We start from the raw sequence: 144,179 nt of genomic DNA on the forward strand, positions 1-144,179 counted from the left end.
GTACATTTCTTTGTTCTTTGTTCCCTCGGCCCCTGGAAGTGGTTAGAGCGCATAGAGCCTTTGCGAAGAAGGCCCGAGCGAACGAGCCGCCGAGGGCGATGGTGGTATGTATGCACCGGCTCCTGGACACGGCACACATTCTGCGGTGGTCAAGAAAGAGCGGAGCAGCAGGTGGGAGAATTGTGAGCTGCACATTTATCAAGACCTGGGCGCAGAGTTGGCCAAGAGGTGAGCCGGGGATAATCGGGCAAAATCAGCCCTCTTTAAGAAGGGGGTGAAGTTCAGAAGTTGTACCCAGCGCGTCTGTGGGTCACATATGACGGCCGGAAATTCTACTTTGAAACATCGGACGATGCGTTGACTTTCATCAAGGAAGAAAGACTGGATGTGAACTAAAGACACTGGAGCTTTGGGGAGAGTATTGCAGTGGCGGTTTGTTGATAATCCCTTTTGTGCTGGTTTGAACAAGTAGTGTTATGTGCAATATGAGGCTGTTTCGGGGTCTAAAGTTAACTTTGTTTTACTGGGAGCTGGATGGGGGCAGGGTTTCTGTGGTTGTTTTTCCACTGTTTTTTCGACTGTGTGTTTGTTGGGGAATGTGATCCTTTGAATATGTTTGTCCAAGCGGGGGGAGGGGAAGAGAGAGAACAATGGGGAGACAGTCAGTGTGGTGCCATGGGCGGGAGCTATCAGGCCAGCTAGTTCAGCTGGCTCACGGAAGCACATTGGGGGGCGAGCAGGTGATGAGCTTGAGCTTGATATGGGTGGTTGGGTTGTTGTTACCAGAGGGGAGGGAGGGGGGAGCTGCTCTGCTGACAGGGGAGGAACTGTTACTAGGGGACAAATGGGAGGTTGAGGTCAGCGGATGCTCGAGGTGGGGCTTGAGGAGGCCGGGGACGTGAGCTGGAGGTTGGCCTAAAAAGGGTGAAGGCTAGTCAGCAGGGAGGGGGGTGTCGAGTCCCCCGACCAGACTGATTACATGGAACGTTAGAGGGCTGAATGGGCCGGTCAAGAGGGCTTGCGTGTTCGCGCATCTGAGGGGGCTGAAGGCTGACGTGGCAATGTTACAAGAGACACACCTAAAAGTTACAGACCAGACTAGATTGAGGAAGGGGTGGGTGGCCAAGTATTCCACTCAGGGCTGGACTCAAAGACCAAGGGGGTAGTGATTCTGATTAATAAACGGGTGGCATTTCAGGCAGGGAGAATCATGTCAGACACGGGGCGGCAGATACATATTGGTGAGTGGGAAGTTGGAGGGGGTGCGGGTGATACTGTGAACGTATATGCTCCGAACTGGGAATTTATGAGGCAAGTGTTAGATAAGATCCCAGACTTAGAGTCACATAACTTGATCATGGGGGGAGATTTTAACACAGACATTGACCCAGAAATCGACCGGTCAAAATCCAGGACAGGGAGGGTGCCAGCGGCGACAAATGAATTGAAGGGGTTTATGAAACAGATGGGGGGAATAGAGCCAGGGAGGTTTGGACAGCCAAGGGCGAAGGAGTTTTCATTTTTCTCCCATGTCCACAAGGTATACTCTCGGATCAACTTTTTTGTTCTGAGCAGAGCTCTAATACCGGGGGTGGTGGATACTGAGTACTCGGCAATCGCAGTATCGGATGATGCCCCACATTGGGTGGATCTACGGGTTAGTGTGGAGAGAGGACAACGCCCGCTATGGAGGCTGGGTGTGGGGTTGTCAGCAGATGAAGCGATCTGTGGGTGGGTGAACAAGTCCATCCAGAACTACCTGGAAACAAATGATACGGGGGAGATCTCTGCAGCAACGGTTTGGGAAGCTTTGGAGGCAGTGGTCAGAGAGGAATTAATCTCTATACGGGCCCACAGAGAAAAGGTGGAATGACTGAGAGGGATATAGTCCAGGTGGACAGGAGATACTCGGAAGCCCCGGACGCGGGGTTACTGAAGGAGCGGCGGAGGTTACAGGTGGAATTTGGACTGTTGACTACAGGGAAGGCGGTGGAACAGCTGAAGAAGGCAAGGGGGCAATCTATGAGTAAGGGGAAAAGGCAAGCAGAATGTTAGCGCACCAGCTCAGAAAAAGGGAGGCAGCCAGGGAGATAGGGAGAGTAAAGAGTAGAGGTGGGATCACGGTCCTGGGCCCAGTGGGGGTGAATGAGGTGTTTACAGTAAATGATACGAGTCAGAACTCCCGTCTGGGGTGGAGGGAATGAGGTAGTTCTTGGGTCAGTTGAGGTTCCCGAGGGTGGAAGAGGATCTGGTGGAAGGGCTGGGAGCCCCAATTGAAATTGAAGAAATAATGGAGGGGTTGGAGGGCATGCAATCTGGCAAGAACCCGGGGCCGGACAGCTACCTGGTGGAATTTTATAAGAAGTTTTTGGAGATATTGAGCCCACTGCTGTTGAGGGCATTTAATAACGCAAGAGAGAAGGGAATCGCAGGCTTTGATTTCATTGATCTTGAAACGGGAGAAGGATCGGAGCAATGCGGGCCAAAAAGGCCAATTTCTCTACTGAATGTGGACGGCAAACTGCTGGCTAAGATATTGGCCACAAGGATAGAGGATTGTGTCCCGGGGGGTGATAGGGGAAGACCAGGCGGGGTTTACAAAGGGCAGGCAACTCACGGCTAATGTTCGAAGGCTCCTAAATATTATTATGATGCCCTCAGAAGGAGGGGAGATGGAAGTGCTGTTTGCTCTGGCCAGAGAGCCATTGGCCATGGCGTTAAGAGCCTCGAGGTACTGGAAAGGGCTGGTTCGGGGGAGGGGGGGGGGGGGGGGTGAAGCGCTGAGTCTCGCTTTACACAGATGACTTGATCTTGTATATCCCAGACCCGTTGGAGGGGATGGGTGACGTTATGCGGATCTTAGGGGAATTTGGTAATTTTCCGGGATTTAAATTGAACATGGGGAAAAGTGAGATGTTCATAATCCAGGCGCGAGGACAGGAGAAGAGACTGGGAGAGGTTCTGTTTAGAATGGTAGAAGGAGCTTTCGATATTTGGGAATCCAGGTGGCTCAGGAATGGGAGGAACTGCACAAATTAAACCTATCCCGGCTCATAGAACAAATGAAAGAGGACTTTACGAGATGGGACATGCTCCCGCTATTACTGGCGGGGAGGGTGCAGACCGTGAAAATGACGGTCCTCCCCAGATTTCTGTTTGTCTTTCAGTGCCTCCGCATCTTCATCCCAAGGGTCTTTTTTAAACGGGAGGATAAGCTTATTTCGGGCTTTGTGTGGGCGGGTAAAACCCCACGAGTGAAGAAAGTGTTGCTGAAGCGCAGCCGGGTGGAGGGTGGGTTGGTGCTGCCGAACTTTTGTAATTACTACTGGGTGGCAAATATAGCCATGGTTAGGAAGTGGGTAGTGGGGGAGGGGTCGGTATGAGAGCAGATGGAGGCGGCGTCATGTAAAGACACAAGTTTGGGAGCACAGATATCGGCACCTCTCCCGTTCTCGCTGGCCCGATATTCCACAAGTCCGGTGGTGTTGGCAGCTCTGAGAATCTGGGGACAGTGGAGGAGATATAAGAGAGTGGAGGGAGCATCGGTTTGGACCCCGATTTATAATAACCATCGGGTTGTACCGGGGAGGCTGGCTGGTGGGTTCTGGGAATGGCAGAGGGCAGGAATTAGGAGGATGGGGGATCTATTTATTGACGGGAGTTTCCCCAGCTTGAAAGCCTTGGAGGATAAATTTGAATTGCCAGCAGGGAGTGGGTTTAGGTATTTGCAGGTGTGAGGCTTCTTGAGAAGGAAGGTTCCGGCCTTCCCGCTGCTGTCGCCATGGGGGATATAGGACAAAGTAGTCTCCAGTACATGGGTGGGAGAGGGGCAGGTATCAGACATCTACCAAGAACTTATGAAATCGGAGGATACTCCAGTGGAAGAGCTAAAGGGCAAGTGGGAAGATGAGTTGGGGGGAGAGATAGAGGTGGGTCTGTGGGCGGGTGCCCTAAGCAGGATTAACACACTCTCATCATGTGCCAGGCTTAGCCTGATACAGTTCAAGGTAGTCCACCGGGCACACATGACGGTGGCCCCAATGAGCAAGTTTTTCGGGGTAGAGGACAGGTGTGCGAGGTGCGTGGAAAGTCCAGCAATCATGTCCACATGTTTTGGGCATGCCCGGAGCTTAGAGGGTTTTGGCAGGGTTTCGCTGAGGCGATGTCCACACACTCAAAACAAGGGTGGTGCAAAGTCCGGAGGTGGCGATCTTTGGAGTGCGGAAGAGTCGGGAGTTCAGGGGGTGAAAGTGGCTGACGTTTTGGCCTTTGCCTCCCTGGTAGCCCGGAGACGAATCTTATTAATGTGGAGGGACTCGAAGCCCCCGAGTGCAGAGACCTGGGTTAGTGACATGGCTGGGTTTCTTAGGCTCGAGAAAATAAAGTTTGCCTTAAGAGGGTCAATGCTGACTTCCGGGTGCGGCTATGCAGAGCTAGGTCGCATATTCGGTAGCTCCTGCTTGGAACGGACTTTTGGGCTCGTTACAGGGCCCCCACGGCAGTTGTTTGCCATTTCCATGTGTGGGAAGTAGGCTGCAACATTCCCCCGACAGTGTCCCCCAGGAATGGTATGTCTCTTGGATGCCAGACACGGCAGAAACAGTAAAAGATTTGGCTGCAACTGCAGGATAAACAAGGCCTCTTCCAGCATGCAGGCGGGCGAAGGGCAAGCTTAAAGCTGCAAGCTGACCTGAGGGCCTGTATCAAAGGTGAATTCTAGCAGCAGAGGGAACAACTGTGAAAAGATCTCATCAAGGCCACTGAAGGGACTTCCGGTTGCGGTGATGCCTAGCTAGCCGCACGTTTCGGCGGCTCCAGCTCCGACGGACCTTCGGGCTCTTTTAAGAGCCCCAACGGGGAATTTTTCGACGACGCAACCCGGTGTGGGGTGTGTGAGAAGGGAGTCCCCCCCAAACGAAGGAGGAAAAAACCGGCGGCGGCGGCTGCAGCGCGAGGAATCGTCGACCAAAGGGTCAGAAAGAGAGAAGTACAAGATGGCGGCGGAGAAAGCGCAGGCGACATGGGGGCCTGAGCAGGATGAAATTGTGAGACGGTGCGTGGAGCTGCTGAAGAGGGAGGTGCTGACCCCGATGCTCCAGGCAATTGAGGGGCTCAAGGAGACATTAAAGACCCAGGAGACAGAGCTCCGCGTGGTGGAGCAGAAGATGACAGATATTGAGGACGAGATCCTGGGCCTGGCGGTTAAGACACAGACGCACAAGGCACTTCATAAAAAGTGTACTGAAAGGATCGAGGCCCTAGAAAACGGAGTGCGAAGGAAGAACCTTCGGATACTGGGTCTCCCTGAGGGTGTGGAAGGAGTGGACTGTGGAGCGTACGCAAGTACTATGCTGAGCTCACTGATGGGTGCTGAGGCCTCTACGGGCCCCTTGGAGGTGGAGTGGGCAAATCGGATTCCGGCGAGAAGACCAAAAGCGGGAGAACCACCCAGGGCGATAATCGTGCGATTTTACCGCCTTAAGGATAGAGAAGAGGTCCTGAGATGGGCTAAAAAGGTGCGGAGTAGCAGATGGGAGAATGCAGTGGTACGGGTATACCAGGATTGGAGTGCGGAGGTGGCGAGAAGGAGGGCGAGCTTCAACCGAGCCGAAGAGGTGTTGCATAAAAGGAAGGTGAAGTTCGGGATGCTGCAGCCGGCAAGACTATGGGTCACGTATCAGGAGAGACACCATTATTTCGAGACGGCGGAGGAAGCATGGACCTTCATCAAAGAAGAGAAATTGGATCGGAACTGAGGGACTGATGCTGCAGGAAATGTTATTGTTAATGTTATGGTTGAAGTTAATTGAGAAGTAAATTGGGAAGGGGGGAGACATTGGGGAAATGTGGGCGCCGGTGAGGGGGGAAAGACGGGACATAGTTGGAGAATGGGGAAGGGGAGGGGGGGAGGGGGAGAGGAAAGGGAGCTGCGCCATAAGAGGCGGGTCAGGTAAAGGGATGTTCCCGCGCCAGAAAGAATAAGGCGGGAAGACAGGCGCAAGGCGGATGGGAGTTCCCCACACGGGGGGGTCGAGGAGTGAGCAGGAGTAGCCGGGGTCAGTTGAAGTCAGCTGACTTACGGAAGTAATATGGGGGGAGCAATCATGCTAGAAAGAGATCTAGCGGGGAGGGGGGGGAACAACTGGGTTGCTGCTGCGGAAATCCAAGAGGAAATGGCTAAAGAGTGGGTGGGCGGGGATGGTGTGCGACGCTGAGGGAGCGAGCGGGAGCGCGGAGGCGGGATATGGGACTGGCCTAGAGAAGGTAATGGCTAGTCGACACGGGAGGGGGGCAGGTAGCCCCCTAGTGAGGCTGATCACGTGGAACGTGAGAGGCCTGAACGGACCGATCAAAAGGGCCCGAGTGCTCGCGCATTTGAAAGGACTAAGGGCAGACGTGGTTATGCTCCAAGAGACGCACCTAAAGGTGGCGGACCAAGTTAGGTTAAGGAAAGGATGGGTGGGACAGGTGTTCCACTCAGGACTGGACGCAAAGAATAGAGGGGTGGCCATTTTGGTGGGGACACGGGTAGCATTTGAAGCAAAGAACATTGTAGCAGAAAGCGGAGGTAGATATGTAATGGTGAGTGGCAGGCTGGAGGGAATGGAGGTCGTGTTGGTTAATGTGTATGCCCCAAACTGGGACGATGCGGGATTTATGAGACGGATGCTGGGGCGTATACCGGACCTGGAGGTAGGAAACTTGATTTTAGAAGGGGACTTTAATACGGTGCTGGATCCGGGGCTAGATAGATCCAGCTCAAGGACCGGAAGAAGGCCGGCAGCGGCCAAGGTACTTAAGGGGTTCATGGACCAAATGGGGGGAGTGGATCCATGGCGATTTCTTAGACCTAGGGCTAGGGAGTTTTCCTTCTTCTCCCATGTCCATAAAGTGTACTCCCGGATAGATTTTTTTGTTTTGGGAAGGTCGTTGATCTCTAGGGTGGAAGAAGCTGAGTACTCAGCCATAGCGGTTTCGGATCATGCCCCACATTGGGTGGACCTGGAATTAGGAGAGGAAAGGGAGCAGAGAACACTCTGGCGATTAGATGTGGGACTGATGGCGGATGAGGGAGTGTGTGCAAGAGTGCGGGGGTGTATTGAGAGATACCTGGAGGTCAATGACGACGGCGAGGTCCCTGTGGGAGTGGTATGGGAAGCACTAAAAGCGGTGGTCAGAGGAGAGCTGATCTCCATTGGGGCCCACAAAAGGAAAACAGAGGCCAAGGAAAGGGAAAGATTACTGGGGGAGATTTTAAGGGTGGATAGGGAATTTGCAGAGACCCCGGAGGAGGAATTGTACAGGGAGAGGAGACGACTCCAGACGGAATATGACCTTCTGACCACCAGAAAGGCGGAGGTACTGTGGAGGAAGGCACAGGGGAGGAGGTATGAATATGGGGAAAAGGCTAGTCGCCTGTTGGCTCATCAATTGCGAAAGAGGGCAGCAGCGAGGGAGATAGGAGGAATTAGAGACGAAAGGGGAGACACGGTGCGAAGGGCAGGAAAGATAAATGAGGTGTTCAAGGCCTTCTAGGAGGAACTGTATAGGTCTCAACCCCCAGAGGAAGAGGAGGGGATGCGGCAGTTCCTGGACCAATTGAGGTTCCCGAAAGTGGAGGAGCGGGGGGTGGTAGGCCTGGGGGCACCGATTGGGGTGGACGAGGTTATTAAGGGACTGGGAAGCATGCAAGCAGGGAAGGCCCCGGGACCAGACGGGTTCCCGGTGGAATATTATAGAAAATATGTGGACTTGTTGGCCCCGTTGATGGTGAGGACGTTCAATGAGGCCAGGGAAGGGGGACTCTTCCCCCGACGATGTCGGAGGCGACGATATCGTTAATTTTGAAGAGGGATAAAGATCCGTTGCAGTGTGGGTCCTATAGACCCATTTCATTATTGAACGTGGACGCCAAATTGTTGGCAAAGGTACTGGCATCGAGGATAGAGGACTGTGTCCCGGGGGTGGTGCACGAAGACCAGACAGGGTTCGTAAAAGGGAGACAACTGAATGTTAACGTGCGACGACTATTAGGGGTGATAATGATGCCCCCAGTGGAGGGGGAGGCAGAGATAGTGGCGGCAATGGACGCAGAGAAGGCATTTGATAGGGTGGAGTGGGAGTATTTATGGGAAGTGTTAAGGCGGTTTGGGTTTGGGAACGGGTTTATTAGCTGGGTTAGACTTCTTTATGGGGCTCCAACGGCAAGCGTAGTTACAGGTCGACATAGATCGGAGTATTTCCGACTATATAGGGGAACAAGACAGGGATGCCCGCTGTCTCCATTGTTGTTCGCGTTGACAATTGAACCTCTGGCCATGGCATTGAGAGACTCCAGGAAATGGAGAGGGGTGATTAGAGGGGGAGAAGAACACCGAGTCTCGTTATACGCGGATGACCTATTGTTATACGTGTCGGACCCAGCGGGGGGGATGATAGAGGTTATGCGAATTTTGAGGGGGTTCGGGGATTTCTCGGGGTATAGGCTAAACATGGGGAAGAGTGAATTATTTGTGATACATCCAGGGGACCAGAGTGGAGAGATAGAAGGCTTGCCTCTAAGGAAAGTGGAAAGAAACTTCCGATACCTGGGGATTCAGATCGCTAGGAGCTGGGGAACCTTGCACAGATTTAATCTGACATGGTTGGTAGAACAAATAGAGGAGGACTTCAAGAGGTGGGACATGCAGCCTCTATCGCTGGCGGGCAGGGTGCAAGCAATTAAGATGATGGTCCTCCCGAGGTTCTTATTTGTATTTCAATGTCTCCTTATACTAATCACCAAGACCTTTTTTAATAAAATAGACCGGAGCATCACGAGTTTCGTGTGGGCAGGGAAAGTTCCGAGAGTAAGGAGGGGGTTCCTTCAGCGTAGTAGGGACAGAGGAGGATTGGCACTACCGAACTTGGCCGATTACTATTGGGCCGCCAATGTGGCAATGATACGTAAATGGATGATGGAGGGTGAGGGGGCGGCGTGGAAAAGACTGGAGAGAAAGTCCTGTAAAGGGACGAGTTTAGAGGCGCTGGTGGCGGTGCCGCTACCGATCTCACCTAAAAGGTTTACCACGAACCCGGTGGTGGCGGCAACATTGAATATCTGGGGACAGTGGAGGCGATAGAGAGGGGTGCGGGGAGTCCTGGTGGGGTCCCCAATCAGGAACAACCATAGGTTCGCCCCAGGAAGAATGGATGGAGGATTTCAGAGCTGGTACCAGTTGGGAATTAGGAGGGTGGGAGATTTATTTATAGATGGGACTTTTGCGAGCTTGGGAGCATTGGAGGAAAAGTATAAGTTGCCCCAGGGAAATTTCTTGAGATATATGCAGGTGAGGGCGTTTACTAGACAACAGGTGAGGGAATTTCCGTTGCTCCCGACACAGGGGATACAGGACAGGGTGCTTTCAGGGGTGTGGGTCGGAGAGGGCAAGGTGTCAGAGATTTACCGAGAGATGAGGGAAGAGGGGGAGGAGTCGGTGGGCGAACTAAAAGGAAAGTGGGAAGAAGAACTAGGGGAGGAGATAGAGGAGGGTATGTGGGCTGATGCCCTAAGCAGGGTAAATTCCTCTTCCTCATGCGCCAGGCTTAGCCTGATTCAATTTAAGGTGCTACATAGAGCACACATAACGGGAGCAAGATTGAGCAGGTTCTTTGGAGTGGAGGACAAATGTGGGAGGTGTGGCGGGAGCCCGGCAAACCACGCACATATGTTTTGGGCGTGCCCGGCACTGGAAGGGTATTGGAAGGGAGTGATTTCGCGGGTGATGAAGGCCCGGGTCAAACCAGGCTGGGGGTTAGCTCTATTTGGAGTTGCGGAAGAGCCGGGAGTGCAGGAGGCGAAAGAGGCCGACGTTGTGGCCTTTGCGTCCCTAGTAGCCCGGCGCAGGATCCTACTCATGTGGAAGGAGGCGAAACCCCCCGGACTGGAGGCCTGGGTAAATGATATGGCGGGGTTCATTAAACTGGAGCAGATAAAGTTTGCCCTGAGAGGATCGGCTCAAGGGTTCACCAAGCGGTGGCAGCCATTTCTCGACTACCTAGGGGAACGTTAGAGGGAAGACAGATGACCAGCAGCAGCAACCCAGGGGGAAGGGGGGGAGGGGGGATGGGGGGGGGTTAATTTAGTTTAGGTCAAAGATAATGGGGTTTTGTTACTTGTGTATTGTTAAAAATTTCTGTATTGTTATTGTTGCGTTTGCTTTGTAAGAGGGGAAAAATTGTTGTTTGGGAAAAAATTTTAATAAAACATATTTAAAAAAAAAAGAGGGTCAATGCTAGGGTTCACCCGGAGGTAGCAGCTGTTCGTTGACTTTCTCGGTGAAAATTAAAATGTCAGCAGAAGCAGAATTCCAAAGGGGGGGGGGGGGGTGGAGCGGGGGGGAGAGAGCCAGACTGTTGTTTTATTATTGGGCGTCTGTGAAGATTGTGATGGGGTGGGAATGTTTTTTGTGCCATGTTCATGTCGCTGTTATTATTATCATAAAAATTGCAAATTCCCTGATAAAAATATTTTTAACAAATGCGAGAAAACTCTTGCTCCCTTCACCGGTCCCGCCAGCCCTTGCACGTTTTACGTCACCACCTGGACTGGTGGTCTCTCACTCCCCCCACACTCATCCTATCCGTCATAGCCGCTACTTCTGGCCTTGCCCACTAAGTGAGCTCCAGCCTTACCCCCAGTTACCGTCAGCCACCTACATCTCCCCCTCTTCCCAGAAATACCCCAGTCACTCACCTCGCCCAGTATTGTCTCCATCCCCTCACCATTCACACCTGCCAGGCCCATCGAAACCTGTCCATACAGGTTCCAATGGCCATGTCTCCTCCCCAACTCACTCCCATTCACTAGCTAGCTTAAATTTGCTAGCGGGGATGGCCCCTGCCTGAGTCCCCCTCCCCATAAAGAGAAAACCAGCACAAAGGCCTCCCCCCACAACTAAACCTTCCAAACTCCCAACACAGTAATCCCTCAAAACTAAGAGAAACAAATCCTAACCAGTCGCCTCACAGCCCCAAACTATCCCTTCCCCACACAACTTGAGAAGAGAGAAAAAAAACAAGAAAAAAGATAAGAAAAAAAAAGAAAAAAAAATTCCAAACTCATTTCAGAGCCAGTCCTTCAGCTTTCACAAACGCCTCTGACTTCTCCGCTGTCTCAAAGTAGAAGTGATTGTAGTTATGAGTAACCCTCAGCTTTACCAGGTAGACCACCTCAAACCTCTCGTCGCTTTTGTACAACGCCACCTTTGCCCGACCAAAGGCCACCCACCTTCACGAGACCTCTGCCGTGAGAGCCTGGTATATATGAATACCATCTGCTTCCATACACACCTCTCGGTTCAGTTTTGCCCATCTCAACAACTTTTTCTTCACCTGGTCTCTATGGAACCAGACTAACAAAGCTCTTGGTGGCTCATTCACCTTTGGTTTCAGCATGAGCGGCTGATGGGCCCTGTCCACCTCCTCCCCAATCAACTTGGCAAACATCTCTGCAAGGTGCTCCGTCGGCCTCTCCTATCCCCATCCCCCCTCCCCACCCCCGACCGCCCTTCAGTCAGTCTCACAATCCTTAGATTCTGCCTGTGTGACCTGTTTCCAGGTCCTCTACCTTGGCTCTTAGCCCTTTGTTACTCTCCACCATTCTCCGCAGCTCCTCATTCACTGAGGTGAACTGATTACTGTGCTGCGACAATGCCTCCTCCACCCGCTTCAATGCTTCTCCTTGCTCCCGCACCTCTTTCGACGTCTTTGCCAAAGCCTCCTTCATCAGGGCAAGAGTCTCATCCACCCAATCCTTGAGCGAGGTCATCATCTCCTTGCGAGGCTTGTCAAATTGCTTGGAAAATATCCGCTCAAACTCCCCCACCATCACCTTGGCCAGCTTATCTACCGTATTGGGTGCAGCTCCACTTGGCGCGCATACTCCCACCATCTTTCCTCCCGCTGAACTCTCCCCCAAAACTGGATGCAAAGGGACAAGAAACAAAAGCTCCAGCAGGAGCCATCCAGCATGCAATCTCCACCTACATGTTGCTACTGGAAGAACAAGGGGCGTCATTCTCCGACCCCCCGCCGGGTCGGAGAATGGCCGTTGGCCGCCGTGAATCCCGCCCCCGCCGAAGTCTCCGCTCCCGGAGATTGGGCGGGGGCGGGAATCCGGCCGCGCCGGTTGGCGGGACCCCCCGCTGGATTCTCCGGCCCGGATGGGCCGAAGTCCCGCCCAGGAATTGCCTGTCCCGCCGGCGTAAATCAAACCTGGTATTTACCGGCGGGACCAGGCGGCATGGGCGGGCTCCGGGGTCCTGGGGGGGGGGGGGGGCGCGGGGCGATCTGACCCTGGGGGGTGTTGGGTGGGGTCCAGTGAACATGTCCCCAGAGCGGTGTCCCATCCCCTGGGTGTTCGGATTTTGGCTGTTACGTGTGTGGTGTTGCCTCCTGCAGTGTTCAACCACAGTGTCCACGCATCAAGGTGTGATTGGGATGCAAGGCAATGAGCCCCACATGCTTCATGGCCCCCCCTCTCGGGAATTGCCAATTCCCTATTAGCAATGGCCTTCAGCCACACATCCAGAGGCCTCGGCAGTCGGTGGGAATTATGGGTGGTCGGTGAGGCAGACGGACTAGGGTTGCCCCCAGAACGGGCACACACAGTCCGGGGGTTGGCATGCCGGTGCGGCCCGTGGTTAACCCCCCCCCCCCACTCAGTAGCTTCCCCCCTCCCCCCTTCCCATGGTGGCCCACCCCTTTAAAGGTTCCCCCCCCCCAAGCTGAGGGTTTCTCATCCCCCCCTGCCGAGCACTGGGGCGGTAAACCCAGCACCCCTAGGCTCTTTGCCTGTGAGCAAAGGTGACGACTCATCTCCTCGGCACCCCACAGAAGCTCTTCCGCCAGGTTCACATTTTTCAAAAGGAACACTCGGCACCAGCATGAACACTTGCTGGGGAGGCCGATGAATCACGAGAGGCCATTGGATAAGCGGTGTCTCCCGTTAATTGTATGGAAATGGGGTTTAAGTAGTGATAAGTGGTTTCTCGCCACGCTACGGCGAGATCCTGATTTTGTCTATGGGAGCAGGCCGGTTGCATCACAAACTGTTTGGCACTTGGTGTGATTCTCGTTTTTGGCTTCTCCCGCTATTCACCTGCCTCGTTTTGCTTGAGAGAGAGCACTAGGTCAGAGAATCGCACCCAAAGGTTTTTTGAACTATTCAGTGTGGGCTCCTTCGTGGCCTTATAAAACTGATGGTGAGGGTCAAACTGGATAGCTACCAATGCTACTACACCATTGGATAAGCCACCTTATGGTCCCTGTTGGAAAAAGGTTGGATTTCTTTTTTCGTTATGCCGCTGTTCGGACAGTTAGATGTCTTTGATGCCAGTTTGGAAGGTTGGAATCAGTATGCAGAGCAAATGCGCTACTTTGTAAGGGCCAACAATATCATGGAGAATGATCGTCAGTCATCGTCAGTCAGTCATGCCTGTGGCATGCACACATTCGGAGTGATAGAGTCTTACTTAACCAGCGGTGCCTGACACGCATACCTTCAACCATCTAGTCACTCTTGTGGGCAGCACTTTAGCCCATCTCCATTTGTTTTTGTACAGCGGTTTCATTTTAATACCGTGGTGCAGACTCTAGGTGAGTCCATCACTGTATTTATCACGGTTGCAAAAGATTGCAGAGTTTAGTGGATACGGCACTGCCCTGCAGGAAATGCTGTGAGATTGTTTAGTATGTGGCGTTCACAATGCTGCCACCCAAAAGGAACTATTGGCCGAACCTTCCCTGTATCTACAACGGGGCATACAAATTTCACTGTCCCGCGAAAGTGTAGAGTGAGGGGTGCAGGAAATACAAGGCATGGAAGTAAGCGTCCTGGGGCTCACCCCTCCCTGCGCGGGCCTCCTCCCAGACGGTTACCCTGGACTGAATGCTCTAAAGGCCCTGCCTATTGGCCAAAGGCTGTGTTGTTCTGTCGAGAAACTTCCCCGGAATCTGCTGAGGATGAGTCGGATCGTTGCGGGGCATGTAGTCGCTGGCCCAGATGTGAGTGCAGACCACAGACCAATCAGAGATCCAAGTGCCCGAGTAGAGTTAGGCATCTGTCGAGAGCCTGTACCTTCCACTTGGAAGAACCTGAAGAAGGAGACTGCATTCTGTTAAATTGTGTGGCGGAGCCCTGGGTGGCCCCCATAAGATCATGATGCAGGTAAATGGGCATTCGTTGGACATGGAACTGGACACAGGCATGGCGGTTTCTGCCGTGGGATGGAAGAAGTTTGACCGCATTAGAGGGGTTATACAGGAATTGGACCTGATTGATACCAAGGCTAGTTTGCCCACCTGTACTGGTGAGCCATTGGGCATTGCAGGTACCACCATGACTCTGGTGGATTATGGTCACCAGCCGACGTGCCTCCCACTTATTGTGGTCAAAGGGCAAGGTCTTGCTTGTTGGGCTGTGATTGGTTGAGCCATTTACAACTAAACTGGCAACTCATCCTCCAGATGGGGTCCAGGGCCTTAAGCAAAGTGTTGAGAAAGTACCCTGAAGTATTTCAACGCGGACTGGGCCATAACTCACATTCCTGTCGACCCGGGAGCCCAACCTCGGTTTTTCCAGGCCAACTCAGTCCCTCTTGTGTTGTTGGAAAAAGTAGAAACTGAATTCAGTCGACCAGAAAGTCTAGTTATCATCAGGCTAATATGCTTTGTGAATTGGGAAGCGCCAGTAGTGCCAGTATTAAAAGCAGACAAGACCATTTGGTTATGCGACTATAAGCTCACCGTGAATACGGCTTCAAGGTTGGATCACTACCCTATGCCTCGCATTGAGGATTTTTACAGTTGACGGTTGGATGTTCGTTCACTAAACTCGATATGTGCCATGTGTATTTGCAACTTTTGTTTGCTGTGGGCCCCCCCCCGAAAATATGTTGCAGTAAAGACTTCACGGGTACATCTGTCTGCCTTTCGGGTGTCTTCTGCCTGTGCTATATTTTTACGAGTAATCCTGAGGGGGTTGCCTCAGGTGGCGGTTTATTTAATGACGTGCTGGTTACAGGAGTGATTGAACAAGAGCACCTGGAGAACCTTGAGGCAGTACTAAAGTGTTTTTCTGAGTCTGATGTCCATACGCGGCGGGCAAAATATGTCTTCAATGCAAGGGAGGTTGTCTACCGTGGTTACCGGGTGGACTGTGAAGGCTTACACCCCGTCGCAGACAAGGTGCGCGCCATCCAGCATTCCCCCACCCCGATAGATGCTTCGGACCTTCATTGCTCGTTAACTATGACGGCAAGTTCATCCCAAACCTTGCAATCAGATTGGCCCCCTTACACCTCCTTTTGAAGAAGAATCAATAGTGTGCGTGGAGGAAACCGCAGGAAAGGCTTTTCTTCAGGTCAAGAGAGTTATTGTCTTCCTGGGTACTGACCCACTTCGGTCCCGCTAAACCCTTACCCATCACATGCAACGCATCACCTTCCGGTATTGGGGCCAACCTGTCACATCAAATGGAGAATGGCAGAGAACGGCCGATTGCTTTCGCCTCTCAGCGGCAGAACGGGAATATGCACAGATCGAAAAGAAGAGTCTGGCGGTGGTCTGTGCAGTGAAAAGATTTCACCAGCACGTTACGTCCACTATTTTACTATTATTACGGACATTAGCCTTTACTCGGTCTCTTTAAGGAGGATAAGGTGATCCCGCCCATTGCCTCCATGCAGATCCAGTGTTGGGGCCTGCTGTTGGCCCCCTACAAATATTCTTTTGAGCATCGGCTGGGGACCCAGATAGTGAACGGCAACACCCTGAGCCATTTGCTGTTGCTGATTAGTCCCACATCACCTTGCAGGACGGACAAAGTGGTCTAAACTTCATGGATTCTTTGCCTGTCACGGCATCTCGGATCAGTGAATGAACTCAGACAGATCCGATTCTTGCAAAGGTTCAACATATCGTGTTATATGGAGTTCAGCATCCACAGCTATCAGGCAAGATACGGACGTTTTTGTCCAAACTGTCCGAATTTAGTGTAGCGGATGGCATACTGCTATGGAGTACGCACGTTGTCATTCCTGACAAAGGCCAGGAGTTGACATTGAAGAACCTACACAATGGACATCCAGAGGTATACAAAACAAAGATGTTGGTGTGTACGTCTGGTGGTCAGGCCTGGATGCAGACATTGAGAAGGTGGCCCAGCAATGCTCTGTCTGTCAGGAGCATGAGAAGATCCCGATGACTGCGCCCCTTCGCCCTTGGGAATGGCCAAGGTGGCCGAGGGCACGATTGCATGCTGACTTTACCAGCCCACTTCAGGGTTCAATGTTCCTCCTCTTAATTGACGCCCATTCAAAATGGCTGTAGGCCCACAAGATGGCGGTGACCACCTCCAGGGCGACTATCAAGAAATTGCGATTGTCGTTTTGCATCCACGGCATCCCTGAAGTACTCGTTACAGAAAGTGGGACGGACCCCTTTCACGAGTGAGGAGTTCTCAGGGTTTTTGAAGGTGGGAGGTGAACTGTGAGGAGGATGTAGAGATGCTTCAGCAAGATTTGGACAGGCTGAGTGAGTGGGCACATGCATGCAGACACAGTATAATATGAATAAATGTGAGGTTATCCACTTCATTAGGAAAAATAGGAAGGCAGATTATTATTTGAATAGGTATAAATTGAGAAGTGGATACTCAGCGAGACCTTGGTGTCCTCGTGCATCAGTCGCTGAAAGTAAGCACGTAGATACCAGCAGGCAGTAAAGAAAGCAAATGGTACATTGGCCTTCATCACAAGAGGATTTGAATCTGGAATAGGGATTTTTTACTGCAATTGTATTGGGCAGTGGTGAGGCCCCACCTGTAGTATTATGCGAGGATGCATGTTCTTGCTGTGGAGAGAATGCAGCGCAGGTTTACCAGGCTGATTCCTGGGATGGAGGGACTGTCATATGAGGAGAGACTGAGTCAGTTAGGATTATATTCATTGGAGTTTAAAAGAGTGAGAGGGGATCTCATAGAAACTTACAATATTCGAACAGGATTAGACAGGGTAGATTCAAAAAGAATGCTCCCGATGGTGGGGGAGTCCAGAACCAGGGGTCATAGCTTGAGGATAAGGGGTAAACGTTTAGGACTGAGGTGAGGAGAAATGTCTTCACCTATCGTCAGACAATTCCAAGCAACGTATCATTCACATTCTGTAACCAGCTCCATTTCTTTGAACCTGTACAGTATCCGGACAGCAACATCCAAAAGACTCGGCACTCATGGGCACCATAGGTCCACAAGCACAAATCCTATGTATGAATGAGAATAAATTGAACCATCAGTGACATATTCTAATGGTTCCTGATGCCTGGTTTCACTTCGAAGTTTAAAACTAACAAAACCTTCCAGTAAATTAGGACCAACTAATTCATCTGCAATGGGGGTGAGTGATAAATATTTCTTCATTTTAAACTGAAATTAACTGCACTTTCAAATGCCCAGGATGGAGCATACAACAGGAGAGCAAAGTACTTCACAGGCTGAAAATCTGAAAAATAAACAGAAAATGCTAGGAATACTCAGCAGGTCAGGCAGCATCTCTGAAGAGAAAAACAGAATCATCGAATCCCTGCAGTGCAGAAAGGGGCCATTCAGCCCATCAAGTCTGCACCGGCCCTCTGAAAAAGCACCCTACTGAGACCCACTCCCCTGCCCTATCCCCATAACCCCACCTAACCTGCACATCTTTGTACACAAAGCAAGAATGTGCAGTAACCCAAGGCCAGAATCGAATGCGGCTTCCTGGCGCTGTGACACAGCAGTGCTAACCACTTAGCCACCGTGAGTCAACACTTCAGGTCCACAATCTGCACTAGTTTAGATGAAGGGTCACTCATCTCTGTTTCTCTCTGCACAGATGCTGCCAGGCATGCTAACGCATTTTCAACACTTCCTGTTTTTATTGGAACAAAAGTAGCCTCTTTTTCCAGCCTTCCACAGTTCTCAAACGTTGTGTGAGCCTTTCCTTCCCCTTTAGCAAGAAACCCAGCAGCAGGTGCCTGAGAAATGGTTTTGCTCAATATCAAACTTGAATGGCAAAAAAAAGTTAAGGTATGAAAAAAATTATAAACACAAGGTAAACTTTATTATTAATCCCATTAATAATGAGGAAAGAGCAGCTTTTCAATTAACAATTGAACAGTTCCTAAAAAAATAAAGAAAAGACTTTGAGCTTACTTTCCATATACTTCTAAACTGTCAATTAAGCAAAATTAAGCACACACAGGTCAAATGTCATTTATTAATAAAGTTAACACTCATTGGCTTATGAATTATGTACAAAGTTCTTGGGAGTGAAGCTTTCAGAACTCAGTCTGAGAAACACACCTCCTTTCGTCAGAAACCAGAGCAGAACTATAAAACTGAAATTAAAAATATCAGACGCAGGGCAGGGCTCAAAAATGCACCTACAAAATAGACCCAGCCACTCCCATGAGTGGCATCACAGCATCATACACACACGCACACTCTCTCACACACACACTTTCATCACAACTCCTTAATCACAACTTCAGCAGACATATGGGGCTCGATCTACCGGCTGCACTGTGCCTGAAAGTTAGCACACTATGGTGCAATGTGGCTGATAGATGCTGGGAGACCACGCTCCTGGGATTTACCCGGCTCCTATGCCTCGCGAGATCTAACGCGATCTTGCGAGATGTCGCGATGTGAATCCCGCCCATTGTGGGAAATTTTGGCAAATCTGCACATTAGAGTGGGCCAGCTGGTCCCCAGAGTGTGTTGGGGCTGGCGGGGTGGGGGGGGGGGGGGGGGGGGGGGGGGGGGGTTTGAGGGTCATGTCGGGGACTCGACCTCTCGCTGCACTGAGGAGTTCCAGCGAGCAGAGCTCCTCAGTGCAGGAAATGGGGCTAAGTGTGACCTTGGCTGCACATTCCCTGCTGAGGCATCCGGAGTACCCGATGGGTGTTAGATAGTGGGGTGTTTCTTGGCGCTCCGATCAATGTGAAACACCCGGCTAATCTCGCGCTTGACGGAACTCTGACCCCTTCAGGTAGTTCGCACCTATAGTCTGGATTCCTTAATCTAAAGTTCTTGTAATAGCATGACTGCAACAGACATATAATACAATATATATAAAAGTTTCCTATTTTCATCAAACTCACACACTCACACTCAGGCATATGGGCCGGACTCTCTGGCTGTGTTCGCTCAATGACTGGAGAATCACGTCTGAGGTCAATGGTGTTCTCTTGCCCGTGGCGTTCTTGCGGCGGGGTGGGGTGGAAGAATCCAGCCCACGTGCTCCCTCACACCACTCCCTCACATAAACTCTCACACACACAGACATACACACTCCCTCACACCACTCTCCCACATAAACTCTCACACACACAGACATACACACTCCCTCACACCACTCTCCCACATACACTCTCACACACAAACAGACATATACACTGGGCGGGATTCTCAGCAATCGGTGCGATGTCCGCCGACAGGCGCCAAAAACGGCACAAATCAGTCCGGCATCGCGCCGCCCCAAAGATGCGGAATTCTCCGCATCTTGAGGGGCCGAGCCCTCACCTTGAGCGGCTAGACCCGCGTCAGACTGATTTCCGCCCCGCCAGCTGGCGGGAAAGGCCTTTGGTGCCCCGCCAGCTGGCGCGGAAATGACTTTGCCATGCGGCACATGCGCGGGAGCGTCAGCGGCCGCTCACGGCATCCCCGCGCATGCGTAGTGGAGGGGGTCACTTCCGCCTCCGCCATAGTGGAGCCATAGACCATGGCGAAGGCAGAAGGAAAAGAGTGCCTCCACTGCACAGGCCCGCCCGCGGATCGGTGGGCCCCGATCGCGGGCCAGGCCACCGTGGGGGCACCCCCCAGGGTCAGATCGTCCCGCGCCCCCCCAGGACCCTGAAGCCCGCCCGCACCGCCTTGTCCCGCCGTTCGAAAGGTGGTTCAATCCACGCCGGCTGGCGTGGGTTGACAGCAGCGGGACTTCGGCCCATCGCAGACCGGAGAATCGCCGGGGGTGGGCCCGCCGACCGGCGCGATTTCCGCCCGACCGGCACGGCGCGATTCCCGTCCCCACCGAATCTCTGGTGGCGGAGAATTCGGGACACGGCAGGGCGGGATTCACGCCAACCCCCGGCGATTCTCCGACCTGGTGGGGGATCGGAGAATCGTGCCCACTCTCTCAAACAGATATACAGACTTCCTCACACGCACTCTCTCACGACTCTCTCTCGCACACACATACACACACAGATGTACACACTCTTTCAGACCACTCTCTCACATACAATCTCGCTCACGCACAAACAGACATACACACTCTCTCACAGACAGACTCACACATGGACATACACAATGGGCGAGATTCTCCGACCCCCCCGCCGGGTCGGAGAATCGCCGGGGTCCGGCGTGAATCCCGCCCCCGCTGGTTGCTGAATTCTCCAGCACCAGATGTTCGGCGGGGGCGGGAATCGCGCCGCGCCGGTTGGCGCCCCCCCCCCCCCCCCCCGCCCCCCCCCCCCCCCCCCCCCCCCCCCCACCGTCGATTCTCCGGCCCAGATAGGCCGAAGTCCTGCTGCTAGAATGCCTGTCCCCACTGGCGTGGATTAAACCACCTCTCTTACCGGCAGGACAAGGCGGCGCGGGCGGGCTCCGGGGTCCTGGGGGGGGGGGGCGCGTGGCGATCTGGCCCCGGGGGGTGCCCCCACGGTGGCCTGGCCCACGATCGGGGCCCACCGATCGGGGCCCAACATCGCGCCGGTTGCAGATAATTTCGCCCACTGTCTCACACACTCACACACACATAAAAACTCCCTCACACACACTCTCTCACATGGACTCTCTCACACACAGGCATACACACTCTCTCACAGACATTCTCACACACAGACATACACACTCTCTCACAAACTCACACAGACATACCCACTCCCTCACACACACTCTCTCTCATACACACACACACAATGGGCAGCATTGTAGCACAGTGGATAGTGTTGTGCGTTTCTTTTACTTTGTCTTTTCTGTGGCTCTGTTCCAATTATGGCAATCAGTGAGTTTGCCCTTCTTTTTATGTCATCTATGTCCGAATGCTTAGTGTCGCCAGGTATCAAATGATACCACCACAAGTTTCAACCGGCTATCGATCAAAGAGCCAAACACTGGTTCGTTAGTTCAATGTCAAGGGCATTTTATTTACACACAATTAGTCATGCAACATAAACACTACTAGTTAACTACACCTATCAACTAAGACAACCTGTACTTAACTTCGGGCACCCGGCTTAGGTCAGAAAACAGCGGCCGCTGTTCGCTTCTGGATCTCTCGGGTTCAAAGGAGTAACTGCTGCTCAGCTGGGCTCATCCGTCTGGTAGCGAGCGTTGAACTTGGGCTTGCTTCTGGTGTTGCTGCAATTGACGATGGCTGTGACCGGCCAAGAGAGAGCGAACATATGGCAAACTCTTCTTCTTATACTCGGGGGGTTTTCGCACTCTTTTGGGCGGTCCTTCGATTTGGGGCTTACTAATTGGGTGATTCGTTCGATTCCTTAGCCAATAAATGGGCGGGGATCTGGATGGCTGGGTGTGTCCCAAGCGGTCACTGACCCTGTTGTTTGCGTTTCCCTTGAACAGGGAGTGGCGCCGAAATATCTGGGACTGTACCGGTTGCTTGAGTACCAGTCCTTTGTCTTGGTGAAGATGGGCCAAGTCATCACATTCTTTATAATGGATCCTAAAATTTTCCCTACTACTGACATCAAACTAACAGATCACTTGAGGCCACTTGAGGCTCGTTGACGCCGGAGCGGCTCGCGCCGCTTTTCACGCCGGCGTTAGAACTTGGCCGCGGGATTAGAGACTCCCTATATTGTAGAGGGTGCCATCTCCGCTACTCCACTACTGGGCCGATATCTGGGGTTTGAATATCTGTGTGTGTCTCTCTCCAGCCGGCACTGAAACTTCAGAGGCCAGGGGATGTCGCACTGGGACACTTCCACTGAAGAGAGCACTGACTCAAGCCTGCCGTTTATTCCTAACCGACAGCCTGAGACTTATATCACACAGATCTCCGGACCCCTACCAATACCCAGGTGATTCTCTCTCTTGCCGGTGGTACAACACCCACCCGGTTCCTACTCCACTAGAGTAGCTTTCCCAAGAGAGAGAATAGGACACTGCTGTTTATTTCCTAACCAGCAGTCTGTCCTGAGTGAATCGCTCAAGATGACCCTCGATTCTTGAACCCGGAATTAAGGTGAGGAGTATTTTTAACAATGACTTGGTCAGAGATCGCTGGTGAAGGATTGAAGAATTTAAACGACTCCAATTAGCATCAAATCAAGATTTATTGTAAAACCCAGGTCAAAATCATCAACAGAAGAAACACAATAAAATCTTATGCTCTAATACAACTAAGTCTATTCAAAAGGTAATATAGCGGACACAACGAAAATTCTTATGGTTACACAGGTTTTAGCAAAATCACAAGGCACAAAACAAGTTCCCTTCCCCAAAGCCTCAACCACTATTAAAATCAAGGGAGTTTCGCAAGCTGCTGCGGGTTACTTACGGTCACAGGCTGCAGAGGTCAAGTCAGGGGTGCAGAGGTCGAGCCACGAACGAAGAGACCCCCAATTGAAAACACAGCCCCTTTTATATTGCTTTACCTGGCTTTGTTCTGTGATCGGCCAGCCCCTTTTGCATTGAAAAAGGTAAGTTTTTAAAGTTCCCGCTGGTCCCGCCCCCTTTGAGCCGGTCAGAGCTGTATGTTTCCGGGTATTCCTTGCAGGTCCGCTTCTTCCAGCTAGGCAGACCTGCGCGATTTGAATTTGGCGCTGGCTCCGCCCCCTTCTTTCAGTGAGTTTCTGCCGGCAGCTTCTGTCAAGCTTGGAGTACCTCCCCCAGGTCCGCCTCCAACTTGGTTTTTTCTGCCGGCAGCTTCTGTCAAGCTTGGAGTACCTCCCCCAGGTCCGCCTCCAACTTGGTTTTTTTTCAGACCTGCGCGATTTGAATTTGGCGCTGGCTCCGCCCCCCTCCTCCCAGTGAGTTTCTGCCGGTAGCTCCTGTCAAGATTGGAGTACCTCCCCCAGGTCCGCCTCCAACTTGGTTTTTCTCTACCGCTGATTTTCTTGGGGCTTTTCCAGCGCAATATGCTGGACTCAGACAGTCTGATTTCTAGTTTAACGAGGTTAGGCTCTTCTGTGGAGAATTTCAGTGTCTTCCAGCTGCTCCGGAGATGGCTGCTATTCTCACCTCGCTATGTTGATGGGGTGTTGATTGGATTCTGCTCTGGTGGAGGCCAGGTCATTTACATTTGCATGGGGCTATGACCATCCCATTGTCCTGCTTGCATGCAAGCCTCCTGTGTATTCCCGTGCCCCTTTGTCTGTGTCTTGATGTTATCTTGTTGTCTGGCTCCTTCTTCCTTGTAGCTCCTAGGGGGGTGTTTGCAAATATTTATGTGCTTATGTCCCCACTCAGCTCAGCGGGCCAAGCCTGCTGGGAAAACTGGTTCTGTTCCCTTGGCTGGAAAGTCAGTTTACAGTCTCTGAGTTTCTCCAAAAGGGCCGAATTGCCCGAAAACCTTACAGATGCCCCTTCGATACGTCCCTACCTGCTTGGACCGTATCGACACAGGTGAAGGGCAATTGTTTGCCTTTGTGTGGACCGTAGGCCCCCCCCTCAGCAACATGCGAAACTACAAGTCCCAAGACAGTTCCCTTAATCTAGGCTGCCCCTGACTTCAATGAGAGGGAAAGACAAGACCATACTTAATTCAAGCAGACAGTAACATATACACATTTCACCGGAACCCCAAACGTAAGGGTGCCTGTACATATATCACAATCAAGTACACATTTCACGCGAATCCATACAACTATTTACAATTGCATCTGTTTATTTCACCAAGGATCCTCCTTTCTTGGCTGCACTTCGCTTCTTCCCGTTGAGGGCTCTTCATTTATCCTCCATCGTCGATACCTGCAGCTGAAAGGTTTAGTCCAACTGAGGCGACAGCATAATGTACCCCCTGTACAACATTTCCTTTGTGGGGGCAAACACTAAACCATTCTCAGGCTCCCCCCTGGTGGTGATCGGACAGTTGTGAGGGTCGATCGGTTGGGCTGTGGGCAGGGGTCGCTTTACCTGAACCAGCAGTTCGGTAGCTTCTACAGTCATCCCTTCCCTGGGCGTTACACATCCCTCCCCACTGCGGTCAATTTATCCCGTTCCCTGGGTTCTGCCACCACCTTACAAAAGTGATTAATGCCCCTTGTGGACATGCCTTGGTAGATCCCCATAAACACAAATAAATGCCCTGGTCAGAAGCCCACCCCTTATCCCCGCAAACGGTGATCCTACCCGGTGACCCCGTGATGGTCCGGTAGGTGTTGTCCAGTCCGTTCCCAGTCCGAGGACCGATCCCTCATGTCCAGCCTCAGCTTCCTGGGCCACCACCGTCTCCCCAAAGGAAGGTCCCCCTCACAGGTTGAACACACCCGCCTGCCCTCAGTCACCCTAACCCGGTCAGTCGAAGGACTCTTCTGTCTCGCCTCTGCGGAGTTCTCCCGGTCCCACCATCGCCAGGATCAGCAAACTCCACATCGTCGGGTGCCCCATCTGTAAGACAAACAAAACACATCCTTGCCTCCACAGCCCTACCTACCTTAAGGTGCATGGGTGCTATCCGGTGGCGGCAGCAGCTCCCGCTTTGAAGTTGCCGCAGCCTGTCTGTGATTCTGTGTTTACAGCCCGGCTGCACCAGGGTCCTAGTGCCTGGTGCTTCATCATTTTACCCTTGCACCAGGCGCTTCTGTGTTCCCACGATCCTAAATACTTCACACACAACTACACACTAATTTAGAACTAACAGGGGGGGAATGCTATATACAATGCCACCCGTCTCCGGGTGGCCAAATTAAAACTGTGCCCCGCCAAACTGGGGCAGTCCGCCTGTTTGGTCGAATAGCTCGGGCCAGACCGTCCCCTCCCGGGGGTTCGGGCTGCCTCTTGCCTCTCCTTTCCCAACAGGGTTCGGTGATCCCTCATCGCTCCCTTCTACTCGGGCCCCCTTACTGTGGGACCGGGTGACAGGAAGATGGGATGGGGACCATCTTACCGGGGGCTTGGATACCCGATTGCTCCTTCGTCCCCTGACTGGTTCCCAAACCCACGGTGATACCTCCACTTCCTCCGCCTCCTTGGCCTCTATACTAAGGCAGGCTACCTGACCCACAGGGAAGGGCTTGGGAACCATCACTGTCCCTGGGTTGGGTGTTTGCAGCACTGTCGGTCTCTTTGGGACTGCCCCTTGGGGACAGTACCTTGCCACCGGTTGTGTGGTCGTGGAGTCAGGGACCTCCCCCACCGTCGTTAATTCTACGGGGGGTTTCTCCACTACCACCCCCAGTCTTCCCCCCACCTTGCTCTTTCTTGTCCTTATGGGGTGGAACAATTTAAATTGACTGATGTGGCGTTCGCATGGGTCCCACCTTAAGGGATTTAAACTGCAAATAGCCCCTGAGGCAGCCTCCAGAATGGGACCCTGCACCTGGACCGGACCAGGGTCTGGGGCTAGAACTACCCCTGCGCTCCCTTTTTCCTGAGGCTGCTCCCTGGGTAGTCATACGGGTTCTTGTGGTGTGGGTGCGGGCAGGCCCTGGCCCGTTGCCATTGCCACCTGTCCTGAGCCTTGCAAAAGGGCTAAAATTTTACTTATCTCGATGGTTCCCGGGGCAGCTGCTCCTACCGCCGGGGTCTGACTCTCTACTGCGGGAGCCCTCTCCTGCTTGCTAGGGTTTCTACATTCCCTCTTGAAATGCCCGGCCTTCCCACACCCGTAGCATACCGGTTTCTCGTCGGAGGTCCGGGTGCCCTCATGCTTCCACTCTCTCTTAGGGGCTGCTGGCGCGATTTCATGCACCCTACCCTTAAGGGGCTTGTCCTCACCCCTCTCCCCATTACGATATGCGAGGGTAAGTTTCCTAAGGACCTCTGCCTCATTAAGGTCCGGACTCTGCGGGTCGAACCAGTGTTCGGCCTTTGCCCTAACGTGGGGGAGACAGTTAGCTACGAGGGTCTTCAGCCAGTGGGCTGTTCTCTCATCTAAATTCCGTCTATCCGCGGGAACCCCGCATGCCTCCATATAGACAGTCCATAGTCTGTCTGCGAACATGGTGGGAGATTCCCCTGGTTGCTGCTTGGTTTCCCCCACCCTCATGAAAGGGCTCCCCAGGTTCAAACCCATGGCCTCCAGAACAGCAGTCTGTGCTGCCGCCCAGGTGTCAGGTCTTCCCCCATTCCCAGAGGTCACCGTCCTGCATAGCTGGGCATCTAGGGTTATCAGGAGCATCTTTATTTGCTCCCCTTCGTCGCAGTCATTGATGTTGGCAGCCTGTTCCACCTCCATAAAATGCAGCGACGGATCCCCCTTTGGAGTTAGTCTGGGAACGTGGGCCACCATCCCCCTGAGCGCGGATGCCCCATGAGGAACGATAATGTCGCCCTCAACCGGTCCCCTGTTTGCCATCCCCGCCGGGGGACCATACCTTCTTTGCCTGACAGGGCACATCTGCCCTACCTGGGGTTCCTGCTCCTCCTCCCCACTGTCCAGCTCTCCTGCCTCGTTGGGTAGCCCCCCTGTCCCCGGGCTAACTACCCATATAGGAGACGCCGCTATCTGGGGATACACCACTGACCCCCCTTGGACCTGCCCCTGACCGGGCGGTCCAAACCCTACCTGCTGACCCGGCCCCATCACCGGCATCCCAGGCAGCGGTCTGTCCCCATCCCATGGGGACCCACATACGAAACCAGGCGGACACGCCGCCAGCTGGGGGTACCCTGCCGACCCCCCTTGGACTTGCTCCTGAACGTGCAGTCCGATCCCCCCCTGCCGACCCGGACACAATCCCGGTGCCTCAGGAGGCGGTCTATTCCCCTTGGCCTTTGGGGAATCATCCGCTGCGAGGAGCACCTTGCCCCTAGGGAACCCCCCTGGACCTACCAGGTGTATCTGTCCCCTGAACCTGGACAAGGCCTCCTCCAACTCCGTTATTCGTGCCTGGCACGGCCCATGGGCACAGTCCCCTACTTCCTTGCGAGCCACTCGGTATGCTGCCTGGATGTCCCGGAACTTCCCCTCCAGCTTCCTACACTGCTCTGTACTCCGAGCATAGAGTTCCTGGAGCCTCCGTTCCTTTTCTTTCCCCTCCACTATCTGGCAGTGGAGATAGTCCTTCTCACACCGGTTAGACTCGCTTTCCTGTTTCATTTCTGCCATTTCTTCCCGCAGTCGTTCTGCTACACTCGCGCTGTCCTGTTTAATTTCTGCCATTTCTTCCCGCAGTCGTTCCGCTGCGCTAGCGCTGTCCCCTGCGCTGGCCCTCACTTCTCTCAACTCCTGCTCTAACTCTTCGACCCTATCCTCTGTCTTGACTACCTGCTCAGACAGGCAAACCAGCCAAACTGCCTTCTCCAAGTGCCTTTTGTGCGCCTTGCTTTCTGTCCATGCAGCCGCTGCCATTACCGGTTGCTCCGCATTGATCAATTCTGAGACCCAAGGTTTGGTGAGGTTGACCTTTTGCCACAAATATGAGGATATTCTCTCCTCCATTTTGCCTCGTTCCCTCACCCCCTCTGCCAAGTCACATACTCCAAACCACCGGGGTCCTGCCGCGGTCGCCATTGTAGAGGGTGCCATCTCCGCTACTCCACTACTGGGCCGATATCTGGGGTTTGAATATCTGTGTGTGTCTCTCTCCAGCCGGCACTGAAACTTCAGAGGCCAGGGGATGTCGCACTGGGACACTTCCACTGAAGAGAGCACTGACTCAAGCCTGCCGTTTATTCCTAACCGACAGCCTGAGACTTATATCACACAGATCTCCGGACCCCTACCAATACCCAGGTGATTCTCTCTCTTGCCGGTGGTACAACACCCACCCGGTTCCTACTCCACTAGAGTAGCTTTCCCAAGAGAGAGAATAGGACACTGCTGTTTATTTCCTAACCAGCAGTCTGTCCTGAGTGAATCGCTCAAGATGACCCTCGATTCTTGAACCCGGAATTAAGGTGAGGAGTATTTTTAACAATGACTTGGTCAGAGATCGCTGGTGAAGGATTGAAGAATTTAAACGACTCCAATTAGCATCAAATCAAGATTTATTGTAAAACCCAGGTCAAAATCATCAACAGAAGAAACACAATAAAATCTTATGCTCTAATACAACTAAGTCTATTCAAAAGGTAATATAGCGGACACAACGAAAATTCTTATGGTTACACAGGTTTTAGCAAAATCACAAGGCACAAAACAAGTTCCCTTCCCCAAAGCCTCAACCACTATTAAAATCAAGGGAGTTTCGCAAGCTGCTGCGGGTTACTTACGGTCACAGGCTGCAGAGGTCAAGTCAGGGGTGCAGAGGTCGAGCCACGAACGAAGAGACCCCCAATTGAAAACACAGCCCCTTTTATATTGCTTTACCTGGCTTTGTTCTGTGATCGGCCAGCCCCTTTTGCATTGAAAAAGGTAAGTTTTTAAAGTTCCCGCTGGTCCCGCCCCCTTTGAGCCGGTCAGAGCTGTATGTTTCCGGGTATTCCTTGCAGGTCCGCTTCTTCCAGCTAGGCAGACCTGCGCGATTTGAATTTGGCGCTGGCTCCGCCCCCTTCTTTCAGTGATTTTCTGCCGGCAGCTTCTGTCAAGCTTGGAGTACCTCCCCCAGGTCCGCCTCCAACTTGGTTTTTTCTGCCGGCAGCTTCTGTCAAGCTTGGAGTACCTCCCCCAGTTCCGCCTCCAACTTGGTTTTTTTTCAGACCTGCGCGATTTGAATTTGGCGCTGGCTCCGCCCCCCTCCTCCCAGTGAGTTTCTGCCGGTAGCTCCTGTCAAGATTGGAGTACCTCCCCCAGGTCCGCCTCCAACTTGGTTTTTCTCTACCGCTGATTTTCTAGGGGCTTTTCCAGCGCAATATGCTGGACTCAGACAGTCTGATTTCTAGTTTAACGAGGTTAGGCTCTTCTGTGGAGAATTTCAGTGTCTTCCAGCTGCTCCGGAGATGGCTGCTATTCTCACCTCGCTATGTTGATGGGGTGTTAATTGGATTCTGCTCTGGTGGAGGCCAGGTCATTTACATTTGCATGGGGCTATGACCATCCCATTGTCCTGCTTGCATGCAAGCCTCCTGTGTATTCCCGTGCCCCTTTGTCTGTGTTTTGATGTTATCTTGTTGTCTGGCTCCTTCTTCCTTGTAGCTCCTAGGGGGGTGTTTGCAAATATTTATGTGCTTATGTCCCCACTCAGCTCAGCGGGCCAAGCCTGCTGGGAAAACTGGTTCTGTTCCCTTGGCTGGAAAGTCAGTTTACAGTCTCTGAGTTTCTCCAAAAGGGCCGAATTGCCCGAAAACCTTACACCGGTTGCTTGAGTACCAGTCCTTTGTTTTGGTGAAGATGGGCCAAGTCATCACATTCTTTATAATGGATCCTAAAATTTTCCCTACTACTGACATCAAACTAACAGATCACTTGAGGCCACTTGAGGCTCGTTGACGCCGGAGCGGCTCGCGCCGCTTTTCACGCCGGCGTTAGAACTTGGCCGCGGGATTAGAGACTCCCGGCCATAGTTCTTCATTCTCCTTTTTTCTCCCTTAAGTAGTGGGGTTACATTCCATTCTGCAGGAAACCTTTCCAGAACCTACAGAAGGTCACTACCAATGCATCCACTATCTCTCCAGCCACCCCCTGCAGCACTCTGGGATGAAACTCATCTGGTCCAGGAATTTACCAAACTTCAACCCAGAAAACATTTCAAGTATTACCTCTTTGCTAATATTAATTTATTTTAGTTCCTCGGTTTCACAGGTTCCTTGGTCACCTAGTATTTCTTAGAAATTTTCTGTATCATCTTCCATGAAGATGGGCACCAAGTAACTGTTTAGTTTCTCCATCATTTCCCCATTCCACATTATATATTCTCCTGTCCCCAGCTGTAATGGACCCAGATTTGGCCCAGCTCATCGTTTCCTTTTCACTTACCGAAAGAAGCTTTTACAGTCTCCCTTTTATATTTCACGCAAGTTTGCATTCATATTCTCTTTTCCCTATCTTAATCAATTTTGTGGCTCTCCTTTGTTGGGTTCTAAATTGTATCCAGTCCTCGGGTTTATTTTTTCTGGCATACTTATAAGCCACTTCCTTTCATCTAAAGCAATCTTTAACATTTTTTGTTAACCACGGTTGATTTTTATGCTGAAAACTCCACCTCACCTTCCACCTCACCAATGATGTCTACTTCCATCAACATCACCTTCCTAGTCTCCCACAACCCAAGTTGGAGATTTTCTGATCAGCATGGCTGCATTACTGCCTCTCTGTCTGAACCAGCGTATCTATATTTTCCAAACGGAATCCCAGAATACCCAGCTCAAAATTCATTCACACTCTCGGAGGCCAGGGAGCATTCAAGGAGTTCCAAACATGCTTCAGCTTCAATCACCTGTGTTCATCTGTTTAGTGTCTACCAGCAGCTTCATTACTTGGATACTGTAGCTCCGGGGCTGGTTGCTTTTCAAACAAGTTTCACAGGAAACTAGCGTATGATCCAGGAACTATCCAGGCATTCAATGAATGGGGTTGAGATTGGGGCGGTTGGGGGGTGGTGGGGTACAGACCATGCACACTGTTAACAATGTGGGCAATAGCATCAGCAAGGGCCCACACATCATCAAGTGGGAGGAGGTGGGGAAAGTTTTTTTTTTGGGTAGAGCTGAGGCACTAGACACTTTGCTTTACCTTATTTTGGGGCCTGAAGTGATGCTCCAACAGAGCAGTCCTCACACATGAGGAGAGACTGGGGCAACTGTCTCAGCCAATGATTGCTGTTATTCAGAGTAACAACTGAATATATTGTCAATCAAGATGCTGTTCCCACAGGATTGGCTGCTATGGACACTGAGCATCCCGATTGAGAGGTGACTTGGCCAATGAGCCTGGGCCCCCTGGAGGCATGGGCCCTGGTTATTAGCACTGTCTGCACTTCACTCTCCTGGGCACTGGTTGGACTGGCCTAAAAGTCCACATGCACAGCCTCCATTTTAGTAACAGTACATCCCTCTTGTTTTGATTCCAAGCCCCAGCTTAGCAGTGAAAACTAGTGACCTGACTTGATCTCCCCAGTAATGATGGAGGTAATTGGGACATCGAGAAATGGAAACATAAACAGGCCCCTGAGTGAATTTATCCATGCAAATGCATTGCCATAAGTCCTTTCGTGATAAATGTAGTTTCCTCTTTCCTTCTTCCTAACTCCTTTACAAACAGCTAGCAGCACTAACACAAAGAACATGAGGGCCTAGACTAGGCCCATCCATCTGATAGGGAAGTCCCCACCGGGAATATAGAGCTGTGAGTCTGAGTTCTGAGAAAAATCATCATAATGCCTTTCGCTATTTTATTAACGCAGGCTGAAGACATTGAGCAAATCACATTGGACCACGGTTACCAAGGCCTTGCTTAAGGTCCAGAGACAGAAAGTCTCTCTGTTCCCCTTCCCCCCACAAAGCCGTGTGTCCTGTGCACTGTTTCCAATGACAGTAACACCTCTCAATCTCAAATGCCAGATAAATAAAGCAGTTACACCAACACAGTCAGTTTCTTTTCAGATGTGCGAGGGGAAAGAGAAGAGTTCAACGGAAGGCTTGAATGAGACCTTCCGGGGAGTGGGTGGTGATTTGATCGTAAGTAATAATAAACCTCTTTGTGCTCTAACCTTTGGCTTATATGTGGCTGCTTACCTCGGATCTAACACCACTTAAAGGATGTGATGGTCATTCCAAAGTGACATTCCACCAATTACACAAATGAGGTGTGGTATATGCAAAGGGGTGAGGGTCCTGGTCTGCCGTATTTTTATTTCGAGAAAATATGCTTCATTTCTAAAATATCTAAAAGAACATCACAAATATTTCAAAATAGCCATCGCACAAAGTGCAACAATATTCTGGTTTTCTACATAGATCATGTTGCGGTCCGAAGTGCTTCAATGCAGTCAAATAAACTTTGCAGGTCATACAGCACCTCACGAATGGCTGGCAGAAAGGGCAATACCCCCAATACTATAATGTAAAGGATGACCTAACTGTTGTTGAGGGGATCCTTCTGAAATTGGATCGCATCATCATCGCGCGCAGCCTCCAGAGCTTGGTGCTCACGCAGATACACGAGGGACACCTTGGCATTGAGAAGTGTAGGCGCAGGGCCCGGCAAGCTGTCTATTGGCCCAGCATCAATGAGGACATCTCAAATATGGTCCTCAACTGCGTGACATACCAGCGGTTCCTGCCTGCTCAGCCCAAAGAGACGCTCCACCAGCATGAGCTCGTGACCTTTCTGTGGTCTAAAGTTGGTGTGGACCTCTTTCACGTCAACGGGCATGACTACGTCCTGATAATTGATTACTTCTCCAGTTACGCCGAGGTAGTGAAACTATCGGACCTAACACCATGGATCATAATACGGGCCTGCAGAGAGGCATTCGCCAGGCATGGAATTCCGCTCACGGTCATGAGTGACAATGGTCCCTGTTTCTTCAGCCAAGAATGGTCCAACTTTGCAAAGCAGTACCACTTCCAGCACATCACCTCGAGCCCGCATTACCCACAATCTAATGGGAAGGTCGAAAAAAGGGTCCACGTTGTGAAGCAAATGTTCTGTAAGGCTGCGGACTCAGCTTCGGACTTCAATCTTGCTCTTCTGGCATACAGGGCAACCCCTTTGTCCAATGGGTTATCTCCGGCTCAGCTCCTAATGAATCATAACTTGCGGACGACTGTCCCGGCCATTCATGTACCTGACGTGGATCACCTTCCAGTGTTGCAAAAGATGCAGCAGATCAGAACCAGGCAAAAGATCACATATGATGCTCATGCTATGGATCTGCCGCTCTTCTCTCCGAAGGACACTGTTTGCATTCAGTTGCCTGGTGGCGGTTGGTCAGCTCCTGCTGTTGTGGTTCGACAGGCTGCTCCCAGGTTGTTTGTGGTTCGCATGGATGAAAGGTGAAACAGCAGGGTGCTACGCAAACTTGCATGCCCACCACCAGATCTCACTTTCCCAGATGACACCTCGCTCCATGAGGCCACCAGCCTGGCTGCATGCCAACTGGTCAAGACACTGTCATCTCCGCCTCCACCTCTCAGGCGGTCCACGAGAATCCGTCGACAGCCTCAATGATTGGACTTATAAATAATTCTCTGTATAAATGATGTTATGTTTCTGCACACTAGACACCTTACATGTACATATACATCCACTCACCAATTTTGTAAATATTTACTCTTGTAAATATGTCGTTTCTGCTCTAAGCAGCCGACAACAATTCTTTTAATAAAGGGGGGATGTCATAATATGCACCCATGCACATCATGAGATAAAAACAGGCAGTGACAGACATCCAGGTGAGCCAATCAATGTACAGAATAGAACACGGCCAATCACAAGACAGGACACCAGAGGGGGACTTACACCTATAAAACACACCAGGCATCAGCACTCTGCCTCTTTCCACTGGTGATAGCTGTAGTGACAGTCAGGGTGTACAAATCATTCAATACCTCCAACACGTGGATCAGAGCTAGCCTGGTCTAGATAGTTAACTTTAGTTTACTTAGGGTAGTAGAGAGTCTACCCACAGGCTGTGTGTTTTGTTGCTGGAGTTCAATAAATCTTTTATTGAACCAACGCCTTTGTTTGTTGTATACTTGATCAGTTAATTGCATCGTCTGCAATCCGTGTTACCCCAGGGTGAACAACACGACACAATCCAAAGGGAAGTCCACGGTCACCAATCCCCTCTTGCGGGCAATGGTGTCTAGGGGAGGAGGTTAATCTGTTTCGGTGGCAGGTTCAATGGTAAGTGAGAAATATTGGCCAAGACTCCAAACTGCTCTTCCTCAAGACAATGCTAGGGTGGTTTAAAAGCTACACCCCTGTGATGATTCACCACCCACTCAGCACTGAACAGCCAGTCCAGATGGGCTCAAATCTCTCGATTGGCGAGTGAAGCCCAAAGCACCTCTGCTACCACTGTCAACGCTTGATTTAGTAAAACAAAACAAAGTACATCAAGCAAATTACAGGAAAACACTGGGGATGTCGTACCAGAAAGAGAACGCGCCTGTATGAATGAACCACATTTGGAATTGCCGCTTCGGAAAGGCCCCAGCGGGACTTTTTCGGGATGGAGGGGGTGGTTCCCCTGGTTACAGTTTCACTTTCTCAGTGCCGAGCTGTGAGGAGCGGCCGGCCGGAGCTGCGTGAATTTGTTCGGGGAATATGAAGCTGGAGGCTCCCGCAGTGCTGCTGTCGGCTTTACTGGTGAGTGGGCAGCGATGAAGGGGTGGGTGGGCTCGAAGCAGAGACAGTCAGCAGGCTGGGCAGGGCAGGGAGCGGGGGTGTTTGTGTCTCCACATCCCTCTGTCTGTCTGTGTGTGTGTGCCGCTTCCGCGGGGTTTTAACACGGCCCGGAGGACACTCACCCGAGGAGATACCCGAGATGACTGGCGAAGGGGATCATTGAACAGGCACTGCTTTCAGTTCGGCCTGTCGGGGGTTTTCTTACAATTGAAAGCTCAGATTCAAATATTGTTCAACGAAACTACAGTTGACTGCAGGCCCAAAAAAGTGTCATTAATGCACTCCCCGCACCCTACTGTAAAAGTCATCAGCAAAATAAACACAATTAAAAAAAATACATAATTCACCCAGAGCTTTAACTGGTATTAGATCTCCAGGGCACCATGCCAGGCAGCTATTCAACTAAACGGCACAAAACAACATAGCTTTAACCATGAGCAATGGCAGAAGGGTAGTGTAAGGATAAACGCATTCCTGAAGGGTTCTGTTTTTTTGTTGTTGTGAGTATGCCTGTGCATGTCAGTAGATAGTGGTGATTGTAAACTTTTAAAATCATTCTTGGGTTGTGAGTGTCACTGGCAAGGCCTCAATGTATTGCTCTAGTGGCGGTGAGCTGCCTTAAAGCATTGCTGTCTTTGGGGTGTAAGTACACCCTTGGTGCTTTCCCCCCCATTTGGCGGTTTGATACAACCGAGTCGCTTGCTGTGCCACCTCAGAGAGTAGTTAAGGGTGGTGCTGTTGTGTTTTGGAGCCTTGCGTTATAGGCCAGACCGGTTAAGGATGACAGATTTTCTCCCCTGGAGAATGTTACTGAATCAGATTGTTCTTCACAACAATCTGATCATTTCAGAGTCATATATAATAATAATAATCTTTATTGTCACAAGTAGGCTTACATTAACACTGCAATAAAGTTACTGTGAAAAGCCCTTAGTCGCCACATTCCGGCATCTGTTCAGGTACACAGAGGGAGAATTCAGAATGCCAAATTACCTGACAACACTTCTTTTGGGACTTGTGGGAGGAAACCGGAGCACCCGGAGGAAACCCACGCAGACACAAAGAGAACATGTAGACTCCGCACAGACAGTGAGCCAAGCTGTGAATCGAACCTGGGACCCTGGCACTGTGAAGCGACAGTGCTAACCACTGTGCTACCGTGCGCTCCATAAAATCAAAGTGGAGAATGTGGGCATCGATCCCATTACCTCTTGCATGTAAAGCAAGCACTCTACCATTTGAGCTAATTCCTCCAGTCAGCCCATATGGTACAGAAAGAGGCCATTTGGCCTGTTGAATCCACATCCTGTCTCTATGAAGCAGTCAGTCTCACTTCCCTGGTCGATCCCTGTGGCTGTACAAATTTACTCCCTTCAAATACCAATCCAATTTCCTTTTGAAATCATTATTTCTGCTTCCATAGAACCATAGAGTCCCTACAGTGCAGAAGGATGCCATTCGGCCCATTGGGTCTGCACCGACCCTACCAAGGCCCACTTCCCTGCCCTATCCCTGTAACCCCGTAATCACACCTAACGTGCACATCTTTGGACAGTAGGAGGAAACTTGAGCACCCGGAGGAAACCCATGCAGACACGGGAAAAATGTGCGAACTCCATGCCGACAGTCACCCAAGGCCGGCGATTGAACCTTGGCCCCTGACACTGAGAGGCCACCGTGCTGCCCATCACCTTCGTGGACAGTGTGTTCCAGGTCATTACTATTCGCTGAGTAATGTGGCTAGCATTTTATTCTTAATTAATTGAATTTGAATTTTCCTAGCTGCATTCATTAATCTGGGCCTCTGGTTACTAATCCAGAAATATTGCTACAATGCCTCATTGGACCAGGAAAAAAAAGACCAGTAAGAAAAAAGGCTGAGGCAAATGTATTTACATATCTACTGTTTCCTGGATTACGTATGAAAAGGAAGTTTTTGTGCTTTGGAGTAAGCAAACTGGAGAATCCATGAAAATTATTTTTGGAATTTAATTTCTTTTGAATATTCAATGGCTAATAAAAGATTAATTTGTAATTTAACATTAAGAGGAAAAAAAACCTTTTCTTTCTAATATTCCCTTTCAGTTCTTTCCCGTACATCTTTTTCCCCAAACGTGATGACTCATGTTGGAGCTGTTTCTCATATAGTAACAAGCAATAGGGAGTTGCCCCAATGATCACTCAGTACGTGATGAACAGTGAATTGTAGCAGCGTTTTAAAAAGTTAAATAGCCAAATCCACTCCTCTACTCGTCCACATGCCCCTCCCCCCCCCACACACACACAGTCACACACACCCCTATAACACCCATATACGTACACGCACATAGGCACACATACATCAACAAACTTACACACACATACAAACACATGTATAGGCACACATAGAAACATAGAAAATAGAAGCAGGATGAGGCCATTCGGCCCTTTGAGCCTGCTCCTTCATTCATTATGATCATTGCTAACAATCCAACTCAGTAGCCTGTGCCTGCCTTCCCCCCATATTTTGATCCCTTTCACCCCAAGAGCTATATCTAACTCCTTGAAAACATACAGGCGGGATTCTCCGGTCCTCCAGCTGTGTGTTTCTCAACAATGCCCCATCCGCTGGCAGCGGGACTCTCTACTCCCACTGCTTGTCGCTGGGATTTCCCATTGAAACCACCCCACACTGCTGGGAATCCGGCGGGTGAGGGTGTGCTGCCGGCGGGGACAAGAATCCCAACGACTGGAGAATTCCGGGCGCCATGATCTACTGGCCGTTCAGTATATCCTTCCTGCATCTACCCTGTCTAGCTAGTCCTGTTAGAATTTTATAGGTTTCTTTGAGATCCCCCTCATTTTTCTGAACTCTAGTGAATATAATCCTAACCGACTCAATCTCTCCTCTCCTCATTTCACAGTAACTTCATTGCAGTGTTAAGGTAAGCCTACTTTGACACTAATAAAGATTATTAGGTCAGTCCCATCATCCCAGGAATCAGTCTGGTAAACCTTCGCTGGATAAGGAGACTAAAACTACACATAATATTACAGGTGTGGTCTCACCAAGGCCTTGTATAATTGAACTTTTACCCCCTCTCAATCAATTGGCCATTCAGATAATAATCTGTTTTCCTGTTTTTGCTACCAAAGTGGATAACCTCACATTTATCCACATTATACTGCATCTGCCATGCATTTTCCCACTCACTCAACTTGTATAAATCACACTGAAGCATCTCCACATCCTCCTCGCAGCTCACCTTCGAACCAGCTTTGTGTCATCTGTAAATTTGGAGATATTACATTTAGTTCCCTCATCTAAATCATTAATGTTTATTGTGAATAGCTGGGGCCCTTCAGAACCCACTAGTCATTGCCTGGCATTTGGAAAAATACCTGTTTATTCCCACTCTTTGTTTCCTGTCTGCCAACCAGTTTTCTATACATCTCAATACACTACCCCAATCCCTGCATTTCAACTTTAAACCACATCCACTGGCTCCTCCTCATCAACTCTGCTAGTTACATCCGTGTAACACGGGCAGCACAGTAGCACAAGTGGATAGCACTGTGGCTTCACAGCGCCAAGGTCCCAGGTTTGATTCCCCGCTGGGTCACTGTCTGTGCGGAGTCTGCACGTTCTCCCCGTGTCTGCGTGGGTTTCCTCCAGGTGCTCCGGTTTCCTCCCACAGTCTAAAGACATGCAGGTTAGGTGGATTGGCCATGATAAATTGCCCTAGTGACCAAAAAAGTTAGGAGCGGTTATTGGGTTAGTGGGATAGGGTGGAAGTGAGGGCTTAAGAGAGTCGGTGCAAAGTCGATGGGCCGAATGGCCTCCTTCTGCACTGTATGTTCTATGTTCTATGTCAAAGAATTCTAGTAGATTTGTCAGGCATGATTTCCCTTCGTAAATCCATGCTGATTCTGTCCAATTCCACCACTGTTTTCCAAGTGCTCTGCTATTAAATCTTTCATAATGGACTCTACAATTTTCCCCACTACCGTAGCCAGGCTGACTAGTCAATAATTCCTTTTTTCTGTCTACCACCTTTTTTAGATAGTGGGGCTACATTAGCTAGCCTCCAATCTGTAGGAGCTGTTCCAAAGTCTATAGAATCTTGGAAGATGAGCACCAACGCATCCACTATTTCTAGGGCCCACTTCCTTAAATACTCTGTTCCTGGGGAATTTATCGGCCTTCAATCCCATCAATTTTCCCCAATCATTTCCCCACTAATACTGATTTCCTTCAGTTCATCCCTCTCACTAAACCCTGCATTCCCAACATTTCTGGTATGTTATTTGAGTCCTCTTTTTTGAAGACAGGACAATAGTATGTATTTAGTTGGTCAGTCATTTCTTTGTTCCTTGTTATAAATGCCCCTGTTTCTGACTGTAAGGGACCTACATTTGTCTTCACCAATCTTTTTCTCTTCACATACGGCAGCACGGTAGCCTTGTGGATAGCACAATTACTTCACAGCTCCAGGGTCCCAGGTTCGATTCCGGCTTGGGTCACTGTCTGTGCGGAGTCTGCACGTCCTCCCCGTGTGTGCGTGGGTTTCCTCCGGGTGCTCCGGTTTCCTCCCACAGTCCAAAGATGTGCAGGTTAGGTGGATTGGCCATGATAAAATTGTCCTTAGTGTCCAAAATTGCCCTTAGTGTTGGGTGGGGTTACTGGGTTACGGGGATAGGGTGGAGGTGTTGACTTTGGGTAGGGTGCTCTTTCCAAGAGCCGGTGCAGACTCGATGGGCCGAATGGCCTCCTTCTGCACTGTAAATTCTATGATCTATAATACCCATAGAAGCATTTACAGTCAGTTTTTACGTTCCATGCAAGCAGACTCGATGGGCCAAATGGCCTCCTTCTGCACTGTAAATTCTATGAACACTACATCACTCTTCACCTTGATGAAGAATTCTGTCATATGGTTGCTCACCCCTTCGGAGTCTTGCACAACTATATTGCCAAGTATTCCTTTCTCATCACACAAACACACATGCAAATATGCACACACACATAGGTACATGTACACAGTGCACACACATAGATACATACACATGCATGCACATGTACATACATATACACTTACAGATAAGCATACACCCACATACTCATACACACATACGCACTATATACACAATAAGGCACACGCATATACACCTGTATGCATGGACGTCTACACACACAAGTATATACACATTTGCATGCACACATACACATACACACACCCGACTACACATACACGCACATGCATGCACACACACAGAAGGACATGCACACATACAAGGACATACCGCAGACACAGGACAGTCGCACACACAGAAACATACACATGGACATGCATTAACATACATGTACATGCACACACAAACATGAGCACACATGTGTATACTGTTAAGAAAACAAAGGTAGTTTTAAGGAATTTATATTTGGATTGGTAAACTTTAGAAATAAGGTATAGTTTTAGGTGTGTTTAATTTAATGTTTCTGAGTCTGGACAAAGATTCATGCTGGACAAAGTTGTTTGTATGTTTGGGGCTGGTTATGTTCAAACTGGGTTTCTATTGTGCTGAGAGAGGTCTACGGTGTGTAAAACCAATAGAGGCATAAACATGTGATTTTACTTAGCAACAGGGGGTGGGATTCTCTCAGCCCGGGGCCGGGCCGACCCCGGGGGTGGGGGGGGGCCCTCCGATGTGGCCTGGCCCGCGATCGGGACACACTGATTGGCGGGCCGGCCTCTCTGGCTGGGGGCCTCCTTTCCTGCGCGCCGGCATCGGGGCTGGTGCGTTGAGGGAAGCCACTGCGCTTGTGCGCATTGGCGCCGGCGCCACTGCGCATGCACGGATCCCGCGGCGCCCTGTTCGCGCTGGGATCAGCAGCTGGAGCGCCGTTAACTGCTCCAGTGCCGTGCTGGCCCTCTGGAGGGGCCAGAATTAGTCGTGGGGTCGGCCCGTTCATGTCGTCGTAAAACACAATGGCGTTTAGGACGGCGTGGACACTCTGCTGCGGGATTAGCGAATCCCGCCCAGGATGTCCTTGTAAGGTTAAAAATAATTAAGTTTTCATTTGGGTAATTTGAGAACAGGATCTCAGGGAGTGAACATTTCTCTACTCTGCTGGAAGAAAGACTGACCAGGATGGGAGCTGCAAAGAGGCAGGCTTCCTAAAGTACAAGTTATAGTCCAGATAACCAGGGAATTCAGACAGAAAGAATGCCTAAGAAGTCTGGAGTTAGGTGAAAAGAAACCAAGGTATTGTCAGAAGAATTCAAGGAAGAGGAAACAAAGTGTTCTGAGGTTTTTTTTAAAGTTTAGAGTGCGCAATTAATTTTTCCAATTAAGGGGCAAGTTAGCGTGGCCAATGCACCTACCCTACACATCTTTGGGTTGTGGGGGCGAAATTCACACAAACACAGGGAGAATGTGCAAACTCCACACGGACAGTGACCCAGAGCCGGGATCGTACCTGGGACAACGGCACCATGAGGCTGCAGTGCTAACCATTGAGCCACCGTGCTGCCCGAAGTGTTCTGAGTTAAGGAGACAATCATAGTAACTAGATTTAAAGTGGATCAGCAGACTTCACAGGTCGGTGAAATGTTTGATGTAATATTAATACAGTCTGCGAGTTGAGAGTTTAAAAAATATATATTTAGAGTACTCAATTCATTTTTCCAATTAAGGGGCAATTTAGCGTGGCCAATCTACCTGCCCTGAACATCCTTTTGGTTGTGGTGGTGAGACCCATGCAGACACGAGGAGAATGTGCAAACTCCATATGGACACTGATCTGGGGCCAGGATCGAAACCAGCTCCTCGGTGCCATGAGGCAGCAGTGCTACCCACTGTGACACCTTGCTGCTCAGGGAAGTTGAGATTTGAAGCAATTGTGAGCAGGTTGCACAGCAGTCAAGACCAAAAAAATCCTAAAGGGGCTACTGTGAAATCCTGGACTGGATTCACTGTTAAAAATGGAGTGGAAGCTTTGTTTGAAAGTGCAATTTGTAAAACCGGGACCAAAGGAAAGCATTGTTATGAGAGAAGAATTTAAAGTGTGTTTTTGGAAGTGGAGTTTGGAAGCTCTCACGTGACAATCATCTGGAGGGATTCTGAGGAGAAAACTACAGACACTAACTTAGGTTCAGAGCGGAGTGTGTACTTGACCACATCCATCTTGTGTGCTCAAAAGGGACATTTTGTGTTAATGAGACCGTTGTAGCTTAAGATGTACTTTGCAATACATGCTCACGTTAAAATCTGTGTATATTTGTTAAGGCAAGGTAGAGTAAAGGAACAGTGCATTATAATCCAACTTTTCATGTTTTAGAATTTTTTTTCTTGTTGTTAAAACTAACCAGCAATCCTGAGACTCTGTTCCTCCACATTTTATTAAAAAAAAGTCAAAGTTATGGGGCGAGATTCTCCACTCCCACGCCGGTTGGGAGAATCGCCTGCGCCGCCAAAATTTCCCGGGACGCCGGTCCGACGCCCTCCCGCGATTCTCCCAAGCAGCAGGAACGGCCCAGTCGAGTTCCACGGGTCGCAGGCCGGAGAATCGGCGGAGACACCCAAAATGGCGATTCTCCGGCATCCCCGCTATTCTCAGGCCCGGATGGGCCGAGCGGCCAGGCCAAAACGGCGGGTTCCCCCCGGCAGCGTCCACACCTGGTTGCTGCCATCGTGAATGGTGCGTGAATGCTGGGGGCCGGCCTGCGGGGGGGCGAGGGGGGATCCTGCACCGGGGGGTACCTGAAATGTGGGGTACCGATCGTCGGGCTGTCCTCTCTTAAGGAGGACCTCCTTCCTTCTGCGGCCTCGCAAGATCCGTTTGCCATCTTCTTGCGGGGCGGACATAGAGAGGGCGGCAACCACGCATGCGCGGGTTGCCAAGGCCTGGCGCGTGTAGATGACGCGGCCCCGATCCTAGCCCATTGTCAGGGCCTGAATCGGTCGGGATTGGGGCCGTTTCGCGCCGTCGTGAACCTCAACGGCGTTCAGGACGGCGCAGCCACTTCGGCCCGGGAGTGGAGAATCCCGCCCATGGTCTTTTGAGCCAGGGTTCCATTCTGGGATTTTCCTGTCCAATTATAACATCAACTGGGATCGTAACAATAAGCACACACGTATTCAGACATACATGCACGCACATGCACACACGTGCACATATGCACGGACGAAGACTGCTTTACTTCCTTTCTAGCTGATAATTGGTAACAAGTGTTAAGATAACAGGTTTTGATCAGCACTCATGGGTGAATTTATGGGACTGGTCTTTATGAAAACATGAAAATGACAATAGCTGGGGCTGGATTTTCAGAGTGGGGTTGGAAACACAGCCGCTGGCTAATTTCTGTCTCCCGACCTGCTATCGATACTGGCAATGCTCTATTTGGACAGAATGAATACTTGGCCACCCAATTACTGGTGCTGAGTGTGTCCAGAAGGCAAGAAATGCCTCCAGTGGGGCAGTGACAAAGGCAGAGTCAGGCATGCCACGGTCTGCCTTGGATTTGCAAAGAGAGCACTTAGCTCCTAGAGGTCCAGGAGCATAAACTCAATAAGATGTTGTGCAAACGGCGAAAAGTGTGCACGATCCAGTTCAAGATACCTGAGGAGACCTGTTAATTAATGTTTTATTTTTAAAAAATCCCTTTTCAAACCTGCTAGCTTGTTTGTCAAAATTATCTTTGAAAATTGTATTTGCGACCTCACTGACCCAATAACAATCTCCTCATGAAATTTACTGGCTGTTAATTGGAGGTGAATGGGCTTCCTGCTGCCTCTCCCATCAATCTCACTTTGAAAATTGAAAACTGTTAAGGAGCTGGGGCGTCATTCTCCGACCCCCCAGCGGGTCGGAGAATGGCCGTTGGCCGCCGTGAATCTCGCCCCCGCCGGTTGCCCAAGTCTCCGAAGGGAGAAAAGTCGGCGGGGCGTTAATGGCGCCGCAGACGTCGGAGAATGGCACGGGTGTGCGCAAGGCAGCCGATTTTTGGACTGCCGATATTCTCCCGTCACGTCGACGTAAATCAAACCTCCTTTCAATCGGCGTCAACCTGTGCTCCATGTTCACGCCGACCAGCGTGGAGGTGAGTGACGGCCTGGGGGGTTGGCCGCTGGGCAGGCGATGGCGTGGCCGCAGTCTGACTGTGTGGGGAGAGGTGTGTCTAGGGTTGTGTGTGTGTGTGTGTGCGGCGGGGGGTGTGGTTAGAGCTGGGCTCCGGGGGAGTGCCGGGAGGGGGGTCAGTGCCGGGGAGGAGGATGGGGGTCCGTGCCGGGGAGGAGGGTGGGGTCCGTGCCGGGGAAGAGGGTGGGGTCCGTGCCGGGGAGGAGGATGGGGGGCCCGTGCCAGGGAGGAGGTTGGGGTCCGTGCCGGGGAGGAGGATGGGGGGGTCCGTGCCGGGGAAGGGGATGGGGGGGGGGGGGTCCGTGCCGGGGAGGAAGATGGGGGGCCCGTGCCAGGGAGGAGGATGGAGGGCCCGTGCCGGGGAGGAGGTTGGGGTCCGTGCCGGGGAGGAGGATGGGGGGCCCGTGCCGGGGAGGAGGTTGGGGTCCGTGCCAGGGAGGAGGATGGGGGGCCCGTGCCAGGGAGGGGGATGGGGGGGGCGGGGGGGGTGTCCGTGCCGGGGAGGAGGATGGGCGGCCCGTGCCAGGGAGGGGGATGGGGGGGGGTCCGTGCCGGGGAGGAGGATGGGGGGCCCGTGCCGGGGAGGAGGTTGGGGTCCGTGCCCGGGAGGAGGATGGGGGGCCCGTGCCGGGGAGGAGGTGGGGGTCCGTGCCGGGGATGGGGATGGGGGGTGGGGGCCGTGCCGGGGAGGAGGATAGGGGGCCCGTGCCGGGGAGGGGGATGCGAGGGCAAGTGAGTTGGTCCACCTGGCCAGGTGCCAGCCTCCAACAGTTGGACCCATGCGGTCCATGCCACCTGGCTGGGGGGAGGAGGGGATATGGGCAATGATGACATGTCGTTGTTCCCCCCCCTCCCCCCCCCAAACCAGGCCGTCATGTTTTCCGATCATCCAGCGATGTTGGCCGCCGTGGCGGCAGCCGCTAATGTCTATGTTGCCCTGGATGAGGAGGAGGAGGAGGAGCGTGCCAGAGAGGCAGCGCAGGCTGCCACAGAGGGGCAGGCGGCAGCCGCCCAGGCTGGAGGGACACCTGACCGACAGGACGAGGAGGGGGAGGAGGACGTCGCGGCCCCACGGCAACGGAGGCACCCGAGGGCGCCCCGTGTGTACCGGCCCCGGCAATCATACCAGGACCTCATGGACCGGGAATGCAGGAGGAGACTCCGGATGAGGCGGGAAACCGTGGCACACCTGTCACCGCGTGGCACTGGCGGGGGTCATTCCAGGCACCGAGTGGGGACCTGTCCGGCATATCGCAGACATCGGTGCATCCGGGCAGTGACAGATGCCCGAAATGCCATGGCGCACTGCTACATCCGCTTCCCTGTGGACCGGGCCAGCCAAGATGCCCGGGCCGTGGGCTTCTCTGCCGTGACCGGGTTCCCCATGGTCCAGGGCACGGTTGATGGGATGCACGTCGCCGTGCGGCCACCTGCAGATAACAGGGCCGTGTTCACCAATAGGAAGGGGACCTATTCGATGAACATACAGGTGGTCTGCGACCATCGCATGATGTTCCTGCACGTCTGCGCCCGTTACCCAGGCAGTGTACACGACTCATACGTGTTGTCGCGGTCATCCATCACCGGCATGTACGAGGGACGCCATCCCGGCTGAGGGGCTGGTTGCTGGGCGACAGGGGCTACCCATTGCGATCGTGGCTGATGACGCCTTTACGGAGGCCACGCAATGATGCGGAGAACCGCTACAATGTTGTCCATGTAGCGACAAGGGGAGTGATAGAGAGGTGCTTTGGCGTGCTGAAGATGCTTTTCAGGTGCCTGGACCTCTCTGGGGGCGCCCTCCAGTATCGGTCAGATAGGGTCGGCCGCATCAATATGGTGTGCTGCGTCCTGCACAACATAACCCAGCAGAGGGGCGATGTGCCGCAGGCAGAGGAGGGCGGAGTGGAGGAGCAGACGCAAGAGGCGCAGTCCTCCCCAGATGAGGGGGATGGGGGCAATGGTCAGGGCAGACGGGCAAGACACAGGCGGGTGGCTGTCCACCGTTACCGGCTGGCCCAGCGGGCACGGGACAGGCTGATAGCCGCCCGCTTCACTGACTAGATGGGCATGGGAATCGGGTAGTACGGCCACAGACCGCACACCATGGCAACAGCCGACCACCCACACCCCCCACCCATCCACCAACCCAGCACCCTCAACCCCCTCCCCAACCCCACCCACCCCACCCGCATGCACACCACTCCCCCCCCATTGCCGATCCACCTGCGGCACAATGGCCGGCTCACACAGTTGCGGGTGGACGCGTGTCTATTGCAGGCCATGGAGGATGATGACAACCAGCCCTGCGATGAGCTCCTGGCTCCACATCGTTGGACTATGTCTGACCCATGGCCACAGTACCACCATCCACCCGGACCATCCCTGCATGCGGCTGTGACACTGCAGCGCACGGTCCCGTCCTCTGCCCGGGGGATGTTGATGGCGGCCCAGGGGGAAGGGGGCAGACTCACCTGGGGCTTAGGTAAGACCACCCCTCACACACACACTTGCGCTCAACGTACATGACACCCCCACACGCTTTGGACAGAGCACAAAGGCAGCTTCTGTAGGTGCAACATTGACTTTAATGACCAAAGGAGTTCATGCACGTGCCCTAGCCCCGAAAACCCATCTGTGCCCTGCACCCGTGCCAACTTACTCAGTGTCTAATTGTTTGGCCTTACGGGCCCTTTGACTACGTCTACGTGGTTCCCCAGACGGTACAGCAGAACTGGAGGTGGACTCCTGTGATTCCTGCCCTCTGACACGGGATACCTTTGGCGGCCGTTTCCTGGGGCGTCCTGGCCTAGATGGGCCAGGCTGCGGCCCGGGCGGCTGGGATGGCGAGCTGCCAGCCTATCCTGCCCGTTGCCCACCCGATGCACCTGGGACGGAAGGGGGGGGGAGTCCGAGGTGTCGCGGTGTTCCGGGACCTCCCCTACAGGGGGACCCGGGACGGACCACACCACCTCCTCCTCCCTCGGGGTGCCCGATGGCCCCCAGGCCTCTACATGGGTGGGGGATGCGAACGGACTGGCCATCCGATGCCCCCCCGACATCTGGCGCTGCCAGTCCTGGAGGCCCGTGCTGGTATCGACAGGGGTCTGCAGGTTTGCAGCCATGGAGCCCAGGGGATTGGCAAACCCTGTCTGTGACTGTGCGACGCCGGCTCGCACATGGCCAATGGCGCCGATGCCCTCAGCGTTGGCCTGCAGAGACTGGGCCATGGCCTGCAGATACTGGGCCATGGCATTGAGCGCCTCTGTCATCTGGCGGTGGCACTGGCTCATGGCCTCCTGTGAGAGGGCAGCCATGTCCTGGGCCACAGACGCCGCCTGCACGGAAAGCCCCAGGCCTCGCAAACCGTTCCCCATGTCTGACACCGTCGCACCCATTGCCTCCACCGCGGACGCCACCCGTGCGGTGTCGGCCTGGGTGGCACGTATGACCGGCACCACTCCCAGCTCCTGGACGCGGGTGGACTCCTCCACCTGCGACTGCAGCCGCCGCAAGCCGCCCGTCACCCTCTTCGCTTGTCTCCGGGTCGGTGATTGCATCGGATCTATGGGTGGGTGTGGTAACTCCAGGAACCCGGGATCCATCTGGGCGGCAGATGTTCGCTTGGGCTGGGCTGCCCTCTGACCGCCCGGCCCCTCTGCTGCTCCTACCTCCACCTGCTGTACCGGGACGGCTGTGTTGTGCGCACCAGTGAGTGTACCAGATATCTCATCACTAAAGTGCCCAACCGAGGTGAGTGTTTCTGCGATGGTGGAGGGTGTTGGTGACAGCAGTGGTGTTGTGTCGTGCTCTTCGTCCCACTCTGAGTCCATGGCACTTCGGGGTGGGGGTTCGTCTCCGCCCATTCACTCTCTGTGTCACTGTCCGGTATTTCGTCTTCCTGGGTAGTGCTGTCCCGGGTAGGGGTGTCCCGGGTAGGGGTGTCCTGGGTAGTGGTGTCCTGGCTCGGCTGTGACGGGGCCCTGTGGCAGCCCCTCTCATCGCTGGGTGGCACACGCCTGCGTCGTCGCACCCGCACGTGACGGGGGCGTCGTCTCCCTGTTGCTCCAGGTCTCTCCGTCTCCCGTGGTCTCCAAGGGACATCCGGCGGGCGTCGCATGCTGGAGGGTCCGGGTCTCTCCGTCTCCCATGGTGTGCGAGGGGCATCCTGCGGGCATCGCATGCCGGAGGGTCTGTGTCTCTCCGTCTCCCGTGGTCTCCGAGTGGCATCCTTTGGGCTGTCTGCATCTGCGGGGATGGGTGCCTCGACGTTTGCTCCTGTGATACACAATGAAGCATGCATGGTTAGACATCAGGCAGTGATCAGGTGATACGGGGGAGGGGGATATATGGGAGGGGGGATATGGGGACGGGCTGTCGGTGGCTCACTTGCTAGTTCGCCCCCGACCTCTGCATCAGCAACCTCCCGGTCCTCAGGTCCGCCAGCCAGTTCCAGGGCCCTTTCCTCGTGTTCGGTCAGTGGCATCTCTTCAGCGGGGCCTCCTCCAGTCCTCACGTGCTCCCTGGTATTGTATGCGCGTTTCTCCTGTGGCGGGGAGCGGTGGGGGGGGGGGCGGGGGGGATGGTGGCAGGGGTAAAAGGCAACAGTGTTAGACAGGAATGCACGCCATCGGTTGCGCGTGTATTGCAGAGGTTAAAGTTAGGGCTGGATTCACTGGGGGATATGGGGGAGGGGTGATATGGGGAGGGGGATATGGGGGAGGGGGGATATGGGGGAGGGGGGACATGGGGGAGGGGGACATGGCGGAGGGGGACATGGGGAGGGGGAATATGGGGGAGGGGGGATATGGGGGATATGGATATCGGGCGGGGGGGGGGGCGGGAGGCTCACCCTGCCTGCTCTGACGAGGTCGTTCACCTTCTTGTGGCACTGTGTGTCTGTACGTGGTGTCAGGGCCGCAGCGGTGACGGCCTCTGCCACCTCCCTCCACAGACGCCGGCTGTGGCGTGGGGCAACTCTGCGGCCGTGCCCGGGATACAGGGCCTCCCTCCTATGCTCCACCGCGTCCAGGAGCGCCTCCACATCCCGTGACTGGAACCTCGGGGCTGAGCGGCTGCCGGCCATCCAGTCGGGTGTCCCGGTCGGGTGTTCCGGTCGGGTGGTTGGGAGCAGCGCGTCCTTATGAGCCGTCACGCCGTGCGGCGTGTATGACGCTGCACGGCGTGAACCACGTGAGCAAGCGTGGATCCCGTCACGTCGCTGCAAGCCCATTTCGGGCCGGAGACTTCGCGACGAGTATTGCGGCGTGACGCAAGTCGGATTTGCGCTGTTTTTTGCGCCGATTGGCGGACTTTGCGCCGATAACGGAGAATTTCGCCCCTGGTGTCACCCTCTGGGCTGCAGGTTTTAAATCCCGTCTTTGCCCTGCCCCCCCCCCCCCCCCCCCCCCCCGCCCCCCCCCGGCCCCGATGTCAGCATCAGTTGAAAATCCAGCCCCAGAGTTTTCAAACCAACATGCCAGGAAAATAATGCAATTCTTAAACAAATTAATCCCATTGAAATCTTAAATATCTGACACTGCAGCAGCTGGACATGAAACAAGGTCCCTTCATAACTATTGCACATGGATGAAGATAGATTATTGTGTGCTGAATTTTATTGTTGAAGTTGTTAGTTTGTTTATTTTAAATGTGATTGTGTCATAACTTAGCGGAATCTGACTTTTTTTGCTTTAAACAATTTTATGCGGGCATCTCTTGTAAAACTTCTACTCATCATTGTTGTTTCACATAATGTTTTGCAGACTGTCATTAATGCCTACCCATCCAACTCAGTGAGGAATAACGCTGTTCAAAATGGTTTGTCACATGGCAACGTGATGGGTTTGGCGCGTGGAGTTTCTATGAAGCAGCGTATCAGAAGAGAAGTTGTTTGTATGCCAGGCCAAAATAAATGTGGGGCAGGTGAGTGAGTGTCCACTCTAAACCATTCCAGTGCGCTGATTTGCTGCCACGTGCACAAACTTTTAGCGCATGTAGAAAATCGGAGCTATTTTTCACAGAAACAGCAACATGCTGCATTTCTGTAACACCTTCACTGAAGTGAGATCGGACACAAATGTCCGCTGAGAAACCAAAGGAGTTTTGGCAAAACATATGCAATTTAGGGAGGGCGTCGCAGGAGGAGAGGGAAGTACAGATGTGGAAGGTGCAGCTCCATAGCGTGGGCAACTGATGGCACAGCTGAAATGACAGGGGTGAATTTAGGGTTGCCAAAATGTGATGAAATGCATTCCTGCCGATTTCATCACTTTACGAGCCCCCTCAGCCGTTAGCCGACCAACACATCCATCCTTGTGACGCCCTGGGTGAGATTCTCCACTCCCGCGCCGGTTGGGAGGATCGCCTGGGCCGCCAAAATTTCCTGGGACGCCGGTCCGACGCCCTCCCGCGATTCACCCAAGCGGCGGGACCGGCCCGGTCGAGTTTCGCAGGCCGGAGAATCGCCGGAGACTCTCAAAATGGCGATTCTCCGGCACCCCCGCTATTCTCAGGCCCGGATGGGCTGAGCGGCCAGGCCATAACGGGTTCCCCCCGGCGGCATCCACAACTGGGGCGAAATTCTCCGGAAACGGCGCGATGTCCGCCGACTGGCGCCCAAAACGGCGCAAATCAGTCGGGCATCTCGCCGCCCCAAAGGTGCGGAATGCTCCGCATCTTTGGGGGCCGAGCCCTAACCTTGAGGGGCTAGGTCGGCGCCGGACAAATTTCCGCCCCGCCAGCTGACGGAAAAGGCCTTTGGTGCCCCGCCAGCTGGCGCGGAAATGACATCTCCGGGCGGCGCATGCGCGGGAGCGTTAGCAGCCGCTGACAGCATTCCCACGCATGCGCAGTGGAGGGAGTCTCTTCTGCCTCCGCCATGGTGGAGACCGTGGCGGAGGCGGAAGGAAAAGAGTGACCCCACGGCACAGGCCCGCCCGCGGATCGGTGGGCCCCGATCGCAGGCCAGGCCACCGTGGGGGCACCCCCACGGGGCCAGATCGCCCCACGCCACCCCAGGACCCCGGAGCCCGCCCGCGCCGCCTTGTCCCGCCGGTAAGGTAGGTGGTTTAATCTACGCCGGCGGGACAGGCATTTTAGCGGCGGGTCTTCGGCCCATTCGGGCCGGAGAATCGCGCGGTGGGGCTCCGGAGACTTCGGCAAACGGCGGGGGCGAGATTCACGCCAGCCCCCGGCGATTCTCTGACCCAGCGGGGGGTCGGAGAATCTCACCCCTAGTCGCTGCCGTCGTGAATGGTGCGTGAACGTTGGGGGGGACGGCCTGCGGGGGGGGGGGGATCCTGCACCGCGGGGTACCTCAAATGTGGGGTGGCCCGCGGTCGGTGCCCACCGATCGTCGGGCAATCCTCTCTGAAGCAGGACCTTCTTCCGCGGCCCCGCAAGATCCGTCAGACATCTTCTTGCGGGGCGGACTTAGAGAGGACGGCAACCACGCATGCGCGGGTTGGCGCCGGCCAACCCGCGCATGCGCGGATGGCGCCCGTTATGCGGCGCCGGCCGCGTCATCTATGCGGCGCCGCCTTTACGCGGGTGACAAGGCCTGGTGTAGATGACGCGGCCCCGATACTGGCCCATTGTCAGGGCCGGAATCGGTCGGGATCGGGGCCGTTCCGCGCCGTGGTGAACCTCGACGGTGTTCACGACGGCGCGGCCACTTCGGCGCGGGAGTGGAGAATCCCGCCCACTGTCTTCCTCCACCAACTGAAAAACAGAAACACTCATTACCCAATTGGATGATGCTTGACTGTCAGCCAAACAGTTTCCCCACCCCTATTTTCAATATTTTTATATCTAGTGCAGAGAACTACTCAAAGAATATGACCAAAAAAAAGATTTTTATAATGTCCTGATTTTTTTTCTCTCCAGGTTTGCACCCAGCAGTGTTCTGGAGATTGACCTTCAATTCCTGGGGAATCCAAGCTAATTGTGAAGGATTGGCATCCCCTGGATGAAGGCAAGAGAGAGTGGTTGCATAAAATGCTAGCATCAAAGGAAGGGAAAATTTGGTGTGGAATGGGGAGTAGGGCTGAAGGCTGGTTAAGGTCTGACAGAATTGATCTTTTAAAAAAAAATGGCCATTTTATATTTAAGGCATTGGAGGACTGACTTGGGCCAATGAAGTCAGAGGTCAATGGTGTGCGAGACTTGACACAGGAAGAGGTGTGGTCAGCAGAGTTTTAAATGAGCTCACCTGTTTGGAAGATGGGAGAGCACTGGCGTAGTCGAAAGTGTTTTGAAAGCACAGGGTGAATATTTCAAGCTGATCACCTAAGTTCTGCTAAAAGGCCATCAACCTGAAATGTCAACTCAGTCCCTTCACAGATGCTGCCCGACCTGATGGAGCAGATCCAACATTTTCTGCTTTTGTGGGAACGGTCAAGTCCGAAGGTGAAAAGAATGCACGGACGAGGAGCTATTAGGATATCTTGAAAATGTTGGAAAATGCTGTAAGCCTTTCTCCACGGGTGGTTAGATGCGACATTTGTCCTTGTGCTTCTTTTCACATTTTTCTCAAAATTCTGTACATTCGCCTTTTAGGTACTTATCTGCAGAAAGATTGCAATGAAAATGAGAAAATACAATGTGTGGTGTGCCCAGACAATACATTTACAGCTGACGAAAATCGATTACAGAAATGCCTCCGATGCATTCAATGCCAGGAGGAAAGTGGTAACTATGTGTATTATTTTTCAAAAAATATATCTGGAAACTTTCACCAATTGACGCAGGATTATTTATATCAAATGCGGAATATTGTTCTGCAGTAAAATAGAACTGAAGATTCATGCAAGATAGGAGGCCATTATGCCTTTCCAGCCGGTGCTGGCTCTTTGGAAGAGCTAATAATTTTTAAAGAATCTCGGAATGTGGGTGTCGCTGCCAAGGCCGACAGTTGTTGCTCATCCCCAGATGATACAACTGAGTTTCTTGCTTCACTGCTTCAGAGAGCAATTAATCTCACTCTGCAGTTGTCTAATATAAATCCAGATCCCTATTGAAATGAAAATCGCTTATTGTCACAAGTAGGCTTCAAATGAAGTTACTGTGAAAAGCCCCTAGTCGCCACATTCCGGCGCCTGTTCGGGGAGGCTGTTACGGGAATCGAACCGTGCTGCTGGCCTGCCGTGGTCTGCTTTCAAAGCCAGCGATTTAGCCCTGTGCAAGATGTATTGAATGTACTTCCACCACCCTTTCAGGCAGTGCTTTGCAGATCATAAACATCCTTGCATTAAAATAAAGTCCTCAACTACCTTCTGGTTCTTGGACAAGCTTACCAAATCCTCAGGCTCCTGTCAGTGGAAACAGTTTATCTTCAATGACTCTGTTAAAAAATGCTTTAATTTTGAACACCATTACTAAATCTCACCATAATCTCCCTGCTCTGAGACGTGTACATCAAAACTTGTGTCAATGGACGTTGCGGACAAAGACCAAAGACATGCAGATTCCCAAATTATCGTACAATAATCTCCTTTATTATACTCCTATCAAGCTACCACAAAAGCATCAAAATGTCATTACAAAAGGTATCAAATCCTCATACACAGAAGTATCAAAACTTTCTTACACAAAGAGTTACACAAAGTATCAAAACTCTGTCTTATAAAAGCTATCAAAACTCCCTTATACAAAATTTCAAGTCTATTCTGTAAAGGTATAACGCTTACAGCTGGACTTAGATATTACCCGTAGCGAGGCGAGGTGATCGGTCTCCTTCCTGATAAGTACCTCCGATGTCTCTGAGTCCTGGATTCGGGGGTCCTGGAACCGGGGTTCCGTTGCTCCTTCACGATGATTGTCGCAGCTTATCTCCCTTAGTCTCTCCTTTTTACCTGGGCCTGATTGTGCACTCAGTCATGTACTCACAAGACAGGCACAGATCAATCACTGCCTTTTGGTCGCAAATGCTCAGGGGGTCGTATTTCTCTCAGGGGGGCATATTTCTGAACACTTGTACTCATGGTCTGTGTTCAATTGCTGCATAATAACAACCGTGTCTCGCGTGAAGTGACTGCCCAATTAGTTCCTGTGCCTACTCCGTGGCTGAAAATCCTGGGCAGGATTCTCTGATTCTGAGGCTAAGTGTTGACGCTGTCAGAAACACCGTCGCGTTTCGCGACAGCGTCAACACGGCCTCAGGATCAGCAATTCTGGAGCGACCCACGGCGCTCCAACTGCTAATCCTGGCATGAACTGGGCGCCGCGGGGTCTGCGCATGCGCAGTGGGGCCGGCGCCAACCCACATATGCGCAATGGCACCGGTGTCAACGTGCACATGCGCGGTGTCTCCCTTCTACGCGCCGCCTGACGCAACATGGCACAGGGCTACAGGGGCCGGCGTGGAAGAAAGGAGGCCCCCAGCCAGAGAGGCCGGCCCGCTGATCGGTGGGCCCGATCGCGGGCCAGGCCACATCGGAGGCCCCCTCCTGGCCTTCCACCCCAAGTTCCACTGGCTGAGAGCAGGTGTGAATGGCGCCGGCTGGACTCGGGTTTTTTGACACGGCCGGCCGAGAATCGCCGGGGGGGGGGGGGGGGGGTGTCCCTGTTGAGCGACCCCCGCCCGACGCTGTGCCGACGCCAATGACGCCGATTCTCTGCTCTACGGAGAATCGCGTCCCGGCGTTGGGCAGGCATGGCGTGATTCGCGCCAGTCGCGGAGATTCTTTGGCCCGGCCTGGCCCCGTGCTGAGCCCGGCCCTGTGCTGAGAGAATCCAGTCCCATTTTCTTTGCTGCAGACCATAGCAGTTTCTGCTGCTCACCCACAATTCTTTTGCTTGCAGAGTTAGCCTTTTTTTTAACCATCAGGCTTTGCTGGATCTTCATTGATACCCATTAGGCGACAGATTTAACCCCAGTTTCTCTATCGTGTATTCCCGTTGCATTAAAATCCTCATTCCTGAGAACAGGAAATTATTTTATAGGCATGTGGTAGTTTAATACACTAACAGTGAAAACATAGGCATGAATTTCACAATCGGTTGTTCATTACACTTAACTTGCCCACTGATTTTCTATTGGGCTTTGCATTGGGAATTCTGATGATTAGAAAGGCATTTAGGTGCCGCACCCTCTACAGGGGACCTATGACTTGTCTGAACAGGATGTGGAGATGCCGGCGTTGGACTGGGGTGAGCACAGTACGAAGTCTTACAACATCAGGTTAAAGTCCAACAGGTTTGTTTCGATGTCACTAGCTTTCGGAGCGCTGCTCCTTCCTCAGGTGAATGAAGAGGTATGTTCCAGAAACAAATATATAGACAAATTCAAAGCTGCCAGACAATGCTTGGAATGCGAGCATTAGCAGGTGATTAAATCTTTACAGATCCAGAGGTGGGGTAACCTCAGGTTAAAGAGGTGTGAATTGTGTCAAGCCAGGACAGTTGGTAGGATTTTGCAGGCCAGATCATCCCCACACCCCCACTATTTGCCTTCAAACAACCGCGCAACCTCAAACAAACCATTGTTTGCAGCAAACTACCCAGTCTTCAGAACAGTGACCACGACACCACACAACCCTGCCATGGCAATCTCTGCAAGACGTGCCAGATCATCGACATGGTACCACCATTACACGTGAGAACACCACCCACCAGGTACGCGGTACATACTCGTGCGACTCGGCCAACGTTGTCTACCTCATACGCTGCAGGAAAGGATGTCCTGAAGCGTGGTACATTGGCGAGACCATGCAGACGCTGCGACAACGAATGAACGGACATCGCGCGACAATCACCAGGCAGGAATGTTCCCTTCCAGTCGGAGAACACTTCAGCAATCAAGGGCATTCAGCCTCTGATCTCCGGGTAAGCGTTCTCCAAGGCGGCCTTCAGGACGCGAGACAGGACTACAAAAACAAACAGAGGATAACAAAGAGAGAAACAAGGAAAGAGAGGATCAAATATGAAGGTAGGCTAGCCAGTAACATTAGGAATGATAGTAAAAGTTTCTTTAAATACATTAAAAACAAACAGGAGGCAAAAGTTGACATTGGGCCGCTCCAAAATGACGCTGGTAATTTTGTGATGGGAGACAAGGAAATAGCTGAGGAACTAAATAAGTACTTTGCGTCAGTCTTCACAGTAGAAGACATGAGTAATATCCCACCAATTCCGGAGAGTCAGGGGGCAGAGTTGAATATGGTAGCCATCACAAAGGAGAAAGTGCTAGAGAAACTAAGAGGTCTAAAAATTGATAAATCTCCGGGCCCAGATGGACTCCATCCTAGAGTTCTAAAGGAGATAGCTGAAGAAATAGTGGCGGCGTTAGTTATGATCTTTCAAAAGTCACTGGAGTCCGGGAAAGTCCCAGAGGATTGGAAAATCTCTGTTGTAACCCCCCTGTTCAAGAAGGGAACAAGGAAAAAGATGGAAAATTATAGGCCAATTAGCCTAACCTCGGTTGTTGGCAAGATTCTAGAATCCATTGTTAAGGATGAGATTTCTAAATTCTTGGAAGTGCAGGGTCAGATTAGGACAAGTCAGCATGGATTTAGTAAGGGGAGGTCGTGCCTGACAAACCTGTTAGAGTTCTTTGAAGAGATAACAAATAGGTTAGACCAAGGAGAGCCAATGGATGTTATCTATCTTGACTTCCAAAAGGCCTTTGATAAGGTGCCTCACGGGAGACTGCTGAGTAAAATAAGGGCCCATGGTATTCGAGGCAAGGTACTAACATGGATTGACGATTGGCTGTCAGGCAGAAGGCAGAGAGTTGGGATAAAAGGTTCTTTTTCGGAATGGCAACCGGTGACGAGTGGTGTCCCGCAGGGTTCAGTGTTGGGGCCACAGCTGTTCTCTTTATATATTAACGATCTAGATGACGGGACTGGGGGCATTCTGGCTAAGTTTGCCGATGATACAAAGATAGGTGGAGGGGCAGGTAGTGTGGAGGAGGTGGGGAGGCTGCGGAAAGATTTAGACAGTTTAGGAGAGTGGTCCAAGAAATGGCTGATGAAATTCAACGTGGGCAAGTGCGAGGTCTTGCACTTTGGAAAAAAGAATAGAGGCATGGACTATTTTCTAAACGGTGACAAAATTCATCATGCTGAAGTGCAAAGGGACTTGGGAGTCCTAGTCCAGGATTCTCTAAAGGTAAACTTGCAGGTTGAGTCCGTAATTAAGAAAGCAAATGCAATGTTGTCATTCATCTCAAGAGGCTTGGAATATAAAAGCAGGGATGTACTTCTGAAGCTTTATAAAGCATTAGTTAGGCCCCATTTAGAATACTGTGAGCAATTTTGGGCCCCACACCTCAGGAAGGACATACTGGCACTGGAGCGGGTCCAGCGGAGATTCACACGGATGATCCCAGGAATGGTAGGCCTAACATACAATGAACGTCTGAGGATCCTGGGATTATATTCATTGGAGTTTAGGAGGTTGAGGGGAGATCTAATAGAAAGTTACAAGATAATGAATGGCTTAGATAGGGTGGATGTAGGGAAGTTGTTTCTATTAGCAGGGGAGACTAGGACCCGGGGGCACAGCCTTAGAATAAAAGGGAGTCACTTTAGAACAGAGATGAGGAGAAATTTCTTCAGCCAGAGAGTGGTGGGTCTGTGGAATTCATTGCCACAGAGGGCGGTGGAGACCGGGACGTTGAGTGTCTTTAAGACAGAAGTTGATAAATTCTTGATTTCTCGAGGAATTAAGGGCTATGGAGAGAGAGCGGGTAAATGGAGTTGAAATCAGCCATGATTGAATGGCGGAGTGGACTCGATGGGCCGAATAGCCTTACTTCCGCTCCTATGTCTTATGGTCTTATGGTCTAACGCAGAATCGCCGAGCAGAAACTTATAGCCAAGTTCCGCACACATGAGTGCGGCCTCAACCGGGACCTGGGATTCATGGCGCATTACATTCATCCCCCACCATCTGGCCTGCAAAATCCTACCAACTGTCCTGGCTTGACACAATTCACACCTCTTTAACCTGAGGTTACCCCATCTCTGGATCTGTAAAGACTTAATCACCTGCTAATGCTCACATTCCAAGCATTGTCTGGCAGCTTTGAATTTGTCTATATATTTGTTTCTGGAACATACCTCTTCATTCACCTGAGGAAGGAGCAGCGCTCCGAAAGCTAGTGACATCGAAACAAACCTGTTGGACTTTAACCTGGTGTTGTCTGAACAGGGTAAGTAATTGCATATCTCCTGAACCAATCAGGTTGAAGAATATTTTTTTAAAATAAAATTTAAAGCGCCCAATTCTTTTTTTTCCCAATTAAGGGGCAATTTAGTGTGGCCAATCCGCCTACCTGGACATGTTTGGGTAGAGGGGCTGAGACCCATGCAAACAAGGGGAGAATGTGAAAACTCCACACGGACAGTATCCCGGGGCTGGGATCGATCCCAGGTCCTCTGTGCCATGAGGCAGCAGTGCTAACCACTGCACCACAGTGTCGTCCTTAGTTCAAGAATCCTAATGCCATGCGCAGAGTCTGAACCAGGAAGGGCCAGTCAGAATATTTCATTCAAATTATGTTGAATTAGCAAAAAGACTGAGGACTGGGAAATTTTTTAGATCTGCTCCTGCGCTACAAGCATCATTTTGCCCCGAGCACAACGGAAACTAATTTTCTGTGTGTGAATGGGGCTTCCAGTCTGCCTTTGATGAAGGAGTCGGTCCTACACCAGCCCTGTTGGCATTGGTGCATGTACAATGAGTGTCTGTTGGAAGTATGCAATGTAGGCAGTTCATGAGGCTTATGAGTATGTAATGCTGATTTGATGCCAACACTGCTATTTTAGGACTTGTGGCGAAGTGGATAGTGTCTCTGCCTCTGAACCAGAAGCTCGATGGCCAACGAAGGTGCGTTCATAACGCGGTCAAACAGGTTGAGTGTGTCAACCTGCACAATCCTTCCAAACACGCCAATGGCTGGCAGTAAGAGTGGGAGAGACTCCTGGTCAGCCACATTTGATGTGGAGTGGGGCCCCTCAAGTTATAAGCTCCCTGGTGACAGACTAGCGACTTGCTCTGGGAATACTAGCTATGGAAACAGGTGAATCTGTTGATCTTCCTGTGCGAAGAATGGTCCCCGACCAAATGTTGCAGACTAACACGTTCGAAGGTCTAGGATTACGTGCTGAGGGACTCACTGACGCTTGGGGCAGCCGTGATCAAAATGCAATGGGGATAAGCCACTGTCTAAGGCCTTTCAGCCAATGTAGACCGAGGGGCTGGAAACCGTAAAAAAAACCTCAGACTGGGTGCTTAATCCTAACCGTATGTATTGAAGCACCGCAGAGTGCAACATGACCAATGCATATAGTTTGAACAGACTTTTGCTCACTGTCATGAAAACATTGAAATGTTTGTAATGTTCTCATTACTGAATTGAAGCACCTTAGAGAGCAATTTGATCTCTGGAGACAATGTGAATATCATTCCAGTTTCTTGTTCTGACAATTGGAAATGTTCTGTAATGTCAAAGGCATCTCTCTCTGTTAGAGAGAGGTGAGCGGTTATACAGTGTGAGGGCACCACCCCACATCAGAATAGATTTTCTCTCCTGGGTAGGGAGCACAGCGTCTGGATATTCCCCAGCTCCACAATCCAGACCTTGGAGAAAGTGGCTTGGAAGGATCCCCCACCCACTCTGCATGGTCCTTGCACTCTCTGTGTCAACCTATGCTGCCGCCCACGTTTGGCCTTTTTATAGCTCCTATACCTTATGCCAACTAATACCATTCCCACCCTGGACACCCTACCCTTACACTTAAATATCTCACCCAGTATCCACAATGGGTAGACCTCTGGACCCATGCTGAGATTAAATAAAATACATTTCCAAATGTTTATTGCATACTTTAAAAAAAACCACTTTCATTCATAAAACAAATAATTTATTACATTTGCGTTTCTTCAACTACACTATCCCGAATAAACTAATCCCACTTCAAAGAGTCCATAACCACTTGGAGCTGTCAATCAAACGATGAAATGTCAGGCACCCTATTGTGAGATTGAACAATTGTGTGCAGCACTAATCCATTGTTGATAACCCAAAGGATTATGTCGAAAGGCAGTGTGAAGTAGCAAGATATCATTTTTTAACATTCCGGACAGTTATTCAGAGCTAAAGGACAGGAGTTTTAAATGTTTCACAACTTGACAGTTCATCTTGACAACTTTGACAGTTGTACGTGCCAGCTCCAATGTGCTTGACCGTTCTACGTTTTAACACACTCATGTTACTTTTAGAAATCCGAAAGAGCACCTGATCTCCCCAAAAGGTGTCCCAGGACCATTTGCAAAGGGGTACCTTACCTGTCCAGAAGGGAAACCTGGCTGTCCAGACAGATCTGCAAAGTTCCGACCTGCTCCTACAAGGTTTAACTTGTGCATGTCGGGATACCTCTCACACCAAAATCACACGAGTGGAAGCAGCTGCTGATTCCTTTGGGCAGCTGCCTCTATAAAATGTGCATGAGCAAATCCCAAACTGGGCGCAATCCCACCCCTGCAAAATGGTGGTTGCCGTGTTTGGGGGTGGGACCTCTGGGATTCGAGCTTCGTCCAATATTTTTGCAACAAAGGACAGGTTCTCCGTCATTGCAATTCTGTAATTTCACATTTTCCTAAAAAACCTATTCTTTATTAAAAGTCTAGTTACCTACACATTAGCCTCTATCTTAATATCTCATTTTAATTTTACTCTCTGAATGTTTAAATTAAAAGTAAAGGATTTTAAGTGCCTTCAACTTCTTGGTTTGCTGTGTGAATACTCCAATTTGATTGGTAGCTTCCCTGCCCACCAACACTGCTTCTGCTCAATGCCAACAGAACCCATTAATTTGGGACCAGATTTAAACTGCTATGGAGAAAGGGGAAAGTTCCTCCTTGGAGATCACTGGGTCTGAGATCAGTGGCTTCATCACTGACCATAAAATCTAATTCAAATTTAACCTCAGTCTGCGCTCCCCAATGGATGAAGATTGTAATCTGTTTATCTTCTTTTAGGTCACAAAATAAAAAACAACTGTACTAAAATTAAAAACACAGAATGTACCTGCCGAAAAAATTTCTTCTGCTCAACTTCTGAAACCTGTCAGCAATGCCACAGTTGCAAAGAGTAAGTAAGAAAAATGTGCAATTGTGATTGATTTGTTGAATAGTAAACAAAGGCATAGAATATTCAAGGAGGTATGATGGAGCTGTGTAAAACACTGGTTTGGCCAGAGAGAGTACTGTGTGCAGTTGTGGTCACCACATTATAGGAAGGACGTGATTGTACTCGAAAGGGTGCAGAAGGGATTCCCCAGGATGTTTCGAGGGCTGGAGCTTTTCAGCTATGAGGAGAGCTGGTTATGCTGAGGTTGTTCTGCTTAGAGCAGAGAAGGCTAAGGGGGGGAACCTGTTCGAGTTGTACAAAATTATGAGGGACATGATAGGGTAGACCGGAAGAACCGTTTCCCATTGGTAGAGGGATCAATAACCAGAGGGCATAAATTTAAGGTAAGGGGCAGGAGATTTATAGGGGATTTGAGGAAAACCTTTTCACCTGGAGGGTAATGGGAATCTGGAACTCACTGCCTGAAAGGCTGGCAGAGGCGGGAACCCTCACAACATTTAAGAAGCGTTTAGATGGGGATTTGAAGCGTTGTAACATACAGGGCGACGGACCAAGTGCTGGAAAATGGGATCAGAATGGTCGGTGCTTGATGGCCGGGGCAGACACAATGGGCCGAATGACCTATTTCTGTAATGTGAAACCCTATGGCTATAACTCTGAATTATCAAGTGGCAGCTTGGTCCAATTTGGGAGCACTCGTTCCTCGAGTCAGAAGATTGCAGATCAAAATTCTATTTCAGGGCATTGTGTAATCTGGGTGGGTGCATTAATGCAGCAGTGAAGGATTGCTGCCCTTTAAATAACCCACTAAACTAGAATCTCTTGCATATCTCTGACTGTAATTACTCCACTATTAGTGGCTGTATCTTTGGATGACTGGATAATTAGTTCTGGAAATTCCTTCCTAAGGGCAGCACGGTAGCACAAGTGGATAGCACTGTGGTTTCACGGCACCAGGGTCCCAGGTTCGATTCCCCGCAGGGTCACTGTCTGTGCGGAGTCTGCATGTTCTCCCCGTGTCTGTGTGGGTTTCCTCCGGGTGCTCCGGTTTCCTCCCACAGTCCAAAGACGTGCAGGTTAGGTAGATTAGCCATGATAAATTGCCCTTAGTGACCAAAAAGGGTTAGGAGGGAAGTGAGGGCTTAAGTGGGTCAGTGAGACGCGATGGGCCAAATGGCCTCCTTCTGCACTGTATATTCTATGTTCTAAACCTCTCCTTCTCGTGACCTCTATCACCTTTTTAAGAAGCTTCTTAAAACATACCTCTTTGACCAAGCTTTTAGTGACACATCCTCATATCTCCTACATTGTGTTTGCCGATGAACCTGTGCATCGGCTTGGGACATTTAATTGCACTAAAGTAGCTATATAAATGCACGTTGTTGTTGTCTGTAAAACATCCTATGCAATATTACTGAAGAGGAACAGTTTAACCCTTAATTCATTTTGATCATTAGTTATCTCATTGCTGTTTTGTATATCTTGCTGTACTAAAGTTGACTGTAATGATTAACTGTAAATGGCAATTGCCAGCGAAACACCAAAGATCCCCTACATTTCAAAAGTCATGTTGGCTGATAAGTGCTAAGGGAAATCTTAAGGCATCAAGAATGTTGCATAACTATATAAAGTTATACAAAAGAAATATCAGAAAAAATACATTTAATTTTCAACCTGTGCTATTCTATGAAACCCAAGGCTGTACCTGAGAGTGTGAGCTGGTTTGCTGCTCACTGCTGGAAAATAGTACCCGGGTCTGCCAATATCGTTTGCACATGCTTATGTTCAATGTCACTGAAACCACTTTTGTGATGACTTTGCTAACTGCTCATATATGTTAAGAGTGTTTGCATTGATATAATGCCTTTCATGATCTCAGCATATTCCAAAGCATTTTACAGCCAAATTTATTGACTACAATTCATTTTGAAGCGTAGTCGCCATGGGGATGTCGGGAAAGTCGAAGCCAATTTATGTGCAGCAAGGTTCACAAATAGTAAAGTAATAATGACCAGATAATCCATTTGTGTGTTGTTCTTTGTTGGGTGAGGGATAAATGTTGGTCAGAACAGCAGGAGTGTTTCCCTGTTGATTATCATAGATTACCATAGAATTTACAGTACAGAAGGAGGCCATTCGGCCCATCGAGTCTGCACCGGCTCTTGGAAAGAGCACCCTACCCAAGGTCAACACCTCCACCTTATCCCCATAACCCAGTATCCCCACTCAACACTAAGGGCAATTTTGGACACTAAGGGCAATTTATCATGACCAATCCACCTAACCTGCACATCTCTGGACTGTGGGAGGAAACCGGAGCACCCGGAGGAAACCCACACACACACGGGGAGGACGCGCAGACTCCGCACAGACAGCGACCCAAGCCGGAACTGAACCCGGGGCCCTGGAGCCGCGAAGCAATTGTGCTATCCACAATGCTACCGTGCCGCACCGTATAGGAGGGCATTCCTATGCTTGGAAAAATTACTGCAATTTTTCACATTAATTTTTGAAGTGAAAAAGGCTCTGTCCAGAGAATAGCAGCTAGACAGTGGAAAGGGAATTAATTAGGCAGAAGGGCTGAGTCAATGCTGATTTTTCAGCAAATGCTGACTGTTGACCAGGCTCTAAACTGTCAATGTGAAGCCCTGACAATTGGCATGTATGTTTTTTGGTCAACAACCAAAATGGTTACTTATTCCAAAGCATTTGCTGTCTTCACAATAATGCATCAGGATCTTTTGCATCCACCTGAGACGTTAGGCAGGGCACCAGTTCAATATCTCATCTCGTGCAAATGAAAGTCACCATAGGTCTAGAGGACCATAGGCTGCCAGGAGAGACCATAGGCTCCCTTCTAGGAGAGAGAGCTGACTGGTGGTGATTTAACCTGAGGGTGACCGCATCTCGGGTGAGGGGCAGGGCTGAGAAGGTGGGGCCTTCGTGGATAACCTCAGCCTGTACTGGAATTGAACCTTGTTGATGTGGCTCCGAACCACAAACCAGCCATCTGGCCAACTGACTCCTTGGTGCAGCTCTCCTTTAATAGTAAGTACAGTGGATTATCAGTCTTGATTCTGTGCTTTCATCTCTGAAGTAGTCATTGAACCCACAACTTTCTGATGCAGAGGTGAGTGTGCCAACAATGAGTCTCGACTGACACAGTCGTTTCTTTGTGTTGAGTCAAAGGTCTCAGTGAATTGACTGTTACAGCTGTTGGTATCTCATTTATACTGCTCAGCTGCGATTTTGTGAAGTCACATCCAATTGTTTGATTTTAAGTACATTGAAAACATGGGTAGGAACATTTGAATTCTCAGTACATCTTTTGGCAAGATGCCCAACTGATTTTCTACCATTTACCCTGAGCACTTTTCAGATCGTGCTCAGAACATTAAAACGCTTGTTGAGATTTTCTGAAATTGTCCTCCCAATGGGGAACCGTACTGTGGAAGTGCATATCATTGGGTGTTCACCTTCCTGGAATCGAATGAATTTTGACAGTTGCATCCCACCTCACAGTGGGTGTAAGATACAGCTTACAACTGGGCACAATTTGGCACAACATGGTTCTAAATGAACAATCTTACAACCAGGGTGCTTGAGATGCAGGAGCAAGTGTTTCTCTGCAGTTGAGGGGCTTCGAAGCTGGGTACATGGCGTTTTGTTTTGCCTGATTGTGCTGAAAGGCTGAATAGTAATGCTAAAGTAGCTGCCATCAGTGGGAGCCTTGCCTGCCGTCTGCCGGTGGGCACGGGAGCAATAGGTCAGAAGGTGAGAGCATTGAGGGAGAACTAGGGAATAGGGACAGTGTGGCTCTGAGGCAGAGCAGACGGGGAGAAGTTGCTGAACACAGCGGGTCTGGTGGCCTGAAGTGCATATGTTTTAATGCAAGGAGCATTACGGGTAAGGCAGATGAACTTAGAGCTTGGATTAGTACTTGGAACTATGATGTTGTTGCCATTACAGAGACCTGGTTGAGGGAAGGGCAGGATTGGCAGCTAAACGTTCCAGGATTTAGATGTTTCAGGCGGGATAGAGGGGGATGTAAAAGGGGAGGCGGAGTTGCGCTACTTGTTCGGGAGAATATCACAGCTGTACTGCGAGAGGACACCTCAGAGGGCAGTGAGGCTATATGGGTAGAGATCAGGAATAAGAAGGGTGCAGTCACAATGTTGGGGGTATACTACAGGCCTCCCAACAGCCAGCGGGAGATAGAGGAGCAGATAGGTAGACAGATTTTGGAAAAGAGTAAAAACAACAGGGTTGTGGTGATGGGAGACTTCAACTTCCCCAATATTGACTGGGACTCATTTAGTGCCAAGGGCTTAGACGGGGCGGAGTTTGTAAGGAGCATCCAGGAGGGCTTCTTAAAACAATATGTAGACAGTCCAACTAGGGAAGGGGCGGTACTGGACCTGGTATTGGGGAATGAGCCCGGCCAGGTGGTAGATGTTTCAGTAGGGGAGCATTTCGGTAACAGTGACCACAATTCAGTAAGTTTTAAAGTACTGGTGGACAAGGATAAGAGTGGTCCGAGGATGAATGTGCTAAATTGGGGGAAGGCTAATTATAACAATATTAGGCGGGAACTGAAGAACATAGATTGGGGGCGGATGTTTGAGGGCAAATCAACATCTGACATGTGGGCGGCTTTCAAGTGGCAGTTGAAAGGAATACAGGACCGGCATGTTCCTGTGAGGAAGAAAGATAAATACGGCAATTTTCGGGAACCTTGGATGACGAGTGATATTGTCGGCCTCGTCAAAAAGAAAAAGGAGGCATTTGTCAGGGCTAAAAGGCTGGGAACAGACGAAGCCTGCGTGGAATATAAGGAAAGTAGGAAGGAACTTAAGCAAGGAGTCAGGAGGGCTAGAAGGGGTCACGAAAAGTCATTGGCAAATAGGGTTAAGGAAAATCCCAAGGCTTTTTACACGTACATAAAAAGCAAGAGGGTAGCCAGGGAAAGGGTTGGCCCACTGAAGGATAGGCAAGGGAATCTATGTGTGGAGCCAGAGGAAATGGGCGAGGTACTAAATGAATACTTTGCATCAGTATTCACCAAAGAGAAGGAATTGGTAGATGTTGAGTCTGGAGAAGGGGGTGTAGATAGCCACATTGTGTCACATTGGGTCACATTGTGATCCAAAAAGACGAGGTGTTAGGTGTTTTAAAAAATATTAAGGTAGATAAGTCCCCAGGGCCTGATGGGATCTACCCCAGAATACTGAAGGAGGCTGGAGAGGAAATTGCTGAGGCCTTGATAGAAATCTTTGGATCCTCGCTGTCTTCAGGGGATGTCCCAGAGGACTGGAGAATAGCCAATGTTGTTCCTCTGTTTAAGAAGGGTAGCAAGGATAATCCCGGGAACTACAGGCCGGTGAGCCTTACTTCAGTGGTAGGGAAATTACTGGAGAGAATTCTTCGAGACAGGATCTACTCCCATTTGGAAGCAAATGGACATATTAGTGAGAGGCAGCACGGTTTTGTGAAGGGGAGGTCGTGTCTCACTAACTTGATAGAGTTTTTCGAGGAGGTCACTAAGATGATTGATGCAGGTAGGGCAGTAGATGTTGTCTATATGGACTTCAGTAAGGCCTTTGACAAGGTCCCTCATGGTAGACTAGTACAAAAGGTGAAGTCACACGGGATCAGGGGTGAGCTGGCAAGGTGGATACAGAACTGGCTAGGCCATAGAAGGCAGAGAGTAGCAATGGAGTGATGCTTTTCTAATTGGAGGTCTGTGACCAGTGGTGTTCCACAGGGATCAGTGCTGGGACCTTTGCTCTTTGTAGTATATATAAATGATTTGGAGGAAAATGTAACTGGTCTGATTAGTAGGTTTGCAGACGACACAAAGGTTGGTGGAATTGCGGATAGCGATGAGGACTGTCGGAGGATACAGCAGGATTTAGATTGTTTGGAGACTTGGGCGGAGAGATGGCAGATGGAGTTTAATCCGGACAAATGTGAGGTAATGCATTTTGGAAGGTCTAATGCAGGTAGGGAATATACAGTGAATGGTAGAACCCTCAAGAGTATTGAAAGTCAAAGAGATCTAGGAGTACAGGTCCACAGGTCATTGAAAGGGGCAACATAGGTGGAGAAGGTAGTCAAGAAGGCATACGGCATGCTTGCCTTCATTGGCCGGGGCATTGAGTATAAGAATTGGCAAGTCATGTTGCAGCTGTATAGAACCTTAGTTAGGCCACACTTGGAGTATAGCGTTCAATTCTGGTCGCCACACTACCAAAAGGATGTGGAGGCTTTAGAGAGGGTGCAGAAGAGATTTACCAGAATGTTGCCTGGTATGGAGGGCATTAGCTATGAGGAGCGATTGAATAAATTCGGTTTGTTCTCACTGGAACGAAGGAGGTTGAGGGGAGACCTGATAGAGGTATACAAAATTATGAGAGGCATAGACAGAGTGGATAGTCAGAGGCTTTTCCCCAGGGTAGAGGGGTCAATTACTAGGGGGCATAGGTTTAAGGTGAGAGGGGCAAGGTTTAGAGTAGATGTACGAGGCAAGTTTTTTACGCAAAGGGTAGTGGGTGCCTGGAACTCGCTACCGGAGGAGGTAGTGGAAGCAGGGACGATAGGGACATTTAAGGGGCATCTTGACAAATATATGAATAGGATGGGAATAGAAGGATACGGACCCAGGAAGTGTAGAAGATTGTAGTTTAGTCGGGCAGCATGGTCGGCACGGGCTTGGAGGGCCGAAGGGCCTGTTCCTGTGCTGTACATTTCTTTGTTCTTTGTTCTTTGTTGCCCTTATTGGGAAATCGCAGGTTTGCGAACTGATGCAGTCAATTTATCTTGCTTTTATATTACAGTGAGTCAGGGTGCGAGAGGTGCTCATCGTCAAATTGCTAGAATCAGTAAAACAAAGTACTGCATGACGCTGAAAATCGGAACCACATGGAAACATTCAGTGCATCAGGCAGGTTCTGAGAAAGGAAGGAAAACGTCTTGACGTTTCAAACCTGACCAGCTGTGTGTCTCCAGTATTTTCTGTTCCTGTTTTCTAGCTGTTTCCTTATGTCTTTCATTTCCTGCCCAAGGTGTGATGTAGATACAGAAGAGATTGCAAATCCCTGCACAGAAAGGAATGACACCGTCTGCGTGAAGAAAGGTGTGTCACTATCTCACTGCTTTATTATTACCGGCAAATTTAAGCAGCTGATAAAATTGATGTTATGCAAACAAATGTGTTTCTATAATTGCTAACTGGCTCCATTACAATACTGGTTTTTGTTCATAAATATAAATGACGATGAAGAATTTTGGTTTGAATGTTAATGCACAACATTTAAAAATTTTTAAAAATTTAGAGTACCCAATTCATTTTTTCCAATTAAGGGGCAATTTAGTGTGGCCAATCCACCTACCCTGCACATCTTTGGCTTGTGGGGGCGAAACCCACGCAAACACGGGGAGAATGTGCAAACTCCACACGGACAGTGACCCAGAGCCGGGATCAAACCTGGGACCTCGGCGCCCTGAGAATGCAGTGCTACCACTGCGCCACTGTGCTGCCCTTAGTTGCATTTCCTCCTCGTTTTGTAGTGAGCCGACTCCTTGTTTGAGGTGGAGTATCAGAGCCGCTGGGCTTCTCTCCAGCACTTCAATATCAACAACAATAATTTCAGGCAAATAGTGATTCCTCCTTATAGGAGCCTAGCAATGAGCATCGGTCAGCTTTTCAATTGCCGACCTTCCTGGCGGTTGAATCCATATTCTGCTTCTCCCAAATTCCATGCACGTCCAGGATTGGGAACTGGACAGTTATCCAGGGATGGAAACCCTTTTCCAGTTTGTTATTCCTCTCTAGATGGACACTATAGCCTATTGCAGTTATTGGTTACGCTATTGCAGACATCACTGAAGTCAAAGCCGATCATTGCTTGAGTCTGGGATCCCTGTAATATAAATAAGGGTCAGTGGTCAACTGGACTAGCTTCCACCACTTAAAGCGGTCAGAGAGGAATTTCCCCGAGGTTTCTTTTTCTTCTCTGAGTTAGCTGGGCTTTATTTTATACCTTTCCCAGGTGACCATATGACTCCTGGTGGGTAGGGCAGCATAAGACACTGGGGCAAATGTTCCGATCCTGCCGCCACGGGAATCAACGCGGGTGGGTTGGAAAATTTGACGGACCATTTCAAGGTCCACTGACCTCAGGCGGGAGTTTCCGGTCGCAGGGTGGGCGCGACCGGGAAATCCCGCCCAATGGCCAAGATTTTCTGGCTCCGCCATGGTGGGACCTGACCTGAGGGTGCGGTGGGCGAGGCAAATGTCCACTGACTGATCGGACAGCTTGCGCACGTAAACTGGTTGTCAAAGAGCTGCTTTGTGTCGTATATTAAATTTATAGAAACCACGAGGTGACAGCCGTTTGACTGTAGTGACTCAGTTGCAAAATATATTGTTCACAAGGGGACAGGTTCCCCTTTCTCCTGTACTGTTGAGACAAAGTCACGGGTGGTGATAAGCCTGTATTGGCTGCCATTCTGGAATCCACTTGTTTATTTACATTTTTTCTGTTTTGCAGGTAAAAAGCAATGGGTTACTGCTGTGGTGATTAGTGTGATTCTTGTTGCAGCAGTTGCTGGAGGCATCATTTTGTACTGCAAAAGAAACTCCCTCCCATGTGAGTCAAAAAAATACCTCAAAAAATACTTTTACTCATTAAAAATAGCAACCTAATTCTCTCTATTTCAACAGCGATGATTACAAAGAAAACTATTTCTATGTATTTTAAGTCCAGGCTACTAGTAAGGATACCCATTATTAAAGTGCGAGTTTTCAAAGCAGACTTTTGTCAAAAGTTGTTCTTGAAATCTGAAGAAAATATAGCCTGGATTTTATGGTCAACATTGTAGAACTGGGGCGTCATTCTCCGACCCCCCGCCGGGTCGGAGAATTGCCGGGGGCTGCCGTGAAGCCCGCCCCCGCTGGTTGCCGAAGTCTCCGGTACCGGATATTCGGCGGGGGCGGGAATCGGGCCGCGCCGGTTGGCGGGCCCCCCCGCTGGATTCTCCGGCCCGGATGGGCCGAGGTCCCGCCGATAAATTGCCTGTCCCGCCGGCGTGGATGAAACCACCTTTTGAACGGCGGGACAAGGCGGCGTGGGCAGGCTCCGGGGTCCTGGGGGGGGCGCGGGGCGATCTGACCCCGGGGGGTGCCCCCACGGTGGCCTGGCCCGCGATCGGGGCCCACCGATCCGCAGGCGGGCCTGTGCCGTGGGGGCACTCTTTCCCCTCCGCATCCGCCACGGTCTCCACCATGGCGGAGGTGGAAGAGACTCCCTCCACTGCGCATGCGCGGGAAACTTTCAGCGGCCGCTGACGCTCCCGCACATGTGCCGCCCCGACATGCCATTTCCGCGCCAGCTGGCGGGGCAACAAAGGCCGTTTCCACCAGCTGGTGGGGCGGAAATTCCTCCGGCGTCGGCCTAGCTCAATGTTGGGGCTCGGCCCCCAAAGATGCGGAGCATTCCGCACCTTTGGGGCGGCGCGATGCCCGTCTGATTGGCGCCATTTTGGGCGCCATTCGGCGGACATCGCGCCGTTTTGGGAGAATTTCGCCATGTTCACCTCACTGACAGATGCCCACAGAATTTATGAGTCTTAGGATAGATGTTCTCTAATCTGCCATATATTCCAGAGGAGCAGACTCGACAGGGGGTGGGGGTCAGTGGTGTGTTTGAGCAGGAAGAGGAACAGAAAGGGTTTTCCACCCCATCAGATTTAAGGGGCAGAATTCTCCCCCCCCCCCCCAACCGGGTGGGAGAATCGCTGGGGCGCCGCGCGAGTCCTGCCACGCCGCCCCGGCACCCGCACGCGATTCTCCCCCCCATAACCGGCGCGGTGAGAATCACGGCTGGCCGCTGGGAGAATTGCCACTTGCCATTTGCACCGTGCGAGCGCCGATTCTCCGGCCCGGATGGGCCGAGCGACCTGCCCAACAGAACGGGCTCCCGCCGGCGCCGTCCACACCAGGTCGCTGCCGGCGGGAACAGCGCGGGAACGCTGTGGGGTGGGGGGGTGGAGGGGGGTTCCTGCACCGGGGGGGGGGGGGCCTCAAAAGTGGTCTGGCTCACGATCGGCGCCAACCGATCGGCGGGCCGGCCTCTCTGAAGGAGGACCTCCTTTCCTCCGCCGCCCCGCACGATCCATCCGCCATCTTCTTACGGGGCGGCCTCGGGGAGGGCGGCAACTGCGCATGCGCGGGTTTGCGCCGGCCAACCCGCACATGCGCGGGTGACGTCATTTACGCGGCGATACTTTTACGCGCGCCAAGGCCCGGCGCACGTAAATGATGCGACGCCGCTCCTAGCCCCCCGGGGGCGGGAGAATAGGGGGCTGGGAGCGGGCTCCGACACCGGAGTGAAACACTCCGGTTTGTACTCCGGCGTCGGGACTTACTCTCCCGATGGGAGAATTGCACCCAAGAATCTTGCTGAGACCTTCCAGGGTCCAAAACAGGGCATGAACAGCATAAGTGTGAGTTCTTAAGTATAGAAAGCTAAATAAAGATTGGGAATTGGGGTGGCACGGTAGCACAGTGGTTAACACTGATGCCTCACAGCGCCAGGTACCCGGGTTCAATTCCGGCCTTGGGGGTCACTGTTCGTGTGGAGTTTGTACGTTCTCCCTGTGACTACGTGGGTTTCCTCCGGGAGCTCCGGTTTCCTCCCACAGTCCAAAGATGTACCAGGTAGGTGGATTGGCCATGCTAAATTTCCCCTTAGTGTCCAGGGATGTGAAGGTTAAATTATGGGGTTGCAGGGATAGGGTGGGATATGGATCGGTGCAGCCTCAGGCCGAATGGCCTCCTTCTGTACTGTAGGGATTCTATGATTTCTATGAAATGCAGTTGGGATTAAGGAGGAGAGATAAAAGAGTCTGAAAAAAGCACCTTTAAAAAAATGTCCATACACCTGCTTGAACTTTATCACTCATTTTTAATGTGGAGCTAGATTGGGTGCAGCAAATTCACATGTTTGGCAGTGTTTTCAGGGCCAGAATCCAACGGCAGAACTCTGTAGAGGTTATTTCTGACAGCAGCTCCAGAATGTCTGCAATGAACTGTATGCATGCATATTCCAGCACTTGTTGTCCTGTTTACCCAATAATATTGGTGAGTATTGCTTGCTGTTGTGAAATGTGCATGCACACCATTGTGATATAAATTTTCCTAACAGAGAAGGGTTAACATGGGCTGAAGAATAGCACTGCCTACGGTATGCTGTATACAGTCACATGGTAAGAGACTCAGAGAACAGTTTTTAAAGGCAATACTGTGTAAGTAAGCAGCCAGCCAGCCAGCATGGTGAAACAGTACCATGCAGGATTATATCTTGGAATGGTAAATAGTTAAAGACTATCAATAAAGGGTTCATGTTGAAACATACAAGTCTCAAGGTCTCATCAATGAGGTACTTATTCCACCATATTTGCCATCATGATTCCTCAGCCGACGTTACAGAAACAGATTATCAAGTTGTTACCACATTTCTGTTTGTAGGACTCAAATTAGTTGCTGCATTTTCTGCAATATGAACGTGGCTGCACTTTGAAACTACTTCCCTGGCTGTGAAGTTATTTAGAATATGCTGAGGTTGCAAAAAGCTCCATACAAATACTAGTCTGCCTTTCCTATCACAGTCAAGAACAAATCAGCTATGATGCTACATGTACCCATTTATTGTTAATTGAACCTTCATGGAAATGTGCAGTCAAGAGATCCTCACCAAATAGTATATGCTACATTGTTGGTATGGTGCGGCACAGCAAATCGGAAATATGTTTGGAAGGGAAAGAAAGCGGCATTTCATACCCACTTGGTTAATATTTTCAGTCAGCAAGAGGTTACTTTTTTCTCAAGGACAGCGATCAGTCATTGAGTTGCAAGTCAACCATGACTGAATCGATTCTCTATAGTTACTGGAGTAGTATTATTGCTGGCAAAAGCTGGAATAATTCCTCTATTGTTACCGACATTTCACAGTCTGAATTGCAACTAGAAACTTATTGTCGACTGGCAGAGCATGAGCAAATTCTCTGACCACTCGCTGGCTCCCGCCGCCAGTGCATCCCTGCCTGTGGGTTTCCCGGCGGTGTGGGGTGACTCAATGGGAATCCCACTGACACGTGGCGGGAGTTGAGAATCCTGCCGCGAGCAAATGCTGCGCCAAATTATCCGCCCTCACTAGCAGCGTTAGCAGGACGGATTCGCAACAGAGAACACAGCCCTATATTTCAAGCTGTTTCTTAAAAAGTAATATAAGCAATGATAAATAGTATTTACCTTTTAACCATCAATAATCCTGTTACTAGTTTTATCTTGGCACATAGTCTACTCATCTGGCACTGATAAGTTTTTATTTTATTTCAGGCACTAAGAAGCCAGGTGGTTTTCAGCTTGTGGTAAATACTAATTTCATTGTTTTACAAATATATATAATTTTAAAGTAATATAATGTTTTAATGTAAGAAAGTCCAGAGGTTGTTGTATTTTGAGATCCTAATTCAGTTTATTTGAGTATTTCTAGAAATAAAGTATTGTATTGCCCCATTTAAAAATGGGAAATCTGGAACATTTAAACACATATAAAGCCAATGATTTTCTACCTTTAAGTGGTAAATTGTAAGTATATTATCTGCATGGGCCATAATTTGCAGTGTGCTAAGTTTATTTTGCAGCCTCTATTTTTAATTAGTGGGATGTGGGCTTCGCTGGCAGGGCTAGCAGTTATTGCTCATAACTAAATGCCTTGAACTGAGTGAGGGTATTTGAGATCTGGGGCGAGATTCTCCGACCCCACGCCGGGTCGGAAAATCGCCGGGGGCTGGCGTGAATCCCGCCCCCGCAGGTTGCCGAATTCGCCGGCACCGGAGATTCGGCGGGGGCGGGAATCGCGCCGCGCCGGTTGGCGCCCCCCCCCCGCGCGATTCTCCGGCCCGGATGGGCCGAAGTCCCGCTGCTAGAATGCCTGTCCCGCCGGCGTGGATTAAACCACCTCTCTTACTGGCGGGACAAGGCGGCGCGGGCGGGCTCCGGGGTCCTGGGGGGGGGGCACGGGGCGATCTGGCCCCGGGGGGGGGGGGGGTGCCCCCACGGTGACCTGGCCCGCGATCAGGGCCCACCGATCCGTGGGCGGGCCTGTGCCGTGGGGGCACTCTTTTCCTTCCACCTTCGCCATGGTCTCCACCATGGCAGAGGCGGAAGTGACTCCCTCCACAGCGCATGCGCGGGGATGCCGTGAGCAGCCGCTAACGCTCCCGCGCATGCGCCGCCCAGAGATGTCATTTCCGCGCCAGCTGGCGGGGCACCAAAGGCCTTTTCCGCCAGCTGGCGGTGTGGAAATTCGTCCGGCGCCGACCTAGCCCCTCAAGGTTGGGGCTCGGCCCCCAAAGATGCGGAGCATTCCGCACCTTTGGGAACGCGCGATGCCCGTCTGATTTGCGCCGTTTTGGGCGCCAGTCGGCGGACATTGCGCCGTTTCCGGAGAATTTTGCCCCAGATTTTTATTGAATCCAAATGTCACCATCTGCCGTGGTGGAATTCGAACCCTGGTTCCCCAGAGCATTACCCTGGGTCTCTGGATTACTAGTCCGGTGATGATACCACTACACACCCCTTCCCATTGCCTATGATTCATTTGCTGTTTTTTCCCACAGGAGCTGCATCACACTCAATTTTATTAATGTTTCAAAACATGCCTGACGCACCAGGCATTTCACAGTCATTTCCTGTGACTCAACTTTGTCTCTCGATTCCAATGGTTTTGGGTTCAAACTCCACTGCAGAGACTGCTGCACAAAATTCAGGCTGTTACTTCAGTTCATGTATTAATGTTTAGATATCTTTTCATCTATGTTTCTTATTTGATTTGTGTTTCTTCTCCACAGCCAAGCAAACCAAAAGACGGTAATTATCTACTGACTGAGATTGTTCCTGACCGAACGGTTGTCATACATGTATATTTGTGATCTACTGACACATAATTGCATGCATATAGAATAAATTCAGAATCTAGATATTGCATTTTAAGACTTCCTGTGTATCTAAAGTGTTATCCCGGAGTAGCTCTAACTTGCAGGCCACCCATTATATCGACGGTTCACCTTGTCTTTTATTCCACTATTCCCTGCTTCAACAAACACTTAAAATATCTTTCTGTAGATGTAGATGTCATTATTTAATCCGGTAGTCTGCATTCTGCACCACTTGCCTACTGAAGTATGCATGTTTACGATATCCTAATGTCCAGAAGATACCATTACGCTGTCTGCACACTACATAACTTTACGATTCACTTGAGTGCAACGGACAAACATAAAATAGCTACTTTCCCCAGTTTTACATCTGGGGCGAGATTCTCCGACCCCCCGCCGGGTCGGAGAATCACCGGGGGCTGGCGTGAATCCCGCCCCCGCCGGTTGCTGAAGTCTCCGGCACCGGAGATTCGGCGGGGGCGGGAATCGCGCCGCGCCGGTTGGCGGGCCCCCCTGCGCGATTCCACGGCCCGGATGGGCCGAAGTCCCGCCGCTAAAATGCCTGTCCCGCCGGCGTAAATTAAACCACCTACCTTACCGGCGGGACAAGGCGGCGCGGGCGGGCTCCGGGGTCCTGGGGGGGGGCGCGGGGCGATCTGGCCCCGGGGGGTGCCCCCAAGGTGGCCTGGCCCGTGATTGGGGCCCACCGATCCGCTGGCGGGCCTGTGCCGTGGGGGCACTCTTTCCCTTCCGCCTTCGCCACGGTCTCTACCATGGCGGAGGCAGAAGAGACTCCCTCCACTGCGCATGCGTGGGAAGCTGTCAGCGGCCGCTAACGCTCCCGCGCATGCGCCGCCCGGAGAGATCATTTCCGCGCCAGCTGGCGGGGCTCCAAAGGCCTTTTCCGCCAGCTGGCGGGGTGGAAATTCGTCCGGCGCCGACCTAGCTCCTTAACGTTGGGGCTCGGCCCCCAAAGATGCGGAGCATTCCGCACCTTTGGGGCGGCGTGGTGCCCGTCTGATTTGCACCGTTTTGGGCGCCAGTCGGCGGACATCGCGCCGTTTCCGGAGAATTTCGCCCCTTATCTCTATGTAAGAAACCAACATTGACTTAGTCTCAGCCAATAATGAGGTACAGATTGGATTCCACTCATACCAATATTAAACTCCTGGAGTGAGTTGTGACACTTGCTCCTGTAGGGATAGCTGCTGAATGCTTGTATTAAGATCCTGGAGCAGACCCCAACAGTGGCTAGGATACTGGGTAGAAGCCCCAATATTTAATTTAATTTATAAGACTGTGAGGATAGGATACTTTGCTCCAGGAGTGACTCCATGCACAAAGAGAGATATGGTATATTAAATTAAACTTTATTGCTAACATAGGATTAAATTAACTTTAACATTATAAAAGAAATAGCTTGCAATGACCAGTTAAACAATACTTAAGAATAAAATGAAACATTTAAACTCCTAACTGCTGTCTTTTTATCTCCATTCACGCAAAACCCGCCTCATATGAAAACCCACTTTTAAATACAGTTAGCATACCCAGGAATACTTGCTGTACAGAGATTTCTTGGATAAACTGCTTTGAGAGAGAGAGATCCTTCGGGAAACAGCCTGCAGGTTCTTGCTTGTGTCAAACTGCAGTTTAACTTCCCAACATTTGGCAAAAAAACCCTGTTCTGTTCACAGCAAGTTGTTTAACTGAAAGCTCAACATCTGACTGCTTCAGCCCCTGGCTCCTTCTGTTAATGACATAATCTCTATTCCACTAACTGGATTATGATCGTTTTACTAAGGCCAAATGAATGTCTCGAATTATCTACTTCCCAGGGAAAATTCCATTACCCTATTTTGGTAAACAATATACATACGTGGAATGAGTGATTATCTGATTTTACGATGCACATTCTATAGCCGCAGTATCTTCCTTTTAAACCAGGATTTAAGAAACCTTTGGAGACGTACACACGCTAACCCAGGCTTTTAATCATCACTGCACCATATACATATAACACAATTTCTATATGAAATTCCGACATTCATCACACTCATAAGAGTGGTTAATTCAAAACCTTTGTGGATATTGTACTTAAAGCAGGGGGATCATTTTAACCCAATGGATGTTGCACCTAATTCAGAATATAAGTTTCAGTTTACTGCTTGTTTTTTTAATACTTTTGGGAATAATATCTATGAGAAGTTGGTAATCTGTAAATCAATAAAAAGGCCATTGATAGCCAATATTGGCTATCAATGTTCTATCATACTTGGATCACAGTTTAGTACGTGTGAACTCTCCATTCACTTGCCTTTGGTAAGTACTGGAGTTGAGGTAAATAAATCGGCTGATCTGTTCCCGATGGAGTTGGGGAGATGGGGCAGGGTTTAAATGAACCCTTTTGTTTTTCTCAATTAGTTGACGTTAGTAAATTAAATAAATCTGTGATATTACCAACAGCTGTCAGCTGAGATTGTCTTTAATACATTGTCCATTCACAAAAGTTGTAGTGAGTAACCAGTTTAATCCAGAATGTTAGAAACCTAATTTTAATTTAGAGAGGCATTTTATGTATAGTTTCAGAGTCTGATTAAGATGTCATGTAAGTGATCATGCAAATAAAGGTATATTTTTAGATTTACCTGCTTTTATTCCTATTTCAGGTGACAAAAAGCCACAGGAGGTAAGCAATCATTTGTTATTGCTGAATAATTAGTAGCTCTGTTCAAAACTGATTAAGCAGCTCTTAGCAATTAGTCAAAGTAGCAAAGATCCTTTGCCTAATTTCAAGGATCAGCAAGGTGAGATTGAAAGAGAAAAACAGGGGGGAGGGGTCGGTTTTGGAGGCATGAGGGATTGAGTAAGGTCGAGAAAAACAGTGGGGGCGGGGTGGGTGGGAGGGGGCGGTGCTGGGGAAGGAGGGCCTGTTCGTTCCTTAATGATAGATTCATGCATTTTCCCGACAACAGAAGTTAAGCTAACCGACCTATAGTTATCCACCCTTTACCTACCTTTTTTTAAACAGTGGAGTCACATTTGCTGTTTTCCAATCTGCCGGAACTGCCCCAGAGTCAAGTGAATTTTCGTAAATTATCACGAGTGCATTTGCTATTTCCCCCCGCCATCTTTTAGTACCCTGGGATGCATTCCATCAGGGGCACAAGACTTGTCCACCTTTAGCACCATTAGCTTTCCCAACATTACCTCCTTAATGATGATGACCATTTTTAGATCCCCACCTGCCATCGCCTCCTTGCCATCAATTATTGGCCATCAATTATTGTCATGTTATTTGTGTCTTCCACTGTGAAAACTGACATAAAATACCTGTTCAATGCCTCGGTCTTTCCCATTATTATATCCCCCTTCCCATCCTCTAAACGATCAATGTTTTCCTTCGCCACTCTTTTTCATTTTATATATTTGTAGAAATCTTTGCTATCTGTCTTTATATTCTGAACAAGGTTACTCTCATAATCAATCTTATTTTTCTTTATAGCTTTTATCGTGGCTTTCTGTTGACCTTTAAAGATTTCCTAATCCTCTAATTTCCCACCAAACCTTGTCACTTTGTATGCATTTTCTTTCAATTTGATAGCCTCCTTTATTTCCTTAGATATCCATGGCTGATTAACCTTTTTTTCCTACAGTCTTTCATCTTCACTGGTATTTACTTATACTGAGCACTGTGAAAAATTGCTTTAAAAGTCCTCCATAAAGTTTTGCTCCCAGTCTACCTTTGCCAACTCTTCCCTTATCCCATTGTAGTTTCCTTTGTTTAAGTGCAAGACACTGGAATTGGATTTTACCTTCTCTTTTTAAAAAAATGTATTTTATTACAAACATGTATCAAAACAGGTTACAGCAAATAAACACCCCGGGAAACATACTTCCCTGCAATCAACTATACAGTCTGTACAGATTTCCCCCCCCCCGTGACGAACAGCTCCTCAAACACGGTCACAAACATCCCCCACCTTTTCTCAAACCCCCCTGCAGAGCCCCTTAACTCATACTTTATACCTTCTCCAACCGCAGGAAGTCATACATGCCACCCAACCAAGCCGCTACCCCCGATGGCAAAGCCGACCGCCACTCCAGTGAAATTCGCCGCCATGTAATCAGAGAGGCAAAGGCCACGACATCGGCCTTCCTCCTCTCCATGAGCTCCGGCTTCTCTGAAACCCCAAATATCACCGCCAAAAGGCTGGGGCCACCTCCTCCTCCACTCTCCAGGCTAAGGCCACGAACACTACCCCCCAGAATCTTCCCAATTTTTCGCAACTCCAAAACGTGCGTGTGATTTGCTGGCTCCTGCCCACACCTCTTGCACTCACCTGCTACCCCGAAAGAACCCACCTGTTACCCTCTGAAAGAACCCACAGATTTTACCTTCTCACCCTTCATCTTTATTTTAAATTCAACCAACTCCTGATCGCTCTTTCCGAGAGGATCCCTAACTATGAGATCATTAATTTTTCCTGTCTCATTACACAGGACCATGGGCGAAATTCTACGACCCCCCGCCGGGTCGGAGAATCGCCGGGGGCTGGGGTGAATCCCGCCCCCGCTGGTTGAAAAATTCTCCGGCACCGGAGATTCGGCGGGGGCGGGAATCGTGCCGCGCCGGTTGGCGGGCCCCCCCCGCGATTCTCCGGCACGAATAGGCCGAAGTCCCGCCGCTAAAATGCCTGTCCCGCTGGCATAGATTAAACCACCTACCTTACCGGCAGGACAAGGTGGCGCGGGCGGGCTCCGGGGTCCTGGGGGGGGGGCGCGGGGCGATCTCGCCCTGGGGGGTGCCCCCACAGTGGCCTAGCCCGCGATCGGGGCCTACCGATCCGTGGGCGGGCCTGTGCCGTGGGGCACTCTTTCCCTTCCACCTCCGCCACGGTCTCCACCATGGCGGAGGCGGAAGAGACTCCCTCCACAGCGCATGCGCGGGAATGCCGTCAGCTGCCGCTAACGCTCCCGCGCATGCGCCGCCCGGAGATGTCACTTCCACGCCAGCTGGCGGGCCACCAAAGGCCTTTTCCGCCAACTGGCGGGGCGGAAATTCGTCCAGCGGCAACCTAGCCCCTTAAGGTTGGGGCTCGGCTCCCAAGGATGCAGAGCATTCCACACCTTTGGGGCGGCACGATGCCCGACTGATTTGCGGCATTTTGGCGCCAGTCGGCGGACATCGGGCCGTTTCCGGAGAAGTTCGCCCCATATCTAGGATAGCTTGCTCCCTAATAAAAGCAAATTACTGCGGATGCTGGAATCTGAAACCAAAAAGAAAATGCTGGAAAATCTCAGCATGTCGGGCAGCATCTGTAGGGAAAGAAAAGAGCTAATGTTTTGAGTCCCGATGATCCTTTGACAAAGCTAAAGGGGGCGATTCTCCGAGCCCCGGGCCAGAGAATCGGCGCAACCGTGCCACGATGCCGGCGCGCGATTCTCCGAGGTGCAGAGAATCAGCACCATTCGCTCCGGCGCATTTGGCGTGGTGCCGGCCGTGGGCCGCTGGATTCAGCGGGGACGCCAGTTCTCCGGACCGGATGGGCCGAGCGGCCGTGCGGATCCGAGAGAGTCCCGCCGATGCCATTCACCCCTGGCTGCTGCCGGCAGGAAATCTGCGCGAACGGTCGGTGGGCGGCATGGGCGGAGGGGAGCGGGTCTCCTTCACCAGGGGAGGGGCCTCCGATGGGGTCTGGTCCACGATCCGGGCCCACCGATCGGCGGGCCGGCCTCTTCCCACCCCGGGCCTACTTTCTTGCGCAGCCGGCTTCTGAACACCGACGCCATGTTGAGTAGGGGCCGGCACGCTAAAGAAGTCCCCCACGCATGCGCAGGTTGGCACGGCGCCCATTCGGTGCCACGAAAGGAGGCTGGAGTGGCATGAACCGCTCCAGTGCTGTGCTGGCCCCCTATGGGGGCCCGAATCGGTCGTACCCGGGACCGGTTCGCGCCATCGTGAAACGCGACGGTGTTCATGACGGCGCGAACACTTGGGCTCCATATTGGAGAATCGCCCCCAATAACAGAGAAAGTGGGAAATATTTATACTGTGGAGTGAGAATGAAAGATGAGTCATAGCCACAGAAACCCAGGGAAATGGGATGCTTATAGCCCCAGAAAGCAAGGGGAAAGAGTGCTAATGACAGTCCCCAGGGAGAAAAAAAGGTGTGAAAGGCCAACTGCAGAGAAACTAACATCTGGGGCGAAATTCTCCGGAAACGGCGCGATGTCCGCCGACTGGCGCCCAAAACGGCGCAAATCAGACGGGCATCGCGCCGCCCCAAAGGTGCGGAATGCTCCGCATCTTTGGGGGCCGAGCCCCAACCTTGAGGGGCTAGGTCGGCGCCGGACGAATTTCCGCCCCGCCAGCTGGCGGAAAAGGCCTTTGGTGTCCCGCCAGCTAGCGCGGAAATGACACCTCCGGGCGGCGCATGCGCGTGGAGACCGTGGCGGAGGCGGGAGGGAAAGAGTGCCACCACGGCACAGGCCCGCCCGCGGATCGGTGGGCCCCAATCGCGGGCCAGGCCACTGTGGGGGCACCCCCCGGGGCCAGATCGCCCCGCGCGCCCCCCCCCCAGGACCTCGGAGCCCGCCTGCGCCGCCTTGTCCCGCCGGTAAGGTAGGTGGTTTAATCTACGCCGGCGGGACAGGCATTTTAGCGGCGGGACTTCGGCCCATTCGGGCCGGAGAATCGCGCGGGGGGGCCCGCCAACCGGCACGGCGCGATTCCCACCCCCGCCGAATATCCGGTGGTGGAGAATACGGCAACCGGCGGGGGCGGGATTCACGCCAGCCCCCGGCGATTCTCCGACCCGGCGGGGGGTCGGAGAATTTCGCCCCAGATGTAGATGTGGGAGGAGGTGGGGAGGGGCGGAAAGGGGGAAGCAGAGGGGGGGGAAAAGGTAAGGGAAAGTGTATAAGATAGGGGGGGGGGTGAATATATATAAAGAAAGACAAGAGAGAGAGAAATGGTAAAAGACAGTTAAAATGGGATGAAAACAAATGGTCAAGGTGTGATAGAGCTAATCATTTGTAGTTGTTGAATTCGATGTTGAGACCGGAAGGCTGTAGCGTGCCTAACCGGAAGATGAGATGTTGTTCCTCCAGTTTGCGTTGAGCTTCACTGGAACATTGCAGCAGGCCAAGGACAGACATGTGGGCTTGGGAGCAGGGTCTTTTGTTAAAATGGCAAGCAACGGGAAGGCCAGGGTCCCAAATGCGCACAGACCGAAGGTGCTCAGCAAAGCGATCACCCGGTCTGCGTTTGGTCGGTCCGATATAGAGCAGACCACGTAGGTTAGATGCTCCCTTTTTGGTTACATACTGTTACTCCATGCTCCCTCGTAGGTTACATCCTGTTCGAGGAAACTACCGTGAATACATTCCACAAACTCCTCCTCAAGGCTCCCTTGACTGACCTGGTTTGACCAAATCGACATGTAAATTGAAATCCCCCATGACAACTGCACTACCAATTTTACATGCATCAGTTATTTCTTTGTTTATTGCCCACCGGACCGCGATGTTATTATTTGGTGGTCTATAGTCTACGCCCATCGGCGATCTTTTCTCCTTATTATTTCTAATTTCCGCCCAAATGCATTCAACCTTTTTCTTCATAGAACCTATATCATCTCTCACTACTGCCCTAATGTCATCCTTACATATGATGTGGAGATGCAGGCGTTGGACTGGGGTGGGCACAGTAAGAAGTCTTACAACACCAGGTTAAATTCCAACAGGTTTGTTTCAAATCACTAGCTTTCAGAGCGTGGCTCCTTCATCAGGTGAGTGAAGAGATGGGTTCCACAACCACATATATAGACAAAGTCAATGATGATGATGCAACAGGATACTTTGAATGCAAGTGTTTGCAGATAATCAAGTCTTTACAGTTCCAGACGGAATGACTGGAGAGAGGGATAATCACAGGTTAAAGAGATGTGAATTATCTCAAGCCAGGACAGTGGTAGATTCTGCAAGCCCAGGCCAGATGATGGGGAGGGGGGTTGTTTGAATGTAATGAGACATGAATTCAAGGTCCCGGTTGAGGCCGTACTCATGCGTGCGGAACTTGACTATCAGTTTCTGCTCGGTGATTCTGCGTTGTTACGCGTCCTGAAGGCGCCTTGGAGAACACTTACCCGAAGAGTAACCCGTTCTCCAAGGCGGCCTTCAGGACGAGCGACAACGTAGAATCGCCGAGCAGAAACTGATAGCCAAGTTCCGCACGGTTGAGTACGGCCTCAACCGGGACCTTGGATTCATGTCTCATTACATTCACCCCCCCAGCATCGGGCCTGAGCTTGTGAAATCTTACCAACTGTTCTGGCTTGAGATAATTCACACCTCTTTAACCTGTGATTATCCCTCTCTCCAGTCACTCCGTCTGGACCTGTAAAGACTTGATTACCTGCAAAGGCTCGCATTCAAAGTATCCTATTGCATCATTGACTTTGTCTATATATGTGGTTGTGGAACCCACGTCTTCAGTCACCTGATGAAGGAGCTGCGCTTCGAAAGCTAGTGATTCGAAACAAACCTGGTGTTATAAGACTTCTTACTATCCTTACATATCAGAACAACACCACTACCCTTACTTTCCTGTCTGTTCTTCCAAATAGTTTGATACCTGGGGCGTCATTCTCCGATCCCCCGCCGGGTTGGAGAATCGCCAGGGACTGCCGTGAATCCCGCCCCCGCCGGTTGCCGAAGTCTCCGTTACCGGATATTCGGCGGGGGCGGGAATCGGGCCGCGCCAGTTGGCGGGCCCCCCCATTGGATTCTCCGGCCCGGATGGGCCGAAATCCCGCCGATAAATTGCCTGTCCCGCCGGCGTGGATTAAACCACCTTTTGAACGGCGGGACAAGGCGGCGTGGGCGGGGTCCTGGGGGGGACGCGGGGGGATCTGACCCCGGGGGGTGCCCCCGCGGTGGCCTGGCCCGCGATCGGGGCCCACCGATCCATGGGCGGGCCTGTGCCATGGGGGCACTCTTTCCCTTCCGCCTCCGCCACGGTCTCCACCATGGCGGAGGCGGAAGAGACTCCCTCCACTGCGCATGCGTGGGAAACTGTCAGCGGCCGCTGACGCTCCCGCGCATGCGCCGCCCCGAGATGTCATTTCCGTGCCAGCTGGCGGGGCAACAAAGGCCGTTTCCGCCAGCTGGCGGGGCAGAAATTCCTCCTGCGTCGGCCTAGCCCCTCAATGTTGGGGCTCGGCCCCCAAAGATGCGGAGCATTCCGCACCTTTGGGGCGGCGCGATGCCCGTCTGATTGGCGCCGGTTTGGGTGCCAGTCGGCGGACATCGCGCCGTTTCGGGAGAATTTCGCCCCTGATGCGCGACCAATTACACTCAAGACGAAGTGATTTCATAACTGAAGGCTTTAATCTACTAGAACGTGTTCCCCAGCAGCTACGGTACAGAAAGTGAAGGCTGCTGGGACGGCACCATCTCTTATACTCTGCCTTCAGGGCGGAGCTACGTAATACGGCCAATGGTCGACTCCTGGGTCTAACCAATGGTCATCAGCCTCTTAGGTACCGCAATACCTGGTACTACCACAATACCCTTGGATATTTAACTCCCAGTCATGACCACCCTGCAACTATGCCTCTGTAATGCCCACAATCATACTCATTCACGATGATTTGTGCCATCAACTCATTTACTTTGTTTCGAATGCTATGAGCACTCAAGTAAAGTGAAAAATGGTCCACTGCTGCCTTCCCAGGTCACTGGTTAGGAAATTCATAGGCCTGGGGCCTTCATATCCAGTTCACATAAATTAATGGCTGAAATGTCAGAGGCTGCAGACCCTCTATTTCACACCCAGTGTCAGCATGATTCCTCGCTTGGAGTACTTAGCCAGGTAAATAAGTCCTCTTATGTATCCAGTAAATGTGTGATGCATATTGTCACAGAAAAGTTATGATAGACCTATATTCAAAACTTATATTGATCAGTGAAAATGCAAGATACCTCACTAACAAATTTTAAATGATGGTTTGTCTGTAAGGTGCAGCATGGGGCTTTGCTGTAATTTACTGAGTTATTTCCCCCTCCATAGTATGGAGCCGGTGCAGGGAAAGCTGAAATCTTGATTTCAGCTTGGCCAAGGCAGCCTTGAGGAGGAGTTCATTGAATGTATCCGCAACAGTTTCCTCGAACAGTATGTAACGGAACCTATGAGGGAGAAAGCTAGCCTTGATCTGGTCCTGTGTAATGAGACAAGAATAATTAATTATCCCAAAGTTAGGGATCCTCTCGGAAGGAGCGATTACAGTGTGGTTGAATTTAAAATACAGATGGAGGGTGAGAAGGTAAAATCCAATACCAGTGTCTTGTGCTTAAACACAGGTGTACAATGGAATAAGGGAGGAGTTGGTAAAGGTAGACTGGGAGTGAAGACTTTATGGTGGGACAATAGAGGAACAGAGGAGGACTTTTAAAGCGATTTGAAACCATATGAACAACTAGAAATTCACTTCACACTCCGATAATCTGATTGTGACATTTTGCGATGCTTGGTTACATTTTGTGAAATGAGCAAGATGTATCTGGGACCGATTTGAGTTGCAAATTGAATCTTGGATCTCGGGTGTCCTGGCAACCTCGATCCCAAGTTTCAGCACTGCACTACGCTCCCAGTTATGGTTTTGTATCAGAGGGTAACTCGTATTCTAATTATTTTCCTTTTTATTCTTGCAGGTACAAGGTACTGTACACCATCAAACACAGTCAGTGCACGTAACCTTTCTCATGATTCCATTCTGTACCCATTTTAGGCTGTACCCTTTGAAATAAATAGTCACACGGACTCATGCAGACCTGCAAAGGACTATTTATTGCAAGACATGGCCGAGATCTACTGGCTACGTCGGGCCTGACTGGGAGCGCAACGTGGCCGGTAGATGCCGAGTGAGGCCTCCCGCGGGCTTCCCGATAGCCACATCTCGCAGAATCTACCCAAGTCCCATGAGGCTTCGTGACCAGAATTCCACCCACAATGGGCGTGCCCAAGCCAACCTACTTAAGCATACTCACCCGTAATCTACCGGACCTCTGGCATCTAACGCCCATCCCAGGGAGTCCCCAGCCAGGCACCATTCAGTACTGGTCCAAAGTGGATCTCCTCGGCCATCGGAAGCCCTAGGGTTGCCAAGAATAGTGCAGCATTGCCTCCTGGCCTACCCCTGGAACGTGGGCACCTTGGCACTGCCAGGCTTTCACCCTGGCACTGCCACCCTGCCACTGCCATGGTGTCCAGGTGGCACCGTTAAGCCAGAAAGAGTACTGCCAGGGTGGCAGTGCCCAGGGTCAGGACCTGAGGGGGGGGCCATGTCCATGAAAGGAGAGGGAGGAGGTGCCGGGCGGATATAAAGGGGCCTCTCAAAGATTGGTGGGATAAAGAGTGGATGTCCTGGAAGGGGGTCCCGAAAGGGTTTGTAGAAGTCCTCGAAAGGGGGGCCGCTCAGTGGCCACATAGCGGGGTGTCCTCACCTGGAGGGGCGCGGGGGTAATTCCGATATGCATGGGGGGTGAACATTGCCCATGGGTGGAGGATGTGGAGGATCCACCAGCTAGGGTGGGTCGATCCCTGAGGAGCCGGTCTGGCCAGTGAGTTCAGCTCCCCAGCTGTTCTCGCTGGCAGGATCTTCCTGTCCTACCGATTGCGGACCCCCAATGCTGGTTTCCCGGTGGTGGGGGGGTACATAGAACCGGAAACCAGGTTGACAGTGCCAGGGGCAGAAGACCCTGCAGTTGTCCAATGGCGGGCTGGCACCGTGCCGCGGGAGGCATGGAAAGAAACACCCATACTCGGTGGGATTTTATTTGCCATCAGATTTGGTATTGAATAAGGGATGTGTCTTTTTTCTTTTCTTGAACAGACATTCCGCTTTCTGCAGAGGACTTGAATTTGATTGTGATGGAAATTGAACCAAGAAAGTTCCATGCAATTGGATTAAGGTTAGGGCTTGGTGAACCTAAAGTGCAACAGATTGAATCTGACTACCATGATGATATAAACCGACAGGGCTATGAAATACTGTCTGCCTGGCTCCAGGGTCATGGAAATGCAGGCGCGTTTCCTCGATTGATTGACATACTCAGACAGGCAAAATGTGTCGTCGCTGCTGAAAACATTATCAGAAAAATTAATCCTACGGCAGAGGATACTACTGAAGAAAGCAAAGCGGATCCGAGTGAAAACGGCACAGCAATGAAATCGATATCTACTTAGATGCTTTTCTGGTACTCAACACCCCATTGGGGTTATTCAGTAATTTCAGGGTTTGTTAGGAATTGTAAGTCATCATGGTCAGGCTCGTGTATTTCTGTGCTCATTGACAGGCTGATTTGCTAACCCAGGTATGACCACATAAAAGTAAAATGAAAAATCAGGGTTCCAGCAAAGATTGAGAATTTAAGGAGAAGGTAGGAGAGTTGGAGACCTAAGGAGTTGTTCTTATAATCTTGTAATGAAATCCTGACTGAATCCTTTGCTAAAAACACGCTCTATCCTGGTGATGGAACACGTGTTGCCATGTTGTCAACATTAGAATGGTCGAAACTTTTACCATTTACCGTGATGAGCATTTGTAAATTAACATCAGGGGCGAAATTCTCCCCCAACGGCGGGATGCCCGCCGACTGGCGCCAAAGCCGGCGCAAATCAGACGGGCATCGCGCCGGCAAAAAGGTGCGGAAGTCTCCGCATCTTTGGCGGCCTAGCCCCAACATTGAGGGGCTAGGCCGACGCCGGAGGGATTTCCGCCCCGCCAGCTGGCGGAAATGGCGTTTGTTGCCCCGCCAGCTGGCGCGGAAATGCGGCGCATGCGCGGGAGCGTCAGCGGCCGCTGTCAGTTTCCCCGCGCATGCGCGGGAGCGTCAGCGGCCGCCGAAAGTTTCCCGCGCATGCGCAGTGGGGAGAGTCTCTTCCGCCTCCGCCATGGTGGAGGCCGTAGCGGAGGCGGAAGGGAAAGAGTGCCCCCACGGCACAGGCCCGCCCGCGGATCGGTGGGCCCCGATCGCGGGCCAGGCCACCGTGGGGGCACCCCCCGGGGTCAGATCGCCCCGCGCCCCCCCCCAGGACCCCGGAGCCCGCCCACGCTGCCTGGTCCCGCCGGTAAATACCAGGTTTGATTTACGTCGGCGGGACAGGCAGTTTCTGGGCGGGACTTCGGCCCATCCGGGCCGGAGAATCCAGCGGGGGGTCCCGCCAACCGGCGCGGCTGGATTCCCGCCCCCGCCCAATCTCCGGGAGCGGAGACTTCGGCGGGGGCGGGGGCGGGATTCACGGCGGCCAACGGCCATTCTCCGACCCGGCGGGGGGTCGGAGAATGACGCCCCAGAAGAATGTCTCCGGTTCAAGCTGGGAGATGCAAAGTGGAGGAACCTTCGCACCAGGTTTATCATGCAAAACATCAAATATTGAATCCAAAACATCCACATCTATTTTGTGACAGTATGTTAAACAAATAGATGCCAATGTATTGACTTCTCCAATATTGAAATAGGTTTATCCAGTTTGTATGCTCCAACACTGCTGTTCCTCTCGCAGGATCTATAATGGTTGGCTCTCCACCTCTTTTGACCACGCCATGCATTTCTGGAACTGAGTTGGTAGAAAAAGGAGCTCATGCCTGTTTAAGATTTAAGATTGGCACATTCAAATTATGGAAATGGTTGTGTAATACCGTGTGTCCCATTTTCCGGACCTAGTATTGTCTGAGCAAATGGAATTTGGGAAAGCCAATAGGAACTGGACATGGTGAAGTGGGGTGGGGGGAGTGGGGGTGGGGGTGGTGGTGTCCTGCAGACGCTAGTCTCCATCTTAACCCTAAACCAACAACTTCAACTTCGCCATTATGCTGAAGTGAGCTTGGGTGAAGTATGATGGATTCTCCAGTGCTGGTCTGTTGCACTGTGTTGGCCTATTGGTTCTGCTGACAGAATTTTCCCTTTACAGTAAAGCAGATTAGTGGCCAAATACTGCCCCTACTCTGAGGCACTTCAAAACTTGAGACCCGCTTCTCAGTTCTCAGGGTACTCAGAAATACCTCCTGGCACTTGTTAAAACTAACAATGCTCAACAACTCTGGGATGACTGAGGGTGGAAGGAATATTGGCACGAGGCTTTGGGATATTGGTGGGTACTTCATGTCCTGCCCACTAATGGGATTTATCGGTGCCGCCAAAGTCCGTGGACTGACTGGCTGCATTTTTGGAACCTGTGTAATTTTCAGTAATGGTGCTTTTCTCTTCCCTGTTTACTGATTAGCCCTGCCCAAAATCAAAGAATGTGATGAAACCTAGGTAACCGACAGTTGTGCCAAAAGACAGCATCAGTCTTATGTGACAAGACCATCTCCAACTGCACCCTTTTTAGCAACTTTTCTACAATAATTTTTTAAAACTTTAGATAATCAAAGGTTGACTAAAGGTTGACAGTTTGTATTACCAATTTTATGAACAAGTTTGGGGCTTATAAGGGATTTTGTTTCTCTTCACAATGTGAATAATTAGCACTTAATTTAGCACAAAATAATGAAATAATGATATTGAGAGGGAAAATATGGTGGTAGCTATGCGCAGGTGAGAAATCTTACATTTTAACCAATAAATCACAGCAGGCGCAGTTAAAGCATGGAAGATGCACAAGATATTTAATGTGTGTAAACCATGAGGAGTACGATCGAATGACCTCGCTGCACCCACAAAGCAGCGCACCGTGGATCAACATGGCCAATAGAAGCTGGGAGACCCCGCTCCCGGACTGTACCTGACTCACAAAGCGTTGTGAGATCTAACATGATCTCAAAAATCGTTGCAATGTAATGCCCCATTGTGGGCAAGATCACATTTTGGCAAATCTATGTAACCCGAGTGACATTTAATAATGTTGTGTTTTTCCGCACTTCGACATGCGGCTAAACGTGCTCGCTATGGGACTGTGTTCCCATTTAGTTAAATCATGCCCGAGATTTGTGTTTGACTGGTGTAAATGACTGATGTAAATCTTCTGCTAATTCTACAAGAGTAAAGAACAAAGTGCATTGGGTTGACTGCTGAGTGGTTTCTGACTTCGACAGAATTCCACTGAAATGAATGCATGTATTTAATGTGACAGGGTGGATTTGTGCTTCAGCACCTAGGCAAAAAGGAGAAAGGAACATGGGTGAGGAGAGGATCAAAATATTTTTTAAAATAATAATCAGAATAATAATCTTTATTAGTGTCACAAGTAGGCTTAGATTAACGCTGCAATGAAGTTACTGTGAAAATCCCCATGTCTCCACACTGGCGCCTGCTCGGGTACACTGAGGGAGAATTCAGAATGTCTAATTCACCTAGCAAGTCTTTTGGGACTTGTGGGAGGAAATTGGAGCACTTGGAGGAAGTGCACGGAGACACAGGGAGAATGTGCAGACTCCGCACAGACAAGTTCATTCATGAGATGAATAGGCCTCGCTGGCTAGGCCAGCATTTATTACCTCACCCAGTTTCCTGTGAGAATGCAGTGGTGAGCTGCCTTCTTGAATCATGTGGTTCACGCAGTCCATGTGGTGTAGGTGCTGTTAGGGAGGGAATTCCAGGATTTTGATCCAGCGACAGTAAAGGAAGTGATATATTTCCAAGTCAGGATGGTGAGTGGATTGGAGGAGAACCACAGAGAGTAGTTTTACCAGATATACGCTGCCCTTGTCCTACATTGTAGCGACCTTGGGTTTGGATTGTAACAAAACCCTCCCTACTTTCAATTTGTTTCAATAAATGCAAGGAAGAGTCTTCATAATGGACTTTCAACATTCGCTCAACAGTATCTCCAAATTTGCAGACGGTACAAAGTTGGGTGGGAGGGTGAGCAGTGACGCAGGGATACTTCAACGGGGTTGAGACATGGGACGGGATTCTCCGGGAATTGGTGGGGCGGGCAGAAACGGTGCAGTGGAGTGGCGGGTACCACTTCGGCGTCGGGCCGCCCCAAAGGTGCGGAATCCTCTGCACCTTCAGGGGTTAGGATGGCGCCAGAGTGGTTTGCGCCCTGCTAACCGGCGTGGAAGGACTTTCGCGCGCGTCAGCCGGGGCCGAAGGGACTCCATCGGCCGACGTGGGTCCGCGCATGCGCGGGACCATCAGTGTCTGCTGACATCATCCCCGTGCATGCGCAGAGGGATTCACCTTCACGCCGGCCATTGCAGAGGCTTACACGGCCGGCGCGTCGGAATCGAATGCCCCCCTGGCACAGGCCCGCCCGCGGATCGGTGGGCCCCGATAGCGGGCCAGGCCACCGTGGGGGCACCTCCCGGGGCCAGATCCCCCCGCGACGCCCCAAGAACCCCGGAGCCTGCCCGCGCCGCCAGGTCCCGCTGGTGAGGGACCACCTCCAATCTACGGCAGCAGGACCGGCATAGAACGGGCGGGACTTTGGCCCATTGCGGGTCGCAGCAGCCGGGGGGGCCGCTGCCAGTGGCTGCCAACTGGCGCGGCGCGATTCCCGCCCCCGCCAATTCTCCGGCGCCGGAGAATTCGGCAGCCGGCAGAGGCGGTATTCACGCCGCCCCCCCAGCGATGCTCCGACCCAGCGGGGGGTTTGGAGAATCCCGCCCCAGCTGAGTGAGTGGGCACATGCATGCCAGATGCAGTATACTGTGGATAAATATGAGGTTATACGCTTCAGTAACAAAAATATGAAGGCAGATTATTATTTGAATGGGTGTAAATTGAGAGAGGTGAATACCCTCTGAGACCTTGGTGTCCTCGTGGATCAGTCGCTGAAAGTAAGCACGCAGGTACAGCAGGCAGTAAAGAAGGCAAATGGTGTATTGGCCTTCATAGCGAGAGGATTCGAGTAGAGGAATAGAAATATTTTACTGCAATTGATTTGGGCATTTGTGAGGCCACACCTGGAGTATTGTGTGCAGTTTTGGTGTCCTTTTCTGAGGATGGATGTTCTTGCTATGGAGGGAGCTCAGCAAAGGTTTACCAGGCAGCTAGTTGAGGCCAAAACATTGTGTATTTTCAAGGAGGAATTGGATATAGCTCTTGGGACCAAAGGGATCAGGGGATTTGGGGGGAAGGTGGGATCAGGGTCATGATCATAATGAATGGTAGAGCAGGCTCGAAGGGCCAAATGACCTCCTTTTTCTATTTTCTATGTTTCTATTCTCTTCTGAGTTTCCTCTCTCCACTCCAGTTGACTGATAATTTGTGCCCTGGTGTTACAGATGAAAATCTACCCTGCCATCTTTTTAAACGGGTAATTGTAGATTTAGGAAAACTGATGCTAAGAAATCTATTTTCAATAAAAAAACAAAGAGTAACAAATTAATTTTTTTCTGCTGGAATTAATTGTAATTAAGAGTTTCTTTATATTGAACGCCACTTTGTCCTGTATGGCTGGTACAATTATTTTTTTTTGACAAATGTATGTACTGCTGTATAATGTGTGTACTGCTGTATGGTGTAATACTGTTAGCATTGAACAATATACAGAATAGAACAAAAGGATTTATGAAAACTTACTTGTATTTCCAATTATTCAACAGTAATGATCTTTTAAGTGCAATGCAGTTATATGGGTCCTGGTTTGTTTGCAGTCAGCAGCGAGGGAAGGTAACTCGATGCTGACCTCAGAGAGTTACAAGAAAGGCCTTGCAATCGTGATAGAAAGAATATAATTGGATTAAGATCAAAGCTGAAATAAACATTAAAAAAAATATATCACAAAATGTGTGGATCTGAGGCAGCACGGTGGTGCAGTGGTTAGCACTGTTGCTACACTTGCCGAGGACCCAGGTTCGATCCCGGCCCCGGGTCACTGTCCATGTGGAGTTTGCACAGATAGTTTGGGTACATTAACCACAAAACAATGAAGTGCTGTCAAAACAGCATTGCCTCATTATTTCACAGCTAACTGTAATTTATGCAGCAAGCGGTAATTAAATTGCCTCTCCAGATTTATACATCATTATGGTTTACTAAAGAGGCATCATTGCTAACATGTTTTATTTTCTGAGAATAACTACTCACCTAACTGGACTGTTGTTTTTCTGCACTTTTTAATAAATATTTTTAATAATTATTTGTTTCTGCTTTTTTTTACTTGCACCAGTTTTTCTGATACACTGGGCGAAATTCTTCCTCAACGGCGCGATATCCGCCGACTGGCGCCAAAAACGGCGCCAATCAGACGGGCATCGCGCCGGCCCAAAGGTGCGGAATGCTCCGCATCTTTGGGGGCCGAGCCCCAACATTGAGGGGCTAGGCCGGCGCCGGAGGGATTTCCGCCACGCCAGCTGGCGGAAATGGCGTTTGTTGCCCCGCCAGCTGGCGCGGAAATGCGGCGCATGCGCGGGAGCGTCAGCGGCCGCTGACAGTTTCCCGGCGCACGCGCGGGAGCGTCAACGGCCGCTGACAGTTTCCCGCACATGCGCAGTGGGGAGAGTCACTTCCGCCTCCGCCATGGTGGAGGCCGTAGCGGAGGCGGAAGGGAAAGAGTGCTCCCATGGCACAGGCCCGCCCGCGGATCGGTGGGCCCCGATCGCGGGCCAGGCCACCATGGGGGCACCCCCCGGGGTCAGATCGCCCCCCCCAGGACCCCGGAGCCCGCCCACGCCGCCAGGTCCCGCCGGTAAATACCAGCTTTGATGTACGCCGGCGGGACAGGCAATTTCTGGGCGGGACTTCGGCCCATCCGGGCCGGAGAATTGAGCGGGGGGGGGGGTCCCGCCAACTGGTGCGGCCCGATTCTTGGCCCCGTCCAATCTCCGGTACCGGAGACTTCGGCGGGGGCGGGGGCGGGATTCACGGCGGCCAACGGCCATTCTCCGACCCGGCGGGGGGGGGTCAGAGAATGACGCCCACTATTTATAAATTTTCAATAAATAAATATAAACCAGTGTAGACCATTCTGCCCCATTAGCCTATTCTGCCATTCAGTTAGATGAGGGTTTCCCAAACTTTTCCAGCCACGCTACTCCTTTGACCGCCCAGGAGGACTGAAGGAACCCCTGAGAAAAGTATTGTGTTGCAGGATGTACCGGCCTCGTCGCTCCCGACTTGACAATGCAACAAGTCCATTGAGTCTCGCGAGAGGTTTGCGATGTTTGAAACGTCACAATCGGCGATTACGAGATCTAGATCAGCATATTTAAATAAGTCATTAGGCTCATTTAAATATGCATTTGGCATATTCTCCCGGTGCCCAGGAACTTATGGATTCCCCAGCAAGGCCTCAACCTGGTGCCATTTAGTACTGGTCCACACAAACGTACACCAGATGTAATGGCACCTGAGGGGTTCTCTCAGGCCTTTGGAGACCCAAAGGGTGGCCGAGCTCTGGGCAGGGTGGTATTCAGGCACCCAGGGATCTTTGAACTGGCAGTTTGGCACTGCCATTTGTCACCCTGGCAGTGCCACCCTGCGCACACACTGATCTTATGCACACTCAGCTTGCACGCACACACACATGCATTCATCTTGCCCTTGCACCTCACACGCCCTTGCACACACACACACACTTACAATCACTCACATTGACACACACACACACGCAATCACTCACATCTCTCACTCTAATCACACACACTTACTGCTCATCCAATCAGAGGCTGGATTCCAGAAATACTAACCTCTGGACGAGCTGGAAACAGCACGAAAGTCAAATTGTATCGATCAGCCTGGCTTGAAATGGAATCCCTGGGAGGCTCCCGTGGAATTGTAGGGATCTGCATAACTCAGTTGGGGATCCCCGAGTTAGGTTATCGCTGAGTTGTATCTTAATTCCATTTCTCCAGGACTTCCGGTGGCGCCCTCGATGAAGCAGGTCACAGATGGGATCGCTGCTGCCCGCGATGGGCAAACGGACCTTTTCCAAAGGACTTTTTCGGGACCTGGCGACCTGAATTGATGGAGGGGACGATAGGGAAGAGGCTTTCCCCCCGGGGTATGGACAGCTGGACCAGAAGTGGTCGAGTGGAGCGGCAGGGACCCCAGATCGGGCGGCGAAGCGTGGCAGACGGCAGGGGCCAGGGAGCACAGGCTCACTGGCCAAGAGAGCAACAGATGGAGTTCTTCAGGAATTGCTTCGCCGAACTGAAGAGGGACACGTCGGACCTGATGAGAGCGGTAATGGACCGAATGGTCGAGACACAGGCGGTCCAAGAGAAGGTGCTCAGGTAGGTCGAGGTGAAGCTCACCAGCCAGGCGGACACGGTAACGGAGCACGAGGTGGAGGAGCTGAACTCCCGCCAGAGGAGGATGCAGGAGCAACTTGAAGAGCTGGGGAACAGAGCCAGGAGGCAGAACCTGAGGATCGTGGGCCTCCCCGAGGGCTGCGAGGGATCGGATGTGGGTGCATACGTGATGGGTATGCTTGAGGCGCTGATGGGACCGGAGGCCTTCCCTCGACCCCTGGAGTTGGATGGGGTGCATAGAGCCCCCGCAAGGAAGCCCAGGACGGGCGACCGACCAAGGGCCTTGGTGGTCTGCTTTCACCGGCTGGCTGACAGGGAACGTGTGCTACGATGGGCAGAGAGGAGCAGCAGATGGGAGAACTGCGAGGTGTGCATCTACCAGGACTTGGGAACGGAGCTGGCCAAGAGGCGTGCAGGATTCATCAAGGTAAAGGCAGCCCTCTACAAAAAGGTGAGGTTTGGAATGCTGTATCCTGCGAAGCTTTGGGTTACGTTTGAGGAACTCCATTACTACTTCGAGACACCAGAACAGGTTTGGGCTTTCATTAAAGATAAGGGGCGAGATTCTCCGACCCCCCACCGGGTCGGAGTATCGCCGTGGGCCGTTGTGAATCCCGCCCCCCGCCGAATTCTCCGAAGGGAGAAAAGTCAGCGGGGCGTCAATCACGCCGCAGACCTCGGAGAATGGCACGGGTGGGCGCAAGGCAATGGATTTCGGGGCTGCCGATATTCTCCCGTACGGATGGGCCGATGTCCCGCCGACGTGATCACGGGTCACGTCGGCGTAAATCAAACCACCTTTCAATCGGCGTCAACCTGTGCTCAAGGTTTAAGCCGACCAGCATGGAGGTGGGTGACGGCCTGGGGGGTTGGCCGCTGGAGAGGCGATGGCGTGGCCGCAGTCTGTATGTGTGGGGGAGAGGTGTGTGTGTAGGGTTGTGTGTGTGTGTGTGCGGCGGGGTGGGGGTGGGGGGTGGTTAGAGTGGGCTGGGCTCCAGGGGAGTGCCGGCGACGGGGGGATGACTGTCGGGGAGGGGGACGGGGGACGGGGTCCGTGCCGGGGAGGGGGACGGGGTCCGTGCCGGGGAGGGGGACGGGGACGGGGGTCCGTGCCGGGATGGGGATGGGGGGACGGGGTCCGTGCCGGGGAGGGGGACGGGGGTCCGTGCCAGGGAGGGGGATGGGGGGACGGGGTCCGTGCTGGGGATGAGGGGACGGGGTCCATGCCGGGGAGGGGGTTGGGGGGACGGGGTCCATGCCGGAGAGGGGGATGGGGGACGGGGGTCCGTGCCGGGGAGGGGGGTGCAAGGGCAAGTGAGTTGGTCCACCTGGCCAGGTGCCAGCCTCCAACAGTCGGACCCATGCGGCCCATGCCACCTGGCTGGGGGGAGGAGGGGGTATGGGCAATGATGACATGCCGTGGTTCCCCCCGCCCCCCCCCCCCCCGCCCCCCGCCCTCCCCCCCACCAGGCCGTCATGTTTTCCGGTCATCCAGCGATGTTGGCCGCCGTGGCGGCAGCCGCTCATGTCCATGTTGCCCCGAATGAGGAGGAGGAGCGTGCCAGAGAGGCGGCGCAGGCTGCCGCAGGCGGCAGCCGACCAGGCTGGAGGGACACCTGACCGACAGGACGAGGAGGGGGAGGAGGACGTCGTGGCCCCACGGCAATGGAGGCACCCGAGGACGCCCCGTGTGTACCGGCCCCGGCTGTCATACCAGGACCTCATGGACCGGGAATGCAGGAGGAGACTCCGGATGAGCCGGGAAACCGTGGCACAAATCTGCCACCTGCTGGCGCACCTGTCACCGCGTGGCACTGGCGGGGGACACCCTCTCCCAGTGTCCGTCAAGGTTAAGGTGGCCCTGAACTTTTATGCAACTGGGTCATTCCAGGCACCGAGTGGGGACCTGTCCGGCATATCGCAGACATCGGTGCACCGGTGCATCCGGGCAGTGACAGACGCCCGATATGCCATGGCGCACCGCTACATCCGCTTCCCTGTGGACCGGGCCAGCCAAGATGCCCGGTGTAGCGCACAAAGACTCCGTGAGACGAATAGAGTGAAGTCGATGAGGCTTCATTAAGCGTGTCTGTTCCCCCGCAGCTCGATAGTAAACTGGCCTACGGGGGAAGACTCCGGCTTCTTATACTCCGCCTTCAGGGCGGAGCTTGAGGTCAACGGCCAACCAGGACCCGGGATCTGTCAGCCAATGACATTAGGGCTTCCAGTCCCACATGACCCCCAATACATACTACCACATTCACCCCTTGTCAAAAATGAACCCGGCGGGGTGATGCTTCGTATGGTGGTAAGGGTTTACAGGGCTGGTCCTGGGAGGACAAAACATTCACATGGCGATACAGTATTGGACCAGTTCGCCCTGTTGCAACTATTTACAGAGGGTATAGGAAGAAAAGCAAAATGTTCTTGTGAACAGTCCATATTTGTTTTACATCGACGCCACGAGTCGGTCGGGCGGTCTGGTCGTCCGTGTCGATCGCCTCGGCCCCAGCGGTGGTGGTGGTGCTTGTACCAGTGTTGTCGCCTCCAGGAGCCGTACGGTTTCAGCTGTCGGTGCAAAGGGGAGGGGGACCGATCCTCCTGGGAAGGGGGCGGTCGCGGGGTGCGGCGGTGGCAGGAAGGGGGGGGTTGGGTTGATGGTGTCGGGGGGGGTGTGCGTTGTTGCCGGCGGGCGCCAGATCCCGCAGGGAGACCGTGTCCTGTCGGCCATCGGGGTACTCCACGTAGGCGTACTGGGGGTTTGCGTGGAGGAGGTGAACCCTTTCGACCAACGGGTCCGCCTTATGTGCCCGCACATGCTTTCGGAGCAGGATGGGTCCTGGGGCCGCCAGCCAGGTCGGCAGCGACGTTCCAGAGGAGGACCTCCTAGGGAAGACAAGGAGACGCTCATGAGGCGTTTGATTAGTGCTCGTACATAATAACGACCGGATGGAATGGAGAGCGTCCGGGAGGACCTCCTGCCACCGTGAAACTGGGAGATCCCTGGACCGTAGGGCCAGTAGGACGGCCTTCCAGACCGTGCCGTTCTCCCTCTCTACTTGCCCGTTCCCCCGGGGGTTGTAGCTGGTCGTCCTGCTTGAGGCTATGCCCTTGCTGAGCAGGAACTGGCGCAGCTCGTCACTCATGAAAGAGGACCCCCTGTCGCTGTGGACGTATGCGGGGTAACCGAACAGTGTGAAGATGCTGTTCAGGGCTTTAATGACTGTGGCCGCGGTCATGTCAGAACAGGGGATGGCAAAAGGGAAGCGGGAGTATTCGTCCACTACGTTAAGAAAATATGCATTGCGGTCGGTGGAGGGGAGGGGCCCTTTGAAATCGAGACTGAGGCGCTCGAAGGGGCGGGAAGCCTTAATCAGGTGCGCTCCATCTGGCCTGAAAAAATGCGGCTTGCATTCCGCGCAGATGTGGCAGTCCCTTGTGACTGTACGGACCTCCTCTAAGGAGTATGGGAGATTGCGGGACTTGATGAAGTGGTAAAACCGAGTGACCCCCGGGTGGCAGAGGTCCTCGTGGAGGGTTTGGAGGCGGTTAATTTGTGCGTTGGCACATGTGCCGCGGGATAGGGCACCGGACGGCTCGTTCAGCTTTCCAGGACGATACAAGATCTCGTAGTTGAAGGTGGAGAGCTCGATCCTCCAACTTAAGATCTTGTCGTTTTTGATTTTGCCCCGCAGTGCATTATCGAACATGAAGGCTACCGACCGTTGGTCGGTGAGGAGAGTGAATCTCCTGCCGGCCAGGTAATGCCTCCAATGTCGCACAGCTTCCACTATGGCTTGGGCTTCCTTTTCCACTGAGGAGTGGCGGATTTCTGAGGCGTGGAGGGTCCGGGAGAAAAAGGCCACGGGTCTGCCCGCTTGGTTAAGGGTGGCCGCTAGAGCTACGTCAGAGGCGTCGCTCTCGACCTGGAAGGGGAGGGACTCGTCGATGGCACGCATCGTGGCCTTTGCGATATCCGCTTTGATGCGGCTGAAGGCCTGGCAAGCCTCTGTCGACAGAGGGAAGGTCGTGGTCTGTATTAGGGGGCGGGCCTTGTCTGCGTACTGGGGGACTCACTGGGCGTAGTACGAAAAGAACCCCAAGCAGCATTTTGGGCAGTGCGGGACGGGGGTTAGGGTGGCGTTAGGGACGCGAAAAACTCCCTCCTCTCCGTGGAGAGTGTTGGCCGGGACCCAAAGCGGTAGCGCCGGGGGCGGGTCATGCATGGGCTGCGGGGAGGGGGGTTGGGGAGCGTAGGCGGCGTGCAGGGCTCTCAGTTCTCCCGGGACCGCGGTGGTCGGGACCCAGAGCGGCTGCGCCTGCGGGTCGTACATGGCGTGCTGGGGGGGTTGGGGCGCATAGACTGCTTGCAGGGCTCCCTGTGCTCCCGGGACGGCGGCGACCTCGCGGGACCGACACACAACCGCATAATGGCCCTTTTTCCCGCAGCTTTTGCAGATGGCTGCGCGGGCCGGACAGCGCTGTCGGGGGTGTTTCGCCTGGCCGCAGAAATAACAGCGGGCGACCCCGGTGCGACTCGGCGTTTGGACCGCGGAAGCCTGTGGGGTGTCCGGGGGGGGGGGGTAGGGGGTTTGCCGCGACGGGTACGTACGGGGCCCAATGGCCTGCCGCGCGGTCGGGGCCGTAGGCGCGGGTATTACGCGCGGCCACGTCTAGGGAGGTTGCTAGGGCCCGTGCCTCTGAGAGTCCTAGCGACTCTTTTTCTAGAAGTCTTTGGCGGATTTGGGAGGATTGCATACCTGCCACAAAAGCATCGTGCATTAACATGTCCGTGTGTTCGTTTGCGTTCACCGACGGGCAGGTGCAGGCTCGTCCCAAAATCAGCAGCGCGGCGTAGAACTCGTCCATCGATTCTCCGGGAGCTTGCCGTCTCGTCGCGAGCTGGTAGCGAGCGTAGATTTGGTTAACTGGGCGAACGTAGAGACTTCTCAGTGCTGCGAACGCCGTCTGGAAATCGTCGGTGTCTTCAATGAGGGTGAAAATCTCCGTGCTCACCCTCGAGTGCAGGACCTGCAGTTTTTGTTCGTCTGAGACTCGGCCGGTGGTCGTTCTGAGGTAGGCCTCGAAGCAAGTCTGTCAGTGTTTGAAGGCTGCTGCCGCGTTCACTGTGTGGGGGCTGATCCTCAGGCATTCTGGAATGATCCTGAGCTCCATAGTCCTTTTTAGGCACGCTTAATAAATTGTAGCGCACAAAGACTCCGTGAGACGAATAGAGTGAAGTCGATGAGGCTTTATTAAGCGTGTCTGTTCCCCCGCAGCTCGATAGTAAACTGGCCTGCGGGGGAAGACTCCGGCTTCTTATACTCCGCCTTCAGGGCGGAGCTTGAGGTCAACAGCCAACCAGGACCCGGGATCTGTCAGCCAATGACATTAGGGCTTCCAGTCCCACATGACCCCCAATACATACTACTACACCCGGGCCGTGGGCTTCTCTGCCGTGGCCGGGTTCCCCATGGTCCAGGGCGCGATTGATGGGATGCACCTCACCGTGTGGCCACCTGCAGATAACAGGGCCGTGTTCACCAATAGGAAGGGGACCTATTCGATGAACACACAGGTGGTCTGCGACCACCGCATGATGATCCTGCACGTCTGCGCCCGTTACCCGGGCAGTGTACATGACTCATAGGTGTTGTCACGGTCATACATCCCCGGCATGTGCGAGGGACGCCACCCCCGGCTGAGGGGCTGGTTGCTGGGTGACAGGGGCTACCCATTGCGATCGTGGCTGATGACGCCTCTACGGAGGCCATGCAATGAGGCAGAGAACCGCTACAATGATGCCCATGTAGCGACAAGGGGAGTGATAGAGAGGTGCTTTGGCGTGCTGATGCGTTTCAGGTGCCTGGACCTCTCTGGGGGCGCCCTCCAGTATCGGTCAGATAGGGTCGGCCGCATCATTGTGGTGTGCTGCGTCCTGCACAACATAGCCCTGCAGAGGGGCGATGTTCCGCAGGCAGAGGACGGCGTAGTGGAGGAGCAGCAGGAAGAGGCGCAGTCCTCCCCAGATGAGGGGGATGGGGGCAATGGTCAGGGCAGACGGGCTAGACACGGGCGGGTGGCTGTCCACCGTTACCGGCTGGGCCAGCGGGCACGGGACAGGCTGATAGCCGCCCGCTTCACTGACTAGATGGGCGTGGGAATCGGGTGGTATGGCCACAGACCGCACACCATGGCAACAGCCGACCACCCACACCCCCCACCCATCCACCCACCCAGCACCCTCACCCCCCTCCCCAACCCCCCCACCCCACCCGCATGCACACCACCCCCCCATTTCCGATCCACCTGCGGCACAACGGGCCGGGCTCACACAGTTGCGGGTGGACGCGTGTCTATTGCAGGCCATGGAGGATGATGACAACCCGCTCTGCGATGAGCTCCTGGCTCCACATCGTTAGACTGTGTCTGACCCATGGCCACAGTACCACCATCCACCCGGACCATCCCTGCATGCGGCTGTGACACTGCAGCGCACGGTCCCGTCCTCTGCCCGGGGGGATGTTGATGGCGGCCCAGGGGGAAGGGGTGTAGAGGGTGCCATCTCCGCTACTCCACTACTGGGCCGATATCTGGGGTTTGAATATCTGTGTGTGTCTCTCTCCAGCTGGCACTGAAACTTCAGAGGCCAGGGGATGTCGCGCTGGGACACTTCCACTGAAGAGAGCACTGATTCAAGCCTGCCGTTTATTCCTAACCGACAGCCTGAGACTTATATCACACAGATCTCCAGACCCCTACCAATACCCAGGTGATTCTCTCTCTTGCCGGTGGTGCAACACTCACCCGGTTCCTACTCCACTAGAGTAGCTTTCCCAAGAGAGAGAATAGGACACTGCTGTTTATTCCCTAACCAGCAGTCTGTCCTGAGTGAATCGCTCAAGATGACCCTCGATTCCTGAACCCGGAATTAAGGTGAGGAGTATTTTAACAATGACTTGGTCAGAGATCGCTGGTGAAGGATTGAAGAATTTAAACGACTCCAATTATCATCAAATCAAGGTTTATTGTAAAACCCAGGTCAAAATCATCAACAGAAGAAACACAATACAATCTTATGCTCTAATATACACTATGTCTATTCAAAAGTAATATAGCGGACACAACGAAAATTCTTATGCTTACACAGGTTTTAGCAATATCACAAGGCACAAAAACAAGTTCCCTTCCCCAAAGCCTCAACCACTATTAAAGTCAAGGGAGTTTCGCAAGCTGCTGCGGAGTACTTACGGTCACAGGCTGCAGAGGTCAAGTCAGGGGTGCAGAGGTCGAGCCAAGAACGAAGAGACCCCCAATCGAAAACACAGCCCCTTTTATATTGTTATACCTGGCTTTGTTCTGTGATCGGCCAGCCCCTTTTGCATTGAAAAAGGTAAGTTTTAAAGTTCCCGCTGGTCCCGCCCCCTTTGAGCCGGTCAGAGCTGTATGTTTCCGGGTATTCCTTGCAGGTCCGCTTCTTCCAGCTAGGCAGACCTGCGCGATTTGAATTTGGCGCTGGCTCCGCCCCCTTCTTTCAGTGAGTTTCTGCCGGCAGCTTCTGTCAAGCTTGGAGTACCTCCCCCAGGTCCGCCTCCAACTTGGTTTTTCTGCCGGTAGCTTCTGTCAAGCTTGGAGTACCTCCCCCAGGTCCGCCTCCAACTTGGTTTTTTTCAGACCTGCGCGATTTGAATTTGGCGCTGGCTCCGCCCCCCTCCTCCCAGTGAGTTTCTGCCGGTAGCTCCTGTCAAGATTGGAGTACCTCCCCCAGGTCCGCCTCCAACTTGGTTTTTCTCTACCGCTGATTTTCTAGGGGCTTTTCCAGCGCAATATGCTGGACTCAGACAGTCTGATTTCTAGTTTAACGAGGTTAGGCTCTTCTGTGGAGAATTTCAGTGTCTTCCAGCTGCTCCGGAGATGGCTGCTATTCTCACCTCGCTATGTTGATGGGGTGTTAATTGGATTCTGCTCTGGTGGAGGCCAGGTCATTTACATTTGCATGGGGCTATGACCATCCCATTGTCCTGCTTGCATGCGAGCCTCCTGTGTATTCCCGTGCCCCTTTGTCTGTGTTTTGATGTTATCTTGTTGTCTGGCTCCTTCTTCCTTGTAGCTCCTAGGGGGGTGTTTGTAAATATTTATGTGCTTATGTCCCTACTCAGCTCAGCGGGCCAAGCCTGCTGGGAAAACTGGTTCTGTTCCCTTGGCTGGAAAGTCAGTTTACAGTCTCTGAGTTTCTCCAAAAGGGCCGAATTGCCCGAAAACCTTACAGGGGGCAGACTCACCTGGGGCTGAGGTAAGACCACCCCTCACACACACACTTGCGCTCAACGTACATGACACCCCCGCACACTTTGGACAGAGCACAAAGGCAGCTTCTGTAGGTGTAACATTGACTTTAATAACGAAAGGAATTCATGCACGTGCCCTAGCCCCTAAAACTCATCTGTGCCCTGCACCCGTGCCAACTTACTCAGTGTCTAATTGTTTGGCCTTAAGGACCCTTTGACTACGTCTACGTGGTTCCCCAGACGGTACAGCAGAACTGGAGGTGGACTCCTGTGATTCCTGCCCTCTGACACGGGATCGCTTTGGCGGCCGTTTCCTGGGGCGTCCTGGCCTAGATGGGCCAGGCTGCGGCCCGGGCGACTGGGATGGCGAGCTGCCAGCCTATCCTGCCCGTTGCCCACCCGATGCACCTGGGACGGAAGGGGGGTGTCTGAGGTGTCGCGGTGTTCCGGTACCTCCCCTACAGGGGGACCCGGGACGGACCACAGCACCGCCTCCTCCCTCGGGGTGCCCGATGGCCCCCAGGCATCTACATGGGTGGGGGATGCGAACGGACTGGCCATCCGACGCCCCCCCGACATCTGGCACTGCCAGTCCTGGAGGCCCGTGCTGGTATCGACAAGGATCTGCAGATTTGCAGCCATGGAGCTCAGGGAGTTGGCCGTCCCTGTCTGTGACAGTGCGACGCCGGCTCGCACATGGGCAATGGCGCCGATGCCCTCAGCGATGGCCTGCAGAGACTGGGCTATGGCCTGCTGAGACTGGGCTATGGCCTGCTGAGACTGGGCCATGCCCTGCTGAGACTGGGCCATGGCGTTGAGCGCCTCGGCCATCTGGCGCTGGCGCTGGCTCATGGCCTCCTGTGAGAGGGCAGCCATGTCCTGGGCCACAGACGCCGCCTGCACGGAAAGCCCCAGGCCTCGCAAACCGCTCCCCATGTCTGACACCGTCGCACCCATTGCCTCCACCGCGGACGCCACCTGTGCGGTGTCGGCCTGGGTGGCACGCATGACCGGCACCACTCCCAGCTCCTGGACGTGGGTGGACTCCTCCACCTGCGACTGCAGTCGCCGCAAGCTGGCCGTCACCCTCTTCGCTCGTCTCAGGTTCGGTGGTTGCATCGGACCTATGTGTGGGTGTGGTAACTCCAGGAACCCGGGATCCATCTGGGCGACAGATGTTCGCTTTTGCTGGGCTGCCCTCCGACCGCCCGGCCCCTCTGCTGCTCCTACCTCCACCTGCTGTACCGGGACGGCTGTGTTGTGCACCAGTGTGTGTACCAGACGCCTCTTCAACAATGTAAGGAATGTACGCAGGACCTGGTTCGGGCGGTGGACTCGATCAAGGCGGTGGTTGACCGCGTGGAGGCGAGATTGACGACTCAGGGATAGGTGATCCAGAGGCTGGAGGAGCTGTCGGGGGAGCAGGAGGAGCAGTCCACTTCGATGGCAGCAGAGATTGGGATGCTGCAAACCAGTAGAAGTGACTGCTGGAGAAAGTGAGGACTGAGAGAACATTCTCGGAGGCAGAACATTCGGAACGTGGGTCTGCCGGAGGGAAGAGAAGGATCGGACGCTGGTGCGTATGTGGGGAGGATGTTGGAGAAGCTGCATTCGACAGACCATTGGAGGTGGACCGGGCCCACAGGGTGCTAATGCGCAAGCCCCAAGGGGGTGAGCTCCCGAGGGCGATGATGGTATGACTGCATCGGTTCCTGGACAAGGAACGTATTATGAGGTGGGCCAGGCAGGCGAGGCAATGTACGTGGGAAGATGTCGAGATCCGGGTGTACCAGGACCTGGGAGCAGAGCTCGCAAAGGGCAGGGTGAGCTTTAATAAGGTCAATCAGCTCTGTATAAGAAGGGCATAAAGTTTGGACAGCTGTACCTGGCCCTCCTATGGGTAACCTATGAGGGCCGGGACTGTACTTTGGCTCGGCGGAAGATGCAGCAGACTTTATGAAAGAGAATAAGCTGATAGGAGAAGGAGGACTTTGACCTTTGACCACGGGGAACTGAGCTGTACTTTGTAAAACTTTTAACTTTTGATTTGTGATGTTCGGACTTATTTCAGAGGTTCTGTTTGTTTCTTTTCGTTTTTTCGGTTCTGTTTGGGGTTAGGTTAGTATATAGTACATTGTTAGGGAAGGAGGGGTGAGCCTTTGTGCTCAGACCTTGGGAGGGATTGTTTGTTTGTTTTTGCTTCTTGCCTTTGTTTTGATTGTTTGCACTAAGAGCGGGGGGAGGGGAACCAGGGTTAAGATGCTAGGTGCCAGGGGCTGCCAGGCTAGCTGGGAGGGCTAGTTCACGGAAGCAAAGTGGGGGGTGAGCTGAAGACCGATGTAGGGAGGGGGGGAATGGGAGGGGGAGGGGGAGGTGGGTTGGGTGGGGGGGAGGGACTCGACTGCTGATAGGGAGAGGACTTTCAAGGTGGTGGAGGAGAAGGGTTGATGGTGGTAGTTGCCTGAGGGCGGGCCAGGAGAGGTGCAGGACATGGGCCAAAGACTGGCCTAGGAGAGGTTATGGTTGATTGGCAGGGCAGGGGTTCGTGGGCTGAATGGGCCAGTCAAAAGGGCCCGTGTGTTTGCGCACTTGAGGCAACTGAAGGTGGACGTGGCTATGTTGCAGGAGACACATTTGAAGGTGGGGGACCAGGTCAGGTTGAGGAAGGGATGAGTCGGGCAGGTGTTCCATTTGGGATTGGACTTTAAAACAAAGGGGCTGGCAATCCTGGTCAATAAGCGGGTGGCATTCGAGGTGGGGAAGATAGAGGTGGACCTAGGGGGTAGATTCATTATGGTTAGTGGGAAGCTGGAGGGAATATATATACCCCAAACTGGGATGATGTTGAGTTTGTTAGGAGGGTGCTAGGGAAGATCTCGGACCTGGATTCACATCGGCTGATTATGGGGTGAGACTTTAACATGCGTCTGTATCCGAGGCTGGATCTGAGATTCGGGAGGCCAAGGAGTAAGGAGTTTTCATTCTACTCCCATGTGCATAAGGTGTACTCCCGAATAGACTTCTTTGTGCTGGACAAAACGCTGCTGGCTGAGGTGGTGGTTATTGAATATTCAGCAATTGTGGTGTCAGACCACGCCCCTCACTGGGTAGACCTGCAAGTTAACAAAGGAAAGGCCCAGCGGCCGCAATGGAGGTTAGATGTCGGGCTGCTAGCGGAGGATGAGGTTTGCGAGCGGGTGAGGGAGGCCATTTGGGGATACATAAGGATCAATGACATGGGTGATATCTTGGCTGGGGTGATGTGGGAGGCTCTGAAGGCGGTTATTAGGGGGGAACTCATTTCAATTCGGGCCCATAAGGAGAAGTCTGAACGGGCGGACTTGGACTGGCTGGTAGGCAAAGTTTTACAGGTGGACAGGAGGTATGTGGAGTATCCGGATGATGAGCTCCTGAAGGCGCATCAGAGACCATGGGCGAAATTCTCCATCCCGCCCCGCCACATTTCTGCCCCGACCGGCCGGCGGGAGTCTCCGTAACACCGGCCGGTCAATGGGGTTTCCCATTGTGGGGCAGCCCCACGCCGTCGGGAAACCCCCGGGCGCCGGCAAAACGGAGACTCCCGCCGGCGGAGAATGACGCCCCATAATTGGAATTTGGGGCGGGATTTTCCCGCAATCGGCGGGGCGGGCCGTACCAGCGCCAAAGAGTGGCGTGAACCACTCCGGCGTCGGGCCGCCTGGAAGGTGCAGAATCCACCGCTCTTCCGGCGGCTAGGCCGGCGTCGGCAAGGTTGGCACCGTGCCAATCGGCGTCGAAAGGCCTCCGCCGGCCGGCACGAGTTGGCACATGCGCAGGAGCGCCAGTGTGTTTTGCCGTGATTCCTGCGCATGCACAGGGGGTTTCATCTCCGCGCCGACCATCGCGGAGCCTTACACAGGCTGGGGCGGAGTGAAAGGGTGCCCCCACGGCACAGGCCTGCCTGCAGATCGGTGGGCCCAGATCGCGGGCCAGGCCACCGTGGGGCCCCCCCGGGGTAGTATCCCCCTGCGCCCCCCTGAGGACTCCGCAAGCCGCCCTCAAAGCCCAGGTCCCGCCAGTATGGACCTTGTCCTTTTCACGCCGGCGGGACTGGCTGAAAACGGGCGGCCGCTCGGCCCATCGGGGCCTGGAGAATCGCCGGGGGGGGGGGGGGGTCCACTGGCAACGCCCCCGACTGGCACGGCGCGATCCCCGTCCCGCCCAGAAACCGGCGCCAGAGAATTCAGCAGCCGGCGTCTGAGTGGCGGGGCTGGATTCACGCCGCCCCCCTGCGATTCTCTGACCTGGCGGGGGGTCGGAGAATCCCGCCCTTGGGCTCCTGTCTGCAGGTAAGGCGGAGGGACACCTGAGGAGGGTTAAGGGGCGGTCTATGAATAAGGGGAAAAAGCCTGCAGGATGCTGGCGCATCAGCTGAGGAAACAGGAGGCGATGAGAGAGATTGGGTAAGTGAAGGATACGAGGGGGAAGGTGGTGGTGGATCCGGCGGGGGTGAACGATGTGTTTCGGGAATTTTACAGTAGATTATATAAATCGGAACCCACAGCCGTCGAGGAGGGTATGAAGTGATTCTTGGGGGGCTGGATTTCCCGAGGATAGATGAGGAGTTTGTGGAAGGCTTGGGAGCCCCAATTGGGCTTGTGGAGGTTATAGACGGGTTGGGGGCAATGCAATTGGTAAGGCCCCGGGTCCTGATGGATATCCAGTTGACTTCTATAAAAAGTTTTCCGGGTTGTTGTGGCAGCTCCTGGTAAAGGTTTTTAATGAGTCTAAGGAGTTGGGAGTGCTCCCCACAACGTTATCCCAGGCATCGATTTCCCATATTTTGAAGCGGGATAAGTATCCGGAGAGTTGTGGGTCGTATAGGCCGATCTCCCTTTTAAATGTGGATGCAAAATTGCTGGCAAAGATCTTGGCCACGTGCATCGAGGATTGTGTCCCGCGGGTAATAGGGGAGGACTAGACTGGATTTGTGAAGGGACGTTACCTGATGTCCAATTTAGACGGCTCCTAAACGTGAAAATGATGCCAGCGGAGGGGTGCCAGCTCGAGGTGGTGGTGGCCATGGATGCAGAGAAAGCCTTTGATCGGGTAGAATGGAAGTACCTGTGGGATGTCCAGGGAAGGTTTGGGTTCGGACAGGTATTCATGGACTGGGTCCGGTTGCTTTATCGGAAACCGGTGGCGAATGTAAGGACCAACCGGGTTCGGTCAGAGTATTTTTGTCTGTGTAGGGGGACAAGGCAGGGGTGTCCACTCTCCCCACTACTGTTTGCCCTGGCCATCGAGCCTTTGGCAATGGTGCTTAGGTCATCGAACATTTGGGGGATAGTGAGGGGGGCGGAGGGGGGGGGGGGGGGGTGTGTGGAGCGTAGGGTCTCGCTCTATGCGGCCGATTTGCTTCTTTACATAACAGACCTATTGGGGGGATTATGGGGATATTGGAGGAATTTGGTCTTTTCTCGGGTTACAAATTAAACATGAGTAAGGGAGAGGTCTTCGCGATCCAGGCAAGGGCGCAGGAGAGGAGACTGAGGGAGATGCCGTTTAAAGTGGTGAGAAGGAGTTTTAGGTACCTGGAGATTCAGGTGGCGAGGGACTGGGGTCAGCGCCATAAGTTAAATCTGGGCAGGGCGATGAGCAAATGAAAGGGGACTTCCGTAGGTGGGTGTGGTAGTCACCACTGTTTGTATAGTACGTATATTAGAGGTAATACGGTAAGGCTCCTGTACTACAGGTACGGGGATAGATCCCTGCCTGCTGGCTCTGCCCAGTAGGCGGAGTATAAATGTGTGTGTTCACCGAACTGCTGCCATTTCGGTAGCAGCTGCAGGAGGCAACACATCTCTGCTTAATAAAACCTCGACTACTCTCTACTCTCGTCTCGACGTAATTGATAGTGCATCAATTTATTAAACAGAGATATTACAGCGATGGATCAAGCCTGATCGCCTGCAGCTGCACCCTCAAGCAGACAACGCCACGTCGGCCTTCGACCATTGGCTAGCTTGCTTTGAAGCCTACATTGGATCAGCGACAGAACAGCCCTCAGAAGCAATCTGCAAGACTTGTGGGAAGAAGGGACATTTTGCTGCGGTGTGCCAGGCCCGGTCGATCGCCGCTGTATCCAGGCCCATTGTTCCTGCACCCCACACGTGCGACCCGTGGGCGCCGCCATTTTTGTCCCCGCAGCCCATGTGCGGCCCGTGGGCGCCGCCCTGGGCAAACCTCACCCCGGATTGCAAACCCGTAGCCACCAGCAGTAGACAGTACAGTGCCCAGGACAGGACATTCATCAGGTCGGAGGCCCAGCGGCTTCTGCAGGAAGGCATCATTGAGACCAGCAACAGCCCCTGGAGAGCCCAAGTGGTAGTTGTAAAGACTGGGGAGAAACACAGGATGGTCATTGACTACAGTCAGACTATCAATCGGTACACGCAGCTCGACACGTACCCCCTCCCACGCATATCTGATATGGTCAATCAGTTTGCACAGTATCGGGTCTTCTCTACAGTGGACCTGAAATCTGCCTGCCACAAGCTCCCCATCCGCAAGGCGGACCGCCCATACACTGCGTTCGAAGCAGACGGCTGCCGTTACAACTTCCTTAAGGTTCCTTTCGGTGTCACTAATGGGGTCTCGGTCTTCCAATGGGAGATGGACCGAATGGTTGACTGGTATGGACTGCGGGCCAACTTCCCGTACCTAGATAACGTCACCATCTGCGGCCACGACCAGCAGGACCACGACGCTAACCTTTTCAAATTTCTCCACACCGCCAAACTCCTGAACCTCACGTATAACAAGGAGAAGTGTGTGTTCCGCACCAACCGCTTAGCCATCCTTGGCTATGTTGTGCAAAATGGAGTTCTAGGGCCCGATCCCAACCGCATGCGCCCCCTCATGGAACTCCCCCTCCCCCACTGCCCCAAGGCCCTCAAATGGTGCCTGGGGTTCTTCTCCTATTATGCCCAGTGGGTCCCTAACTATGCGGACAAGGCCCACCCACTCATCCAGTCCACAGTTTTCCCCCTTCCCCCTGAGGCCCGCCAGGCCTTCAAAACCGTATCAAGGCTGACATTGCCAAGGCCGCGATGCACGCGGTCGACGAGACCCTCCCCTTTCAGGTTGAGAGCGATTCATCAGACATCGCCCTGGCCGCCACCGTCAACCAGGCAGGCAGACCCATGGCATTCTTTTCCTGCACCCTCCAGTTGGATCCCACATCGGCAGCCTTGCAGAGGAGCCGGTTGACTATGTGGAAGCCCTTCTCCGCTTTGCCATTGGATTGGGGGTACAGGGGACTGGATGTGACCTGCACAAAGTTGTACCTCCTGGCAAAGTTGGACCATTCCTGGCTTGCGAAGCAGGGGCCATTGTCCGACATCACAGTGAGTGGGATGCCGTGTCGAGCAAAGGTGTCCTTCCAGGCATGGATGACTGCAGACGATGTGATGTCGTGAAAACGTACCACCTCCGGGTAGTTTGAAAAATAGTCTACAATCAGAACATAGTCCCTGCCCAGCGCGTGGAACAGGTCAATGCCGACCTTGGACCAAGGGGACGTGACCAACTCATGGGGCTGTAGGGTCTCACATGGTTGGGCTGGCTGGAACCGCTGACAGGTGGGGCAGTTGAGCACTGTGTTGGCGATGTCGTCATTGATGCCGGGCCAGTACACTGCCTCTCGGGCCTGTCGGCGGCACTTCTCCACGCCAAGATGGCCCTTGTTTAGCTGTTCCAAGACGAGCTGGCGCATGCTGTGCGGGATAACAATGTGGTCCAGCTTCAGGAGGACACCATCGACTACCGCCAGATCATCCCTGATGTTGTAGAACTGCGGGCATTGGCCCTTGAGCCACCCATCTGTTAGGTGGCGCATGACACGCTGTAGCAGGGGGTCAGCTGCGGTCTTGCGTCGAATTTGGACGAGGCATTCATCCGTGGCCGGTAGATTGGAGGTCACGAAGGCCACATGGGGGTCAACCTGGCAGACGAATCCCGCTGGGTCACACGGGGTGTTGACTGCCCTGGACAGAGCGTCAGCTATGATCAGGTCCTTGCCCGGGGTGTATACGAGCTGAAAGTCGTATCGCCGGAGTTTGAGCAGAATGCGCTGGAGGCGAGGCGTCATGTCTTTTTGTATTATATTGACCAGCGGGCGATGGTCGGTCTCGACGGTGAATTGGGGAAGGCTGTACATATAATCATGAAATTTGACGACACCGATCAACAGGCCCAGGCACTCCTTTTCTATCTGCGCGTAGCGCTGTTCCGTGGGGGTCATGGCGCGTGACGCATGTGCAACGGGGGCCCATGATGAGGCCTCATCATGTTGCAGGAGCACTGCCCCAATGCCAGATTGGCTGGCATCAGTCGAAATTTTTATCTCTTTTCGCTGGATGAAGGCCAATACCGGGGCTTGGTAAGTTTGGTTTTAAGTTCTGTCCATTCGCTCTCGTGGGCAGAAAGCCATTGGAAGTCTGTCGTCTTCCCGACCAGGTTCCTGAGAGCAGTGGTATGAGAGGCGAGGTTAGGGATGAACTTCCCGAGGAAGTTGACCATGCCCAGAAATCGGAGGACCGCCTTCTTGTCCTCTGGCTTTTTCATGGCTGTGATGGCAGCTACCTTGTCCGCATCCGGCCGCACACCCAACTGGGAGATGTGGTCTCCTAGGAACTTGAGTTCCGTCTGGCCGAAGGAGCATTTGGCTCTGTTGAGGCGTAGGCCCTGCTCCCGTATGCGTTTGAACACGCGTTGGAGGCGACTGACATGCTCCTACGGGGTGGTGGACCAAATGATTATGTCGTCAACATAAACGCGAACACCTTCAATACCTTCCATCATTTGTTCCATGATCCTGTGGAATACTTCTGACACCGATATGATCCCAAACGGCATCCTGTTGTAACAATATCTGCCAAAAGGGGTGTTGAAGGTACACAGTTTCCTGCTGGATCTGTCTAGTTGAATTTGCCAAAATCCTTTTGAGGCGTCAAGTTTGGTGAAGAGCTTGGCCTGAGCCATCTCGCATGTGATCTCTTCGCGCTTGGGGATTGGGTAATGCTCCTTCATTATGTTGCGATTCAGATCCTTTGGATCAATGCAGATTCTGAGCTCGCACACCATGGAACTGACCCAGTCGGTTGGTTCCGTAACTCTGGAGATCACTCCTTGGTCTTGGAGGTCCTGCAGCTGCTGCTTGAGGCTGTCCTTGAGGGGTGCTGGGACTCTGCGAGGTGCATGCACCACAGGCGTGGCGTTCTGTTTGAGTATGATCTTGTAAGTATATGGGAGCGTTCCCATGCTTTCGAAGTCGCCGCGGTGCTGGTCGATGATGGCGTTGAGTTGCGCCCTGAAGTCAGCATCTGGAAGGCAGACGTGTCATCAGGAGAGAGAGAGTGAACTCTTTGAACGAGGTTGAGCAATTTGCATGCCTGTGCGCCAAGCAGAGAGTCCTTCGAGGAGCCCACGATCTCGAAAGGAAGGATGGCTTTTTGTGACTTGTGCGTCACTTAGAGTTGGCATGAGCCGGTGACAGGAATGATGTTGCCATTGTAGTCCAATAGCTGGCAGGCCGATGGGAGAATGGTTGGTTTGACACAAAGGCTTTGGAAAGCAGACCACGCCATGAGATTGTAGGAGGCACCAGTGTCCAGGCGAAATCGTATTTGGGACCTGTTGACCGTCAGGGTGGCACACCACTCATCGTCTGGATCGATGCTGTATACCGACAGCGGTTGGTGTCTTTGCTTCGGGGACAGTCTGTTTTTCGTTACGACACCGACTCGAAAGGCGCCTTCGGGTCCTCGCTGTCACTGCTGTGTGGGAGGTCGGATTCGGACTCGGTGACCGTGGGTTGAATTGCCTGAACATTCCTGCGAGGCTGGCTGAAGCGATATGAATTGGAAGGCTGAGCTGCTCGACAGCAGGCAGCATAGTGGCCAAGTCTTCCACATCTTAGGCATTGTCGAGATTTTGCGGGGCATTGCCGCTTTAAATGGGCGGAGCCACAGTTGCCGCACGTCTTGACGTCAGCACGTTCGCTGCGCCACCGCGCATGTGCGGTGTGGTCCTGCGTGGTGCGCGCCTGCGCATTACGTTCCTCCATGCCGCCGTCCCCTCGTTTGGTGCGTACAAGCGCGGGAGTCCGCGAAGAGCACGCAAAATGGCCGCCCTTATCCAGGCTGAGGCCCTGGAGGTGTTCAATCACTTGGACCCGTTCTGCCTCGTGGGGACCTTGCTGCGCCGTCTCAGCCGCTTGTATATGGGAGTACCGACTGGTGGCATTTTCATGTAGGACACAGGTCTCGATGGCGGTCGCTAGGGTGAGTTGCTTTACTTCGAGGAACTGCTGACGTAGGTGGTCCGACTGAACACCAAAAACGATCTGGTCACATATCATGGAGTCGGAGATGGGCCCGTAGCTGCAAGATTGCGCAAGGATGCGGAGGTGCGTTAAAAAGGATTGGAAAGGTTCGTCCTTACCCTGCAAACGCTGCTGGAACACGTAGCGTTCAAAACTTTCATTCACCTCTATGCTGCAGCGAGTGTCAAATTTGAGGACAACCGTCTTGAACTTCGTCTTGTCTTCGTCATCTGCAAAGGTGAGAGAGTTGAAAATATGATGGCATTGTCCCCGGCCGTGGAGAGGAGAAGAGCAATCTTTCTGGTGTCCGCGGCGTCCTCCCTTTCCGTGACTTTGAGGTAGAGCTGGAAGAGCTGTTTGAAAAACCTCCAGTTGGCCCCGAGGTTGCCGGCGATGCGGAGCGGCGGCGGGCTGATGTTGTCCATGTTGCAGAATGACGGAATGCTGGCGGAAGGCAGTAACTTGCAGGTAGGTCTAAGAAGTGCTAGTATGCAACTACTCCTGGTATCATGATGTGTTGGGTGTTCTGGATCACATACAGGTCACCAACACTTGAAGTAGTGCAACACTATTTTATTAAAAGGTTAACTATTTAAACATACTTGAACTGTGGGTAAATACGATACCAGCTTTAACTAAAGACCTTTGCCTTGTCCTAACCAGTTGATGCACTCAGCACATGGTGAATGTCTGTGTTGCAGGCTGTGAGCTCTGTGCTCCTAGCTAGCTGCTACTCGAATCAGCGGGAACTCTGATGTCCCCTGTCGTTATAGTGCGTGTGCTCTCACTGGTGATTGGCTGCGGTGTTGTGTATGTTGATTGGTCCCACTGTGTGTCCATCAGTGTGTGTCTGCACCATGATATACTGGTGTATATTATGACAGGTGAGACCTCACATTGAGTTTTGTGTACAATCTTGATCTCCTTATCTAAGGAAGGATATACTTGCCATAGAGGGAATGTAACAAAGTTTTACCACCTGGGATGGCAAGATTGTCCTATGAGGAAAGATTAAGGAGACTGGGCCTGTGTTCTCTTGGGTTCTGAGAAACGAGAGGTGATCTCAATGAAGTATAAAGAATTCTTACAGGGTTCGACAGGGTAGGTGCATGAGGTTTCCTCTGGCTGTGCGGGTAGGGGTTCTAGAACCAGTGGACACAATGTCAGAATAGGAGGTGGCCCATTAAGGACTGAGATGAGCAGAAAATTCTTCACTCAGAGGATGGTGATTCGGAATTCTCTACCCCCGAGAGTTGCGAAAGATCAGTCATTGACTATGTTCTAGACAGAGATTGATAGATTTCTAGATATCGAAGATATTGAAGGATCTGGGATAGAGCGAGAAAATGGTGTTGAGGTGGAAGACCAGCCATGATCTAGTTAAATGGCAGAGGGGACTTGCGACGGGAGCAAGGGGGGGAGGGGCAAATGGCCTAGTTCTGCTCCTATTCCTCTGTTCCCATGATCTCTCTCATTTAAGAGACTCCTTAAAGCTTACCTCTTTGACCAGGATTGGGGTCACCTGTCCTAATATCTTCTAATGTGGTGAGGTGTAAACCCTAGATAATGACCCTGTGAAGCAACTTGGAACACTTCACCACATTTGTAAAAAAGGCATTATATAAATGCAGGTTGTTGGTGTTGATATTTGAAATAAAAATGCTTGCTGCAGCCAGTGTGTGGCACTGTTCTCCCTCATTTAAGAAACTGTCCTCTGAGCATTCATTCTGGTGAAATTTTCAACTCGGTATTTGCAAATTTGAGCATCAGCTTCAAAACCACTAGATGGCCCCACATCATCCTGACCCAACTGAGGATGACACTAAAATAAGAGGCACAGTAAATCATTCTGACGATCAAAGTGAATGGCCGGGAATGTATGATTTATAACAATACAGAGAATGGATTGGACTCTTGGAGCCTGTGATTGAAGCAGAGGCCGATTTTTATCCCTGAGTGGGACTGGGAGGAATTGGCAAGTGTATGTGTGAAATCCATGATGGGAGGGGGTGCAGTGCCAGTGTGAAATACTCCGAGGCTGTGTGGTTCGTTGTTGGCCCCCAGTTTGCCTGGAGCAGGCCGAATGATTGAGATTCCAGGGTGGCTGTCGACAGTGAAAAATCAGGCAGCCAATGGTCTACCTGCATACTTCAGCCCCACAAGAGGCAATTGTTATATTTCCAGATGTTCTGTCTGCAACTGGAAGTCCATTTCTATCTGATTGGAAAGCTGTGCTCAATCTGTACATTTATCAGCCTTGTCTGTTTTAAGTAGGGGCCTCATCCCCTGGTTATGGTGGAAAAGGTCATGTTCTGGGCAAATAATCACTGCTTATTTCTAAACATAGAAAATAGGAGAATAGCAGGTCATTCAGCCCTTCGAGCCTGCTCCATCATTCATTCTGATCATGGCTGATCTTCCAACTCAGTAACCTGTTCCTGCTTTCCTCCCAATATCCTTTGATCCCTTTGGCCCCAATAACAATATCAAACTCCTTCTTGAAAACATACAATGCTTTGGCCTCAACTGTTTTCTGTGGTAGCGAATTCCACAGACTCGCCACTCTCTGGGCGGAGACATTTCTCCTCATCTCAGTCCTAAATGGTTTGCCCCGTATCCTCAGACTGTGACCCCTTGTTCTGGACTCGCCCAGCATCAGGAACATCTTCCTGCATCTATTCTGTCTAGTCCTCTAAGAATTTTATAGGTTTCTATGAGATCCCCCTTCATTCTTCTGAACTCCAGTGAATATAATCCTAACCGATTCAATCTCTCCTCATATGCCTGCATCTGTACTTGATTCCTCTCGCTATGAAGGTCAATATACCGTTTGCCTTCTTTACCGCCTGCTGTACCTGCATGTTTATATCAGTGGCTGGTGTACGAGGACACTCAGGTCTCATTGCACATTTCCCCCCTCTCAAATGACGGCCATTCAGATAATAATCTGATAATTCATTTTTTTGCTGCCAAAGAGGATAACAACACATTTATCCACATTATACTGCATCTGCCTTGTATTTGCCCACTCACTCAACTTGTCCAAATCACACTAAAGCATCTGACAGCTCACCCTCCCATGCAGCTTTGTGTCACCTGCAAATTTGGAGATGATGGGCGGGATTCTCCGCTGTCCGGCGGAGCGGGCCACTCCAGCGGCGAGGAGTGGCGTGAACCACTCCGGCGTCGGGCTGCCCCGAAGATGCAGAATCCTCCGCACCTTCAGGGGCTAGGCCGGTGCCGGAGTGTTTGGCGCCACACCAGGAGGCGCGGAAGGGCTTGGCGCTACCCCCGAGAGTTGCGAAAGATCAGTCATTGACTATGTTCTAGACAGAGATTGATAGATTTCTAGATATCGAAGATATTGAAGGATCTGGGATAGAGCGAGAAAATGGTGTTGAGGTGGAAGACCAGCCATGATCTAGTTAAATGGCAGAGGGGACTTGCGACGGGAGCAGGGGGCGGGGGGGGGGGGGGGGGCAAATGGCCTAGTTCTGCTCCTATTCCTCTGTTCCCATGATCTCTCTCATTTAAGAGACTCCTTAAAGCTTACCTCTTTGACCTGGATTGTGGTCACCTGTCCTAATATCTTCTAATGTGGTGAGGTGTAAACCTAGATAATGACCCTGTGAAGCAACTTGGAACACTTCACCACATTTGTAAAAAAGGCATTATATAAATGCAGGTTGTTGGTGTTGATATTTGAAATAAAAATGCTTGCTGCAGCCAGTGTGTGGCACTGTTCTCCCTCATTTAAGAAACTGTCCTCTGAGCATTCATTCTGGTGAAATTTTCAACTCGGTATTTGCAAATTTGAGCATCAGCTTCAAAACCACTAGATGGCCCCACAGCATCCTGACCCAACTGAGGATGACACTAAAATAAGAGGCACAGTAAATCATTCTGACGATCAAAGTGAATGGCCGGGAATGTATGATTTATAACAATACAGAGAATGGATTGGACTCTTGGAGCCTGTGATTGAAGCAGAGGCCGATTTTTATCCCTGAGTGGGACTGGAAGGAATTGGCAAGTGTATGTGTGAAATCCATGATGGGAGGGGGTGCAGTGCCAGTGTGAAATACTCCGAGGCTGTGTGGTTCGTTGTTGGCCTCCGCACCTTCAGGGGCTAGGCTGGAGCCGGAGTGTTTGGCACCACGCCAGCCACCACGAGCACCAGCGTGTGCTGGCGTCATCCCAGCGCAAGCGCAGGGGGGTTCTTCTCCGCACCGGCCATGGCGGAGGTTGACAGCAGCCGATGCGGCGGGAAAGAGTGCCACCATGGCATGGCACAGGCCCGCCCGCGGATCGGTGGGCCCCGATTGCGGGCCAGACCACCGTGGGGTACCCCCCTGGGGCCAGATCTCCCTGTGCCCCCCCAAGGACTCTGCAGGCCACCCGCAGAGCCAGGTCCCACCGGTACGGACCTGTTGTGATTTACGTTGACGGGACCCGCTGAAAACGGGCGGCCACTCGGCCCATCATGGGCCGGAGAATCGGCGGGGGCCACTGCCAGCAGCGCTGCGATTCCCGCCCCCGCCAAAGCCCCGGAGCCGGAGGATTCGGCAACCCCCCCCTCCGGGCGATTCTCCAACTGGGTGGATGGTTATTTACTTCAAAGAAGCAGGCAGTTTGAGGAAAATTTCATCAGACGGAACAACTTACAAATTTATGGGGTGGCTAGAAACCTCAGAAAGCGGGGACATTATTCAGTGGGTTGAAAGCTTTCTTACAGACCCACTTAAGCCGTCAAACTGGAGCAGCAACAATGCATTCTCATCAAGGCTTGGGTACAGAAAATCAGCTCCAATTCAAATGAAGACAGATCATGTTAGATCAGGACTACCCGCCAGTACTGTAGCAGAAAAAGTGTAATTAGGTGGATATTGAGAAGCAGCTTTGGGAGAAGAACATAAAATTCCAAACACTCAGGGCTGGATTCTGCACCCCGCCACATTTCTGTTTTACCCTACCGGTGGGATGCTCCGTTTCACCGGCTAGTCAATGGGGTTTCCCACTGAGGGGCTGCCCCACGCCTTGGGGAAACCCCCGGGGCTGCCGGCAAAACGGAGCATCCTACCGGCGGAGAATCCAGCCCCCCATCCACATGGAAGAAAGGCCTGCTCATTGGTGTGGAAGGTTGCAGAAGGACTGAAACATTTAGGTATTACCGTGAACCTCTCAGGAGACGAGTGATTGGAGAGAGACATGCACTGCATTAGATGGCACGATGTTGTTCTGCCTGCTGGTCACCCATTCCCTTCATGTTGGGGAGTCCTAGCCTGAGGTGTGACCACCTCTCTATCCGTGCTATCCACGATACTCTCTGCCTCACAGATGCTTCACTGTGTCCCCAGCCACCACTCTAGCTCCAAAACCCTGGCTTCCTGGAGCTGCAGCTGGAGACACTTCCTGCACTCATGCTGGTCCTGGGCATTGGCAATGTTCCCAACTTCCCACATAGAGCAAGAGGAGCACACCACAGCTCTGAGCACTCCTGCCATGACCTACCCCTTTTAATTAAAATTTAACTTTTTGGAAGATATTTAAAATTAAACAATATGAATGACTCTAGGGCCCTTCTTCCCTGCTCCTCTTTACTACAGAATATATCTCTATAGAGTACAAATTATAGACCTTACAAACTGGAAGCATTAAAAGTAGTAAGGGTTCCTTCATGTAGGAGTTAAAGTTCAGACGGGCTCAGATAGCTGAAGGCAGGAGTTGCTGAATTCATTCAAAGTTGGTGATGGCACAGCAAGATGTGATTGGTTTCCAGAGACTTGGACCACTCTACTGGTGATGGCTGGAACTATGAGCACCAGACTTCAAGGGGGTGTAGACTTGAGACAGGTTTTTTTGTCCACCTGGAGTCCTGCTTTGGTGATGACAGGGTGGATATTTAACCTGGGAAACCAAAAATTTAACCTTAAAACATTCCAAAACCCAAATGAGCTTAGGTCATGTAGTGTTGTTCGTTGATGAGTCAACTTTAGGGTAACAATCTATTCTTATGGTCAAAATCCATTATTCACTTTAGGAGGGGAATGGTGGTTATGAGTGCCTCAATAGATATAACAAGTTTTGTACACTGGCCCTCACCTGTACGTGCCAGTTTCCCCAACCCTTCATGTTATCTCTTGCTCATCCACCCTCCCAGGCAGTCCCCCCTTCCCCCCCCCCCTCCCCCCCACCTCCCAGGACGTCTCCGCCACACCCCCCCCCCCCCCAAGGTTGCTGCTGCTGCTGACCGACCTTCCTCTAACGCTCCGCGAGATAGTCTAGGAACGGTTGCCACTGCCTGTAGAACCCCTGCGCAGACCCTCTCAAGGCGAACTTAACCCTCTCAACTTTATGAACCCAGCCATATCATTTATCCAGGCCTCCAGGCTGGGGGGCTTCGCCTCCTTCCACATTAGCAAGATCCTTCGCCGGGCTACTAGGGACGCAAAGGCCAGAATGCCGGCCTCTTTCGCCTCCTGCACTCCCGGTCCGTCCACTACTCCGAATATTGCTAGCCCGGACTTTCACCACCTGAGATATTGCTCCCGCCACTCCTCTCCAGAACCCCTCCAGTGCCGGGCATGACCAAAACATATGGACATGGTTCGCCGGGCTCCCTGAGCACCTTTCACATCTGTCCTCTACCCCAAAGAACCTATTCAACCTCGCCCCCATCAAGTGCGCTCTGTGGACCACCTTAAATTGTATCAGGCTGAGCCTGGCACACGAGGAGGAGGAATTAACCCTACCTAGGGCATCAGCCCACAGACCTTCCTCGATCTCCTCCCCCAGCTCCTCCTCCCATTTACCCGTCAACTCTTCTACCAGCGTTTCCCCCTCTTCTTTCAACTCCTGGTGTATTTCCGACACCTTGCCCTCCCCGACCCATACACCCGATATCACCCTATCTTGAACTTCTTGTGCCGGGAGCAATGGGAATTCCCTCACCTGTCGCCTCACAAAAGCCCTCACCTGCATATATCTAAAGGCATTTCCCGGGGGTCCCTTCTTTCATTTATTGTAATGGGGCCACACAACACATTAAATTCTTTCATTTTGTGGGATTCCATAAGGATGAGGGTCGTGTAATGACTGTTGCAAGTTATCAGAACTGTAACCAACTTGCAAATCATGTGACCTGTATCAGATATGTTTTTGGTCCAGCAAAGTCCGTTTTTTTAATTAGCAGAAAGTAAGGTTTGATTTAAACAGTTTATGACTTATTTCATGCCTTGGGGACATGACATTTCCAACACATGCCAATGGCAGATAGTAAGAGTGTGAGAGATCCCTGGTCAGCAATATGTGATACAAAAAATAATTGCAGTTTCTGCAATCTACCTACTATTCACATCTCTAGGCTACATCATATATGTAAATGTGGGTGCTGCCACAACAATTTGGATTCCCTGGGGTTCAGGTTGGCTTCATTGGTTGGCTGGCTGGTGTAGATCAGATAGGTGTAGTTGGCATGGGGTTTGATCCCTGTTCCAGCTGGGGTGGATCCAGGCCTGGCTGCTTCCCCTAACCATGGTAGAGATCACAGTGCCATGGCTTGAACCTGCCTTCAGGCAGAGAACTGAAGAAGGTTATGGCACCTGCGTGAAACCTTGCGCCATCTCCTTTGGCAAACTCCCAGCTTCATGTAGCAGCTGGTAAGCTGACACTGTTACCTTGCATGTCAACCCAGCTATGGCAATGGCTCATTGGGTGAAGTTATGAGCCCTTTTCTTGCAGTTTTATTCCTCTTGTTTATTTGTACAAAATATTGGCCGCAGGCATGAAAAACACATTGTTTAGCCTGTATTTTGAGACCACAAAACATGTGAATGTGTGGTATTTCTGGAATTGCAGTTAAAGAGCCTGATGGTGAGGATGGTAGCGTCATTTCGAAACAACTATATTTCTAAAGTATTTTATGTCTTTATGCTGAACAATACCAATTGCTTACATTTCTAGCAGCTGTAATGTTAAACATCCCCAGGGGTTTGCCAGGCGGATTATAAAGTTAAATTTGACACTGAGCCACAAGAGAAGAGATTAGGATATGTGACCAAAAGCTTTACTAAGGAGGTAGATTTTAAGGACTTCCTTGAAAAGGGGGAGTGAGGTGGAAAGGGAGCAAGGTTTAAGGAAGGAAACATCGGGTGCAGAGCCTTGATAGCTGAAGGCATGGCCGCCAATGGTCAGTGATTAAAATTGGGAATGTGCAAGCGGCCAGAATTGGATGGGCGCATATATCTCAAGGAGTCAGAGGGCTGAAGAAGATCATGGAGATAAGGGTTAGTCAGAGAGAGCAAGCCGCATGTTCTGCACTGCCAACTCCTGATGTATTCCTGATATTGGAACAATGTGTTTCCTGGTGGGAATCCTTCCTCCGCTTTTCTTGGAGGAAGAAGAGGGAAAATTGATCGAAGTGTGCTGGCAACAGGCTGTGTCTAGTTGGTGCACTCTTACCAATTTACGCAAACATCTGGTGGTGATCCTGTAAAATTGGCTTCATGAGATGCAAGGTTGCAAATGGCCAAAAGCAGAGGAAAACCATCTGGCGCTGAAAACATTAAAGTGTCCATCCGAAGAGGAGTAGATGCTGTCCAAGGCACATGTGAAGCGAGACGACTTTAGTCTGAAGTAGAGGAAAATCTGCTCGGCATTCAGTCTGATTAACCAGGCTGGAGCTAATTATTTCCTTTGTTTTGGTTCCACTCCATCACCACTGCCCTTAGAAACAAAAAGCTATACTGGGATGGATTCTCCGCTGCATGCCGACAGAAGCAGATATCCCGATGTGGGAAACGGGATTAGCGCCCGATGCTCCCATCCCTTGCTGGCGTTGGGATCGAGGCTTGTGCGCTGCACCACCGGGAGGATACAAATGTGTCATTAAGACACATTTCCATCCTATTAACGGACCAGGCACCGGTATTCTCCACCCTCGTGTTATTCTCAGGTCCTCTGGGCCAAGAAACACATGGGCGAGAATTGGTGCAGATCTTGACAAATGTGGCCCTGATGCAGTGGAGCTCACAGTGAGCCAAATGGCCATCTCTTTAAAGGAGTTTCCCCCAAAGTCCAATGGAAGGCCACCCTCCCCCCCACAATGCAAGACCTGCCCACCACACTCCCAACTGGCCCCCCTCACCGCTCCCCCCACCAGAGACCCGCAATTAGAGAGACCACCACTTGAAACCCCCCATAGGAGAGACCTTTGCTTGGAAGCCCCCATAAGACTAAGGCCGGTGAGCCTTACTTCAGTGGTAGGGAAATTACTGAAGAGATTTCTTCGAGACAGGATCTACTCCCATTTGGAAGCAAATGGACGTATTAGTGAGAGTTCTTTGTTCTAAGACTAAACCCTGCCTGGAAGCTAGAGAGCAGTCCAGACAGAGGTAGTGAAAAAAAATCACTGCTTTGAAACACATTGGGGCAATACAGGGGCTGTTTAGCACAGGGCTAAATCGCTGGCTTTGAAAGCAGACCAAGGCAGGTCAGCAGCACGGTTCAATTCCCATAACAGCCTCCCCGAACAGGCGCCGGAATGTGGCGAATAGGGGCTTTTCACAGTAACTTCATTTGAAGCCTACTTGTGACAATAAGTGATTTTCATTTCATATTATTTCACCTGCTGGCTCAGGCAGAGGAAGCAGCACCTGTCAATTCCTGAAAAGAAAAAACCAGTCAGTTGGGTTGAAAGCCTCTCTGACGTTTGATCTGCAAACTTGTCATTTATTTTTCCTGTGAAACTATTTCACTGGGCTGAGATTGACAAATTCCAGACACCCAGCTGCCTGCATTGTTTCAGTCATCTCCCATCAGTGGCTTTGAAAGCCCTTGATTTTCTTTGAAGAACCGAGCTGTGAAACTAACAGAAAGCACTCAACTGTCTTGGATGTGGTTCAGGAGCTGTCAATCATAGCTAAATGTTTATAAACATTGTGGTTAGTTCACAGCTGACTACTTCAAAACCTCTCTAGTGTGAAGCGAGAAATGAATGAAAGGTTTTTTTCACTGCCTCTGTGTGGACTGCTCTCAAACCTCCAGGCAAGGGTCTCTGTTATGTGGGGTGGGGAGGGGTTCTGGTTGGCTCTCTCTAACTTGCGGGTGTCTGGTGAGGGTCTCTCTAATTAGCGGTCCCTGGTGGGGATCATGGGGGGTCACAATGATGCCATTTCAGAGGGGCGGAGCATGGCTGACCGGCGTCAAACCGACGATGACCCCTATTTCGGCGTTGGAGCCCATTCTCCGCCCAATCGCTGAACACGGTTTTGGCATCGGGCAACGGAGAATCCCGCCCTGTCTCCCAAACTTTAGTTATCCTCAGTGATATACCTTGTGACCAATTATTTTATTTTCATGTTTTATTTCATTGAACTGAATTCAAATTCTCCATCTGCCACTTTCTGAATTACTAGTCCAAGTTTCTGGATTGCTATTCAAGCAAGATAACCTCTCCTTTCTGTTTATGCGAGCTTGCTGCCCACAGATGGCCAGCCATGTTCCCCTACATTGTGACTAAACTTCAAAAGTATATAATTCAAAGCATTTTGGAAGTTTTTGAACTCTCTTTCTCTCTCGCTGCAACAAACTGCTGGTGATTCTTTCACTATGATTAAATAGAATTGAAGCAAGCTACTTTCACTTCCTCATTGGCTCACTCAGCCATAGCCTCTCACTGGTTCTCTAATGCATCTTTCCATATTCTGATCGTGGTGACCTGTTATATCGTCCAACAACCACTGATATCTTCCATTCTGCAAGCTCTCCCTCCCCTCTTCCCAATTTTATCGATATTTTTGTCTATCGTTTGCCTGCCCTTATTGGAAGAAGGGCAGGTAATAGACATCAACATGGGTTTATTTGTTCTCACTCCAGATGCCAATTCATTTGATTTGTTTCTGATTTTGTTTCCAATTTTCAGCATTTGTCGTGTTTAACTTTCAGAGCTCCAAGGAGCAGCACAGTGGCACGGTGGTTAGCACTGGTGCCTCGACGCCGAGGACCCTGGTTCGATCCCGGGTCACTGTCCGTGTGGAGTTTGCTCATTCTCCCCGTGTCTGTGTGGGTCTCACCCCCACAACCCAAAAGAGGTGCAGGATAGGTGGATTGGCCACGCTAAATTGCCGCTTAATTGGAAAAAAATAATTGGGTACTCTAAATTTATATTAAAAAAAACTTTTGGAGCTCCACTAGACTGGAAAATTGGCAATGTTCAACAACAAAAACAGCAGCTTACATTTATAGCATGCATTTAATGCACTGGAATGCTTCAAGGTTCTTGATGCTTTTGATACAGAGCCACAGAAGGAGATATCAGGAAAGAGTGCTATAAACTTGATCAAGGATGTAGGTTTTAAGGAGCACTTTAAAAGCAAAGAAAGAGGTATGGGAGGCAGGAGGCTTTAGGGAGGGAACTCCTGAAGTTTGGGCCAATTCAATTGAAAACAAGGTCGCCAGGAGCAATTCAAATCAGGCATGTGCAATAGGCCAGAATGGAAGAAGTGGAAGAGATCTTGAAGGCTTCTAGAATTGGAAGTGACAAAGATAGGGAAGGGCAAGACCACGGAGGGACTCGCAAACAAGGATGAGGATTTTAAAAATGGGCCATTGTTGGATGGAGAGAGAGTGAAGGCCAGCAGGGATGATAGATGAATGAGATTTCAAGCTAATTTAAGATACGTACAGCAGAGTTCTGCACGACGACAGGTTTATATAGGCAGCAGGTCGGAAATTGGCCAGGAGAGCAAGATCTCCAGGTGACAAGGACATGGGATTCAGCACTTCTGATTCAGGGCTGAAGACAAGAAGGTTCAACATTCAACAAATATTGGATATTTGTGGAGCCAAATGATATATCTGACTAATGGCAGATGGAAAATAGATGGGGGATGGGCAGCAAGGATAGATCCATGAGAAATTCCTGAGGTAACAGTGCAAGGGTGGGAATGGGAAGAGAAACAATTGCAGGTGATTGTCTCGCTATGATTGAATAGAATTGAACCAAACTGGGGCAGTTCCAACCAGCTGGAAGACTGAGGAGATGAAAGGAGGAGGATGGCATGTTCAACTTTGTTGAAGACTACAGGTAGGTAGAATGTGGTTTTACTGAGGGTCAAATCAATACAATGGCCGCACCATCAATCTGAATTGTCGGAAAGATGAGCACACCCTTGGGAAGGGACACGTTTAATGATTTCGAAAAGCAAAGGGAAGTTGTAAATGGGGTGAGGGTTTGCGGGTGCAAAGGGTCAAGAGCAGGTTTTTGTTTTGCCGAGGTGGTGGTGACAGCAGATTTAAAGTGCGGTGTAGGTGGGTCATTAGTGCCTGAGGAGAGGGAACCGCTAACAATAACTGCTCACCTTTAAGAGAAGCTGAGGGGTCAACAGCTTGGCCAGGATAGGGTCGAGGGAGCAGGAGGTGGCGCTCATGGACAAGATGAGGTTGGGGAGAGCATCACTGGAGAAGGGATAGAATCTAGAGAGGATGTGAGTTCAGAACTGTGGCATTGGAGAATATTTGGAGAGTTTATTCTGAAGACCCGGGGGAAGCTAAAATAGCAGCAGAGGCAGCTGAACGAGCCTCACTCTTTGTGACAGATAAATTCCACAAGATACATGGGGTGGAATTTTCCCATTCTACCTGCAGTGGGATGGGTGGGAACGGAGAATCTAGCGACAGCTAAAATACTGGAATCCTGCCAGCGGAAAAACAGTTTGCAATTCATCTGATTCTGAGTTAATGGAGGGTTGGCTATCTCACTGACCATTTGCATTTATCCCCATCTCATGAATGCTGACCAAAACAGCTTCTTGCTGTAATCATGTCCCACCTTCCAATTTTGTGTCACTCCAGTGGGAAATCATGTCATCCGCATTTTGTTTGAAAAACAGCGGCATGCAGTGGTCAGTCCTCACTTCGCTTGTGTCAGATATAGCCTATCTGCCACAGCGCTGCGCCAGTCTTGTTGCGATGAAAGAGAAGAAATATGATTGTTTTGTTCTGCATTAAAGAATGTGGGCAGGATTCTGCAATAATGGGGCATTATGATGTCCCCATGCCGGCGTGAAAACCGGTGCCAACCATTCCGGCGTCAATGGCCCCTGAAAGTGAGGAATTCTCCACTTTCTCAGGGGCTAGGTTGATGTTGGAGTGGTTCCCGCAACTCCAACCAGCGCCGAAAGGCTGGCGCGAGTTCGCGCATGCTCAGAACGGCCGGCATATTTCCGCGCATGTGCAGAACGGCCGGCGTATTTCCGCACATGTGCGGGGGTTCCCTTCTCCACGCCAGCCCCCGGGCAATATGGTAGACCCCAGTAGCGCACAATGACTTACGCGAGACGAGAAGCGATGAAGTCTATCTAGGCTTTATTAAGCGAGGCTTGTCCCCAGCAGCTCAGCAACAGAATGAGGCTGCGGGGAGAAGCTCGAGCTCTTATACTCCGCCTTCAGGGCGGTGCCAGAAGTCGGCAGATCCAACCAGGACCCGGGACCTGTCAGCCAATAGCCTCTCGGCTTCACAGGTACCACATTACCCCTAATACATACCACCACATTCACCCCTTGTTAAAAAGGAACCCAGCGGGTTGGTGGTTCGCATGGTGGTAGGAGTTGACAAGGCTGGCCCTGGAACAAATTTCGGACTGTGTTAATACAGCTTTAGCCCTACACTGGGCTATATACAAGTTTGTGAGAACTATTTACAATAAGGGCAAAAAAAATGTTTTTGTTACAACATTCTTTTTCTTGGTGTCACGCGGATTCCACGAGTCGAGCGGGCGGTCTGGTCTTCCTCGTCGATCGCCTCAGCCCCGGTGGTGGTGCAGGTGCTTGCTCGGGCGTTGTCATCTCCGGGAGGGTTTCGCTGTTTGTTCCTGTTTTACTCCTGGGCGGGCACGGGAGGAGGACCGATCCCCCCGGGAAGGGGGCGGTCGCGGGGTGCGCCGGTGGCAGGGAGGGGGTGATCGGTGTCAGGGGTGTGTGTTTGTTGCCGGCAGGCGCCAGGTCCCGCAGGGAGACCGTGTCCTGTCGGCCGTCGGGGTACGTCACATAGGCGTACTGCAGGTTCGCGTGGAGAAGGTGGACCCTCTCGACCAACGGGTCCGATTTGTGCGCCCGCACATGTTTCCGGAGCAAGATGGGTCCTGGGGCCGCCAGCCAGGTCGGCAGCGACGTTCCGGAGGAGGACTTCCTGGGGAAGACAAGGAGGCGCTCATGAGGCGTTTGGTTAGTGGTGGTACACAGCAGCGACCGGATGGAGTGGAGAGCGTCCGGGAGGACCTCCTGCCACCGGGAACCTGGGAGATCCCTGGACCGTAGGGCCAGTAAGACGGTCTTCCAGGCCGTGCCGTTCTCCCTCTCTACTTGCCCGTTCCCCCGGGGGTTGTAGCTGGTCGTCCTGCTCGAGGCTATGCCCTTGCTGAGCAGGAACTGGCGCAGTTCGTAGCTCATGAAGGAGGACCCCCTGTCGCTATGGATATACGCGGGGAAACTGAACAGTGTGAATATGGTGCCAAGGGCTTTAATGACTGTGGCCGCTGTCATGTCGGGGCAGGGGATGGCGAAGCGGAAACGGGAGTACTCGTCCACCACGTTCAGGAAGTATGCTTTGCGGTCGGTGGAGGGGAGGGGCCCTTTGAAATCCAAACTGAGGCGTTCAAAGGGGCGGGAAGCCTTGATCAGGTGCGCTCTATCCGGCCTGAAAAAGTGCAGTTTGCACTCTGCGCAGATGTGGCAGTTCCTGGTAACTGTACAGACCTCCTCCACAGAGTAGGGGAGGTTGCGGGACTTTATAAAATGGTAGAATCGGGTGACCCCCGGGTGGCAGAGGTCTTCGTGGAGGGCTTGGAGGCGGTCTATTTGTGCGTTGGCACATGTGCCACGGGACAGGGCATCGGAAGGCTCGTTCAGCTTTCCGGACGATACAAGAGGTGGAGAGCTCGATCCTCCACCTTAAGATCTTGTCATTCTTAATTTTGCCCCGCTGTGCATTATCGAACATAAAGGCTACCGACCGTTGGTCGGTGAGGAGAGTGAATCTCCTGCCGGCCAGGTAATGCCTCCAATGTCACACAGCTTCCACTATGGCTTGGGCTTCCTTTTTCACTGAGGAGTGGCGGATTTCTGAGGCGTGGAGGGTCCGGGAGAAAAAGGCCACGGGTCTGCCCGCTTGGTTAAGGGTGGCCGCCAGAGCTACATCGGATGCGTCGCTCTCGACCTGGAAGGGGAGGGACTCGTCGATGGCACGCATCGTGGCCTTTGCGATATCCGCTTTGATGCGGCTGAAGGCCTGGCGAACTTTGTCGACAGGGGGAAGGTAGTGGACTGTATTAGCGGGCGGGCCTTGTCTGCGTACTGGGGGACCCACTGGGCGTAATATGAAAAGAAACCCAGGCAACTATTCAGTGCTTTGGAGCAGTGGGGGAGTGGAAATTCCATAAGGGGGCGCATGCGTTCGGGGTCGGGGCCTATTACTCCATTGCGCACTATGTATCCCAGGATGGCCAAACGGTTTGTGCTAAAAACGCATTTTTCCTCGTTATATGTGAGCTTCAGGGCGTTTGCGGTCTGAAGGAACTTTTGGAGGTTGGCATCGTGGTCCTGCTGATCGTGGCCGCAGATGGTTACGTTGTCGAGGTACGGGAACGTGGCCTGCAACCCGTGCTAGTCAACCATTCGGTCCATCTCCCGCTGGAAGACCGAGACCCCGTTCATGACGCCAAATGGGACCCTTAGGAAGTGGTATAGCCGCCCGTCTGCCTCGAAGGAGGTGTACTTGCAGTCACCTGGGCGGATGGGGAGCTGGTGGTAGGCGGACTTGAGGTCCACGGTGGAAAAGACCTTATACTGAGCAATTCGATTGACCATGTCGGATATGCGGGGGAGAGGGTACGAATCTAGCTGCGTGTACCTGTTGATGGTCTGACTATAGTCTATGACCATCCTTTGCTTTTCCCCGGTCTTTACGACTACCACCTGGGCTCTCCAGGGACTATTGCTGGCCTGGATTATGCCTTCCTTCACCAACCGCTGGACTTCAGACCGGATAAATGTCCGGTCCTGGGCGCTGTACCGTCTGCTCCTAGTGGCGACGGGTTTGCAATCCGGGGTGAGGTTTGCAAACAAGGACGGCGGTTCAACCTTGAGGGTTGCGAGGCCGCAGATAGTGAGTGGGGGTATTGGGCCGCCGAATTGGAATGTTAGGCTCTGAAGGTTACACTGGAAGTCTAATCCCAGTAATGTGGGCGCGCAGAGTTGGGGCAGGACGTAGAGCCTGTAGTTCTTGAACTCCCTCCCTTGCACCATTAGGTTTGCGATGCAGAACCCTTTGATCTCCACTGAGTGGGATCCTGCAGCTAGGGAAATCTTTTGCGTGCTTGGATGGATGGTCAGAAAACAGCGTCTTACCGTGTCTGGGTGAATAAAACTTTCAGTGCTCCCGGAGTCGATCAGGCATGGCGTCTCGTATCCGTTGACCAGCACCGTTGTTGTCGTCGTCTCGAGCGTCCGGGGCCGCGATTGATCCAGTGACACCAAAGCCAGTCATGGTAGTAGTGTCGCGGCGTCTTCTTCGGACCCCGTGGAGCCGTCGATGCTGGGGTCCTTTGTTGTCAACCAAGATGGTGGCGTCCATGAATCGCACGGGGCCGGGGGTGGACAAAATGTCCGCCCCCATGGGTCGCACGTGGTCGGGGGTGGACAAAATGGCTGCCCCCATGAATCGCACGTGGCTGGGGGGTCACAAGATGGCGGCGCCCATCCTCCCCTCGTGGTGCCCGGGACCCAAAATGGCGGCGCCCGCAGGTCGCACATGGGGCGCTGGGGGGGGGGGGGGGTTGGGGGGTGTTTGGGATGTGCTGTCCTCGTTCTTCTCCGGGGATTGCGGTGACCCCCCGGGACCGGCACACTGCCGCGTAATGGCCCTTTTTGCCGCAGCTTTTACAAGTAGCTGCGCGGGCCGGGCAGCGCTGCCGGGGGTGTTTCGCCTGTCCGCAGAAATAGCAGCGGGTCCCCCCCGGGATGGTCTGGCGCTTTAACCGCGCAAGCTCGCTTAATAAATTGTAGCGCACAATGACTTACGCGAGACGAGAAGCGATGACGTCTATCTAGGCTTTATTAAGCGAGACTTGTCCCCAGCAGCTCAGCAACAGAATGAGGCTGCGGGGAGAAGCTCGAGCTCTTATACTCCGCCTTCAGGGCAGAGCCAGAAGTCGGCAGATCCAACCAGGACCCGGGACCTGTCAGCCAATAGCCTCTCGGCTTCACAGGTACCACATTACCCCTAATACATACCACCACAAGCCCTACAGGGGCCCGGCACGGAGGAAAGAAAGCCCCCAAGGAACCAGCCAGCCCGCAGATCGGTAGGCCCCGTCAGCGGGCCACGCCACCATGGGGGCCCCCTCCGGGGTCGGATCCCCCCCCCCCCACAGGACGGCTCCCGCACACTTACCTGCCGGACCCGTCGTGTGTGAGGTGAGTAATTCACGGCGGCAGGACTGGGCAAAACTTGACGGCCACTCGGCCCATCGGGGTCCGGAGAATCACCGAGGGGGCCGCTGTCAACTGCCCCCAACTAGCGCGGTGGGAATCCTGCTAGCACCGAAAAATGTCGCCGGAGAATAAGGAAGCCAGCATCGGGCGGCGGGGCAGGATTCATGCCTCCCCCCGGAGATTGTCCGACCTGGCGCAGGGTCGGAGAGTCCACGGCCTGTATGTTTACTGTGCATTCGCAATCCATAAATGGTTTATAAAGAGCATGTGTAAAATTTCACGATGACTATTGTATGGGATCAAACTTTGTGTGGACAGTCAGCAAATAAATTTGAACCTGACATACGTCTAAGAGGCTGGTTAGCTCAATTGGCTTGTTGCCGAGTATGTGATTCAGAATCACACAAACAGTGTAGCATTCAATCCTTGTTCCGTTCCTGCCCTGCAGTAAAACCACAGCATTAGCTGTAGTTCAGCAACCCTCGAATAATCATGGATGCTACCAGAAGAATATAATCCCCACTTTGATAATCATCCAGAATCAACAATTACTTCATCTACAAAATAACCAAAAATGGTCTAAATGCAATAATATTTAGATGTAATAAAATATGAATTAGATATAGCAGTGGGGGCTAAAGGGATCACAGGATATGGGGGAAAGGCTGGATCAAAGGTTGTTATACATTTAGGCAGTGGTAATTACCAGCCTTTAGGGGTGTTGCAGTTACTTTAATGGATGTTTGCTGTGAGCCAGTGATAGCATTCTCACCTCTAGAGTCTGAAAGTTGTGGAGTCAAGACCCAATATGGAGATCTGAGCACTTATGGAATGTGGTAGTGTAGTGGTATTGCCGCTAAACTAGTAACCTTGAGACCCAGAGTAATGCTTTGAGGATCTGGGTTCAAATCCCACCATGGCAGTTGCTGAAATTTGAATTCAACAAAAAAAATCTGAAAATGATTGTTGTAAAAGATCTAACAGTAATAATTTTTTTTACTGTCACAAGTGGGCTTACATTAACACTGAAATGAAGTTACTGTGAAAATCACCTAGTCGCCACACTCCGCGCCTGTTCGGGTGCACTGAGGGAGAATTCAGAATGTCCAATTCACCAAACAAGCACATCTTTCGGGACTTGTGGGAGGAAACCGGAGCACCTAGAGGAAACTCACGCATACAGGGGGAGAGAACGTGCAGACTCTGCACAGTGACCCAAGCTGGGAATCAAACCCGGGTCCCTGGTGCTGTGAAGCAACAGTGATAGCCACTGTGCTACCATCTGGTTTACTAATGTCCTTCAGGGGAGGAAATCTGCCTTCCTTACCTGGCCTGATCTACATCTGACTCCAGACCCACAACAAGGTGGTTGACTATTAAATGCCCTCTGAAATGGCCTAGCTAGTTACTCAGTTAAATGACAATTAGGGCTGGGTAGCAAATGCTGGCAAAGACAGCGACACCCACATCTCCTGAACAAATTAAAAAATATATTCCCCAGCAGACACTTCCATGCAGTATGGAATGGGAGCTGCAGTGTCAATGGTGCATGCAGAAAGCCCCTGCCTTCGCTCGCAGCTGGCATTCTCCGGTCCCGCTGAAAGTGAATGGAGTTTTGGCTGGAATGACAAATTCTCCGTGCTCAATTGCAGCCGGATGGCAACAGATGAGATGGGAGAATCCTGCCCAGTCTTTTATCTGCACTGTCAGGTGGATGTAAAAATGCCCATGGTCGTGTCCCAGCCAGTCAGTATTCATCCCTTCACCAACAGCAGTAAAAGAAATCTGGCTATCCATCTCACTGCTATTTCTGGGATCATTCTGTCTGCAATTTGCACTGAATTTTCCACATTGCAACATTGACTATGCTTCAAAAATGCTTAATTGGCTGTCATAGCATTTTGGGGACATTTTATGGTCGGGAAACACTTTCTAAAAACAAATTATTTCTTGAATCTACCAGCAGTCACTAGATTGATTGAATTGCTTGAAACTATCGGTCGGAGCTATCTGGTCGCTGCGATTCAATTTTCCCGCTGGCAATGCTCCCGCACTAAGGGTTTCACAGCGGCCATGGGTAGTTACAATGGGAAATCCCATTACAATTGACGGGAAGATAGAATCCTGATGCCAGCGAATGGCCGGGAACCATGCATATGGAGGACCGGAGAATCCCACACATCATTTCAGTGATGAACGTGCCAATATGTTCAAACCAATGTTAACACATTTCAATATCATGCTGTGGTTAAAAAATACATCATATAATGGAGACTGAGATGACAGATCACAAAGTCTGAATCTCAGACATCAGTCATAATCAGAGTTAAGTACCTCAGCAAGCAACCAAAGGCTTTTTAAATATTAACACAGCAGAGCTGAATCAGGGAAAAATGCCCTTCGTGCCCCAAAGAATTAATCAGATGGTGAAAGAGTTGAGGGAAAATTAAGGATGCCCCCACAATCGCACTAAGCAAACATCCTGGCCATCGGCCCACGCAAGCAAGCTGCCACAAGAAAACATGTCAGTAACTGAAGCCTGTGATATCCTCTTCAATAGATAGTGATGCGTTGCTGCTGGTTTCATGGTTTGCTTTACTCTATTTGACTTTTTTAGGCTGAAACAAGCAGAAGTTAATTGATGGCATGCATTGTAATAGTGTGAGAACCCTGCATATTTCTGACATGAACCAGCTTGACTTTCCTTCTAAGAATTGAGAATGATATGAAGGAAGCAATGTTTTTTTAACATAGCTTTCTGGATTCCAGCTCTAGCTTGGTCCCAGGCCTCTGTCCCATCCTCACAGTCTTCAGAAAGAGGAAGAGGTTTGCAATCAATCAGTTTTCAGTCAGAATCCGTGTGGAGAAACATTGAGCATGCTTTTAACTAAACTCTCCGTCGAGAGCAATGTCGGGTGAGGGGTAAAATCAGTCGAGCCGCTGATATTGTCAGCTTCCTGGCGCTGGGGGTCAGATTCAAAATGCACCCATTGTTGTGCAGGTCTACTGGCAGGCATCCACGAGGTCTATAGGGCAGCACTCTATGGTGCCAGTCTCACCAGAAGTGAAAAAACAAACACCCAGTTTTAGAGGCAGAGTTACCCTCTTTGTCCAAGTCGGCAGATCCACTGAGGAACCCCTTAGCAGCAGAGTAACATCTCAGCACAGATGGCTTAGCATCTGTTGCATGATTCAAGAGAAAGCCTCTTAGCTTTACACAATGAAGGAGGATGTGTATGAAAGAGTGAGGGTTGTTATGGGGTTTATTAGATAGTCATTTATCCTCACCTTGAATGAAAGTTTGAGGACTAGGAAATAGCAAGGGGACTGGATTAACATTTTTAATTTATCTAAATAATTGTACAGCTATTACATGCAGTGTCCATGAGAGATATACCCGAAATAACTTACATGTAGCAGATACCATGGGCCTAATTGTAACCCATTCAAAACCCATGCAACCGCACAGTTAAGCTCATGGCATAAACAGAAGCTAGATTGCTCATTCCAATTGAAGCAAGGTTAGATAGAAGTCCTTGTGGGACTACTGTTCATCATATCTTTTATACAGTTAATTACATAGACATAGAAACATAGAATCATAGAAAATAGAAGCAGGCGTAGGCCATTTGGCCCTTCGATATGACCAATGGATGATTCTCCATCTTAACATCATACTCCCATGATCTCCCATAACTATTTATACCTTTGGAGTACAGAAATCTATCTATTTCCATCTTAAATATGTTCAGTGACTTGGCCTCCGTAGACCTCTGTGGTGGAGAATTCCACAGATTTCCCATCCTCTGAGTGAAGACATTTCTCCTCATCTTAATGTTAAATGGCCTACCCTGTTTCTGAGATGGTGACAGCTTGTTCTAGACCCCCCAGCCAGAGGAAGCAACATCCCTGTATCCAATCAGTCCAGCCATGTCAGAATGTTGTACAATTCAATTAGATCCCCTCTCATTCTTCTAACTTCCAGTGAACACAGGCCCACTCAACCCAATCTTGCCTCATGTGACGCTCCTGCCATCCCCTGATTCAGTCTGGTGAACCTGTATTCCCTCTGTGGCAAGTATATTAGCTCAGTGGGCTAGACAGCTGGTTTGTGATGCAGAACAAGGCCAGCAGCGCGGTTTCAATTCCCGTACCAGCTGAGAATTCGGAATTCTCCCTCAGTGTACCCGAACAGGTGCCGGAATGTGGAGACTAGGGGCTTTTCACAGTAACTTCATTGCAATGTTAATGTAAACCTACTTGTGACAATAAAAATATTATTTAAAAAAATCATTATATATATCCTTAGATAAGGAAACTAAAACAGCAGACAATACTTCAGGTGCTGCCTCACACAAAGGCCCTGTACAGCTTCACTAAGACATCCTTGCTTCTGTACTCAAATTTTCTTGCAATGAAGACTCGCAAAGCAGTTGTCTTCCAAACTGCTTGTTGTACCAATATGCTTGCTTCTAGTGACTGGTGTACTTGGACCCAGGTCCCTTTGTACATCAACATTTCATGAGCTACTCTTCCATTCTTTTCTCCATCTGAAGTGGATAAATACCCATTTATCCATGTTACACTGCATCTGTCATGAATTTGTCCAAATCACGTAGAAGCCTCTTCACATCCTCCTCACCACTCACCTTCCCACCATATTTCATGTCAATAGCAAACTGGGAAATGTTACTTTTGGTTCCCTCATCCAAATCATTGATGTATATTGTGAATAACTGGGGCCCAAGCACTGATCCCTGTGGGATCTCACTAGTCACCGCCTGCCACCTATTCCCATTTATCCCTCCTCTCTGTTTCCTGTCTGCCTACCAATTCTTAATCCATGACAATATTTTACCACCATCCCATGCACTTAAATTTATCACACTAACCTTTTAATTTGGACTTTATTAAAAGCTTTCTGAAAAAACAAAAACCCCGCAACCACTGGTTCACCCTTATCTATTCTATGAGGTAAAGCCTCAAAACACTGCAGTAGGTTTGTCAAATATGTTGCCATACCTTCCTGGCTCCCCAGTGCCAGGTTTGGGGGGGGGGGGTGGAATCCTCTTGGAAGTTCCCACAGAAGGGTTCACCCTTTAAATCAGTAATTTTCAAACTCAGGGTGGGGTCATGGGCGTGTCGGGAGGGTCGCGGAGCGATTGGTAGCAGCGTTCCCGATGTCGCGACCGACCTTCCCGTGTCTACCTGCCACGACCGGCTTTTTTAAATACCGGCTGCGACTGGCTTTCAAGAATGGCCAGTCCTTGTGTGTCCCCTCAGCCAGATGAAGCAGTGCACTTCCCCGGAGCCCAGCAGGACAGACCGCATCCTCCATACGTCAGCGTGCTGTCCCAGGAACGGATTAGTCTTCCCGCCAGAAGCAGCGGCAGAGAGCAGGTCACACACCTGGGACGGGAATCTCCGACACCCCGCCGGGTCAGAGAATCGCCAGGGGGGGCGGTGTGAACCCCGCCCCCGCCGGCTGCCGAATTCTCCGGCATCGGTGTTTTGGCGGGGGCGGGCATCGTGGTGTGCCGGTCAGCGGCTGCTGGCAGCGCCCTCCCCCCGGCGATTCTCCGGCCAGCGAAGGGTCGAGTGGCTGCCCGTTTTCGGCGGGTCCCGCCGGCGTAAATCACAAACTGGCTCCACGGGCGGCCTGCAGAGTCCTCGGGGGGACGCGGGGCGATCTGGCCCCAGGGGGTGCCCCCACGGTGGCCTGGCCTGCAATATGGTGCCCACCGATCCGCGGGCGGGCCTGTGCCGTGGGGCACTCTTTCCCTCCGCACCGGCCGCTGTCAACCTCCGCCATGGTCGGCGCGGAGAAGAATCCCCCTGCGCATGTGCTGGGATGACGCCAGCACACGTGCATGCACCAACTCACGTCGGCCGGCGAAGGCCCTTCGGCACCGGTTGGTGTGGTGACAAGCCCTTCCACGCCGGCTGGCACGGCGCCAAACACTCCACCGCCACCCTAGCCCCTGAAGGTGTGGAGGATTCCGCACCTTTGGGGCGGCCACGGGGCCGGAGTGGCCCGCCCCGCCGGTTCGTGGAGAATCCCACCCAAGGTTCATTGACGTCATGTACTCAGCCGTGAAATTATGGAGGAGAGCTTTCCCCGTTTTGTAGCTGCCAGCAAGCAAGCTCCAGGACTGCGTGAATAACTGAAGGTGGATCTTTTTGGACTAAGGAAGAGAGGGCCAGAGACGCAAACAGGCCAAGATCTCTCAACTGAATCTGCTGGAGAGATCTGCACAGGAGAGTCCACGGCAGGACAAAATAGTGCTGGTGCAAGCTCCAGGACCTCTGATGAACACCCCATATAGAAATGTAACATTGAAATTCAAAGCAAGTGAGATCGTGAGGATCAATCCAGGCTCGCCTGTCACATTAAAGGTAAGCAAAAATGGTGGGTCACAAAGGTTAGCTGGCGTGGGCTGTGCAGGTCAGCCGGCGTAGGGCGCAACGTGGGTCGCGAAAGTCGGCCGTTTGGTAAAAATGGGTCCCTGGATAAAAAGTTTGAAAAGCACTGTTATCTGTTAGGTACTCTAGGATAACACAGGCTGCAACTGGATGCAGCTTTAACCAAAAGATACTCCAGACCCTGACGTTAGTTCAATCTGATTTATTGAACCAGTAGCACAGTTAGCACAGTTCTCTATGAGTTTGACTCTCTGCTAACCTAAGTGTGGTTACTCTGTCTGACTGAACCAGACTAGCTCTTCACCACGTGCTGGAGGTGTGATACTGTACATACACCCTGAAGATGTTCATCGGTGGAAAGAGGCAGAGTGTGAGTGAGATACCACCCCTGAGTGTCCTGCCTGCTCATTGGTCATGTCCTGTTCTCTGTGTTCATTAACTGCCTGTCTGTATATCATTATCTGCATGTCTGCATATCATGACATCTCCACTTTTTTTTATGTTTTGTTCGCACATGGGAACGTACTTACATGTGGTGGCATATATTAACAATACTTACAAGCGGTGGCATATCATAGAATTATAGATTATCATAGAATTTACAGTGCAGAAGGAGGCCATTTGGCCCATTGAGTCTGCACCGGCTCTTGGAAAGAGCACCCTACCCAAGGTCAACACCTCCACCCTATTCCCATAACCCAGTAACCCCACCCAACAATAAGGGCAATTTTGGACACTAAGGGCAATTTATCATGGACAATCCACCTAACCTGCACATCTTTGGACTGTGGGAGGAAACCGGAGCACCCGGAGGAAACCCACGCACACACGGGGAGGATGTGCAGACTCCGTACAGACAGTGTCCCAAGCCGGAATCGAACCTGGGACCCTGGAGCTGTGAAGCAATTATGCTATCCACAATGCTACCGTGCTGCCTAAGTGAACGTATTTACATGTGAAGACAGCTGTCTAATGTGAGAAAACGGAACATAACAAACAAAACAAATGTTCATAACTCCAGTCTCTGGGGCTTGCGTCTGATCCTTGTCGACCGCCGGAGAGGTGGTGGTGAGGACGACAGCGCCTTGACAGGCAGGAAGCCTGACTGGTGGCCTCATAGTTTAAGGTATCAGGAGGTGGCAAAACAACGGACGGAAACGGAGAAGAAAGCGGTTGCGGGCAGGCAACTTTGCGCAGTGCCCGTCTGTTCTGTCGCACAACAGAACCATCAGCCATACGTACAACATACGAGCGGTGCACAGCCTGTCGAACAATGACAGCTGGAGCAGACCAGCCACTATCCAGTATCTTGATCCTGACAGTGTCTGCCGGCGATAACATGGGCAAATTGGTGGTATGAGCATCATAGCCCTGCTTTTGCTGGTTACGGAGCTGCTGCACCTTCTGCAGCACCGGGAGGTGATCCAGGTTGGGCACATGTATGGCTGGAAGTGTCGTCCGCAGGTCCCTGTTCATCAGGAGTTGAGCCGGCGACATGCCAGTGGACAGTGGGGTCGCCCTGTACGCAAGCAACGCGAAGTTGATATCAGAAGCAGAATCCACTGCCTTGCAGATGAGCTGTTTCACAATGTGCACCCCTTTTTTCAACCTTCCCATTGGACTGCGGATAGTGTGGGCTGGAAGTGACATGTTTGAAATGGTATGGCTTGGCAAATATAGGCCACTCGTGGCTGTTGAAGTATGGGCCATTGTCACTCAGTGGGATACCATGCCTGGAGAACCTTTCCTTACAGGCCTTGATGACGGTCCGAAATGTGAGGTATGAGAGTTTCACGCCTTCAGGGTAATTGGAGAAATAGTCAATAATCAAAACGTAGTCACGACCATTCACACGAAAGAGGTCATTGCCAACCTTGGACCACGGGGAGGTCTTGATTTCATGCTGCTGGAGCGTCTCCATGCTCTGCGCTGGCTGGAAGTGGTGACAGGTCGCACAGTTGAGGACCATGTTCGAGATGTCCTGGCTAATACCGGGCCAGTAGACAGCCTGCCTGGCTCTGCGTCTGCACTTCTCGACGCCCAGGTGTCCCTCATGGATTTGGTGGAGCAACAAACTCTGGAGACTGAGTGGAAGGACAATCCGGTCCAGCTTGAGGAGGATACCATCAATCACCGTCAGGTCATCCTTTACATTGTAAAATTGAGGGCACTGCCCTTTCTGCCAGCCATTGGTGAGGTGGTGCATGACACGCTGCAAGAGGGGGTCTTTGGCTGTCTCCTCGCAGATACGAACCATCTTCTCATCAGATGCCGGGAGGGTGCTAGCACACAGCTGCACCTGTGATTCAATCTGCCGGATGATTTCCAGTGGTTCACTAGGCAATGTGATGGAGCGGGACAATGCATCAGCGATGATGAGCTCCTTGCCAGGCGTGTACACTAAGCCAAAGTCGTACCTTCTGAGTTTGAGGAGGATGCGCTGCAACTGAAGCGTCATGTCATTCAGGTCCTTGTGGATAATGTGGACCAGGCGCCTATGATCCGCCTCAACAGTGAATGTCGGCAGGCCGTAGACATAGTCATGAAACTTGAGAATGCCAGTGAGAAGACCCAGGCATCCCATCTCTATCCCACCTTGTTTCAGTGGGCGTCATGGCCCTCGATGCGTAGGCTACCGGTGCCCAGGATGAAGTGGCATCGCGTTGAAGCAGCACTTCACCGATGCCATCCTGGCTCGCATCTGTCGAGATCTTCATCTCCCTGTCTGGGTCAAAAAATGCCAAGACGGGTGCAGTGGTGAGCTTGTCTTTCAGCTCCAACCACTCTGCCTGATGTGCTGCCTTCCACTCAAAGGCAGTGGACTTTTTCACCAGGTTTCGTAGGGCCGTAGTATGTGAGGCCAGGTTTGGGATGAACTTGCCCAGAAAATTGACCATGCCCAGGAAGCGCAGCACCGCCTTCTTGTCTTCAGGGACCTTCAAGGCTTCGATGGCTTTGACCTTGTCTGTGTCTGGGTGCACGTCCTGCTGAGAGATCTGGTCACCTAGGAACTTGAGTGTCGACATGCCAAAGCAACATTTGGACCTGTTCAGCTTCAGGCCATTGGCATGGACACGGCGGAATACCTGCTGGAGACAGGAATCATGCTCTTCAGGGGTCGTGGACCATATGATGATGTAGTCCACGTACACACAAACCCCTTCAATGCCCTCCATTATCTGCTCCATGAAGCGATGGAAGATCTCCAATGCCAAGACAATGCCAAACGGCATGCAATTATTGCAGTATCTGCCAAACGGTGTGTTGAAGGTGCAGAGCCTTCTGCTGGACTCATCCAGCTGGATTTGCCAAAATCCATGTGACGCATCTAACTTGGTGAAAAAACGTGCGTGTGCCATCTCGCTAGTGAGTTCCTACTGCTTCGGGATGGGGTAGTGTTCACGCATTAAATTCTTATTGAGATTCTTGGTATCAATGCAGATGCGCAGGTCTCCCGAAGGCTTTCTAACACATACCATCGAGCTGACCCAGTCAGTCGGTTCGGTTACCTTGGAAATGATGCCCTGTTGCTGAAGATCCTTGAGCTGTGCCTTCAGGTGCTCCCTCAGCGGAGCCGGGACCTGGCGTGGCATCAGGTCGTAGCAGAATCCTGTAATGATATGGCAGCGTGCCCATCCCGTCGAACACATCCGGATACTGAGCGAGGATGTCATCAATGCCGGCCTGAAGATCCACATTGGAGGATGTCGTTGTGTAAACCCGCTGCACGAGGTTCAGCTGCTTGCAGGCATGCGCGCCAAGTAGGGATGCCCTGTCTGGCTTGACAATTTCAAAATGTAACCGGGCATGGGTGCTCCGGTTGGAGACGAGTAGATGGCAGGATCCCAGTGCCGTGATGGCTTTTCTGTTGTAGTCCAGGAGCCTGCAGGTTGCTGGAAGGGCCTTGGGGGGCTTCTTGTTGCGTTTGAAATCTGCCTGTGAGAGGAGGTTGTCAGAAGCACCTGTGTCCAGCTTAAACTGGATGGAGTAGTGGTTGACCTGCATCACCAAACGCCATTCGTCCGCAGAATCTACAGCGAGGATGGATTGAATTTGTGATGAATTGGATGTGGCATATTCACATTTGGTAATGATGCCCACACAGTAGGCGGAGTCCAGGCATTCTTCCTCTGGATCCGTTGTGCTGCCAGGATCAGAATCCTGTGATCGTTGTTGCACACTCTGAACGGGCCGTCGTCGGAATTGGGAGCGCTGGCCCCTGACTGGTGGTGCAGACCTGCACAAGGCTGCATAGTGTCCAGGCTTCCCGCAGTTTAAACATTGCCTGCCTCTTGCAGGGCAGTGTTTCTTTAATTGGGCGTTGCCGCAGTTCGAGCACGTCATGATGTTGCCGTTCTGATGCCCTGCGCGTCATCACACACACGCAGTGCAGGTGTCGGTCTCTTCGTCATCCCGTTCGCATCGCGCAAGCGTGGGGACCCGGGAAAAGCAAGCAAAATGGCCGCTTTCATCAATGCTGAGGCGCTGCATCCGGGAGAAGGCCTGCACACTCTCTGCCTTGTGGGAGGCAAGTTTCTCATTTTCAACCGATTTGTACTGGGCATAGCGATTTTTGGCTTGCTCATACATTGTGCATGTTTCAATCGCGACTGGCAGGGTCATATGCTTGATTTTCAGTAGCTGCTCTCTCAGAGGATCAGAGTGAACTCCAAAAATGATTTGGTCTCTGATCATGGAGTCAGCAATGTCACCAAATTTGCAGGATAGCGCTAGCAGGCGGAGGTTAGTTAAGAAGGAGTTGAAAGATTCATCTTTACCTTGTAGACGCTGTTTGAATATGTAGCGCTCGAAGATTTCATTGGTGTCCACTTCACAGTGACTATCAAACTTGACCAGGATGGTCTGAAACTTTGTCTTGTTGTGGCCCTCGGTGAAAAGAGTTGAAGAGTTCGATGGCTTGATCACCCGCTGTTGAGAGGAGAAGCGCGATCTTCCTTCCATCAGACGCACCCACGAGGTCTGAAGCTTCGATGTACAGCAGAAACTTTTGCTTGAAAGTCCGCCAGTTGGCACTGAGATTGCCGGTGGTCCTGAGCTGGTGAGGACCCTGAATCTTCTCCATGGTGCCGGGATACATTCGCTGGTCGTCACGGAATGGACTGAGGTAAACCACCTAGATTAAGCAGTCACCTGGTAGCATGTTGTGCTTTGTACTCTGGGATAACACAGGCTGCAAGTGGATGCAGCTTTAACTTAAAGATACTCCAGATGTTGAAGTTAATTCAATCTGATTTATTGAACCAGTAGCACAGTTAGCACAGTTCTCTATGAGTTCGACTCCCTGTTAACCTAAGTGTGGTTACTCTGTCTGACTGAACCAGACTAGCGCTTAGCATTATGCTGGAGGTGTGATACTGTACATACACCCTGACTCACTCTGTAGATGTTCATCAGTGGAAAGAGGCGGGGTGTGAGTGCCTCGTGCCTTTTATAGTGAGATACCACCCCTGAGTGTTTTGCCTGCTCATTGGTCAGGTCCTGTTCTCTGTATTCATTAGCTGCCTGTCTGAATATCATTATCTGCATGTCTGCATATCATGACACACTGCTTTAAATCATGTTTGTGTGACGTTCATCTGGAAGTTCAGTGCTTGTTGTTCTCAGAGTGACAAGCAAACAGTGTTTGCAGCTTCATGGTTCAATTTTGATACTCTGGTGTTACACTAATGGGTTAGGCTAACATAAGAACACAAGAACTAGGAACAGGAGTAGGCCATCTGGCCCCTCGAACCTGCTCCGCCATTCAATGAGATCATGGCTGATCTTTGTGGACTCAGCTCCACTCTCCGGCCCGTACACCATATCCCCGAATCCCTTTATTCTTTAGAAAGGTATCTATCTTTTTCTGAAAACGTTTAAAGAAAGAGCCTCAACTGCTTCACTGGGCAAGGAATTCCAGAGATTCACAACCCTTTGGGTGAAGAAGTTCCTCCTAAACTCGGTCCTAAATCTACTTCCCCTTATTTTGAGGCTATGCCCCCTAGTTCTGCTTTTACCCGCCAGTGGAAACAACCTGCCTGCACCTATCCTATCTATTCCCTTCATAATTTTATATGTTTCAATAAGATCCCCTCGCATCCTTCTAAACTCCAATGAGTACAGTCCCAGTCTACTCAACCTCTCGTCATAATCTAACCCCTCAACTCTGGGATCAACCTAGTGAATCTCCTCTGCACTCCCTCCAGTGCCAATATGTCCTTTCTCAGGTAAGGAGACCAAAACTGAACACAATACTCCAGATGTGGCCTCACCAACACCTTATACAATTGCAGCATAACCTCCCTAGTCTTGAATTCCATCCCTCTAGCAATGAAAGACAAAACTCGATTAGCCTTCTTAATCACCTTTTGCACCTGCACACCAACTTTTTGCAACTCGTGCACCAGCACACCCAGGTCCCTCTACACAGCAGCATGTTTTAATATCTTACCGTTTAAATAATAATCCATTCTGCTGTTATTCCTCCCAAAATGGATAGCCTCACACTTGGCAACATTGAATTCCATCTGCCAGACCCTAGCCCATTCACCTAACCTATCCAAATCCTTCTGCAGACTTCCGGTATCCTCTGCACTTTTTGCTTTACCACTCATCTTAGTGTCGTCTGCAAACTTTGCCACATTGCACTTGGTCCCCAACTCCAAATCATCTATGTAAATTGTGAACAACTGCGGGCCCAACACTGATCCTTGAGGGACCCCACTAGTTACAGGTTGCCAACC

The 144,179-nt window shown here is 51.7% G+C and overlaps 1 protein-coding gene across 1 annotated transcript; it reads left to right on the forward strand.

Annotated features, from left to right (window-relative positions):
• Nucleotides 1-34,045: 34,045 nt before the first annotated feature.
• Nucleotides 34,046-87,463, forward strand: LOC140392285 (tumor necrosis factor receptor superfamily member 6-like). The gene is made up of 12 exons (XM_072477602.1): nt 34,046-34,400; nt 49,323-49,482; nt 52,117-52,248; nt 60,547-60,658; nt 67,723-67,793; nt 69,211-69,309; nt 73,059-73,090; nt 74,576-74,594; nt 77,332-77,351; nt 85,379-85,458; nt 86,514-86,518; nt 86,560-87,463. Exons 1-12 carry the CDS (start codon nt 34,359-34,361, stop codon nt 86,910-86,912), a joined length of 1,125 nt encoding a protein of 374 aa, XP_072333703.1. The 5' UTR covers nt 34,046-34,358; the 3' UTR covers nt 86,913-87,463.
• The last annotated feature ends 56,716 nt before the right edge of the window (nt 87,464-144,179 follow it).

Source organism: Scyliorhinus torazame, chromosome 16 (assembly GCF_047496885.1).
Source record: "Scyliorhinus torazame isolate Kashiwa2021f chromosome 16, sScyTor2.1, whole genome shotgun sequence".
In the NCBI taxonomy this organism is placed as follows: Eukaryota; Metazoa; Chordata; class Chondrichthyes; order Carcharhiniformes; family Scyliorhinidae; genus Scyliorhinus; species Scyliorhinus torazame.

Bases quoted from the DNA above. Each gene is read 5' to 3' on its own strand.
- LOC140392285 (XM_072477602.1), top strand. From the start codon at position 34,359: ATGAAGCTGGAGGCTCCCGCAGTGCTGCTGTCGGCTTTACTG. The intron at 69,310-73,058 runs GTGAGTCAAAAA...ATTTTATTTCAG, and splicing joins CAAAAGAAACTCCCTCCCAT to GCACTAAGAAGCCAGGTGGT. The intron at 77,352-85,378 runs GTAAGCAATCAT...TTATTCTTGCAG, and splicing joins GTGACAAAAAGCCACAGGAG to GTACAAGGTACTGTACACCA.